This window comes from Ricinus communis, chromosome 2, assembly GCF_019578655.1.
Source record: "Ricinus communis isolate WT05 ecotype wild-type chromosome 2, ASM1957865v1, whole genome shotgun sequence".
NCBI lineage: Eukaryota > Viridiplantae > Streptophyta > Magnoliopsida > Malpighiales > Euphorbiaceae > Ricinus > Ricinus communis.
Window position 1 is genome coordinate 5,782,365 of NC_063257.1, and position 109,924 is coordinate 5,892,288.

The 109,924-nt window shown below is 32.8% G+C and overlaps 15 protein-coding genes and 2 non-coding genes across 30 annotated transcripts; 8 read left to right on the plus strand and 9 right to left on the minus strand.

Annotated features, from left to right (window-relative positions):
• Positions 1-4,774: 4,774 nt before the first annotated feature.
• On the minus strand, positions 4,775-4,859 carry TRNAM-CAU. Its single transcript is given in 2 exon segments — positions 4,775-4,810; positions 4,822-4,859. It is a non-coding gene; the product is annotated as a tRNA-Met (tRNA).
• Positions 4,860-13,846: 8,987 nt separating this feature from the next.
• Positions 13,847-19,718, plus strand: LOC8268445 (probable pectin methyltransferase QUA2). Of its 4 annotated transcripts, XM_048370940.1 has the most exons (10): positions 13,848-14,181; positions 14,828-14,981; positions 15,069-15,533; positions 15,626-15,755; positions 16,113-16,353; positions 16,536-16,749; positions 17,120-17,298; positions 17,414-17,717; positions 18,007-18,145; positions 19,108-19,718. In XM_048370940.1, the coding sequence occupies exons 2-10, from the start codon at positions 14,836-14,838 to the stop codon at positions 19,264-19,266; spliced, it is 1,977 nt and encodes a 658-aa protein (XP_048226897.1). In that variant the 5' UTR covers positions 13,848-14,181; positions 14,828-14,835; the 3' UTR covers positions 19,267-19,718. The 4 variants fall into 4 exon arrangements, with proteins under 4 accessions (XP_048226895.1, XP_048226897.1, XP_048226894.1 ...); XM_048370938.1 differs by having other exon boundaries at positions 13,847-14,188; positions 14,828-15,533; XM_048370937.1 differs by having other exon boundaries at positions 14,828-15,533.
• A 2,952-nt stretch (positions 19,719-22,670) lies between these two features.
• On the minus strand, positions 22,671-23,700 carry LOC107260855. The gene is made up of 3 exons (XM_015715944.2): positions 23,164-23,700; positions 22,903-23,094; positions 22,671-22,817 (listed from the first exon to the last, which is right to left on the minus strand). Exons 1-3 carry the CDS (start codon positions 23,698-23,700, stop codon positions 22,671-22,673), a joined length of 876 nt encoding a protein of 291 aa, XP_015571430.2.
• A 1,758-nt stretch (positions 23,701-25,458) lies between these two features.
• Positions 25,459-25,552, plus strand: TRNAY-GUA. The gene is made up of 2 exons: positions 25,459-25,495; positions 25,517-25,552. It is a non-coding gene; the product is annotated as a tRNA-Tyr (tRNA).
• Positions 25,553-25,568: 16 nt separating this feature from the next.
• LOC8281658 (protein WHAT'S THIS FACTOR 1 homolog, chloroplastic) lies at positions 25,569-28,032 on the plus strand. Of its 2 annotated transcripts, none has more exons than XM_048371047.1 (2): positions 25,569-27,034; positions 27,657-28,032. In XM_048371047.1, exon 1 carries the CDS (start codon positions 25,668-25,670, stop codon positions 26,865-26,867), a length of 1,200 nt encoding a protein of 399 aa, XP_048227004.1. In that variant the 5' UTR covers positions 25,569-25,667; the 3' UTR covers positions 26,868-27,034; positions 27,657-28,032. The 2 variants fall into 2 exon arrangements, with proteins under 2 accessions (XP_048227004.1, XP_048227005.1); XM_048371048.1 differs by having other exon boundaries at positions 25,569-27,013.
• Positions 28,033-30,961: 2,929 nt separating this feature from the next.
• LOC8281657 lies at positions 30,962-34,810 on the minus strand. The gene is made up of 5 exons (XM_002513886.4): positions 34,424-34,810; positions 33,616-34,076; positions 32,058-33,393; positions 31,823-31,969; positions 30,962-31,696 (listed from the first exon to the last, which is right to left on the minus strand). Exons 2-5 carry the CDS (start codon positions 33,667-33,669, stop codon positions 31,173-31,175), a joined length of 2,061 nt encoding a protein of 686 aa, XP_002513932.1. The 5' UTR covers positions 33,670-34,076; positions 34,424-34,810; the 3' UTR covers positions 30,962-31,172.
• A 6,663-nt stretch (positions 34,811-41,473) lies between these two features.
• On the plus strand, positions 41,474-48,373 carry LOC8281656. 3 transcript variants are annotated; one of them, XR_007214845.1, is made up of 5 exons: positions 41,474-42,694; positions 43,264-43,402; positions 43,473-45,890; positions 46,639-47,081; positions 47,794-48,373. XR_007214845.1 is itself a non-coding variant. In XM_025156407.2 (4 exons), the coding sequence occupies exons 1-4, from the start codon at positions 41,592-41,594 to the stop codon at positions 46,993-46,995; spliced, it is 4,017 nt and encodes a 1,338-aa protein (XP_025012175.2). In that variant the 5' UTR covers positions 41,474-41,591; the 3' UTR covers positions 46,996-47,664. The 3 variants fall into 3 exon arrangements, 1 of the variants encoding a protein (XP_025012175.2); XR_007214844.1 differs by lacking the exon at positions 47,794-48,373 and adding an exon at positions 47,277-47,664; XM_025156407.2 differs by lacking the exon at positions 47,794-48,373 and having other exon boundaries at positions 46,639-47,664.
• Positions 48,374-48,834: 461 nt separating this feature from the next.
• LOC8281655 (5'-adenylylsulfate reductase-like 4) lies at positions 48,835-51,509 on the plus strand. The gene is made up of 4 exons (XM_002513884.4): positions 48,835-49,498; positions 49,904-50,091; positions 50,191-50,315; positions 50,710-51,509. The coding sequence occupies exons 1-4, from the start codon at positions 49,286-49,288 to the stop codon at positions 51,162-51,164; spliced, it is 981 nt and encodes a 326-aa protein (XP_002513930.1). The 5' UTR covers positions 48,835-49,285; the 3' UTR covers positions 51,165-51,509.
• A 234-nt stretch (positions 51,510-51,743) lies between these two features.
• LOC8281654 (melanoma-associated antigen 1) lies at positions 51,744-54,394 on the minus strand. Its single transcript, XM_002513883.4, has 5 exons — positions 53,887-54,394; positions 52,951-53,103; positions 52,711-52,816; positions 52,492-52,606; positions 51,744-52,214 (listed from the first exon to the last, which is right to left on the minus strand). The coding sequence occupies exons 1-5, from the start codon at positions 54,164-54,166 to the stop codon at positions 52,176-52,178; spliced, it is 693 nt and encodes a 230-aa protein (XP_002513929.1). The 5' UTR covers positions 54,167-54,394; the 3' UTR covers positions 51,744-52,175.
• Positions 54,395-55,640: 1,246 nt separating this feature from the next.
• LOC8281653 (14-3-3 protein 7) lies at positions 55,641-58,872 on the plus strand. The gene is made up of 7 exons (XM_002513882.4): positions 55,641-55,950; positions 56,329-56,635; positions 57,105-57,192; positions 57,319-57,428; positions 57,583-57,731; positions 58,335-58,369; positions 58,578-58,872. Exons 1-7 carry the CDS (start codon positions 55,884-55,886, stop codon positions 58,581-58,583), a joined length of 762 nt encoding a protein of 253 aa, XP_002513928.1. The 5' UTR covers positions 55,641-55,883; the 3' UTR covers positions 58,584-58,872.
• Positions 58,873-59,202: 330 nt separating this feature from the next.
• LOC8281652 (uncharacterized hydrolase YugF) lies at positions 59,203-61,978 on the minus strand. The gene is made up of 4 exons (XM_002513881.4): positions 60,978-61,978; positions 60,787-60,879; positions 60,637-60,704; positions 59,203-59,700 (listed from the first exon to the last, which is right to left on the minus strand). The coding sequence occupies exons 1-4, from the start codon at positions 61,605-61,607 to the stop codon at positions 59,523-59,525; spliced, it is 969 nt and encodes a 322-aa protein (XP_002513927.1). The 5' UTR covers positions 61,608-61,978; the 3' UTR covers positions 59,203-59,522.
• A 5,887-nt stretch (positions 61,979-67,865) lies between these two features.
• LOC8281651 (probable protein phosphatase 2C 9) lies at positions 67,866-71,906 on the minus strand. Of its 3 annotated transcripts, none has more exons than XM_048371380.1 (6): positions 71,596-71,906; positions 71,328-71,388; positions 70,432-70,671; positions 70,035-70,311; positions 68,493-68,647; positions 67,866-68,321 (listed from the first exon to the last, which is right to left on the minus strand). In XM_048371380.1, exons 2-6 carry the CDS (start codon positions 71,355-71,357, stop codon positions 68,181-68,183), a joined length of 843 nt encoding a protein of 280 aa, XP_048227337.1. In that variant the 5' UTR covers positions 71,358-71,388; positions 71,596-71,906; the 3' UTR covers positions 67,866-68,180. The 3 variants fall into 3 exon arrangements, with proteins under 3 accessions (XP_048227337.1, XP_002513926.1, XP_015571622.1); XM_002513880.4 differs by having other exon boundaries at positions 71,328-71,428; positions 71,596-71,905; XM_015716136.3 differs by lacking the exon at positions 71,596-71,906 and having other exon boundaries at positions 67,866-68,306.
• A 1,072-nt stretch (positions 71,907-72,978) lies between these two features.
• On the plus strand, positions 72,979-77,273 carry LOC8281650. 2 transcript variants are annotated; one of them, XM_015715995.3, is made up of 4 exons: positions 72,979-75,201; positions 75,284-76,278; positions 76,351-76,422; positions 76,713-77,273. In XM_015715995.3, exons 2-4 carry the CDS (start codon positions 75,889-75,891, stop codon positions 77,055-77,057), a joined length of 807 nt encoding a protein of 268 aa, XP_015571481.1. In that variant the 5' UTR covers positions 72,979-75,201; positions 75,284-75,888; the 3' UTR covers positions 77,058-77,273. The 2 variants fall into 2 exon arrangements, with proteins under 2 accessions (XP_015571481.1, XP_048226893.1); XM_048370936.1 differs by having other exon boundaries at positions 75,297-76,278.
• A 1,311-nt stretch (positions 77,274-78,584) lies between these two features.
• On the minus strand, positions 78,585-82,585 carry LOC8281649 (probable protein phosphatase 2C 10). 2 transcript variants are annotated; one of them, XM_002513878.4, is made up of 6 exons: positions 82,253-82,585; positions 81,922-82,014; positions 81,026-81,265; positions 80,657-80,933; positions 79,160-79,314; positions 78,585-79,050 (listed from the first exon to the last, which is right to left on the minus strand). In XM_002513878.4, the coding sequence occupies exons 2-6, from the start codon at positions 81,958-81,960 to the stop codon at positions 78,910-78,912; spliced, it is 852 nt and encodes a 283-aa protein (XP_002513924.1). In that variant the 5' UTR covers positions 81,961-82,014; positions 82,253-82,585; the 3' UTR covers positions 78,585-78,909. The 2 variants fall into 2 exon arrangements, with proteins under 2 accessions (XP_002513924.1, XP_015571479.1); XM_015715993.3 differs by having other exon boundaries at positions 81,922-82,042; positions 82,253-82,583.
• Positions 82,586-86,872: 4,287 nt separating this feature from the next.
• LOC8281648 (nodulin-26) lies at positions 86,873-88,494 on the plus strand. The gene is made up of 5 exons (XM_025156429.2): positions 86,873-87,044; positions 87,149-87,367; positions 87,480-87,686; positions 87,839-87,900; positions 87,994-88,494. Exons 1-5 carry the CDS (start codon positions 86,901-86,903, stop codon positions 88,208-88,210), a joined length of 849 nt encoding a protein of 282 aa, XP_025012197.1. The 5' UTR covers positions 86,873-86,900; the 3' UTR covers positions 88,211-88,494.
• Positions 88,495-88,816: 322 nt separating this feature from the next.
• Positions 88,817-93,600, minus strand: LOC8281647 (cryptochrome-1). Of its 4 annotated transcripts, none has more exons than XR_007214778.1 (5): positions 92,879-93,600; positions 92,122-92,340; positions 91,061-91,767; positions 89,352-90,279; positions 88,817-89,184 (listed from the first exon to the last, which is right to left on the minus strand). XR_007214778.1 is itself a non-coding variant. In XM_048370955.1 (5 exons), exons 1-4 carry the CDS (start codon positions 93,189-93,191, stop codon positions 89,485-89,487), a joined length of 2,034 nt encoding a protein of 677 aa, XP_048226912.1. In that variant the 5' UTR covers positions 93,192-93,600; the 3' UTR covers positions 88,817-89,184; positions 89,482-89,484. The 4 variants fall into 4 exon arrangements, 3 of the variants coding, with proteins under 3 accessions (XP_048226912.1, XP_048226910.1, XP_048226909.1); XM_048370955.1 differs by having other exon boundaries at positions 89,482-90,279; XM_048370953.1 differs by having other exon boundaries at positions 89,489-90,279; positions 92,879-93,598.
• An 8,125-nt stretch (positions 93,601-101,725) lies between these two features.
• On the minus strand, positions 101,726-103,163 carry LOC8281646 (transcription factor MYB93). Its single transcript, XM_015715979.3, has 3 exons — positions 102,974-103,163; positions 102,747-102,876; positions 101,726-102,644 (listed from the first exon to the last, which is right to left on the minus strand). Exons 1-3 carry the CDS (start codon positions 103,104-103,106, stop codon positions 101,891-101,893), a joined length of 1,017 nt encoding a protein of 338 aa, XP_015571465.2. The 5' UTR covers positions 103,107-103,163; the 3' UTR covers positions 101,726-101,890.
• Between the last annotated feature and the right edge of the window lie 6,761 nt (positions 103,164-109,924).

A 109,924-nucleotide genomic window follows, 5' to 3' on the forward strand; every position in this document is an offset into this window, starting at 1 on the left:
AAGGAATCAACATCCATTTTAAACACATTCCAGAACTACTGGGGTAGTATTCTTCACAATACCATTGAACTTTTAATAAATAAATAAATAATCAGCAAAAGAAAATTAAAATACAGTTGTAAAAATTGAAAGGCGCATATGATACGCATATAGAACAAATGATGCTAGGGCCGGCAGCTACGTATATAGCTAGAAGAACAAAGAGAATAAATAACTGTAAGATGAAATTCAGGTTGAAAAGTCAATCACTAAGATATATAAATTAAGTTGAAGATCAAGGAAAGATATAAAGTGATTATTAATTAGAGTTAATGGTAGAGCATTAACAAAAAGTTGTGTGTAACCCCACAAAAGAAGGTGATGAAAGAAAGGTGTTTGTAAGGTGAGATGGGGTATATGACTTTGTAGTTATGATGATGAGTTTGAAGGATTCTCCGAAGCACATTCTCAATACATGTTTGTCATCTTCATGTCGTAAATTTTAATTATTAAGGGAAAGATGATCGAGGACGATGATGATGGAAACTGTAGCAGTAGTTGATTTCCATGAAAATTGAAAAGAGATTATGAAGTTTGCTTGTTGGCAGCGTTAGGGACGAGGAGAGACAGCTATAAGGATGTCTAGTTTTTATTATCTTTATAAACTGTACAAGCCCGTGAACTGGCAACTTCAGTTCAGGTCCTCTCCACGTGGGGTCCAACTAAGTCCTTCTTGGACAACAAATGAGCTGTATTTCCATTTCTTTCTTTCTTTTACAACTCTAATCCCCAACCCTTTCTTTCCATTATAAGCACGCTTGGATTAACATTAAACATAGTAGTTAGCATGTTAGATTATACTAGAAAAAGGAATTTTTAATGGAGGTTTGAAGTTTGGACCTGTCATCTTACATATGACTCGAACAACCCTGACTAAAGAGCCGCATTCGAGTTGACTCAGATATATACTTGACTCACATTCCACCTTCATAAATCTGAACGCCACCTAGCCACTAAAACAATTATGGTCCGTAACATTTGATGCTGGTGCTAATGCACTCTCTCTTTTCAGTCCTTTCTTTCTTAATTTGTTGAACACATATTGTTTCTTTTGAGCAAACGCATATATGTAATGTATTTATTAAAGGTCTCCTGCTTATGCCACTCACGTCCCAATTCCTCCAACTCAGAAAAGTTCCATCCTTTTATTTCTTTTGGACAGAACATTAAGGCAGATTATAGTCTATTTATTACATGATTCATAAGGGTCTCATCTTCTTTAAATTACTCCTTCATTCTTGCTTTTCTTTTCTCATGATTCACTGTCATGGACAATATAATTCAAATGCATCGTCGTACATATAATATTAACAGTTGCACTCTGTATACTTTTTCAAAAGTTATAGGTTCTCCTAATAAATATACCTTAGCTCCAGTTGTATCATGTATCAAAAGTCCCATGTACAAAACCCCAATTCATTACTTCAGCTATAATAATTAAAAGCTTTGGTTTAAGATGAATTGACGTTATAAAAAGCGAAAGAAATATTGCGGGAAATGCTGGACTGGACCCTCATTGCTCCAAGAATGAGGCTACAAAATTAATCTACACGTTATTTGATAACTACCCAACTCCCATTCATATCATTGCTTATGGATGAAAATTCCATGTCTGCCTAAGGCATTGTCCATGATGGTAATGTTGGATGTTCATCGGATTGGCAACGGAATCATTTAATTTCGTGGTTCGGTGTCTCGGCTGCATAGAAGGTTTATGGCACGTGGAATTATGAGAACACCAATAGTACAGGCAATAAGAGCCCACAACTTCAGACTTAGATCCTTCCATCCTCCAACTTAGGCCTGTAGGATTTTCATAACACTCAAGAGCTCATGCAATCTTTCTTGCGTTTACAACAGGGTTCAAGCAATCGAGTTTTATTTTGGCTGTGCTAATGTCGTTTCTAAGATTGTATGAAGCATCAATTAATGCATACTCCAGTCACAACCTAACTTTTTATCTAGATAGAAAAATAGATAAGAGGGTTCTTTATGTATTTGAATTAAATCATCCAATGCTTTCTTACCAGTTCTTCTATTAAATACTGCGATTTTTATTTTATTTTCTTAAAAATTTAAAGAGAAAAGACATCAAAAATGGATATTTTAGCTAAAACAATATCTAAATAGCACTAAACATTACACATTTCATTTAAATTATTTTATTGAAATGAAAGTTAAATATAATAAAATAATCAAATATATATATATGTTCGAGTAACCAATTGCCAATAAAGATGGCACTAAGAGAAAAAGAATCATTTAATCTATAGTTGGGTAATCTATCAGCATCATAAACAAGCAAATGATAGCAAAATTGAGGAGAAAACATGCCACCAAGATGGGTCATTTAATTGAGTTACTGTGGAAGAAAAAGCGTCAACAACGATATTTCCTTTGCGAAATATATGAGAAACATTAATAAAAAGTTCTATATTGCCTAAGAAGAGATAAACATGCACCCCATCTTCATGAAATCGCACTAAGTAGATTAACTACGTAGCTTGAATCATTTTCCCACCAAAGCTTTGTTCATCTACATTTCCAAGCCTATTTTGCAACAATAATCACAGCTGCTAACTCGGCTTCATAGGCAAAACCCATTCTTAAAGGAACTGAAAGTCCCAACTACAAAAAGCCCCTATAGTTTTGAAAGACACCAGACAATTAATCTTGGAGAACCTGAAAACAGAGCCATAAATGTTTCCTTCCCAACCAATCTCTTGGGAATGACACCAAATTAATATTGATTTTCATTAGTCTATATGATCCAAAACGTTATGAACTAGAGCTAATAAATGTGTAATAGTAGAGAAAAGATAATAGGATTCTGTCCAACATCTTATCATACTAAAATTATTTGATAAAAGAACATCTACGCATAATATATTGATGTCAAAATCCCCATTAAGGCACAAACAAGATTTCAATGAATTAAAGAAACAAGATTACTTCATTCAACGATCTTTAGTCTCTCGTTTTCTCTAACTATACTAACTTTCAGTATACGAATAAGCTAAGCTCATGTCGTACTTTGTTCTTTTTAGGCATATATATAGCTTTACTATTATGGTCTTTTTTATTTCAGTACTAGTGTGGGTTTAACTGTGTCAGAAATTGGGTCTTTTGCCCTTTACTCTTGATTTTGATTAGGGCTGCCAATTAGGGGTTTAGCCATATCAATAACAGTAGTTTCTTTTATTGAGAGAAAAAACAATCCAACTTTCGGTCTATGTCCGCATAAGAACGCAATCTTGAAGCATCGTCCCTATCCCAATCTTAAATTTTAGGTCCTTATTTGGATCAAGTATAAAGTGGAGAAATTATTTGGTTTGCTAGGTAAACTGTCTGGTGTGAGCTACCAATTTACCATGTTAGAAGGTTGGTTAAGAATTAAATAGTCCTAACAGCTGTCCAACTATCTGGGTTACTGCTCTTGATTGCTGTAAATAGTTCAAACATGTAGGAGTAACTACGTATACACTTGCCTCATTAAATCGTTTCCCATAATTTAGACACATCAAAGCTCTAAACTCTCTACTTATATTATTTTCCGCACTACCCATATTCTTTAACCTTATTTATTTTTTTAGTTATAAAAGGATTAAATGCTTTTAGCAGTTGATATGAACCGCACTGCACCAGTTGAACTCCCAGGAGCCTATTATGGTTCACTTGTTCTCAGAAGCTATTACCCTATTAGGGGTTCACATTCACATGGCCCAACTATCAAATAAAATTTAAAGAAAACTGCTTTTGGGTTTTAAGTTTTAACCCATACTAACGTAGCCCATAAAACCTATTGATTTTGTTGGCAAAAACCATGGCCCTCATGTGTTCAAAACAGGTTTCATAACTGAGCCTCGCCATTGTGTTCTTATCTTTTCTTATATAACCCAAATAATTCGTTAACAAGAAGGTAGATATGTTAAATCCATATTACAAGATCGAGTTTCTATAAAATAAATCAATATTAACAAATTAGCTTCTACATTAGAACTCTGAAATGCAATATTAGTTTCCAATTAGATTGATCTTTTAAAGTTATATGTAAAATTGAGTAATATTAATTAAAGCTAATCTTCTTTTCCTACAAGATAACAAGGTATAAGCTTTGCCTAACAAAGATTACATTTAGGAAAGGGAACATTTCACTACTGGCCCATGAAAGAATAGCTGTCCTCTTAAGAAGGCTTCATGGAGAGATCAAATTTAGTTTGGCTCGAATGGTATTTCTAGCTGGCCTCTAATGAATGTAGTTTGAAGAGTAATTTTGTAGCACAAGTTTGGAGAACCGACAAGAAAAGGACGTGCCCTTAAATGCCATGAAATGATAGCAATGGATACCGAATTTCTCTATTAATTGCTTAAAATAAGATCCAAATCACATCAAACTCTAACACTAATGATTTGCGGGTAAACTAAAGTGAATGAAGTGGAATTCCATATTGTTTGACTATTAAATTTGTTTAAGAAGATAAGAGAATAAAAATTGTAACTAACATTTCTTAATTTTTTATGTGATTCTTTAAAATGCAGTCATGAAAAAAAGAAAATTTATATAACGAGTATGAACAAATGTCAAGAATGAGCCAGAAAAGTGAAAAAGTAATTGACATAATATAAATATATTTAAATAAAATTATGGTTTCAGATTTTGACTACGTGGAGATATACTGACTGACAGTAAAACAAGAAGTAGCTGCCTTCATTTCAGAAGGTAAAAAGAACACTCTGGGGTGAGAGAGGCTCGAACTCTCGACCTCAGGATAACTCAGAAGCTATGAGACCTACGCGCTAGCCAACTGCGCCACCACCCCACTACGAAAGTTACCCCAATTTTTATCTGATCTAAATACTTAATGTTTAACATGTCCATTGTTTTTACCCTTGTTTTTATAACACACATTCCACTAACATAAAACCCCCACTTCCTGGCTTGTGACAATTTGATTTTGGCATCAAGTATGAACCAGAGCTCACATCCAAATCTCATAACGAGAAAAGTGATAGGAATAATAATATGGAGCTATGGATCCCAGTGTTGACCTACAGACCTTATCCCTTCATTGTCAAGCTACACTTAACAGTGATCTTACTGCTTTACTCATACTGTTTAGTGCTTAACCTTTTCTTTCCATCAATTTTTGGGTCCATTTTGGGCACCATATCGTGAAGTGGTTACTGCATTAGATGCCTTCCCGGTGTCATTTGTTCTCCATTCCAATCTGCAAAAATTTCAGTTCATCATAACAATCTTTTAAATTAATTTTGAGCAATATCTTAACAAATTAGTATAATTTCATGCTACCGTAAATTTTCTTAAAGCATGAAAGTATTAAATTTATGTTCACGCTGTTGATGTAACATCAAATCTCCGGTAAAAATACCATTCGAGTCATATATAAGAATCTTTTGTTAGTTAAATTAAAGTATAAGGATTTTTTATTATATAAATTAATATCTAAGGACTCAATGAGTAATATGCCTAAAGTTAGGGATTGTGGATGAAATTCACCCTAGATCATGTTCTTCATTGATAATTTATGGCGATGCGCTGAATTGAATTCCAATAAATAAAATACAAATAATGATAATAGTAAAAGTAATTCTGTATCTCCATAACTGCGTCTTTCATTTGTCTTTATTATGTTTCCATAATATTGAGGGAACTCAGCTTGCAGCTTCAGTTACTGAATTTAGGATTTGAAATTGAGAGACCCACCAATTTACCCTGAAAGATGTATACGCATTTATTCACTGAAAAATAGTTCACAGAGCTACTATATATTCCCCATTCAATTTGTCCAACAGATAACCTTACAGAGCGCAGAGCAGAGTAACAATTTATACATTTTTTGAATTCCAGCAGTAATTAATAATTATTTACTGGCATTATTTCTCGGAACCAAATTGGAATTTATTGAGGTTATATAGAAACATCAACTATATATAAAAAGGATGTCAAATTGGAAGTTAATAATTTACCAAAAGCATGATGCGGGTTGGTTGAGTGGAATTATCAATCATTATCAAAATTGGACCTTTTTAATTTCTTTTTACGTAAAAATGTGGTATATAAACTAATTCGTATTCTTTGTTATTAAACTAATTGTTTTGGGGGGACCTATTTGATACACTGTCATTATATCAACATCGCAAAAATCTGAAATTTTAACCACTGGATCATTACTGAAATGGGTAGCCATGCAGAGGTGATTTTATAGATGTGGTGCTTTCAATAATTCCCATATGCTTCCGTTCATGGAATGGGCATGGGACGCCTCCTCTACTTAAGGATTTCTGCAGTCACCATCCTTATCATGTATATTATAAATCATCTTTCTGCACATTGAACTTGGCTGGTTTAGACGTTCGAGACTTAGAGATAGCGGGACCAGTAGAGCTGTAAGTTTATGGATTCTGCTCTTACTCATACATTGAACCCGACGACGAGAAGAAGAGGAAGAAAAAGAACACGAGTTTTTTCTTTTACAAGTGTCGAATGAGTTATATATTTATAAGATTCGAAGGGTTAATCATCGATTTACTTGACAAATATGTATATTATATTTAACGTGGTACGTACAATATGATAACAGGAGGTTTAATCATTGGGCTACACATTCAGATGTCGATTTTGGCAGCATATGGAATTGAGCATTCATTTCAAAGGACTATAACGAAACCAAATGATGTGGAGAGGCCACATGCAAAATCCATGTTGATGAAAACTAATTGAGAATGGATGGAAGATGGGGACTGTACCTTCTTCTCTGCTAATAAATCACCATTGGGAGGATGAAGGTTGGACAAGTATCAAAATTTAAGCACCCCCACATGGAATGGGGCCTGCATGCTACTGTCTTAAATCCTTTTATGGATGATAGGAATGGGGCCTTAACTGACCTGGTGTGCCTAATGGTTTCAAAAGAAATCAGCCACATTCTTCTTATGTGGCAATTATAGGAACTAGGCACATTAGCATTTTGCACTGTTGATTTCCCTTTTAGAACATGCATCCAGTTATATCCTTCATTTGATGGCCAAAACCATCATTTTCTTAGTCATCAACTACAATAATTAAAGGCTAAATTCTCCACCTACCTTTTTTTTTTTATAATGGGAATGCATTATTCCTTTACCATCTTATCATGGGAAGCAGACATTTGATTTTTCTTTTTTCCCTTCTTTTGCCCCTTTGAGCTGGAAGCAGGCAGTTGATGGTTCTCATGAACACTGCTGGTACATATGATAAATAGTTCTCATGTAAAGATGGTAATGTTGAGAGTTTATTTTACCATTTTATTGGATGTTGGCAGTAATGTAATTAATTTCAACCTTAAATTTCAATCGCTAATGTAATTAATTATGATGTTTTCCATTGTTTCAATCCTTAAAATAGAAATAAAAATGATGCTGTATCTACGATGTAATGCAAAGGGGTTTAGTGCAAATGCGAAAATGAAAACAGACATCACATGGTTCTTGCTATGGAAGTTGTGGCATTGAGCTAACCCGGCGGGCTTATTATGTTTCTTTACAGGGATCCCTGGACCACACTCATCTTCCTTTGTCCCTCTTTATCTTTTTAATTCGTTAGTTATCTATTAGTTAAGCCTTTTTCCTTCTGGCAATGGATGGGTTCTTCGTACTAGTTGTTGTAAAGTTGCACATAGCATGAAAGATTTATCTTTAGAAATATAACTCAGTTTTTAAAGTAAGATTTATTGTGTTTATTTCCCAACTTTTACTGATTACGGTTTCAATTTCTTTTCTTTTTTTGCTTATTTCTCTACTTTTTCTGATGAATATTTTATCTTTCATTGTAGAAAAATGCATAAGAAAACTTATATGTAATATCACATTGCTGCATATATCAAAGGGGGACCCAAACAAGACATGCTTAATTAGTGGATTAGTGGAGGACCCTAATTTATAATAATAATAATCAAGAAATAATAATTACTAAAAATAAATATGATACGATATGTCACCAAAATGGGTTAAAGTGATTTCGATGATTCTCATGTTGTCATGACTCTCATCATGGCCTCTACACGAAACACCCATTAGCCTTTGCCTAAAGCAAATGAAACGTTATGTTTTGATAGTAAACTCTTCTTGAAAACATTTTTAGGATATATATATATATATATAAATCTTTGAAAAAACAACTTATGTAACTATGGGCTTCTCTTTCTTTGAGAATGTATTTGCTTTTGCTAATCAATTCTTAAAAGTATTTAGAAAAATAATGTTAAAATTTGAAGTTATGGTTAATCTCAAGTAAACAGTTAATTACCGGATTAATTTAATGAAAGATGTGTATAATTTCTTTTTTTTCTTGAGAGTGTATAACTTTTGTATAAAATCAACACTAATTTTGTGGCCTTCCCTTTTTTCAAAAGAATATAAATGTTTATACATGATATATTTTAGGAAATAGATTAGTGTTGTATTTTTATTAATTTTAAATAATTGAATATTATATTTTACTATTTAATATTAAAATATATATTTATTTATTACAGTATTTATATTTATATTTAATATTAAGGAAAAGAAGAGGAAAATCAACTATATGCATGGCAACAATGTAATGTAAAAACAACTGTGGTCTTAGCTCTAGCCAATTCAGTCACCGACAAAGATGGTTGCTGCTTTTAGACGATAATCATGGAAATTATGCGAGTAGTTAAATAGAATATTGTATCCCTTTTTTTGGGTCACGTTCATTTCCCATTTTCAATGCATATCAATTTAAGTTTTCTTTACATCTTATATATATATATTATTTAAAATCTAAGTACCGAAAGATATGAAAGTTTTGAGTTCAAGCTACCGTCTCTATACTAAATAAAATTTTATTTTTATAATGTGGATAAAAAAAAACTACTGTTATTATATAGTCTGCTCTCCACTAGATTTTCTATAAAATTATATATGCATACAATATAATACTAATATTTGTGCAAGCATATGTGAAAAAATAGTCGGTCCATTCCGAAATTTTAGGTGGATACGCACCGACCTCACATGAAAGTGCTGTGTTTTTTGACTAGACCTTAAGTAGAAAAAAGATTTGAACAATGCTCTCCGATTCGTTTTCAACTCAATTTGTATTTTATCTATTATTATTTTAAATGTTGGCATTGATTGTATAACATGAAGTCAAACCAAAGAATCTAAGATCTAAATGGTTTTTTTTTTTTTTTTGTCCTTGGAGTGTGAACTCGATTTCCATGTGGACTTATGTAAATATGTGTGCATTTGTTTTTAGATAATCATTATTGTATAATAGCCTTTATTAATGTTTTTTATATGTTTTTAGATAATATACACAGTGACTGAGGTTGGCACCAAATGGGTGATAATGGTCCCCTACATTTTCTAAATTATAGGTCTTGTTCGGTAATATGGGGTGAATGCATTCTAAAAGTAAACTTCGCAAAAGCAAAGAATAGGGGATTTTAATATTAAACTAAAATTTAAAGACTCTAATGAGAAACCACTTATAATCAGAGACTTGTAAAGAAACTTACCCTATTATGTTGGATGCCTAGATTAGTTTGTGAATGGGCCTAGAAGGCTTTTATTTTCACAGGGAAAACAGTTATAAAGCAAGCAAATAATAGGGCAACATGCCTTAGGTAGGAAAGTGAGGGAAAAGTAAGTTATCCAATAAAGGAAGGGGAAGCAGAAATATAAACGGCAATTATTATAGGAGCAAAACAACCCCACCAATGGCAGCTTTTACTAGTTAACCAGAATACACAAAAAACTGCCTATCCATGCAAAATGGATTTCAATTCTTAATATGCAGTGGTGGTAGAAATTTCTTAGTACGGAGGTAAAACCATACTTATAAGAAATATATATATGTTCTGCTATGTGGGTCCATTAATTGTGACATAATGGTCATAGAATTATGTCAGAAAAACGTAGCTACGTGGACTGACGTAATATGAACGGTAGTGTTTAGAGTCTTCAAAAATAATAAAAAGAAATCAATGGAAATTATTAGAGCAGATTAGTGTGTGTGACTTAATTAAGAACCCTGTTCTACATGGATATTTTTCTTTTTTCTTTGTACTTGGAAGCTTGTTATGATGCGACCCTTTCTTGCATTGCAGACAAAAACCATTGACAAGAACATGTTACGAATAGTTGCAATCATCCCCAACAAGTTCCAAGATGAAGCTTGTAGCTGTGGGCTAATGGCTGGTGTGTTTTGGTGGTGGGTTCCCTAATACTGTTCTTACTAAATCGACCCCAAACACGTAGCTAAAAATAGACAAGTGATTTATTAATGGAGATTGGAGAAACATCAATTTCATTTTCCATATAAGCTTAAAATTTCACCTCTATATATACGTCATTTCATCTCCCATAACAGAACTAAAGGAATTGTTTTCATTGTTTCAATTGTAGGGACATGACATGAGATAATTAAGAAGGCACATCATTTCACTAGAAAGAATCTAAAGATAGAATAAAAATAAACATAATTATTTAATTGGCAATTTAGATAGTAAGAAATTAGAATTTTCATTTTCATTTTTTTAACTTTTATTATTGATTAGACAGTTTTTTTCCTTAAATAAGTCCTCCATTACAAGTTCATTTCTGATTTAATTTTAAACGAATCAGCTTAATACCTGGGCTCATAAATAAATCCACTGTATTACAAATTAACATATTGAGTTTTGAAAAATATTTTAAAATCTATAATTTTTATTATGTGAATTAAAAATTTTATTTTTCTAACTTTTTTTTAATTTACCAGTTGTTTTTAGTTGTTTTATCAAAAGAAAAATTAAAAATACAATTTTAAAAAGTTAAAAAATCATATTTTTTATTTACTACAATAAAAATAAAAAATACTGTAAAATTAATAAAAATAAAAAATATAGATATATATATTTTTTTTCTATTTCTGCACATACTATCTTTGCAATATAAAACTAAATATCCAACATTCTATACAATTTAACAGAATTATTGTGATTTAGATAAGAAGTAAATTATCAAAATTTAAGAAAAAAAGTAATATTTATAGATATTTAAGACTATTTTTATAGTAATACTTTTTAACTTAAACATTTTAATTAAATAATTTATTTAATATGCTAGTAAACCTTTTTATATATTTTTATAAACTTTTCATAGTAAAGTTAATATGAACTATGCAATATATAACATAGACGGTCATTTATTTAGTCCGGCTATAAAAGTGAAAATCTATATAGTGAATGTGAAAAAATTTAAATTTATAATATTTTACTCTAATAATACATATTTTTACTGTTTGAATTAGGTGTAAAATGTAAATTAGTATATATTAATTTTTGATTATTCTATATTATAAATTAATATTTAAAATAAAATTAATATATATTTAATTAAACTGTCATGTAATAATTTTAGAATAAATAATTTATTCTGCAGGGAATTAAAAGTTGAAACTTGAATCAACAAATAAAATAAAATCCAACTACTACTACTGTGTACGAGTGCGAGCAGCGAGCGTGACGAATATGAATATGTCCCCAGTTGCATGCTTACTCGCCGTGCCACGTACGCCGAACGCACCAGAAGAAGATAAAATTATTAAATTTAAAGGAAAGAATGGGATTTGACAAGCCCGTACAAGAACTGAAAGGAATTCTCGTGACCAAAATCGTGTCCAGCTCAGCGTCCAATTAACCTAACCTGAGAATGAAAAATGGGACTGGGGAATTGGAATTGGGATTCTATGTCGAATGTTATATATGTATCTCATCCCGTGAATATACAATTGCAATTTGTTTTCCAATCCCGTGTTTACACCACCAGCAGCGAAAAGACGACAGAGTCGTCATATCTTTCGCGACATCGCGTAGCCAAAACCGGGCCGTTCTATTTACAGCATGCACCACGTCATGAAGTTGGTCCACCGACAGGGAAAACGCGGCAGCAGTGGGACCCAACTAAAACGGAAAAGAATAAAATAAAATAAAATAAATTATACAAACTGGTTTTTTTTTTTTTTTTACTCTGTGCGCGAAAATTGACTCTCGTTTGCATGTGAGCTTTTATCTCTCTCTCTCTCTCTGTATTAACAAAAAGAAAAGGATTAAATGTGACACTAAATGAAACCTTTTTTTAATTGCATCATTCTGTTACTAAATTCCTTAATGATGTTGTTTGTCTCTTTTCGTTTCCCTTCATGACACAGTAATTAGTTAAGTCATCTTTGGTTAATTTACCATTTTCTTTGTTACTTTATAAAATGGCAATCCACCCTGTATATGGAAGGCTGAGTTGGTTTGGTACAAGCTTTTTTCTTTTCTTATATATTTGCATTTGCTATTAAATGAATTTTTCAAGAGACAAGTGAATTTAAGATGTATAAATCTATGTTTATGAATGACAAATTATGAGGATTCTTTATAAAAAAACAGCGGCGAATCCAAAGAATAAAATTCTGAAGTTGGGAAATTCATTTGTGAATATTTGTTTTAAAAGTAGAGGTAAAAAAGGCTGGTGTAAAAATAAGAATTTCCCTTAATGGCTCATTCATAAAGGTTACTTGGGTATGATCGCAAAGAGCAGACAGATTTCTCCATTTGGCACAATATTCCCTATCCTTTCTGCAAAATGCCAAAATACCTAAAGAGAAAAGAAAAGAAAAAAATCGAAAACTATTAAACTCCCCTTCTTTTTTTTTTTCATTTTATTCCCTCTATTCTGGTATAAATTTCGGCTATTGTGAAATGAACAACTTCAAGCATACTGTACAAATTATAGTTTAATTTTTCAGGTTTATTAGTTAATATAGCAAAGCATAATATATGTGACAATTTTCAGTTTCAACAGAATATCTATTTCCATCGATTAGAACTCAGGACAGTTTCAAAGTGACATGTAGGCAGAAATTTAAAAAGAGTAAGCAGCGTCTTGTTGCAGATTGGAGGTTTGTGGCAAATTGACTCAGAATCTGGAATGATTTAGCAGCAGTGGTTACGGTTTGAAAATCTGTCTTACATACACCGTGTGTGACCTTTAGGGAATAGAAAAGCCACATCATCATCGTCTCCCTCGACGCAATACCATCATTACCCAAAAGAAATAGAAAAGGATTTATAATGTAATTCCATTTTAGCTATCCGAATTCATTTTTTCAGCTAAAACAATTCTTCCCGATGTTTTTAATTTTAATTTTTTTTTTGTTTTAAAGTAGTATAAGCAAGTGCTTAAAGAGTTTTTGGAGTAAACAGCATAAAGTAAAACTGTGTGTGGGAGTAGATAGAGGTCAGTGTCCGGCAATTACGGCGCAGGTCAAATGTAATCGCGCAGCGCAACCAAACATTATTTTTATAATTATAGATATCCCTCCTCTCTCTCTCTCTCTCTCTCTCTCAGATCGACAGATTCCCGTAGTAAGTTCCATTTGTTTCCTATGCATAGAGAATTTTTTACTGTTAGTAATTTATGAAATTCATTAATTTTTTATGACAATAATATAAATATTTGATCGAATATAATATGTAACTGAGTTTTTTGATGGATAAATACTTGCAAATTGTGCTATTGTCAATAAATGGAAAGAGAATTAGAGTTAAAAATAAATAAGAAAAAAAGAAAAGAATGGGAGCTGTGGATGGTGGTGGGGAACTGGTGAGCGACATTAAAGCGCGTTGGCTACTGCATTACAGTACGCATCGACATATTTATTTATTTATTTATTTATATATTTTTGTTTTTACAGATTTGACATTAATATAAGGTACTAAATTACCAACCTCATATTGGTAACAAAGTAGTACTATATAAAAGGGGTTAGTTTATTTCTTTTTGAGTTTTCACGAGAGCTATGTCCTGATTGGATCCATACAAAATCTCTCTCTCTGGTTCTCTATCTATCTCTACATCCATTCCCAAGTCGGTATATTTCAGAGAAGTGAGAGTAAAAAGTGGAATTGATACAGAGATTATCTTGTGATTTTTGAAGTATAAAGAGGAAGAACGAGAGCAAGAAACGAAGCTGCTGTTGCTGTTGCTTTGTTGGGTTTAAGCAGCAATCATTAATGAAATCACGCTGATTTTGTGGGATTCTTGTTTTTGCTCTTTCTTTCATCACTCCCTCTAGCATTTCAGGTAGTGTGTAAGTGTGCCTTTGTTTTAATATATCTTTTATCTTGCGAATGGTTTTGTCTCTGTTGGATACTACTCGATTTGATCTATTTGGGCTTTTATCTTTTTCTTTTAGGTTTTCTTTTTTCTTGTTCTGTTTTGAGGTACTGAAGTGAAGTTGATTTAATTGGCCCCTTGTGATTCTAATGTTCTTTTTTGCTCTTTTGTAGTTACTTTGAATCTTAATGTTTTATTTCTAATGTTTTCTTTTCTGGCTTTTGTTTTAGAATTAACAAAAAAATTCTTTCTTTTAAATTTAGCTTGTAATTTTGTGCTTTTTAAATGATGTTTTTACTGGTTAATGGATCTAGCATTATTAGCTGGGAGTTTATACCATTTCCCTTCTTTCTTTTGTTCCAGCTCCTGTTAAAGTATAACTGCTAATAATCTTGGCTCAATCAAATGTTTTAGAGCGTTGCCTGTTATTTCTTATTTGATTAATTTGAGTAAAATACACTTTTTGTGTCTTCCTTTTCTCCCTTGGTTCTTTCAGCTTGTTTGAGGAAATTTTGTCTGGGTTCCTGTTTTTCTGTTATTTGTTGCTTCACTATAGAGCTTACTGGGTTTTTTATCTTATATTAATTTGCTATCTTTATGTTGGGGTTTCCAGGTTAGAAAATGTCTAGGCCTCTGCATAGAGGCATATCCGGGATGCGGATCTCTGGGAACAGCAACGATTTATGGGACTCTCAAATGAAGGATAAACCAGAAAAGGAAGAATTGGAGAAGAACCGTTCTTCAGATCAAAGTTATTTAGCTCTGAGGTTTCCTTTTCGGGTACTTTTCCCTGATAATGTTTCTCCTTCTAAGTACGGTAGTACTGAAAATGGCATTGCTTCTGATCCATTCAGCATCGGGACTCCAAGAAGCAGGCACAAATTCACATTGCTACTTCTGAAGTTGAGCTTAGTTGTCATTTTAGTTCTTGCTCTTACCGGATCTTTTTGGTGGACTATCTCGATAACAACTTCATCAAGAGGTCAAATATTCCACAATTACAGGCGGCTTCAGGAGCAACTTGTCTCAGACCTATGGGACATTGGCGAATTGTCTCTTGGTTCCTCCAGGTTGAAGGAAGTGGAATTCTGTCCGCAGCAGTATGAAAATTATGTTCCTTGCTATAATGTTTCAGAAAATATTGATGGTAACGAGAATGACCGTTATTGTGGACTAGGGTCAAGGCAAAGTTGTTTAGCACTTCCACCAACCAATTATAAGATTCCTCTTCGGTGGCCTACTGGAAGGGATGTCATCTGGGTTGCAAATGTCAAAATTACTGCACAGGAGGTACTTTCCTCTGGTAGTTTGACCAAGAGGTGAGTGGCAATTGTTCCACTAAAACACTCTATTGCACTTAGCACTTATCGCCAGTGTGATCATTGAATTTCTGTTTTGATTTGGTTTCCAGGATGATGATGTTGGATCAAGAGCAGATTTCCTTTCGTTCAGCCTCTATGTTTGATAGTGTTGAAGATTACTCGCATCAAATTGCTGAAATGATTGGACTAAGAAACGAATCTAACTTCATAAAAGCTGGGGTAAGTGGCTTTGAGTAAAAAATTCAGCACTTTAGTGGGGTAAGCAGATGTAATACAATTTAATTTGACTTGTCCTGTCTCACGTTCTTTCATACTTTAGTAACAAGATAGCATTGCTATTATCTGGCCACAGACACAGTGGTTCCATCAGAAAACAAGGAAAAACCATACAATAATTGAAGCATGTGATGAGATTCATTCATAAAGTTCTAATTCTAACAACGATGGAGGTTCTAGTACAAATGCAAAAATAATATGGATAACATGCTTGTTGCTTTAAGATGGCATGAACATCAGAGCCATGCTCGACCTGAAGTAGGTTTAATGATAACTTTAATCTATGTCTTAATTTTGTAGGTAAGAACCATTTTGGACATAGGATGTGGTTATGGGAGCTTTGGAGCACATCTCTTCCAAAGACAGCTTCTAACTATGTGCATTGCAAACTATGAAGCTTCAGGCAGTCAAGTGCAACTTACCCTTGAACGCGGTCTTCCAGCGATGATTGGTTCTTTTACTTCAAAACAGTTGCCATTTCCTTCCCTTTCCTTTGATATGCTGCATTGTGCACGGTGCGGGATTGATTGGGACCAAAAAGGTATTAGTTCTAATTTACAGTTGAAGGAGCTATCAATGTGATACATACAAGCAAAAAAAGTGATACATCTATGAATTTTTTTCTTCTCAAAATTGGATAATATTTAAGCACCTTCTAGCATGCCGAAGTCTTTCTACAAATATTTGCATGAAGACTGATTGGATGGACATTATGTTGTGCAGATGGTATTTTCTTGGTTGAAGTTGATAGAGTTTTAAAGCCTGGTGGATACCTTGTCTGGACCTCACCTCTCACAAATGCCCGTAACAAAGAGAATTTGAAAAGGTGGGACTTTGTCCGAGGTTTTGCAGAAAATATGTGTTGGGAGATGTTGTCTCAACAAGATGAAACTGTTGTATGGAAAAAGACTGCTAAAAAAAGTTGTTATTCTTCCAGGTAAGGCAACTCGCATGTTTATTTTATCTGATATTGATATCATTACTGTTGCTTGGGTGTGGGAACGGTTGTCAAAAGCATAAAGTTCAAAATGGATATTATTTTCTAATATGATTTGCTTGTATTAAAAGGATAGTTCCTTTGTCTCTAATGGAAAAGGATATATAGAGTGAAGAGGCACCATAAGAATTATGTTACATTTGGCATTCCATGTGCATATTCATGCATATGCAAATAGTCTTCTGTATGTGGGAACTGTATAGATTCTTAATATACCACATGAAATTTATTATTATCATTATTATTTATTTATTTATTTATTCTCTTTTTTTCTTTTTGTGTGTGTGTGTGTGTGTGTGTGTGTTTCTAGGAAACCTGGTTCAGGCCCTTCAATCTGCAGTAGAGGCCATGATGTTGAATCTCCTTACTATCGACCGCTCCAAGCATGCATAGCAGGAACACAAAGTCGCCGATGGATTCCTATAGAAGAGAGGACAATCTGGCCTTCTAGGTCTCACTTAAGCAAGAACGAGCTTGCAATTTATGGTAGTTGTTATTTTCTCCTACATAGTTCTATCCCGATATATGGAGACTAAGGATGAAATTTACCCTTTTTATCAATATGTTTAGCTTGTACGATATTAATTTTGCCATACTTTAACAGGTCTGCATCCAGAAGAATTTACAGAGGACAGTGAGAGCTGGAGAACTTCAATAAGCAATTATTGGTCGCTTCTGTCACCATTAATATTCTCAGATCATCCAAAGAGACCTGGGGATGAGGATCCTTCTCCACCATATAACATGCTCCGAAATGTGTTGGACATGAATGCTCATTTTGGTGGCTTTAACTCTGCGCTGTTGGAAGCTGGGAAGTCTGTGTGGGTTATGAATGTTGTGCCAACAAGTGGACCTAACTACCTACCCATGATTCTTGACAGGGGTTTTGTCGGTGTACTGCATGACTGGTAATTCTATCATCTACCTAACTACCTACACAATTTTTCAGAAGCAATGTTATCTCAAGGGCATGGTTATCACTTGGGTTTTTCAAATATTCTGTTGGTCATTTCGGAGTCTTGGTAACTTAATTTTACAAAAAAGGCAATGGAATTATTTATCATTTCATCTCTTGATGAGGATGTTAAGGTTGAACCTTCAGTTAGAATCAGTAGATCAGAACTCTTCAAATAGGTTTACAAATATGCTTGTTATGTCTTATACTCTTACCGATTAGATGAAACTTTTTCATGCCAGGTGTGAAGCATTCCCTACATATCCCAGAACTTATGATTTAGTGCACGCAGCAGGGCTATTATCCCTTGAAACTGGTCAGCAGCATAGATGCACCATGCTGGACATATTCACTGAGGTTGATCGATTACTTCGCCCTGAGGTACCCATTTTTCTGAATTTTGATTATCTTAATGGTTATTATTGTGGCTAAGGTGGGGTAAACTTTATCAACCCAATAGAAGCAAATATCAGCATACACCATGAATTTTCAGACAACTAAATGTATATGTGCATTTAGGAGTTGTATCATTTACTTAAACTTCTAACCTTTTTGTGTGGATAGATCTATGTACTCCAATGTGAGTATAGATGCTTAATTATTACTATTTACCCCTATAACTGCATCTGCTGTTTTAGAAATGACAGAAAAGATTTAGTGCTTGAGAACTTTCACTAGGAATCTAGGACTATGCATGTTGGTAATTGAAATCTTGCTTTTGTGCAAATAGGGCTATTAAGTGTTGCTTCTATATAGAGGAAGTTTTGCAACTTTCACTTGGCCTGGTTGTGACAAATTAAAAAGACCTCCTTGATCAATGTCTGTTAGTTTAATTCACCTTCTAAATTTCATATTTGGAAGAGAATCCTCTGTTGTTCTCATGTGCTTATGCATGGATTCTCTTTAAGCATTCCATTTGCATAGTCGCTAACCTGTTAATACCCTCTCCATTGAGGCACTTTGTATCACATAAACCACTAACCATGTCTTATTACGTCATATATTTATTTCTGTTATATGGTTGAGCTTCAAAAGCTTGAGCATCCGTTGTCTAGAGTTTGAAGTTAGAATGTTGCAAGTCATTGTGCAAGACACTAGTGTTGTTTTTTACATTCCATAGATGATAATAATGCATCAGTATTAAACCACATATATCGCAGGCATAAAGAAGAGTTTGCTTGCTGCTTATAACAAAAAATAACAGAAATAATTATCTTGCTGTTGATTCAGATGGATTTCTTGTTTATTTTTCACATGCGGAAATCTACAATATAAGATTCCTGCGGAATTGATCATATTGATTTTTTAAAGATGGTTGGAACTAATATTTATGATTGATGCAGGGGTGGATGATAATACATGACACAGCTCCGCTCATTGAATCAGCAAGAGCTCTAACTGCACGGCTGAAGTGGGATGCACGAGTTATAGAAATCGAAAGTAACAGTGACGAGAGGCTCCTTATCTGCCAGAAACCTTTCTTTAAGAAACAAGCAAGCTGATTATGAATTTCTCAGAAGAATCCTGAGAAGTTAGATCAAACTATTCATATCCATTTTGCAATGTTTATTAATGATCATAATACTCCGTCATAGAACGGAGGAATCAAAAAATTTTGAACAGAAAGAAGAAGCCAGAAAACAGCGGGGAGGAAGCAAACAAACTTTGGTGGATACAACCACAAATCCTGTGAAGCCGTAAGGCTTTCATAGGGCCATGTAATTACTAAGATGAGGTGCCGAGCAAAGGACAACTATAGAATCAGATCTATTTATCCATTTTCCATGCAATGTCACATTACAACCATACAACCACATGATTAAGATTGTGAAGAAAGATGATTACAAAATAAGCTAGTCTTCTTTGATGTAGCAGTAGTATATAAAAAGAATTCCTGGAAGTTCATTTTTATTTTAAGGAATACTTATATATATAAATATATTTGTTCAGTTGATATCCTCCTTTGTTTTCTTCCCAGATAATCTCAGTGGAGGATAGATACTCTCTTGTTATTATAGAGATGCATTTCTCCTTCCAACATTCAATGGGAACTACAGTTCCAGCTGTTTTTCTGATTTTCTTGAATCCAAAAGATTTGCAGAGATGTGTTTGGTTGTATTGTTCATGGGATTGAAGGTTACACGTTTCACATGGATGGCCTACAATCTGATGCTGCAGTGAAATCAGTTGTGAATTTGCAGAAATTAAATCCACGGAAAAGTACTTAAAAAGAACCAGCTGGGTTCCACTGATGGTACTTCGTGTTGTTAGAATGAATCTTGGATATGGTGAAACATTTTGAAAGCATGAAATAACTTTTTCACTCTGATTTGTACCAGCTGCTGACGAATCAATTAACTCCTTTTCGGTGGTACTCCACCTGCCGACAAAAGCTGATAAATAATAAAACAAAATTTTGCATTTACAGCAGCAAGTTAGACAAAGCTGCCATTTCTTTTGTAGCATTCCCTCTTTCGGGTTAATTGCATCGCCGGTATCAAATTTTTACATTTTTCTTTTAAATGATACCAAATTTTTAATTTTTTTTTTTGTACCACTCCTATTATTTCTGTATCTTTCGCCAGTACCAAAGAGGAATTCGGCACTTATTTGCTGATGTGGCTGCCGGATTTTGAATTGATAGCACACCACTTGCCACATCTATTGCTGACTCAACAAATAGTTATCCAACTCAGCAATTAAAAACATCTAGTTTTTATTCCCAATTTATAACCCTAAACCCCAAATAAAAAACCCTAAATTAGAAAAATTCTCAAATTATGAAACCTAGTTTTTATTATATCGATCAATTTACTTTCTGTAATAATCGATTATGTAGCTTCCTTGTTCTTTATCATGTCGTATTGGATTACAGTGTGTTTAGTGTTGGATCTATATGTGCATGGTGACTTCGTCTGTCGAACTGAAAGTGAAGCTTTGCGAAAAACAACTGAAAGTGAAGTTTCGTCTCTCGAACAGAAAGGAAATTCGGGCGCAAGTTTGGTTATGCTCTGTTATAGTAAGTTTTGGGGATGCTGTCTTAGCTTACATTGATATGTTTTGAGTTGTAATGAAGAACCTTCTTCTTGTACATATTCTTCATTTGTCATTTTATTAACTTAAAAATAGACAGTGGTAAATCTGACCTTACAACTGAGCTGCTGAATGAGTACAAGAATGGATTAATTTGCTAAATTCAAAGCTGCAGAAAATGAAAGAAGAAAGAAAGAGCATGAAGTGCAGAATGAACCTGTCTAAGCTTGGCTGTTATGGTGTGGCTAGGATTGTTATTTTTAAGATATAGCTTTACTTAAAGATGTAGTTTGGATATAGTAGTATTTACAACTATTGTTAGTTATGTAATTTACTGATGAATGAATGAAATGATAAATGAGTATTTGGTTTTTACAGTAGTTGATTAATATTGCTTCATTTGAATGTTACTGTTATGATAAATATGCACATACATGTCCTATATAGAGCAATCCTCGCAACAGACAAATTGAGTGAAAATAATTGCACTCTGTTGATTACTTTAAATAATGAAATGTTTAAACAAAAAGTGAATGGATGTGAAAATTCTATCCACATGAACCCTACACCTAAGGCTGTCAAAAGCCATTACAAAAATCGAAATTCTGTCAAAGGATCACATGTTAGGTCCACACATATATTAATATATTAACAACACAACAACCAAAATAAACATTATTTTTTAGGGTTTCCAATTGTAATTCCTTTGTTCTTTGCATTTCCTGGAGGCACCCAAGCTCTCTTCGTTGTTGAAACACTTCCATCAATCTTTTGTTTTCCTTTGTCTTGTTTTGTTCTTGTGGTAACTCCTTCAGCCCCAAGATCTTTGCTCAACAACCCTAAGGGTTTGAAAGTCTTTTTTCTCTTAGTTTCAGTTCCTCCTTTCTGTGTTTCTGAAAGTCTTCCAATGGCCAGATCCGATGGCAGCTCATTCAATAAATCATTAATGCTTTTACTCTTCTTGCTGGTAGGTTTTGAAGGTGATGTAGTAGAGTGAACTGAAGGTTTTTCTGATTCTTTTGCTGATGATGTTACATTGAATAACTGTATAATAAAGTCTCAAGTTAGCAAACAGTTGACATTATTGAATAAATATTATAAGTGACATATTACTTACCTGTGACAATGGTATTAGCGGTGACAAATTATCAAATGTTGAAGCTGTCCCTAAAGAAGCTGTGTCTGTAGGAGCTACATTATCAGGTTGGTCATCTACATTTTGTGCAACAGTAGTTGCAGCATTTGATTCATTTTCCTTTTGCTATTTTTTTTTGTCTTCCTCTTCACCTACAATAAGAAAGAAAGAAATTGAAGGGGTATTATATACCAATTAGATATAAGTAACCAATGTTTGGTATCAATTTGATATAAGTTACCAATGTTTGGTACTAATTGGATATACCAAATTGCACATACAGCATGACAACAAGGTATTCCAGTTAGATCCCACCTCCTACATGTGCATGTCATTTCTTGTTTGTTAACTACAAACTGTCCCCCTGGGCCAACCACTTGAAATCTCTCACCTCTAGACCACTCTGTTGTAAACATCCAGCAAAATTCTTTGCTTTTTTCTAATTTTTTCAATATCTTAGGGCAGTAAGCAGATGCCACTCTTTTCATAGCATCCCTGTTCTTATGTATCCTCTTTATTAATTTTTGTTCTTATAACCTCATTCATAACTATCACACCCTTGCTTCTAGCATCTAAGATAAAACTGTTAAAATATTCACATAAGTTGTTTAACAACATGTCACACTTAGCATCAGTCCTAAAATCAGATCTAGACCAGTGATGAGGAGGGATGCTATTCATGTAGTTATATCCATGATGTGATGCTGCTGCAAACTTCTCCATTATCCTTTGAAAAATCTAGACATAACTTGCCTTAGCAGCACCCCACACAAGTTCTTTTAACCCCAGACTATTAAATTTCTTCCTAAAATTATTATGCACATATCTAACACAAAATCTATGTTCAGAATTAGGGAATAGTTCTTCAATGGCAGGAATAAGGCCCTATTCCAAAATAACAACACACAATTAATACCATTATGCCAAAATATATGAAGGAATAGAAAAGCAAATTGTGAAGAGTATTTACCTTCTGCCTGTCAGTCATAAACACCCATTGATAACTGTTTGTTATCCCTACATCTTGAGCCGGTAGCTCCAAAAACCATTTCCAGTTCTCCTTGTTTTCTTTTTGCACAACACACCATGCAATTGGGTAGATGCAGTCATTTGCATCTAAACCAATAGCTGTGAGAAGCTGTCCTCCAAATACTCCTTTTAGCTAACAACCATCCAAAGATATGAAAGGCCTACAAAACTTAAATCATTCCCTCAATGCAGCAAAGCACACATACATGCTGTTAAAAACACCTTCATTCAAACCAAAAACTATTGTGCTTCCTAGATTACTTCTCAAGAGTTCTTGCTTGTAATCATGAAGGCTAGAAAGTTGTTCTGTCTCATCACCATTGATAAATGTCAAAGTAGCATTTTTTGCTCTCCATGCTTTCAATCTGGACACTTCAACACCAGAATCTTCTTTTACAGCTTGTATGATCCCTTGAATTGCCCAACTGAGATCAGCTCTGAACCTTTCAACATATTGTTCAACTATCCAATTGGCATTAACATGCCTATTGTATGCCTCTCTTGAATAGTTGTGGATGAAATTGGCTAACTTTATCTGCACTGTTTGTTTGTTTGAGTTCAGCAGGTAGGCCCAAATGAAAAACTGGCATCCTTTCTTACATTTTGCCTTGCATTTCTGCCTTGTATTTGGCCCAAATATAACCTGATTTCTGCTTTTGATTGATGAGCTCTTCACAACATCCTTAAATTGTTTGAAGGAACTGAAGAGCATTCCAATCTTGAACCAGGGATTTGCCATGTCAATCTCCTCATTAAACACAGGCCATCTCTACTTCCTTGATTTTGCATCGCTGTGTTCAGATGAGGAGCATGACACCAGCTCATCTGATGAACCATAAATTGTTGCATCTGTTTTTTCAGACAACTCCTCAGCAGGTTGCCTAGCACTTCTAGAACCAGAAGGTCTGTCCCTCTCAAGCTCCTTATCAACAAACTCATCAAACATGGCATCATCATCAGTATCTTCATCCCTCAGGTCATAATCAGAGTCCACAAACTCACTGTCCTCTGAATCTGCATCACTATCCTTACAGCTGCCATCATCCTTATTTTTCACAGCCTCCTCCCAGCTTCTGCCCTGGCTTCTTCCCCAGCTTTTTCTTTTGTTTCCCACTTATCTCTACTAAATATATGCATTAATTTAGAACCCTCCACAGCCATTGCCATTTCTAAAGCATCCTTATCAGTTTCAAGGCTTCTCAACCCATCACTTATACTCTTTGTAGGATCCTTCCACATAATCAGCTTTGTTTCAGGATTCAGTCCTAGCTCTCTAGCCATTGAATCAATTTTTATCCTAGATATCTTATCTAAACTACAAAAATCCACAGCTCCTATATCACATAGCTTAGGTTCACCTCTAACATCAACTCCATAATCATGCCAATACACAGTGAAGTATTCGGAATTAGGCACTGCAAAATAAATTAATTAAACAAATGTGAAACAACCACACACAAGCAGTGTTTATAAACAAACATCATTAACATTCTTTGCATTTTTAAAAAGGAATTAGGGAAAACCCTAGCCCCTGCATTGTTAACTTTCAAATAAATGCAACATGCATTACTCAATGAAAGATGCAAAATAGCTTCCAATAACTACAGAATAACTATTGGTCTGCTTGTACTTACAGTATAGTGGTGGATCTTCAGCTTTCTCCCTTACTCGCCAGTCGAGTGTCATTGTTCTACAATATCGCAATGTCCATGTACGAAGAAGAAGGTCAGAGACGAGAAACGAGAGATTCAGAGATTCTTGACAATGGAGGTGGAAGTCGAGCGGTTTGTGTTGATTTTGGAAGTTTGGTACCAACAGTTACTTTTGTGTTAGCTTAGAAGAAGAAATCAATTTCATTACAATTTCTCTCAATTTTTTAGCTCAAATTTAAGTAATTAGTTAATTGCTGACTAGAAATTAAGTTGTTGAGTCAGCAACAGATGTGGCAAGTGGTGTATTATCAATTCAAAATTCGGCAGCCACATCAGCAAATAAGTGTCAGATTCTTCTTTGGTACTGGCGGAAGATACAGAAATAATAGGAGTGGTACCAAAAAGAAACAAATTGAAGGTTTGGTACCATTTGAAAAAAAGTGCAAAGATTTGGTACCAACGGTGCAATTAACCCTCCTTCTTTCATTAATACTAATAATCGTTTACGGGTGGTTCTCAATCATCATAATTGGGATGCGTGGCAGGTGAGAAGCTAGAAACAGGATGCCAAAAATTGTTGATTCATAGTTTTCTATTGAAAAGAACATGGGATATTTACTTTTATGGCAACTCCATCCCCTTATTCTAGATGTATGATTATGATTGAAGATCTCGCAGTAATATATATTGGGTATTAAGTTTGAATTCCATTTTTCTCATTTCTAATGTATCAATATCAAAAAACAAAATAAAATGTGCCTATATTTAATTGATTTTTCATTAATTTCAGAACAGTAGAACTCCAAAAAGTTTGAGTGCAATCACAATGATCAAAGAATCATCAACCGACCTTAGCTCAGTTGGTAGAGCGGAGGACTGTAGTGGGCTAATTACCTGTAAGCCATCCTTAGGTCGCTGGTTCGAATCCGGCAGGTCGGACTCTTTTTAACAATTTTGTTACTTTTTCCATTTTTATTTAGCCCGAGAGCGAATAATGCCGCTATGCCTCCCGCCACTATAAACAAAAACCCAAACACACTTCTCTCTTGCAAACATGTCTTGGCGCCTCCTCTTCTCCAAAATCACCGGCGCCAAAACCCTAACTCTCTTTCAAAACCGTTACCCTAATTTACCCTTTATTTCTCCGTTCTCCACCTCCTTCCTTGTCACCAAAACCCCTAAAAAACACAAAAAGAAACGGAAAAAGCTCGATTCCCCACGAATCCAACCCGTTCAGCACCCATCAACCCGAAACCCACATTTCGAAACCTTAGTCGAGCGTGATTCCTACTTTAGATTCCTTACTAAATCCAAACAATTCCTCTCCCAACAACACGAGCATGTTCTCCGCCTCGACGATGCCGGCAAGCTTTATCGTGAACTTGGATTCTCTCGAGGCCGTAAAGTCACGCGCTTTATCGAGCGCCACCCTCTCTTTTTTCAAATTTACCGGCACACCGATAATAAAATGTGGTTAGGATTTACAGATTTCATGGAGGAATTGCTTGAAGAAGAGAAATTGATTTTTGATTCAATGGAGAAGGATAGGGTTAACAAGGTACTTAAATTGTTAATGATGTCCAAAAACAAGAAAATTCCTTTAAGTAAGATTCATCATTGTAGGTTATTATTTGGGATTCCTGATGATTTTAGAGATAGGGTTGTTAAATATCCTGATTGGATTAGAACTGTTGTCGAGGATGATGGGAAAAGAGTGTTGGAATTAGTGAACTGGGATTCGAATTTGGCGATTAGTGAATTGGAGAGAGAGTTCATGGTTAACGAGGATAAGGTTAAAAGGGCGTTTAAGTTTCCGGTGAAGCATTCCAAGGATTTGGATTTGGATGAGGAGGATGTAAGGAAGTTGAATTTATTGAATTCGTTACCATTGGTTTCGCCTTATAGTGATGGTGAAACACTGAATCTTTGGAGTTTGGAGGCTGAGAAATATAGGGTAGGGATTATACACGAGTTTTTAAGCTTGACTTTGGAGAAAAGAGCATCTATACATCATATTGTGGAGTTTAAGGAGGAGTTTTCATTGACTAGGCATACGTATGATATGCTAAAGAAGCAGCCTCGCACATTTTATCTTGCTGGGACAGAGATGAATTGGGTTGTGTTTTTGAAAGATGCGTATGATGAGAGTGGGAATTTGATTAATAAAGATCCACAGGTGGTTTTCAATGAGAAGTTGTATAAATATGCTCAAATGAAAGAAGGGGAATTAGATTCTATTTCAGGAGGGAAATGATGTAGAGATTGAGTTTTCTTTGGTGGCTATTGATGTTGTACATGTAAGATGTGACAGTTCCTTGAGATGGGAAGAGAGTTTTCTTTGGTGTAGTATTTTTTTGAGATTTGGCGAAGTCCTGAAGTAGATGGAGATCGTAATCCGTGGTGGGCATTGAACACCATAGGGTACCTTGGATTAAAAAAATTGACATTCTGTGTTCTATTGACATTCTGTGTTCTATTTCTGTAAAGATCGCTAAGAACAATTTTTTTCTTTGATATCCATTGCAGATGTTGTATGTTGCCTTCATTTTCTTTAGTCTAATAGTGTCTCAAAATAGAGTTGTTGTGTCTTATCATAAGAAGGTAGGCTAAGATTACTTGCAATGACTTGGGAAAGCTAGGTGTCTGTTTTCATTTCGAGCTTACTTTCACTTAGATGTCCCAGCTTTTTCTTTCTGATTAACTTTTTATTTCTCTTGTTGAGAAGTATGGAGGAAGGGGTTGTTTTGTTCTTTGAGGTTATCAGGGGGGGAAAAGTTATGGTTGGATTAAGTAATCTCTTCCTGGTATTTGGAGGCAACCTGGCAAGGGGAAAGAATTGTCTTATTTTCTTCAGTGTCTGTACAGAACAACACATTAGTGAGAGCATTACCTAACATAATATGCAATGTGTTGCAAACTCAGATTTGCGTCAGTTGCATAGACTTCGATTTTGGTTTTGTTATATGTCTGTAATTATGCAATTCTAATTGTGATTTGGAATTCTTATTTTTCTATTTCATTCTTTTTTTTTTCTGGACAATAGAAAGAGGAGAGGCAGCGACCGGTGCTAGCAACTCCGTTGAACGTGGCTATACGGCTCTCTTTTGTTACGGAATATTCGTAGAGCAACAGCTAATTGGAGACGAGATCTAAATCCATCACCACAGCACCAATTTTGGAACCAAGTGTATGTGTTGCCGAAGGTTCTGATGTGTTTTAACCATATAAAAGATTAAACGTTCTGTTTCCTATGGATTGAATGTATTCTCAAAATTGATCGTCTTTTCCATACTTTAAAACTAGTCCATATAGCTTCGGGGGTATGCTGTTATCAGTCAATTCTTGTATTTCAGTAACAAGTGAAGATCTTGCAGACTTGCATAAATATTTTATTAATGATCTTTCTTTTCCCTGAACAACATCGTTGATTCATACAAGTGTCTCTTCTATTTTTTCCCTTTGATATGGTTGTTGACTGATTTACGAAAGACATATTATTCAGTTCTTTATTGTCATCAGACATCTTTAGATAAATAAAGAATCGGTATGTATTTATTATTACAAGAGGAATATCACCACAAGAGAAGAGCAGCAGATCTTGCAATGTCTGCTCAGTCGCTCAGGAGATGTAGATTTCTTACTCTACTGCTAGTTCAAAAATAAATGGAGATTTACATTGTTTCTAAAACAAAAACATACAATTGATCTTTAGAATTAAATTATCTTGTTACTCAGCAATTTCCAACTCTTTTGTTGCTGAAGAATCAGTGTACTACAACTGTCAAATATGGTTTCCAAGGAAATGGCGTAGCTCTTTCACATCTCATGTTTGTAATAAATTGAGCCAGACAACTGGCAAGTCCCTTATATCTACATCAGGTTCTCCAAAACATACATTTGCAAAACATACATTTGCTATAGCTGATTAGTACACTCTACAGCTCGAGGTGGAAACTGGCTGAGCAGAACTGAGCTTTTCAATAATGTTACTGTTCACAAAAATTTAACTGATTTCGAGCTTGATAATTTTGTATGTTTTAGAGTTTGAGCTCAGCTTATTGTAATTTTGATATGTTCGAGTTCGGCTCATAATTAGTTCGATATTTATATAAACGAGCTAAGCTCAGACTCGATTCAATTTCAAATTCAGTAAACAAGCTCAAGCTCAGCTCAAGTTCATGCTAAAAAAAAAAAAAAAGAAAGAGTTCAACAAGCACTATTCTATCGTAAACTCGTTCCAAATCCATTTATAATTCAGTCAGGACTAAAAATGGAAACAAGTCAAACTTAGCTTCACAGGCTTTGTATTAAGAATATTGTAAAAATATTTACTCAGTTTAATTTATAATAATTTTTACTCTAGTACTTTTTTCTTTATTAACTAGATTTTTTATGTTAATTTATAATAGTTCTTACTCTACCTACAAGCTTTGCATTAAGTATATTGTAAAAATATTTATTCATACTTTATTAATTTATAAATGTATAGACTATAATTTTCAAATATTTTTAAACATTTCTATAAAATATACTTGTTTATTCAATACTAAAACTATATAATTTTATAGTAAATCAACAAATATTTTTAAATATTTGTTCTACTTTTGAAAGACCCTTCGTTATATCACTAGATCTCGACTTTTCATATATAAATGTAACTAATTGTATCTCATTCGTAAAGGATTTCTCCATAATGGCCATGAACGGTTGCTCCTGGAGTAGCCAAATAAGGCTTAGCGGATCTTATTACTATAGTGCCATTGTGAATAATTATAACTTGATCCGATTTTAGATGTGGTCCGTGTTTTGCCATACATACATTTTCATAAATAAACTGTCTCAGGCTCATTATTGTGAAGCTTTTTATTTACATAATATATACTTGTGTATTCAACACTAATACTACATAGTTTATAGTAAAGCAATAAAGTTTATATAGCTTTAAGTTAATTATGTCTTACACAAAACTATATTATTTTTATACACAATTTTTATTTTATTATTCTACTTAAATTAATTTATGACAAAAGTAATACATAAAATATTAATAACAATTAAATGTACATAATCAAATATCAACTTAATTAACAATATTATCAAACTAGCACTTACTCAAGTAATATTAAAATTATTTAATTAGAGAATTTATAATTAAAACCTAATTTATTAGTATATATTGTTATTTTAATATAATAAAATTGAGTTTTTATCATTTTTTTCAATTTAAAATATAATACTTTTTTAACTATTTATTTATTTATTGAATTAATCCATAAACTCCTTAAGAAACAAGCTTTCAAGCTCTTTAAATGAGCCAGCTCACGAGCTTAAACGAGCCAAACCTTACTAAGCTTGAGCTTGGCTTGTTTAATAAACGAGCTTGAAAATGAAATTTTAGTTTGACTTGTTTAATAAACGAATTTAAAAATAAAACTCATTCATCTTGATAAACGTATATAAATGAGATTTTATCGAGTCGACCTTCGAACAAGTGGGACGGCTCATTTGCAGCACTAGCCACAATCAAGGATCATCCAATCTAATGTAGTTTTCAGCTCCAAATTTTGCAAGTGCAGTGACATTGTAGTGAAAAGCAATTAAATTTGTATCCAGCTATTCAAATCTAGATTAACCCAATACAGCTGCTGACGTGATATTAATTTGACATGTAAAATTAAACATATAATGGGTACAATTAGACACCATCCTTCAACTCGAGCTTAATAGATCCTGAAATATCAAAATTATAGGAAAATAAAAGAATACTAATACATTATAAATTCTTCTTTTGCTCCAACACTACCTTTTCATTTGAAAACAATATAAACGCTAAAAGACAATTGACACCGAAATGCAAAGGGAGGGAATGTGGTTACTTAATCTGCATTTTTTTTGTTCTTGTTAGTTTGTCTTTTGTTCGAATGTATTATAGTAAAGTTCCTTAAGCAATTTCTATTCGCCACTTGAAGACTTGAAGTAACACATCGTCTCGAGAAAATTCAGAGAAACTTCCTAGATTATGTTGTGAGGACTACATAATGATTTGTTGAGAAGAGGCAAATAGATCTCTTAAGGGGTGACTAATTATCTTCAGCTTCAGTAGGGACGATGGCTCCCTGATGCATCAAACGGTTTTTGGCTCCTGGTTAACTTGGCCTGTCTTCAGATTTTCCCTTTGTTTATTCTTTAGGTTGGTGGATAAGGGAGCGACAAGAAAACCCTGTAACTGAACACTAACCACTTATCAAGTCAAACTAGAATATAAATGATGTGCAATGATCCATGCCCAAGATGGAACCTTTCCACGTGCTTATCACAATGTTTAATTTAGCTCTCCTGAAACCAAACTACAGAAGTTTCTTTAGCATTCCATCACACAATTAAGGACCACAAAAAACTTAATTACCAAAGACCGCAGGTCCACATACAGAAAAAGAGGCAAAAAACAAGAGCACTCTTGACGAATCCAGAAAGTAAAAGAAAAAACAATGTCCAGCTTGGACGCAGATTTCGGATGATAATTAAAATACACTTCGAGTTATCACGGAAGGTAAAAAATTTAACGAGAGGAAGAAGCACGCGCTGATGAGGCCGAGGCTGTCTTTAGGTGATGGATGCGGCTCTTTGACCTGCTCTTGCCTTTCTGTTTAGCACCAACACTGCCCCTGTGCAAGCTCGAGGAGGTTGAACCACCAGGGGTTACTCTCTTTGCTGCTCTTCTGCGAGAGCTCCAACCGCTGCTGGTCCCGAGAGCTGCTTTGGCAACACTATCTGTAAGAACCTCTCTTGCTCTCTGTGGTTTGACAGGCTGCTTGTTGAGGTACACAAGCTTTGTAAGAAGACTACAAAGTGCTTTGCGAAGCTGGTCCTCGCTGACATTGCTCTGAATTGGATTTCCCAGCAGATTCAAAGCTTGCAATGAGTTGTAATTAGCAACAAGCTGCCCCAGAGCTTTTGTTGTTGTTATCTTATTAAAGCTCAAATCTATGACTGTAAGCTTCAGGAGCCTGTGCAATCCCTCCACATCACTAATTTTGTTCCCAGCAAGATACAGTTCTTTGATCATTGTACAGTTTGACAGCCCTGATAATCAAAATTTCCAAGTGCACGTTCAGAACTACATTACTTATTGAATCTACACATCATTTCTTAGTGAAATATTGCACAATCTCGTTAACTTATAGAATTAATTTCATAAAAATTAATCACCTTGTCCAATTCGAGAAATGCGATTGTAACTAAGATTAAGTACTCGCAATCGGGTTAATTCTCTGAGTCCTTCAATAGAACTGATTTTGTTTCTTGACAAATTGAGCGTGTGAAGGCCCTTAGGCAATGATCCTGGGCTAATAGAGACTGCAAATAGAAGAAGAAGAAGAACCGTGTTAGTATGAATCAAGTATCTTTAACCAGTAGGCACTTGGTGCTTCAGGTAACAGCATACCTATGAAATTATTTGACAAGTTAACAGATCGAAGGCTGGTGAAGCACGATATGGTAGGAATGGCTTTTAAGCCAATACCCGAGATGTGAGCCACAGTTGAGGAAGCATCCAGCGACTGGATCACAGCATTGGCATGTAAAATCTCCTCTGAGAGATTTATGTCAGGACGTCGAGTCAAGTTGCTAGTGCCTCTTGCTGGTGATCTGCCAGCCTCAGGAGAAGGTGGGAAGACAATGCCCTCACCACTGGTACCGGCACCATTACCATCACTATTAGGTGGTGCTTGGGTGTCAAGATCTTTTACCCACTCATCCACTCTTGCGAAGGGGGATGTTTCCATTGAGAATGCAACCCATTGTTTTTGGGGCCAAATACCAGAAACCTCACCATGAAAACCATCCCAGCTCTGATTGTCATCTTCATTGTTGTTCTTACAACCTTTGCTCAAAGATTCTCCAGTAAATGACCTAGGTGATTGCGTGTTGCTCATCGCCAGAGCCCTACTTGGCTCAACTGTATCTGAGGTGTATCCACATTGCTGGTTCAATACAGTAACAACTTGTGGCTTTGGTTGTTCTGGTCTATGCATATTTCTGTGGCTCCACAGAAACAATTTCCACCATAGCTTTCTACTCCTTGATGGTAGAATTTGACTCGAAGAATGCTTCTTTAACATCACTCTGTCAGCAGTTTGATGACTAGTTACAGATGAAGGGCTGCCAGGATTCCTCAATTTCACATCTAATTCGAGTGACTCCCCAGAAAACTGGAATTTTGAAGGAGTTGATTGATAGGCTTTTTCACTAAGCACTTTGCTAGTTTCCAGATTAGAGCAGGATCGCTTAAGCTTAGGTGAGCCCCAGAACTTCGCCTTTCCAATCCCAGGATCACTAACATGTCCAGTTTGTATCTCATCAGTATCCTTTTCATTATCTTTCTCAGCTTTGTCTCCAAGTGGATCATTATCCTTGATATCTAATAAATCAGAATAACTGGAATTTATACTTCCTGGAATAAATTGTTCACTTGAATTAGGTGTATGGGCTTGAAGATCAAAATCAGACAATTCCCTCTTCATCGAGGCATTCTCTTCTTGCTCATCTTCCCCTTCATATGCAATTTCTGATGCTTCATTCCCTACAAGACTCTCATGGCTCATCACCTTGACACTCGAAGAATCCTTCGGAGTACCCGAAGGTACAGAGTCTACTGACACACTAAAAGATGTGGTATTTAACTCATCACCCTCAAAAGGTTTTACTGGATGTTCAAGCCTAATTTTCAAGGTTTTGCGCCCCTTGTTGAACTCAACAGCTCCTGCTGATTCCTTAACAACCTAAAATTTTAAATAAAGAAGAACCTTTCAGCAAAATACAAGTCATGATAATACACTGAACTGCAATCACAGACCCCTATTGATTCTTCTCCTATAGTTCCTAGTCTCTTCAGTTGAGCATAAATCTCCCAAAATTTAAGCAAGCAAATGGCAAGATAACAAATATATCAAACAGAAAAAAGAAAAAAGATCTGAACGAATCAGAATCCAATCAATTCTCACCTTCTTTGCCTTCTTCTCCCCAGACAGCTTAAAGCAGCGGATGAACCTCGCCATTTTGAAGAACTGGCTAAATGAGATTCCTCCGAAGAAAGTCTCAACAGGCACTCTTGTTTTTATCTTTCTACTTTTCTTTTTCTCTTTTGGCTCTTCTTCTATTCTCGAAGAGTTATATTTATACTACTAACGCTCACATCTCTAACAGATGCTAATCAAGGTGGAAAAAGTATGATTACACACAATATGGTTCAATCAAAATTTTAGCCATAATCAATTGGAAGGTGCCAAAGCAATGATCGGATGGTAAAGGATGGTGTAAATGGTGATGATAAAGATTGAAAACCAGAAAACAGAGAACCACTTTCTGCTCTGGTTCGAGCAAATATCACAACAGTGTCGGCCAGAGTTGCATAAACAGCAGCTTCTCTCCAGAAGCTCCACAAAATCTTTCTCCAAACCGTTCCCTGTTATTAACAACAACAACAACAAAAACCCATATAAGAAAGTCCCAAACTTTCATTAAAGACAAACATGGGTTCTTTCCTATTAAACAACATAAGCAAACCCGATTCCGATATTACAATTAACAAAGGGGAATTCAAGAAATCCACATTAATCAATTAATAAATGCAAAAAGAATCGTTTGCTTGAGAATTAGCAAGCAAGCATTTGGATACAAAGATTTAATTGAATCCAAAGGTTTTGGCACATGCTTGTGCTCCATTGTATTGATAACAATAGAGTTTGTCACAGTCACAATACAAGAAGAGCAGCAACATGTCAAAACAAAGGTGGTACAAGAAAGACATACCTATTTATGCTTTGAAAGCTGTTACACGTACAGTTGAGGTGAATTTTCAGAACCCCGGTTTTAGACTATAGAAAGAGAGCTAAACAGAACCACGAGTTTTGATATAGAAAGAGAAAGAAGAGGAGATTTTTAAGGTTTGAGCTGAAATTGGCTGGAAGGGACTAGAAATAGCCGAATCAAAAAAGAAAAACAAAAGGCAAACTGACCCACAAGAAGAGAAATAGCATTTGCTGCTGGTGAAGTAGGCATGAGATTAGCCTATACGCGCATGTAACACGGTTTTCATTTTTTTATGCATTTCCTTTTTTTACCTGCTACTGTATTTATTTTGTATTATCTTAGAAGATGAAATTCGTGGTGCTATAGAATTCCATAGCATAACTCCTTTTTTCTTTATTATCATGTCACCTCCTATTTCATGATTTCATATTTAAATTTAAAAGGGCAAAAGAATGATTACATTCTGTGTGATCTTAGAAAGTGTGAGAAAACTTACTCTGTTAAGGCTGCATTTGTAACCGACTGACTGCCATCAATTATATGCCAACAAATAGACAATCGTATTTGTCACTTACCTATTCAGGAGACAAGAAAAGGCCGCACACTCTTTCCATGGGGTATCACCAATCACCATTGAGATGCTCTGCTCTGTACGTTGGCCCCACCTTCTCCTTCTGCGTTGAGTACTGACCGTTGGATTTTGTTCTGACTTTTGGGTCTGCATCAAGAGGAAATGGTATGGACGTAGTAGGATGCCATTTGAGTTTAATTGAGTCAAGTTTTGAAGAAGTTGAGTTTGAAATTCATTGTAAACTGAATAAAAAAATAATAATTAATTTAGAAACTGAATAATAGCATTTACAAAATTTACATTAAAATGCAAAAGTTTATTGTATAGTATATTATTATAATAAAATTAATATATGTATTATGTTAAATATATTAAATAAAGTAACTGAAAAAATTTTATTAAATTATTTTATGGTTTAATATATCTTTTCATTAGAGTCTCTTTTTTGTATTATATCTTTTTATTATTTTATAACTATGACTATTAGCAAATAACATCAAATTATATAATACTGTTAAAAGATTACGACGTGCCCGTAATAGTCATTTTTATTTTAAGTGTCATATTAATACTTGCTAATAATATTTTACAATTTGATTGTTATTTACCATTGGTTATATTCACAATATACGAAAATGATAAATAATAAATTATAGATCCTAAAGTTTTATTAAACCACATAAAAGTTTATTAAAATTTATACTATTAATGCTATATTTTAGTTGAAATTTATAAGAAAAATTATTTTTTTTGAGAAAAAATATATGAAAAATAAAATAAAATAGAAATAGAAATAATAAAATCAAAATATATATTTTTTGGTAATATTATTATGAATATATTAACTTACTAATATGGAATTCATTTAAAAAATTTATCTATTTCAACTAGAATTTAGTTTAGCTATAATTAATTCTCTATAAATTTCATAATGTAAAATTTTAAATTAATTTTTGTTTCATTTAAAGAATATAAAATCTAAATTTGTAAGTAAATTTTATAAATTTCAACTAAATACAATAGAGAATAAATCTAACCTCATCCAACTCAATCGGCTTGAATTGAGTTGAACTCAATTAATATTGAGCCAATCTCAAATATTAAGTTTAACTAAAATCCACCCTTTGTTATATAAATAGGTGGTAGTTGGCTTTTTTTATATTTCAAGAGAAAGCTGGTAGGAATTAGGAGTTTGTACGGTTCCCTTTAGTTAGGTGCAATTTCAATTTGATTTAATTTTTATTTATTATTATTTTTTTTGGGATGCCTTTCTTCTATCCATTTTTATCTTTTAACATTAACCAAATAAGAAGAAAAATCAAGAGTAAAAAATTGAAAAAGGAACGTGTACATTTTTATTTTATTCATTACATGTAAAAACTTATTCACTGTCCAAATAAATTTTGAAATAGACATTAGATTCAGATCTCATTTCATCTCTTCTTCTTTTTTCTTTCCTTTCATTTAATCTCCTTTTTTTCTTTTTCTTTCTCAAATTGCATAACATGGAAACTTTTATTCCCACTTTTTCATATTTTTAAAATAATACCATTTTAAATTACGGTTAATATTCAATGTTCATTTAATTTAATGTTTTGTTCAACAGTATTAATTAATATTTATTATCTAGTATTGCAGTATTTATTGTCGGTATATATATATAATATTTATCAATATTCTCAAATAAAAATATTAACTATTTATAAAAAAATTATTATTTTTGTGATGCATATTGAAAATATTTTATAATTGATATAAACATTCATTATTTATAGACATAATATTTATTAGTTTGTTAATAGATATTTATCAAAATAAAATTATATTATAAATATTTATACCGTAGTATATATATTTTTAATAAAATTAAATTAACAAATATTTATTATAAAATTAATAAATATAATAATTATTTATTTAAAGATTACGTCAGCGCCTGACGTGTGCGTCAGTGTCTATTGCACGTGTCAAACACTTATATAAATTTTTTATAAATAAAGCGGTGCCGAATAAATTCTTTTAAGTCTATACAATTATATTTATCAGAATCCATTTTATAATTTGTGTCGGATAATTGGTAATTGCATTTTATGGAACATAGCTACAAAGCCCATGTGAGGATCCATAACAGACAAAGGCAGATTTTCAAGTACTATTTAGACAGGTAAGTTTTTCTTTTCTTTTTCTTTTCCAAAGTTAGAAAGGTACCTTGCTTGCCATTGATAAATCTGACATGCCAAGAAAATGATGTCCACAAGGACATCACATGCATGTGTCTATGCACCTCCATCCATATAATTTTATTTCTCTATATATTATTATTAGCTAAAAATCCCAGACACCACATCAACAATTATGAACAAACATTGTTTATTTACACAATTTTTTAATATTCAACTTGAATTTTTTTAAAATATATATTTCTAATTTCTCAAAATAATGCTTGCGATCACTAAAATGCAGTCTAAATTATTATTTAAGTTAGATTTATTAACAGACAAATAAAAATAGTTAATATTTTTAAAATATATTTTAAATAGTAAGAACGTTCACTCCTGATATTAAGCGGTCTCGAGTTTATTATTTCATCAGCATTAAATGAGTTTTTATTTTTATGATAAATACAAAGAAATAACTTTCTATATTATATAGTCCATGACTTTTTAACCTTCTAATGAATAAATAATAGTGATAATAATAATAATAATAATAATAAGTTTTTTTTAACATAATAAATATGTACGTGAGAAAGAATAATTAGAAAAGTAGATTATTAATATATAATAAATCTATATTAAATAAATTTTAAACAAAATATTTTTGAAGAATTATTTTATTGATAATATAAATTTTAGATAAAATTCTAAAAATGTGAATAAATGTATAACTCATTAAGTCTCATATTATCTATAGAAGAAAGTCTTATAATTATAAATTCATATAAGACACAGAAAAATATGTTATTTAGAAAAAAAAATGGTTAGCCAAGAGATGTTAGAAGGTATTTTGGCTTAAACTGAGATATTTAATTAGTTTGAATAATGTTTGTACATAATTAATGTGTTCTCTCTTGAAGTCAGCCCTGACGTGTCTTATTTATTATGTTATCCCCACATAATTCAGATCTTCAGATACAATGATTAAAAGTTGAATAAAAAAATCAATGATCAAGCCATTTTACTTTATTAATTCAAAAGAAAATCGAGTGGCTTAGAATTCTAGCTTCTTGTTATCTTATTTGGTCCTCCACCCTCGGACTAACCCATCACCCACTATCTCTTGATTTGTCATTCAATTATCTAGGGTATTAAACTAATTACCACCAGCAATCACAAGCTTGATTTAATAGTAAATATATATTTAATTTGGATATTTTTGTAGTCACTGATTAATTATTTTATTTATATTTATTCAATGTGATATATATAGTATTTTTAATTAATATTTTAAAGTTAAAAAAATAATTTTATGAGGATATTCTACGTCATACTAACAAGAATTAAAACAAAAATAAGTAAGTTGTATAGAATTATTTAATAAATTATTAGTATAATATTTGGATTGGCTTCATGAGTTAGCATTTTAGAAGAGCTAATATTCTGACATTCTAGTTAAGAGTTCGTATAATTTGGTGCAAAGAAATCCTTAAAACACTTGCCCAGTACGACACTGCCAAAAAGCTGCAAATGTTTTCAAGCTTGAAATGATATAGCCTCTTGACAATTTATATATATATATATATATATATATATATATTAATTTTTAATATATATTATTTTTATTTTGATATATATACTGATTTTTATATATAAAATTTAAATTTATATATAAATTTATATTTTTTTATTAATTTATTGATTAATAAATTATATTTTTAATTAAATACTCATTCTAATTTTAAAAAATAAAATATTACTAATAAATTAATAATTAAATAATAATTATTATAAAAATAGTAAATTAATTATATTTTAATATTATTTTAACTAACAAACTAATTATATAATAATTTTAATAATATTTTAAACTAATTTATTGATGATATTAATTTAAAGATAATATTAATAAGTAAATATTTATTAGTGTAATAATACAATAAAATTTAAAAAAATTAAAATATTTAAAAATAATTAATTTATTATTATAAATTAAATATTATATATTAAATTTTAATTAAATTATATATATAAATTTAATTATATAATCAAAATAATAATAATATATTAGTAATATATATATTGGAATTCCATTGCTTGCGGACTTCATGCTATTCGCATCTATCTATCGATTTTTTTGCAACACAAACAGTTTCTTCCATTTTTGTTATTTTCTCGTACACTTTATTGATTGAAGTTCCAGTAATTGTGGCAACAGTAATTACAGGACGCATTTGTTGTGTGTTCCTCCGCTGATTAAGCTTTTGTCTGAGTTGGGTTTCCTTTTATTCGACAAAAGGTACAAAAATGTTGTTGAATTTATTAAAAAAGTCGAATTATTTTTTTAAATAATTTATTAATTTTTATAAAATATCCAATTAAGTTCTTATTCTATTTTTTTGATTTAATTAAATCTATTAACTTTTATAAAAGATCCAATTAATCCATGATGCTAATGCTATTTAAAATACCGTTAAGTGTATGGATTTCATTATTTTAAAAATACAAATAATAACCACTTGAGTATTTTAAAGTTGCAACTATATCACGTGAGGAAGAAAAAATTACTTTTTTATTTTTACACAGTTAGTATCTATAAATCATAATTTATAAAGAAAAGTAGTAATTTTTTTTCTCATCTGAAATGGTAGCAACATTTTCATATTATTCACCACGCTCATTTGTAAGTAGAGGGTGAGTACAAATTATTGAATTAAATTACATTCCAACACTTCTAGTATATTTTTGCAATAAAACCATAAAAATATACATTTCATAGAGAGATATCAATATTGGAAAGAGGTTCTACGACTGTATGAGTTGTAATATAATTTAAAAAAAAAATAATTTTTTTTCTGTCTCAAATGATATAGGCGTGATTTTAAAATAATCAGAGCGATTATTATTTGTGTTCTCAAAATAATAAAATTTTTATACTTAATGACATTTCTTTACCGCTGTTAGCATTAGAGATTAATTAAACTTTTTATAAAAGTTAATGGATTTAATTGATAAAAAAATATACAAACTTAATTAAATTTTATAAAAATTAATGAATTTAATTAAAAAAAAAAAACTTAATTCAAATTTTTAGATAATTTTTTAGACAATTTTGTACCTCTGCCTTTTTCTTCTTGCATCAAATTGCTTTCACCTTAAAAGGATGATAACAGAAGTATAAGAAACAACAATAACACCTCAGGCTTATCAGTCTGCACTGCAGCCATCGTACGAATTAACAATATGGAATGTTTAATTTAAAATTTTAATAACTTTTCTAACCACTCCAGTACAATTGCACAAATTTTTTGAAATACGCAGTATTAAAGATCTGTATTATTAAATAATAGAAAATTGTAAATAACTTATAAAGCAACAATCTAAATAATTAATTTTAGTCATTATGATATTGGAGTCCAATTCTAATATATACAAATTTTATTAGACTTATAATAATACATTATTTAAATATTTCTTCAATTCAGACTGTACGAATATTAGAGCAGTTATTGGGGCGGATGACTTAAAACCAAATGGATGTTTTAGCATATATATTTTATGTATATAATAGTTGCATAATATTTATATTTTTCGTATATCTCCTAAATTGTTTGAATCAATAAAGAATAAACTGAATATATATATTATAAACACACATAAAACTAAACTAGTTATTCAAATTCAAGAATAACAATCTAAGATTCCAGAACAGAAAAATAAAAAATAATTATTCATTATTATTTAATGAGGATGAATTGAGAGGCTGATGATGGTAAAAAAGAATTAAATTAATGAATTAGATTAATTAAATCGATGAATTGAATAAGTGCAAGAAGAAATGTTGGCAGCGTGAAGAAGAAATAAAAAAATAAATTATATAAATAAAATAGTACTGCTATATATTTTTTAAAATATTTATTACTGTATAAAATATATTTTAATTAAAATAAATGTAAATTGTATAATTTTTTTAATTTTTTTTAAATAATTAAAAATTCTTATCTAGGGTTTGTATATACACTGTAATTTATAAGAAAATGATACATATGTATAAATATTTTACATTTTGATGTTAGATAATTGATATATAATTTATCATTTGTATTGATCGTCTATCAATTTAGTACATAAATAAAAATATTAACCGATTTTGGACATGAATTTTTCTTAAATAATATGGGGCTGAACCCTTACAATACAAGTAGAAAAGAAAAAGGAAATACCAAAGCCCAACCCAATTATCGAAATTAAGGCCTAGTCCGAATCTTAGAAAGCAGCGATGCATCACGGTTTAACCGAACAATTAATAGAAAAAGGTCAGTTTCGAACTAGATAACGAAATGAAAAGTCGAAAAGAAAAATTACAAGTTGTGAAAATCACTGCCACTCTCTTTCTACGGTTACGCCCTCTCCTTCTCCTTTTCTCTTCCTCTTCCATGTCATGGCTACCGCCAACGTCGACTCCTCCGCCTTCGCCTTCAACTGTCTCCCCGACAAAGACGTCAGCCAACTGCAGATGGAATCCCTTCCTCTAATAGACCTCCGGCTTCTGTCTCAGTCCGAACTCCTCTCCCTGTCTCTCTGCTCCTTCTCCTTCTTAAACAACCCCCTTCAAAACGAAGCTGACGTCGCAACTCTCAAAATAGATCGCTCTGTTTTTAATGAATCTGCCGGAAGTCGTAAACAGACTTTCTCTCGGCTTCGTTTAGCCCGTCGTAACAACAATAATTCACACTTCTCTACTCCTTCAATTCGAAATCAAATTCCTCACCAAACTGTTGAAATTTCACAAGATGAAGAAAATTCTCAGATTATTTACCTTATTAAGTCTCTTTTTGGCTCTAATTTTGAGAATGAGAAGGAGAATAACGAAGTTGATAATGTTAACCTATTTTCTGATGATAACCTAATTTCTGTTCCGATTACTTACAATGAGTCTTTCCAAGCATTACAAGATTTAGCTGTGGCTGATTATAGCGATGAAACAAAGCAAGCAATTGCTACGGCTATTACTCATTCTGAGTCTACTGCAGAAAAGAGGAAGCGAGGTAGACCACGAAAAAATTTGAGTGATTTTGTCGGTAACAATAATGTCGATGGAAATGATAATGGGAATGAAAAGGAGGAGAAGGAGGAGACTGCCATTACAGATTCTAAGAGGAAGCGAGGCAGACCGCAAAAAGATGCAAGCACTTTAGGTTGTCACAACAATAATAATGTGAATGCGAACGAGGAGAAGCGTGCTGTCTGTGAAAACCCGAGGACGCAGGAGGAGGAGAAGCGTGGAATGAAGGTGGAGTTGGGTAGTAGTGAGGAGGATCCATATGCGGAGGAGTTGAGGAGAAGAACTATGGGAATGCAGACAGAGTCGGAGTTGTTAGGGTTTCTGGAGGGTTTGCAAGGAGAATGGATGAGTAAGAGGAAAAAGAGGAAAATTGTGGATGCTAGTGTGCTTGGGGATGTGTTGCCTAGAAACTGGAAGCTTATTCTTTGCAATAAGAGGAGAGCTGGGTTTTTTTGGTTGGACTGTACTGGATATATAAGGTTTTTTTTTTGCTATCCTTGGTTTTAGATTTTATGTTCTATTCAAGGTTTTTTATAGGTATTCACTATTTAAGAGTCATACTTATCTCTCTGTATAAAATAATAGATTGTCCGAGTCTTGAAATATTAATAGATATAAGCAGTATGTTTTGCTTTTAGTTCCATGCAAAAGTGAATGCGTTTTGCATTGTCCAGTGTACTTAATTTAAATCTTAGTGCATAGTAAGGCTGTATATGTCAAATATTCAGATGCTATAGATTTATTATTTAGGTTAGTATTTGGGAGTTTATAGAATTCTGCTATATTTTGCATGGGAATATCTACCTTTTTGTTATTCAGTTGCTGCTGTTTTTTATTATGTTCTGTTAAGTTGTGGTATTCTTTATTATGATGAGTCTTGTTGGAGCTCCTTATCCGTATCTGCTGCAAATATTTTTCCTAATATAGTAAATTCTTTAGGACATAGACCTTTCCTGTGATTCCCATTCTATCTTTAAATTTTGCAATGTTTTAGCTTTTACTTTCTTGGTTGTATAATTCTTCCCCATCCTAATTCGATACTGTCCAGCCCTAATGGGCAGCAGTTTATGTCCTGCAAGGAAGTTTCATCGAATTTGCTTTCCAAAGAACTTCAAGGTGTGAGCCAATCAAGTTTTGGTCATGATGATAGCAACATTCAGTTGACAGGCACAGTATCATATGGAAATGTAAGTCTTTTAGTCTTTTGTTTTGTATTTTGATTTCCCTTGAAAGTTGTATTGACAAAGGATGCTACAGGCTGCTGATCTCACCCTTAAAAATAACAAGAATGGGGGTGGTTTTATATCCTCTCCAGCATTGCCTGTTACAAAATCGGTTGAACATGAGAAGCAAGCTACCACATTGGCGGCAGTGGTTCCTCCCCATGTGCAAACTGTGGAGAAATATAACTGCCATAAATGCACCATGGCTTTTCAAGAGCCGGATGACTTGCTGCAGCACTTACTGTCATCACATCAGAGGGCTCCAAAGAGGCTTAGACAAGGAACATCCACGAATGAGGAGCTGATAATTAAAAATGGAAAGTATGAGTGCCAATTTTGTCCAAAAATGTTTGAAGAGAGGCATCGTTTTAATGGTCACCTTGGGAACCACATCAAAGACTACTTTAAGAGGATTGAAGCTTCAGGTGGTGTCATGAAAATTCAAAGGAGCACTGTACCTCCATCAGTAGCGATTCATTCTGATGTTCTGGAGATGCAAGGATCAAATAGACTTGATTTTGGTTCTGTTGCTATGCATTCTGTTATTAAAACTAATGATGAAATAAGTACTTCCATTCCAGGTTGTGAAATAAAAGAAAATTCTATTGTAGATTCTTATTGTGGTAAGCAGGATATAGTTGATAGCATGACCAATGAGAAAGAGAAGAAGACGAACGAAGCTACCAACACTGTTACTGTTGAAAATAATATTTTCTCAGGTGATGAGTCACTCTTGTCAAATACTCTTTGTAAATCTCCCAACGAAACAACTTTCCTCCAATGCATCGCCAACAGAATTGATAATATCCACAGCCAGGAAGAAGGTTCTCAGAACAGTTCACTTGCCGCTTTCAGAAGGGACCAAATTTGTGCAGCTGACATCAATAAGGATCAGGTAATCATGAGTTCAATTGATGAGCATAATCAAGAGAGAGATCTGGATGGTGGTCTACTTGCCCTGAATTCTGAAGGGAGAGCATTTGGTGGTGAAAATATCAAGGATAGACCACTATTTAGTACAATAACTGGCATGAAACTTGATGAAACGGATTTCGCTGGGAAGGATAAGCTGAGCACTGACTTTGGCGAATATTGCCCATCACAAGGGGATCCTGCAGCCAACATCAAGGAGCAAAGAAGTTCTGAAGGCTATTCATTTGTTCTATGTGGTAATGGGCAAAGATATTGTTCTGTAAATAATCTGGATGAGCTTTCAACTTCCAATACGGCGGAGCTGACACATGCAAGAGGTTCTAAAGGGCCTTCACCATCATCCTTAGATGCGAAAACATGTCCTTGGAACAATAAGGTGAACCAAGTTTCTACTAGCACAGTGACCAGGTCCAGATGTGGTGAACTGGGCAAGTCTAGGACTAATGTACAAACAGTAAATTTTGGCAATAACAAGACTCTAACTATTGGGGGTACAGTGACTAGCTGTGAACCAGAGAGTAGTTTGGGAAGGTGCTCAGTCATTCCATCATGGAATGAACAGACTTGTTTTGCTGAAAATGATAAAAATGCCACTCGCAGATGCACGAGAAAGAAAAACTGGCAAGAGAAGGGATCTGAAGGTAGCCAGCTCACTTTATTTAGTGGCGAACAATCTCTTGGTTTTGAAAATAATATAATGAAGGTTTTCAATTACACATCGGGGTTGACCAATCATGAAGAAGTCCAAGACTCTAAGAACAGTGACTGTAGCAAAGATGCTGATCTAGTTGTGGGACATGTAACTAATATTGAACTGGAAAGAAGTGCTAACAGTTTTTTACTTGATCCATCTGGTAATCATCTAATGTTTGCAGCAAAAGATGAGTTCTTGAATGGATCATCAAAGAACCTTGCACAGGGTAGAATTTCTGAAAGCAGCTCTCATAGACAATCTTGTGATGAGCAAAAGGGAAATAATGAGAATAATATGATCTCATTTATCACAATGGATCAGCATAAAAATAAGGAAGTTAAAAGTCGTGAGGGTGAGCCACATCTTGTTTTTCACCATAGGCACGTGGAACATGATGCGGATATTGTGAAAAACACAATGGAAAAGGATTCGTTCCTATCAATTTCTGGGAATAAGCAAAAATTTGCTGCTGAAGATAACAGATCTGGTATTTACCGCAGTACTCAAGATGAGCAGAGAAGGGCTTCTATAGAGAGCTTATTTTGTCTCTCTAGTAGTGAGCAAGTCTTGGGAGTTGAGAATAATTCGGACATGGTTTTGACAGGCAAAGTACAACAGAAGCCCAGGTTAGAGGAGTTGTATCCTAGGAAGAATGAATCAGCGATTGGTTTTAGCACCGACTCCCAAGCTAGTGAAAATGCTGCATCTGAGTTTATGTGGAGAACTGATGAAGAAAATGACTTGCTTAGTAGTTTTGCTGATACTTCATCACAGCTTGTGCAGTCATCAGGCTGTTTTCCCACATATGGTGCAATGTCAGAAAAGGTACGAGGCATGATCATTTTTGTGGTTAATTTTAAACCATCAAATGAAACTGCAATGTTTCCAAGGGTGGCTATTCCAGTTGCCAACTATGTTATGTTGACTATCTTATCAATTTCATTTTTCTCTCTAAATAAATTCAAATTTGCCTCAGAATGACTAAATTATTTTATATTTATAACAGGTCATTTCGCGTTTTTTTTTTCCCATATTAAATGGGTATGAGTAGAGTCTAACTGAAATCTTTCCTAGTAATTTCATGTCTTGCTTATGTTGTATATTCATATTGTATTTCAAATTGCCTTGCATACTTGGTGAATAATGTTCTATTGGTACCTCATTATTTTTTGTAATGTGCTTCATGTATTGCTGTTACATTTGTGTTTATCTTCTTTCTTTGTTTATACCCTTTTCATTTTTCGTCGTTTTCTTTTACCTTTTTTCTAATCAGCATCTGAACAAAATAAAGTTCATTTACATAATTTAAAATTAAAATTTATTGTCAGGGGTTGTATGTGTTTAATTTGCATGTTTCCAAGGCTACATGAGTTTAGATGTTCAGTAATAGGAGTAACAGTGTTCTCTGGATATGGATGTATGAATATTTGTTTAACCAGTTTTGTCTTCTCCAGAGATGGAAATGAATATTGGCGAGCTTGTAATTAGCTTTAAAGCTTATGTTTAACCAGTTTTGTCTCGGTGTATATGGTTGATGAACTCATGATGTATAATGTCTTTCTTTGATGGATAGGGTGAAAGTGAGCTCTTTGGCCACAAGTTTAGTGGCATATCCGGTTTTGAAGGGCTAAAGTCAGGCAACATGGAGAATATGGAATATAATTTTATGACTTCTCATTCAGATGAGTCGAAGATTTTTCCATATGGTGTAGATATAGCTCAAGGGCTTGAGCCGTCTGTTTGGCTCGAGAAAGAAGCTATGCCTTTGTTACCAAAGATGACAAGCAAGCGCCATATTCGTACTTTTTGTGTCTGGTGCAGAAATGAGTTTCAGTACGAGGCTCTTGAATCTGAAGCACAAATAGGGTCATTGGGTCTTACATGTGCAGCCTGCAAGGCCAAGTTCTCTGGTCAATTTAATTTATTGTAGAATGGGCCATTAGTGCAGTCTGAGCTCAATGAGGACATTCTTCTCCTATGCCTAAATTTGGATTGAGGACAAGAGTTTAATATGAGGTAATTTCTAAATCTAAACAAAATTATGCTTGGGTAATATTGATCATCCACGTTGCCCCGTGTAGAAATTCTTATACTTGAGCTTGGCGGGACTGGTGACATTCATTTGACAGGGTTAAATTCAATTATTGTCTTCATGACTCCTGAACCCCTGTAAAAAAGAACAATGACGAATACTCTTTCTATGCTTTTCAGACAATGTACTCGGTGCATGGTAATTAGCCTAGCAATGCTATATATTGTGCAAGAGGCTTATCATGGAGGCCTGGTACGGCTGTTTGTATTTGGATAGAGGTTACTGTAATTTCTCAGTCTAGGGCAACTAATTTTTTTTAACCCCTTCATCTTGTGGAGGTTCTTTTTTACCACCACAAGAAAGGAATAGGTAGGGGTATTGGGTGGCTCATTAATTTAGAGGCTGATTTGGGCATAGAGTGCATGTCAGGACCCTTGTAGGCTTTTTCAGCTAACTTTTGAATGTCAATTTTTTCCTTTTCCTGCTAATACTGCTGCTTTGCTTTATTGTATGTTGCCTAAAGATTTTTCACTTGGAAGTTAAATCTACTCATCATTATTGTTTTGCCGTCGTGAAACCTCTATAATTGTCGTCATCAGCATCATCATCATCTTCTTCTTGACAGGCTTAAAAGGTTCTAAATTTTCTAGCCATGTTGCTGATGAGAAAAACTTTTTCCTTTTTCTTCTTTATCAGCTGCGTATGGGAAGCGGGTGTTACTTTTTTCTACTGAGAAATGGAAAGTGATTTTTTTTTTTTTGTTCAAGACTTCTCCATTCATTTTACAGTGCTTCATAAGTTCTTTATATTTTCTGGTTTTGGTTAGTATACGAGGTCTAGAATTATGTGTAGATCTTAAGAGTTTTGTAAACCTCTTTGCCTAAGATAGTGATAATATCTTGAACGGTATCCTGAAACTTAATGATGGCATAGATGAGGTAAAACCCTTTTCGGCTTTTCTTTCTTTTTCCCTCTCTCCAATAGCCTACACAATTTGGCCCGTCTTGGCTGTTAGCGCGAGCAGTTTGCTTGAGGTGTAAATAATCTTGGGAGTTTGTGATTTTGCCGAGTCCGACCTGTATTATAACGAGTGGTTCTTTCAATTAGCTGGTTTATTACTTTGTTCCCATTTGCAACACCCTTCAGTAGCAGATGACTACGGCTTGTACCTGAATATATTTACTAGTCCCTTGCATAAAAAATGAAGACGAGAATAGGATATGTTGCAAATGGGGACTTTTGGCCTAAATATCACCAGTAGCTCCATAGTGGACTGTTATACCATTTGGTCCAAGTGGATGGAATTTTTATTCTTTACATTTGGATTTTCTTTATAATAATTATACCATTAAAATAAATAAATGAATAAAAAAGAAATTGATTCAAAGAGAGAAGAACATATAGTAAATAGTCCTATTTTTAACCATTTTAATTACGTAGTGCAAATTAAAACTGTATATATTACCACATTCGAAATGTCTTGTAACATAACGTCATACTTGGTGAATTTGTGCCATTATAATATAATTTTATGTTCATTTATCAAATAAATTGATTTGAGAATGAATTATTATTTATCCTACAGAATTCATTTTAAATTTAATTATGACTGCGTGCAACACATTGGGCATAATGCAAGTAGTAAAATAGACTACAGTCCTGACACGAGTCACAATTGAATAGGTTGGTTTGCTGACCAGCGAGCATTCTTATTGTTTCTGCCAAAGCGCTGCCGTTTCGGCTATTTATCTTTATCTTCAAGTTCAACTCACCTTCCTCCTCTGCCTCTGCCTCTGCCTCTGCCTCTCCTCCTCCTATCAAAATCGCACTCCTGAGTCCTTATATATTCATATATCAAATTTTAGCATCTTTATTAAATTAAAACTCACAGGCTCAATTTCCCTCTCTCTCACTCACACATAGAAACACGCTTATAGGAATCCTTTGTATAAGAATAAATTTAGAAAGCTTGGATTTAGGTTTCCAAAAATATGATATTTTGGTTTTAAACGCTAAAATGCGCCTGCTTCGCTTATCTACCTCTTTTTTTCTTCTTCTTCTTCTATTCTTTTCTCGACTTTCCTGATTTTTAGTTTTTAGGTTCTCAGTTTTTTTTTTTTCCCTTTCCTTCTTTATTGTTATTATTATTATTATTATTTTGTGTTTTTTCTATATTAAATTTTCGAACATGGGAGCTAGGGTTTGGCAAAGGCGGATCGCTATGTTCTTCGTGCTTATTATAATTTTAGGGAGTTCAATTTCTGCGTCCGCCGCCGTCAACCCTAGCTGGGATTTGATGTGTCCAAGAGAGTCTGTTTTAGATTCGATCTTTGGATTTCTAGATCGAAGCTGCGTCGTTTTGCCAACTCCTAATTCTCCAGGTTTCTTTGGTGTTACCGAGGTATTATTTTCTTGGTTTCATATATTTGCTTGCTTCTTGGTTTTGTTGTAATAGTAATTAGTTATTAATTTGAGCATTGTTGGAACTCGAAATTGTAACGGAGATGCGTATCTTATATAGAGGAATGAAATCTTTTTGATTATTTGTGGTTAGCTCTCCATTTTTTTCTGTTGCCTGTGATTTAGGGTTTTGTTTGTGTACACTTACTATGCCAAAGCTCGTAACTTGTAAACCTTACTTTGCATAGTTCAGTTTCTTGCTGAATGTTTGACCTGGTTACCTATTACATAATACATTTTAACTTTTAACCAAAAAGAGTAATATTCTTTTACAATATTATATTGGTAAGCCATATGGTTATGCAAGGTTGCTATTTTAAGTAAATTTATGTTTCTTTCTGTGAAGGGTGATGAGGTTTCATTACAAAAGGCACTGAACTTGGTTCACAAAAACAGCCAGAAACATGCAGCTGTTCTCTTCTATGCATCTTGGTGCCCTTTCTCTAGGAGTTTTAGACCCAGCTTTTCCCTCCTTTCTTCTTTGTATCCCTCAATTGCTCATTTTGCAATTGAAGAGTCATCCGTCAGGCCAAGGTTTTTTAATGAAAGATCGTTTTTTGTACATATTTTTCTCTCTCTGGTTATGAATACATCTTCTTGACTGTTGAGTTTATATTCGACTGATTTCTGCAGCATACTCTCAAAGTATGGGGTTCATGGATTTCCAACTCTTTTCCTTTTGAATTCTACCATGCGAGAGCGTTATCAAGGTTCCCGGACTCTGGGTTCTCTTGTTGCTTTTTATACTGATGTTACAGGTAATGCTTTACTCATTGGCTTCTGTTTTGAGTTTTAGTATCTCAGTGTAATCTTTTTAAATTTGTCATTTGAGTAAGGACAGTTCCAAGACTATGACTTCTTCCTGGTAGTTAATTAGTGTCTCATGATGATATTTTAGATGGCTCTTTATCAGTGAACACTTGGCGATAATATCTATATCTATATTTCATATTTTTCTTATTTATATTATTTAGCAAAGGGTAACTGCTGTGGTTCTTTGATTTTTATTATTATTCTACACGTGCTTACTGTAATGCATCACAAAATAAATCCTCTGCCTTGCAAATTTCCATACTTTCTATCTGTGGGTTCATTGGAATATATATATCCATTGGAATCTAATGAGCATAGCGCTTGGCTGCTTGGATCTAGGCATCAAGACTGTATCATTGAATAAAGAATCCCTTGACAAAATTGTACGTCCATCACATCATGAGAAGCATGAGAACAATGAGCAGGAAAACTGCCCATTCTCATGGGCAAGATCTCCAGAGAACTTGTTTAGACAGGAAACATATTTGGCTCTGGCGACAGCATTTGTGCTTGTGAGATTGGTTTATTTGTTTTTCCCTACACTGCTTCTATTTGCTCAATTTGCTTGGAGAAGGCACATACAGAACTTGAGATTGGGGAGCTTGTTGGAGCATCCTCGGGCATACCTGAATGGAGTAATGCAGGTTTTTAACTCTCTTAAGGAGCCCTGCAGGAAACGTAATTTACAAGAAGGAGCAATGAATGCCAGGGCATGGGCTTCAAAGTCCCTTGCTACAGTGTCAATAGGGGATGCAAGCACTAGTAGGGGTGCACCAATTAGTGAATATCGCTGAACTTTTCTCTAACATGGGAATAGACACGTTTACAGGGGGTCTGGCTGTAAAGTCTATTGCGCAAGAGGTTCAATATTCAGAATCATCTGGACGTCCCTGATTACAGTTTAATGTGAGGCCTAATGTTTTGTGACAATGTGAAATATGTTGACATTGTAGGTTGGTTCCATTTCTCATGTGTTCATACGTTTTAGCTTACAATTTATTCTTCCGTTTACGAAAGCAATAATTGAGATCCAATTTGTGTATATATCATAACTGAGACTTGATGCGCCCAGGCTCATCCATTATGCTTTAATTCTTGGTGATTGGATGCTTCTTAATCTACTGTTTAGTGGATGTTTATTTTGGAGTCTGATTGAAATCCTGTGATAAATTGGCAACTGAAACAGATTTCTACTTTTCATAATTCTTCCTCCACTCCTCCCTCCTTAACCCCCCACTCCCCATTCTTTGAGGGTAGTTTCAGTTCATAGTACACTTTCAATTCAAACAATTTTTAAACATCATAGTATTTTATTCGCACAATCTTTTTTAACTCAAATTGTAGCCATCAATGCTTGAATTCATACCGATCAGGGATAAACTGAACCAGCTACACAGTTCAGATTTCTGAATTATGTAGTGTTTGATGTCCTGAATGCTAAACAATTTATGCATAATTCTTGTAGAAACTAGCTAGTACAGGGCTCAGACTCATCGTGTACATTGGAATAAACTGCAGCTCATACTGCAAGAGGCATGTTGCTACCTCCAAAACAGGCAAGATGACAAATCAAACGCCCAAGACAGAATATGCGATGTAAACTCCAGTCTCCTTTGCATGTTAATCAGCTAAATCACCTTGTTTATATTTCTTGGCTTCCTGATTGCTTATTGAGAAGTAAACTTAAGATCCTTCAGTGCAGAAGGCACAATCAGCTGATATGCAAGTGTTTGTCTGTCAAAGTAGTTGGAACTCATGGTTTCTGACCTCCATTAGTCACCCACGGGAGAGTTAGTTTTAGGACATTAGTCAATATCCACAGTTGCGAAGTCCTTTTTGACAATCTGCCAAAAAAAATTCATTTTCTAAATATCAAGGCATAACAAAATTTATAAAGAGCCTTCTCAATACCATAAATTAAGAATAGTTATAGTGCTGTTGAATGGTTGTTTATTTTTAAGAAATACTAAAATTTTCTGGAGTCAAGTCTGTCTTACTGCACACAATATGTGGACATCCCTTAGTAGAACTATGTAGATATAGAAAAAAAAATATAATATTGGCACCATGAACTACGACAAAAGCAATGTTTGAGCTGTCAGGTTCATGCTCAACTAATACCTGTGATATGTATTCTTTAATTCTCTCATTAACTGGGCCATCTAAAGCTCTCTCAGCAAGCTCATAAACCGTAGTACTACCATCAGGACCATTAACTTTGTCTTTCTGCAAATATCTGCATAAACATGCACGAACATTGACATAAAGCAAGTGCATAGAGCAAGTATTGTGGCAACAAAATTGCCCTATACAGGAAACCATCCATCTTATAGATCTAACCTTTGCTGGACGAGCATTTCCAATGCCTGCTTGATGTTTCCAAGGACAGGATGGCTTTCATCAGTTTCATGTAACCCCATGCGCCTCAAGTGATGCCAAAGATTTTCTGCACAGTAGGAGTGGATCAAATAATATTAGATTAGCATATTATGACAAAAGAAAGAAATTTTTGATCCTGCTCTACCGCTGTTTAGAGTACACCAAGTTGTATATCATATGACAGTCAATTTAAAAACATACCCTCTGGGACTTTGCCTCCAGCAAGGTGCACAATACTGATTACGACAAATGTAAAACCAGTCAGATGTGCTGTATTTACATCCTCAACATATTTCCTGTACACATCAGCAGGTAGTTGACTGATGAGAACATAGGATTTAGCATCATTAGTACCTGCAAGTGATGCATCATATTAGAGCCAAAACTTAACCAACAAAAGAAGAAGAGCAAAACATTATCTGGCACCAGGCACCAACTATTACACATTGGAAGAGAACTTACATGTCCATGCACTACTAGATCCAATCTACTTTCTCTTAACAATATATGAGCTCGACTCGATGAATCTAAGTAACTTATCCTGACGTCTAATGGTCCAATAAATTAGACTCAGAAACTATATTTTGCAAGTTACTAGTGACAAATATTAAGCTTGGTGCATGGATTGAGAGTTAATCTCAGTGGAATTGCAGTTGAAGAAGCCCGTTAATCATAAGGGACTTGAGCAAATAATAGCAAAAGTAACAAAAATAAAAAAAGATGACCAAGTCATGATCCTGTTGTCAATTTGATCCAATTCTACATGCTTCCATCATTAGTTTACTTACAATAGCGGCATATTTCACGCTAAGAAATTCAATCCAAAATCAGTCTCCGGACAATTCCTTTGCTACATTAATCAGTGCAAAAATTCTTATCCTGCAAAGAATGTGACCCTTTCAAACTAAAGATAGGAAGTGATTAATTTGCACGCTCTGTAGTCAATAGGAGAATATCCCACTTCGTAGATATTTCAGATCATACACACTATAATAAACTTCAAATTCACAAGCAATCCCTTAGAGAGAACCCAAATCCCCAAAAACACGTGATCTTTTTTTTCTACAAAAGAAAATTACTAAAAGAGCAGTTGGGTGATCATGAAATTAAAAGAAAGAGGACAAAAAAGTGATGTACTTTGGTGATTAGTGGAGGAAGGACGAGATCTTTGAAGCTCCCTCAGTTCGAAGCCAAAAATGGTAGAGAGCTTAGCTATGGCCTCATTAATAACAAAAGCAGGAAGCAACCGCTGACGATAGTTTTTAGTAACGATTTGAGTAAGCTCGTCTCTTTTGATCGGGCAACCGGAATTTTGGTGCGTTTTAAAAAGCACGTATCGTATCACTTCCGCTACAAGCTTGTCTTTTTCCTCTCCCGAAATGTTCAATTGAGAGAAATCTTGACTTGAACTTGCCATCCCTGCATTCAAAACACATTCACAGGGACATTTTGAAAATTTCAGAACTGGGAATCTGAAACCCTAATTAGCGTTTGGTTAAGTGAGTGAAAGGAAATTGAGGTTGGGAAACTGGGAGCGGGAGAGAGAGAGAGTGGCGGGAAGGAAGGGGTTTTCGATGGGGTCCACTAGTACCGGGTGAAATGTGTTTGGTGAAAGAAATTAAATTGAGAGTAAAAGTTGAAGATTTTGATTGAGATAAAATTTGATTGCATTAATGACAATATGACCATCGTTGAAAATTGAAATAACAATTTGAAATTGAAAAACTTGAACCGAAACAAGCTTGTATTTGAAAAGTACAAAAATTAAAATAAATATAGTTTGAGTAATTAAAAAAATTAAATGATTGAAAAACTTGCTATAGAATTTGTTTGTTGTTGTTGTAGAATTTTATTGTTCATTACTTTTTCTTATATTTATAGAGTGCTTCAAATTAAATGTATTTTGAAGAAATCGATATTATAGTTGTGCTTCTTGTTTTTGGATAGTTGGAGCCCATTATCTCAGTTACTTGGAAGTTATTTTCTAAATAGTGTAAAGTAACTTTTATATTGGTGCTAACTGTCGGTTTATATGCTTCTTTTGCAAACTTATTTTGTAAACCGTAGACCTACTATAACACTTAATTAATTAATTCAATTCAAAATTATACTTCCAATAATTTGTACTTAAAAAATAAATATAGTGCTAATATTATTTTAATTATATAATTTAAAATTAGTAATTTATTATATTTATAATAAAAAAACTAGTTACACAAAAACTAGATTAAAAAAAAACTTACTCGTAGCATATTTTATTATATAGTTAAATATCTTTTTATCAGATATTTTATTTATTTTTATAAGATAAAATATAAATATATTAATTATTTTTTTAAAGTAAGGTTATTAATTAAAATTCAAAAATTATTTTCAAAATAAAGAGTAATCATTTAAAATTATTTTAATTATAATATAATTTTATATAAATATTTATATACAACAATCTCTACTGGTCAATAAGAAAAAATTCATAACTATTTTGATTTTTATTTATTAATTAATTTATTAATTATTAATTATATAATATTAAATATTAGCCGATTCATATTTTGATTTTAAAAAATAAGTTTAAACAATAAAATATGCACTAAAAAATTAAAATATATATATATATATATATATATATATATATATATATATCCATCAAAGAAATAGCAATAATATATAAAATGTCCGATATAAAATTATATTTTTTCAAACGATATATTTTCTTCTTTTTGTTTATGGAAAAAAAAAAATTTAAGGCGAAAAAAGAAAAGCAGTGACAGCAAAAAGATGGAGCCTACAGCATGAGTACGAGTACTCATCGTCTCCATGGAGCCCACAACCCATCCATCAGACAAACATACACGGTGCAGACACTGGTCTGAGTCTCCCTTACAGTCAACACCATATCCAACGCTCAGCGTTCTCCCAAACCCTAACATCAGCGGCTCACATTCCCCCATAAAATCCCAAAAATTCCATCACTCGTATCTGGATCGTCCATTCTTCACCTCAACCGAAATCCAACGCTCCATCTCTCGAAAAGCACGCATATTTCACACGATACCAGTAGCCACCTAAACAAAAACCGCTCTACCAAAATATCTCTCTCTCACACACACACACACAGAAGATAGACACTAAAAATGGAGAAGGAGAGAGAGCAGCAAGTTTACACAGCAAGACTCGCTGAGCAAGCCGAGCGTTACGATGGTATTTGCTTCATTTCTATTCTCTTTCGATCTCCTGCTGTCTTATTTTTATTTTATTCTAAAAAACTTTATTGTTAACTGATTTGTGATTATAATGCCAAATAAAGCTATTTTGTCAATGGAAATTAGGTTTTTTTTTTTATGCTCTTTATATGGACTGTAATTGATTTCTACTGTTGTTTTAGACATTATTTACTCCTTCATTTATTATGTGAAGACCTAATTTGGGAATTTAAGCATTATATAACTTAAATTTGCTGTCATTTTATATAGGTGCTTATTCAATGTAATTATTTATTTGCAGTGAGGAGAATATTAAATTTTGTTTATAGGCATTGATATTGATGCTGTTTTAATTTTTGGTATCTATTTATTGTAGAGATGGTTGAAGCGATGAAGAAAGTTGCTAAACTGGATGTGGAATTGACAGTGGAGGAGAGGAATTTGGTGTCTGTTGGATACAAAAACGTGATTGGGGCAAGAAGGGCATCATGGCGTATATTGTCTTCTATTGAACAAAAAGAGGAGGCAAAGGGTAATGAACAAAATGTTAAGAGGATTAAGGAGTATCGTCAGAGAGTAGAAGATGAGCTTGCTAAGATTTGCAATGATATATTATCAGTAATTGATGAGCATCTTCTTCCCTCCTCGATGACAGGGGAATCCACTGTTTTTTACTATAAGATGTGAGTTTTTGTTTCCTCTTGGTTTGATGTTTGAGTTATTCTGAAATGATTTGCATTCAATGTTGTGATGGGAAAGAAACTACTTCTTGGTATTAGAAACTTTACAAGGGTAGAGTACAGACAATCAGACACTGTAGCTTTAGCTTAAAAAGCTTGGTGTTTGATGGACACCAAAGTCATTCATGTAGAATATGCTAGGAAAGCAATGGGAGTTTTGTGACATTGATGTTCATTTGGATGTACAAGGAGATATTCTCGGAAAACTGTATCTGGGTGTTTAATTTTTGTGTTATTTTTCTATAAAAATTCTATGACATTGTTGCTATGATAGTTGGCATGGAATGCATTCATCCTTGTAAACGTGTTTATTTGGATAGGATGTGCACATGCATTTATTATTATTATAGTTCTCAATCTTCCACTATAGTTTTTGATGCATGTGTCATTGTTTTAATTCTCTTTGGGGCAGGAAAGGAGACTATTATCGCTATTTAGCTGAGTTCAAGACCACTGATGATCGGAAAGAAGCTGCAGATCAGTCCCTTAAGGCTTATGAGGTGTTATGTTTTTCCTCCTTCAGTTGGAATTTCATTTCCTCGATACCGTTCTGTTTTCTTTGACCTTTAAGTATGAAGGTAGTTTATTATGTAATAAGATTATTGCTCCTTTTTGTCATGTTGCAGGCTGCCACCTCTACTGCAGCCACAGACCTACCCCCTACTCATCCAATCAGACTTGGCCTGGCTCTGAACTTTTCTGTTTTCTACTATGAGATTTTGAACTCCCCTGAAAGGTTATTATGCATCTCTCTTTCTGTCCTGCCTATGTGCAAAGTTTGTTTTTCTGTACATGCACTGGTACACTGGCACATGGAACTCCTCGAATTGTTTTCTTATAGCAGCTGTGAATTCTGTTCCTTGTTGTGAAATACCATTTGGGTTGTGCAGGGCCTGCCACCTGGCGAAACAAGCATTTGATGAAGCAATAGCAGAACTTGATAGCCTCAATGAAGAATCGTACAAGGACAGCACCCTTATAATGCAGCTTCTGAGGGATAATCTCACTTTATGGACATCAGATTTGCCTGAGGAGGGAGGTAAACACAGTCTCTATCTCTTCGGAAACAATTAGCCTTATGTTGAAATAAGGATGCGTTTAGGCTTACTCATACTTGAAGTTTGCTATGCATAGTTTGCAGCCTTCTTTAAAAGAATTAATACTAGTGTGTCGTAGAGAGCGAAGAGATGGCCAAAATTTGCAAACCTTATTTTGTTCCATTTTTATAAGAGGTTCATGTTTGAAGTTTAATACGTACCTTTTTAAGTTAGCCCATTTGAGCTTATGGCTTGATGCCTCTTAGAGCAGCATGTGGTCTTTCCTTCTTTCCATTTACAAGCCAAATTTATGAGGCATCCACAATTATTCAAAGATGGCTTGAGCGTGCAAAAATGGCTCTAGTGCTTGTGGTTTGAAGTTGTAGCTTTCATGCTGCCTTTATTTCTTGTGTATCTTTCTTTTTACCTGCATGCAAAAACTTATCTGTCTTTTTAGTGTGTGTGCTTGTGTGTGTGGGGATTTCTTCTTTTACATATTTATCACTTGATAATGGAAATAAAAATAGTTTCACAATGTCCAGCATCTTGATCTTTACCATGGCACTGATGTTTTCTTTTCAACAAATTGTTACTTGATTTTGCAGGTGAGCAATCCAAAGGTGATGAACCTCAAGCAGAGGTAAGCTAATGCTGTCCTTTAGAAATTTTGGACAAGTACATGCTATATGTGTATCATGTGAAGTACTTATAATTGGGAGACAATGTTGGGTGAGAGTTGAGATTGTGTTTAAATCTGCAAGTGTCTTATAGTTCACTGGGTGTCATTGCTCTTCATTTCCTTTCTTATTTTCTCCTCTACTTACCATGAACGAGAATTGATCTTGCAGAATTAGTTGGGATAGAGAAGAGATATTCTTTCAGGCTGGTTTCATTGGAGAGGAAGGATGAGCTAGCATGACCATTTATTAGCAGTAGTAGTAGTGGTACAGGATATGGTGGACCATTGGCTTGTATTTTATTTGGTTGAACAAATGTTTCGAGACAATTGTGATGTCTTCTTTGCTTTTAGAACGTATTGAACTGGCTAAATGCATGTTTGTGCTATGCTTTCCAAATTCATAGCTTTAGCTGCTTGTCAAGTTGGTGTTTAAATTTTACATATACTGCCTCTCGCATTTCTTATCTGGTTGTATGTACCTCCCATGCGGTGCTGTTATAGCAGTTGTTTTCCTCTTCTAACCTTTCGTCTTTTTCCTTACCTCTGCTAGACAGAAAAGGTCTTGTCGTTTTAGGGAGTTGATTATCTCCTCCATCTAATGGTTTGCTAACCAGTTTGGCTAATATTTTCTTGAACACCTAGAATTAATGCGGCAAACATGATCCTCATCACAGTCTCGAACTTCTTGATAAAACTCAGTTTCAGGTTGTCCTAACTTGTGATGGGTTTTTGATCGATAAATAGAGGGCGTCATGCTTTTTGCTGAGGACAAGTCATCCGATTGACACGATATCTGATAGTGCAATATTATGTTCTAATACATTATTAAACGGCCAATTTATTTCCGAAATATAAATACATCGAAAATCTACTTGTGGAAAGTGTCAGTATCTTATGATTAGGCCACGGAAATGCCCAACCAAAACCTGTAGCTGATGATCTAATCACTGGAACATATGCCTCTGAATGTGATGAGAGTTAGTCTTGATCGCCAAAAAGTGCCGTGTTGTGTTTCTTGTTATGGATCTGTCTTCTGTAACAGAAGTATGAAAATTATCGCCTTAAACCATCTATCACCTGTTAAATCATTCAGGAGCCTGTCACTTTAGCATTATTATCTTGCAGTTAAATCATCCGTTGTCCTGTAAATCTTAAGATGGGTTGTCTCCGCAGGAAGTTGCAAATCAACCAGAAATGACTTCAGGAGCTTGATATACTCCTTTTTATTCTCCATATTGATGGCATGCCCTGCATTATTGATGACTGCCAGATGGGCATTATCCCCCAAATGCCTGATGACACAAGTTAATACTTAATACTGAAAAATTCATTATTTCGATTATTTAACTAACGTAACAGATATAATTTAATAAAATTTTAATATTTAATATTAGTTATAATATTTTAATTTTTGAATGTTCTTTTAGTTTTTTTAAAATTTTAAATTTTTATTAATTCAATAATATAAAAATTATTATAAAAATATTTATTAATTAATTTTAGTATTATATAAATTAATACCATTAATATGATTGATATTACTATTTTTTAGAATTAAATTTATTATAATTAAAAAATTAATTTATTAGTGAATATAATATTAAAAATATAATTTAAAATGTTATTGTTTAGAATTAAAATTATTATCTAATTAAAAATTAATTTATTAATTAATATAATATTCAAATATAATTAATATATTATTTTTTATGATAGAATTAATATCGTTATTTGATTAGAAAATTATTTATTAGTTAATATAATATTAAAATATAGTTGATATGCTAAATTTTAGTTTAAAGTCAGTTTTAATTAGAAACGTCATTTATTAATCAATAAATTAATAAATAAATAATAGAATTACACATAATCTTAAATCACATGTGTCAAAAATAAGTATACATATTAAAATAAAAATTCTACGATGTTAAAAAAAAATAAATATCAGAAATTAATATATATATAGATTACAAGTTTATATAGTATTTATTTATTAAATATAATATTTATATTAGTTAATTTTTAATCACGGGTGATTAATGATAATAAATAGTTCTTTTTATTATTCAATATATAATTAATTTATCTAAGAGGATAACATAGTAAATTAAATCTTTCTTTTGTTCACAAAAAAACAAAATCTTTCTAAGAATTTCTCATAAATACCGCTTATTTCAGAAAAGTAAACAATCACAAATGGCCATCTCTTAGGAGACTACTGTACTGACCTTTTTAATCTGTAACCTAGTTCCACTGGGAAAATTCGATCATGCTCTCCCCAGATTATCAATGTTGGCTGCAGGATAATTGATAATTCAACTAATTTAATTATAACTTCAAGGGCCAAATATATTGAACTGAAGAAAAAAGGGGTGAACCTGGGTAATCTTGGGAACATTAGAAAGCTTTCTGTCTTTAGGAATAGCTCTAATCAACTCTTTCTTCTGTGTTACATAGTCTCTACACATTGCCTGCCATTGCAAGTTTTCATATTTCAATTCTAAGCATATAAATATTGAGCAGAAGAACCTCAAATATCACTAAAACAAATTGTCATTAGGTCACTTACATCTATGAAATCAATTAGGAAGCAATCAGGGATCAAACCAAGAGGAGGAGGCTTGTAGAAAGTAAAACCAACCAATTGCCTTAACTTGTCTGGTTTAAGGGGCACCAAAATACTAGCAGCTTCTTCCAAATCCGACACCGTAAAAACCCCTTCTCTCAAATCCTTCTCTTCCATACAAATACCTGAACAACAAATCACCACTCTTTCAACAACTTCCTTATACTCCGCAGCTATACTGTACCCAACAAACCCACCATAACTAAGCCCAACCAAACTCAGCTTCCCAACCAAGTTAGCCTCCATCACTCGCATCACACACTCAGCTTGAAACGACTCGGTTCGATCCAGCCGAGTCGTGTATGAGTCGCCAAAAAAAACCAAATCAGGTATATAGACATTGAAGTAAGGAGTGAAGCGGCGGATGACATCATTCCACTGCCACATTGCGTTGGCTCCTAAGCCGTGGATTAAGAGAAGATTGGGTTTTGATTGAGTCGGTGATTTGGGTACCCAACAGTGAATTACGGTGCCGTCTTTGAGATCTGTTGTGGTGGATTGAAGTCCTACTTTAGTGAATGTTGATATGTAGCACCTATTTTTAGCTTCTGTGAAGCTAAAACACCTCGACATTCTTTCTTTTTTAGAATCAGTTAAACCAATCCTGCAACATCTTTCTAAAGGAAAGTGGTGCAATAAAAATGGAAAAAAGATTGAAACTTGGTGATTTCCGTGATTTTTTCTTTACTTGAAAAAATAGGTGGAGATTTGTTAAGTAGTTTAGAGAGGTGGATGGAGAATAGAAGATAATTGTTTTAACTGTTAGTATTGGAGGAGAGACAGGAGTTAGGAGCAGAATAGAATGCAAGAGGCCAAGTGCAAAGAAGCATGGGTAAGGTCGGTCTCTAGCTCTTGAGAGGTCCCACTCTTAACATGGCATGGAAACAGGTAACATTGTTAATGAATTTTATGAGCCTGAATTAGCAGTTCATATATTTTAAGCGGATAAATAAACATATGGAAACTAAAAAGGATATATATTTACTAGTTTTCTTCTTCTTTCTTTCTGTAACCAATAATTTTTTTTAAGAAAAAACTAATATTGATTGGGTGTAATGTAGTATATGAAAATTTGCAGCCTTTCATTTGATATATTATCTGCTCCTTTAAAATCAGCATAAGAAATTTTCATGTTATCATGATATATCCACCTAATGGTCAGCATGTAATCCAAAATATTGTGTATGCTCTTCTAGAAAAGTGGGGAAGGTAGATAAATGAAGATATCAGAATAAGAACAAAATGGAATCATCATCTGCTTAAAACTCAAAAAGTTTGGAAGTGTCGAGTGTGTGTGGACCAGAAAAGAGGTTTGAAATTAATGACTTTGATTGGGGAGACTGGTAGAAGCTTGCAAGCAATGGAATATTCAGCACACACCAAGTTGGCTTTACAAAGGACAACAAGGAAGCAAACTAATAATGACCCTCAAGAATTCTCATGAATCATGATCAAGCAGTAGAAAAGGAAAAATAGCACAATCCGCTTCCACTTATCTGTGCACAATCTATATAATTCAGAACCAAATTTCATATGCAACTTTTAAAGCAAAGAATTTATTAAACAAAATAGATTTATTATAATTAACATAATTCAAGAAACAAGAAAGTGAGGACTTTATGAAACGAAAAGCAAAGCCAACACCTTCAAAACATTGTAAAGAACTGAAAATTACAGTCCTAAAGTTTGCTCTCCATATATATTCCTAACAAGTGAATGTTAGTTCTATTTCTGAAGATAATAAACTAAAACCTTGTCATCGCCATTTTCACCATCATAAAAAACTTTCTTATAGCTTTCATCATCAGGGTTCCCATCGATCTTAAGCGGCCTTCGCTGTTGCATCTCTGACAAGTTCTTGAACAATCTTTGTATTTAGCTCGACGCAAAGACTTCATTTTGCATAACTTGCATGCCTTTGTTAAGTTACAGAAGGAGAAGCATAAGCTATAGTTGTAGGTATCATCTAGCAGCAAACTAGAGGGGTTGGTTTTTGAATTTTCTCTCTCCCACCATTCAAGATCAATATTGCACTCATTATAATCAGCACCAGCCGTTGCTAGAGCTTCTAAAGAGACTGACATTTTTTCTTTTCTTCCACCAGAAATGGAAGAGAAGTAACAAGTTAGCTATGAATCTCGAAAAAAAAAAGAGAAAGTTAAGAGAAGTTTGAACTCTTCATTTTAAAATCAAATTTGAAAATCCTTTATTATCTTAAACATGATCCTTTCTTTATCAGGTATGATATCTGTAATCTTTCCATAAAAAAAAAACTATGTTATTTAATGTGATCTTATATTCCAAATCCTTTTAAGCTTGTAACAAGATAGATTTTTGGCAGTTGAAATTTTGAATTTATATTTATATTTTATCTATTTTTATTTTCAGCCACCATTTTTATATTATGGATGGGTAGAGGAGAGGGGTAATAAATTTCATATCTATTTGGTAGTACAGTAATTAATGAGAAAAATACTTGTAAAGACTAAGAAAGTAACTTTGCTTTTCGAATTTCGAATTTTATCGATCTTCATCGCGACAGAATTTATTATCTATGCCCATATGATGAAAGAAAGAATTAAATACTAATAACATTAATCATATTAAGAATGTAATGTTTAAGCTTAATGATTATAATAAATTGAATGTTTGCTGGAAATGCACTGAGAAATTAGATCAAAACAAAGTAAAAAGTAAATTTTGCCTCCAAGTTTCAAATAGGGGCAATAACAGATTGCGTATGCCGTTGTTGAAAACAAACATCATGTAATATATAATCTTCAGTTAGTTAACAATTTCTTATTTTGGATATAATTAGTTTTAATTGACCAAAACTTATATTTTTATATTATACAAAATATGCTTCGAATTTCTGCTTTCTCTTATTTTATGGAATCGTACAAACTAGATTGTTTTGAGAAATCTAAAAGATTTCAGATTCCAATGATCTTTATATAGAGATTTATAAATTTCTGTTTTTGGTCTTAGTGATTTTCAATCTCTAAATTTCTTGAACCCTACTCATCTCTACAATCTATCAGGGTCAACATTCTTAATAAATCAATGCCAAAGCAAAATGGGTTCATCAATACATATTTTTAATTTATTATAATTTCAAAGAATTATAGACTATACAACAATAAACATACCTTTTTCAGAAAAAACAAAGATTTACTATTTACTCACCATAATGTGAAAAATTGAATCAGCACAGTTGCTGGATTATACGAGTGAATGCTTAAAACGTGTCAATAAACTGAAAAAACAAATATAATAATAGGAAAGAAAAAGATCTCCAATCAATAGAAGAATACGAGGAAATTCCGTGTGTCTTTAACTTGTAATTTTCATATTATGATTTCCAAAACTTAGTTTTATATTCTTATAAATTACTAAGTCGTAATGGAACTGGATTAAAAAACCCTACTCCTTGCGGACTCGGGCCTGTTTATTTAATAGCATCGTGTTATCTGCGCGGCGTTAATATAATAGTTTGTGTTGCATATTCTCCAATAAACTAATAATTTCATTGCACAAGTTTGTTTTATTTTATTTTAAAAAGAATTCTACTCGGACATTGTCCCTTCCCTTGCAAGAATTCTGATTTGAGATTTGGTATTTAAACCTGCAAAATCTATGCATACAGTAATTTAGCCAAGAAGGCGACCTGTTCGATCGGCAGGACTGAACCTGGTCCTGTTCGACGGCAGGAACAGGGCGAATTGTGCTTCTGCGCTGCCAGCTTCTCATTCAAAAAATTTTCTTTTGACAAAATCAAAGAAGATGTCGGCTGAAGCACTTGCTATGGCAGGAGCAGATTGGACGAAATGCCAAATTATGTTGAAAAGCTACAAGAAAGTTCCTTCCTACTTACTAGATAATGGAAGAACTGAAGAAGAGCAATATCGCAACTTCTGTAAAGAGCTTGACATTGCATTGAGAAGAATGAATAAAGACAGTTATAATAGCAAAAAAGTAGGATTGATTGACATGATCAAATCATGTTTTGAATTTTTGACTTGTGATTATTTCTTTTGACAAGTTTGATGTATATATATATATATATATATATATATATATATATATATATATATATATATTACCCTCTTCTTTTCTTTCTCAAAAAAATCTTTTAGTTAGCAAATGATTTTTTTTACAGGAGTTTCATTTTCGATTTAAAGAGATATACTAAGAGGTTAACTGAAAATTCTAAAATAATTTATTCGAGTTTAATGTTAATGTATTATATTTGGCCGAAATAAATCAATACTATTTTCACTTATATATTATGCCTACTTTTTACATTATTTTCATATCTTCTGGTTCGACCCCTGACAAAAATAATGAAGTTTTACCCAGCCATGAAAGGCAGTAAAATAAGTAATAACGATTCGCAAAAACAACTGAAGAGAAGAGTAGAAAATCATAAATCCAGATTAAAATGATGTTCCAAAGGGAAGGGGGAACCAGAAAAGGGAAAGGGAAATAATTCTGGAAAAGTAGCCCCAACACAATGGAGATGATTTATTATATGCCTCCAGAACAAAGCCATCAAGAAATCGATCCAAAGATCTCAAACCCTTGCAGCTGAAAGAAGAGGCACTTCTGATTTTCATAACTCAAACGTAATACTCTTTTGCCAAAACATAAAAAGAAAATATTAAAAAAAACAACATAACAAATTACGGTAGCAGATGATAGAGAAGAGCAGTGGCTCTTTTCATGGCGGTGATGATTATATATATAGACGGGAATCATATAGCTAGGGTTTCACTATTAACTCCCAATCGCCCAACCCTAAAACCACACTCCTGGTTGGGCCTGGGCCTGAGCTTGGGCCTGGGCTTGGGCTTTCTTGCTTTATTTCACTATTAGTTTCTTTCTCTGTAAAATGTAAAATCTAAATCATACATTTGTTTTCTCTTTCAAAACAAGAAACAGAGAAATTTTCTGATAGTAAGTTTGTTTTAAAGTAAAATTCTTCATATTATCTTTATTAGCAGCTCCTCTTAGGATCTTTTAACTAATGAGTGATATTAAATTTAGACATCTGATAAAATTATCCTCTTTGTTAATTTTTAAAATTATTCTATTTAAACTTTATATTCTCTATTTACAATATGCAATTTTTATTTTTACTCATGACAGATTGATAATTTTATATACATTTCTCTTATATGCATTTATATGCCTACCTTGACTACTTGCCAATTTAAATACTTTATTTAGATCAATTTATATATATACACAAATAAGAAAAAATCATTACTAAATACACATACAAAAGGACATATTTTGATGGTAATATATTCTATTCGTAATATTACTAGGAGTGATATAGTTGGATAAAATTAAAAAATTTAAAAATCTTCATAACCGTATCAAATGTCTGAAAATTTTAAAATTAAATCTCCAGAACCATACGTAGTATAAGAATTTTTATTTCAAGCATACCAATTTTTCAAGACAGTTCGGTATGGAGATTCAAATTTAATAGGATGGTTCGGTATAGTATGGGACAATGTAGATTTATAAATTTTATATTTTTAAATAATTAAAAAAATAGCTTAAATCAATTGAACTAAGTTAATTTAAAGTTATACAAATCACTATAATTTTATTATACTTACATTCAATAATTACATATTAGAGAAGTTTATTTTCAATCCACCAAGCTAATAAATCCATTTTATCTAATTCTTCTGATACAATATAGTATTGTTTTATTAAAAGACATATTATTAGTAAGAATTATTTTATAAACATGATTAATATCATATTAGCGTGACATATTCATAAGTTAATAAATTAATTTATTTGGTATCAAAATGATTTTTCATTATTAAGATTTAAAAAAATCTCATAATTTTATTTAAATAAATGATAACAATATGGAATTGTAATTTTGCTAAAAAAAATAGAGATCAATTTAATGAGTAATTAATATTATAATAAAATATAAAACTTAGTGCTTCCATTTTATATTCAGGTCAAAAAGTTTAAATTTTATTAGAATAAAAATGTTAGATTTGTATTTGGTAAGATCTTTTTATACCTGATTTTAAGTTTGAGCTTAAGAGCTGAACTTATCTATTATAAAAATAATCATATATATAAATAAATAAAATTTAAACTGGTTCCAGTTTAGATTCTTCAATTCGAAACATTACGGAATCGTTCGATACGGTTCAGAGAAAGTCAAATAGTCAATAGATATTTTTGGTTCGGAATAATTTCAGTTCGATTTTTTTTACGGTTTGAGATCTCCAAATCCTGTATTCAACCCTAATTATTACATATAAATATTTATTTTCTTATAATATTTTTTCTTTATATATTATAACTTAAATTCAAGTTATATTTATATAGGTCAACTATATACTGACAATAATAATAAAAATATTTACCAAACACTACTAGCTATCGGCTGAATTAAACATGTATAAACTCTATTTTAACTTGTCTTGAAATGCATATTTTTCACAATACTTTCTATTTTATTTTTAATTATGTTTCATTAAAAAAAACTAGTAAGAAAAGAGAATATCTCTTTAAGGAAAAAAAACCAGAAGCCTTAAAAGTCATTTTCACTTCCTACTCATTAGTCATATTTTTCGTTTTTAGTCAATTTCTTTTTTACTTTATTAATAAAAAATTAAATAACAAATATTATTAAAATATAAAAACATTTCAAGATAAATTATAATAAAGAATTAATTATTTATAATTTAACAATGAAGCATATAAAATACTTTAATTTTTACAAATACTTTCTATAATAGAAAATGAATATAATTTAAGAGCTTTTTGGATTAGGAAAAAACCATAATCTTCACCGAAACAAGAAAACATATCTTCTATCTGGATTAGAAGACGATGTAAAATATATAACAATGAACATAATTTCACAAAGAAATCAAACAATATCAAACAGCAGAACCTAACCGAAAAAATAGATTTAAAGAATGATGAGGAACCCTTCTGTCCTTTTCTTTATAGGCCCTTAGCATTAACCCCGAACCAAGTATATGTCTGTTGTTTATCTAATTCACAAACTGGCAACCTGTAAAGGAACTCTCATAATATATATATATATATATATATATATATACCTGGCGCCTGGAGAACAAGAGTGTTCAAAAGGCTTTATCCCCTAAATCTAACAACAACACAAGATATGTCATCTTTACTGTCTCTATTCAATGCCTCAGCTGTTAACTGCTTAGCTGCTTTCATTGGGTCTTTAATCCTTCTTGCAATATCAACAGCCTCCTGATTTGACACCACCTGAATTATTTAAATACCATATAAAAAGAGAAAGACAGGGAAGATTATATATATATATATATATATTTATATATGTTTCTCTAATGCAAGAACCACCTACAAAATTCTCCAAAGTACAGAGTGGTTAATAGAAACTCGACCAAGATAAGAAAATCATCTGTAATTATTCACCTTCCACAGGCCGTCGCTTGCAAGGATTAAGACTTCTGTATTGTAATCTATGCTACAGTTCTGTATGTCAGGATCGGATCGCAGATGTGATTTAAGGCTCTTGTCTCCGAAAGCACGAGAAACTGCCAGCTGCCCATTAACTCTAGGAACATCTCCTGAAAATAAGTTGCAGAAGAAAGTCTAATTATGTTAACCAAACTGCTAATCATATTTGATTAAAGCAACTGAAAAGTAAATAAAAAGAAACTCATCTTATGAGCTTCTAAGAGGTGATTTCATGTTGCAATCATGATATACAAACTAGAGAAGCAAGATGCATATTTTAACTTAGGATCAGAATTTCATATACTGAAAATTGATAACATAGGTTCAAAAAAGCAGATGTCTCAAAGTTTTTGAAGGAAGGAATACAAGGAGATGGAAACAAGCCGTAAATCATTCAACAGTCTTTTATGAAACAAAAAGATAATGATACCAGTGACACTGCAAGAATTAGCTCAGGCTTCATATGATAAATAGGAATGACCAACTTCATTAAAATATTCCAATTGTTTATGGGAAACATGGCTCAATAGCCTCAATTTATAGAGCATCTTAAAGGAAATGTTACGCAATCTTATTATAGACCACATGTTTGGCTGTATAATATTTCCCTATATATGAGTCCATGAGAACTAATTGCTAGTTATTGACGATCCTCTTTCAACTGGCCTGAAATTCAAGAGAGCAAGGTCATTACTGAATTTGGAAAAGAAACAATCTCCAAGAAAGGGCAAACAGGAATGAAATGAAGGATCAGCTTACCAGATGAAGAGTTCCCTCAGAAATCTTTCACAACTATAAAGTTAATTGTGAGAAGTTAAGTTAGAATACCAGATAGAGCTAACATTTAAGGTAAATGGTTAAAGTAAGAGTAGCGGTTCTCAAGGAATTTGCTATCAAGGGATGTAGCACTCACATTATCAGCTATTCTTAGTCATGGAGATGAAATCCTTATTCAGTGCCCTTAACATCAGTGACATTAAATTCCATCAAAGATTTCAGAACTCAGATCCAAACCGGGGAAAAGAGAAAAAGAACTCCAATAAAGGAAGAGCTATGTTTGCTCTTAATGCTCTTATTCAATACCCTTCACATGAGTCATTAAGGAGAAACTAGCACCGTAAGAACAATAAAGTAAAACGGAGCTGACAGCTACAACAAAAATCTTGGACGATATGCATCAAAGCTTCTAATAATGGCTCCCTTATGGATAAGGGCAAGGGAGTTCATCTTTTGCCCTTTAGTTTACCTATTTATTAGTATCTGATCTTTGGGACTGAAGCTTAGTTGAATTGACTTATCTATTTATTTAATTTTAAGATGACTCTGATGCAGATCAAACTAAACTAGAAGCCACATGCTACAAACTGTACCACACAGATCATTCATTCTTCTAATATCTTAAGTACCTTTTGTCTAAACTTCGGATTAGTATATATTCAAATAACTCTTACTGAAAATGGCTAATGTGAAGAAAGAAAGGAAATGAGAAAAAAGAACCTGGCATGTTCGAGACGAAGCCACCTTTGTCCTCTATGCTGCCTCGTTCTGTGTTAGGTTCATGGTCTGTAGACATTTGAATTGCCTGCCCTCCTCTTGAAAGTACTGCTCTCGAATCACCAACATTAGCTACCCATAATCTTTGACCATCTATCAGAATTGCAGTCACAGCTGTGGACCCACCTCGCCCCAAATCAGGACTATGAGAGAGAATTGCTTGGTCTGTCCTCTCATACGCTTTTGAGATAGCTCTAGAGGGGTCAACCCAGAACCCTTCCTGGAATGACAAAACAATAAAGCGTCACAATACATCACTCATCCTCTCCGAACAACTTATGTAACCAACTTAGACAAAACTGTTTGGCTCGCATTCAAAAGTTTGAGAATGATGCCATACCTCCTTTAGGATATTGGGAAACAAATTCTTCTGTAGATATGAAGGGACACTATCTCCCAAATGGCCATCATAAATAGCGAAAAGCCCCAATTCATGTCTTTGAATCTGCACAAACCTGGCGACATGATAATCCTCCATGGGATGATTGGCTTTCCCTTTTATTAGGCTAAAACCATATTTGATTAGACCTTCATGGTTTTTCCCTTTCCCAGAGCTTGATGACGAGCGTCCTCCCACAAGCTATATAAGAGATAGGTCAATTTAAATCTAAAATGACTCACTCAGATGTAGATATAAAAGTGACAACAAGCAAGTTCCATATTCCATAAAATCAAGAGATAAGGCAACAACAATGACATTATAAAGAGAAAAAATTGCAGAATACAGCTAAAATTGCAAAGAAAAGCATAGAGATTACTTGATTAATAATGAAAATAGAGAAATTAATAGCTATACTCTCCTTTTGGATTTTTCAGAAGGGGATTGCATAGAACAATTTATAATGTAACCTCTAAATAAAAATCTTAGCAAGTTACAACAAGAGTAAACTGGAGACCTTTAATGTCCCAAACAAAATAACTAAACAAGAAGGTAAAGTACTGAAGCACGCCAAAAGAATCCCAAGTGCGAAGGTCACCGGAGCATTAATCCATCCCTTTACACCCAACATTCCACATGAATGATCACCTCAGTCCCGAAGTAGGTAATCCTCTAACCTATGTCCATTAGAACTCTGCTAACTAAACCCAAACGAGACATAATTTAACAGCATGATAGCAGTGTAGGGAGAACCAACACAAGGACAATATACCAGCACAGCTTAATTTAACAGAATTTGGAAACATAAGCACATAGGCCCAAATATCAGTAATAAATTTAACAGCATAATACCATACCTGAGAACCAAAGCAGCATAACTTATCCATATGAGCAAAAACTATGTACAAAGCCTCCAACCTGTTCAATTAAATTCAAACCATCCCCTCCAAATCAAAATCTGCAGTCAGCAACATCAAAATCCAAATTTGATCAAAGAAAGAAAACATACATGTGTACACAAAAACAAAAACCTATAAAAAAGAAAAGAAATAAAGCCCAAGAAAATAAAAAAGAACCAACAAAAAGCAAAGTTAGAAACAAGAATTGGGTACTAGAGAATTTTACCTGTTAGAGATCCAATTAAGAGCTAAAAATCGGTTAACTTTGTTTGTAGTTGTTGTTTGGTGGAAGTTTCTGTTCGCGTTATTTCGTATTAGTTTGCAAAAAAGAAAACAAAAGAGAAAATTTAAAAAAATAAAGAAAGGGAAGAACAAAGAATCCAACAATGGTTATATGATCGAGTCTTTGGGGTGGGAAAAAAGAGAGGAAAACAAATGAATTTAGTAATAATTAATAAAGAAAAAGGGTGCCACTAAAGCAGACTTGTATGCTGTTGACTTTGCTGTTTCTTTCCACTGTTAACTCTATTTCTTCTCTGTTGTTCTGTTTTGCCTTTTACTTTGCGAGTACTTTAGTACTTTTCTTCCACGTACTACCAAAAACTTAATTTTTGATTTCCATTTTTTATTAAAATTCTCGAAATCGAATCCTCCAATTAAAAGCACATCCACAATTTAGTATCAAGAAATTGTTGATGGATTCTTAAAAGTCTAACTATAAATTAAATTCTCAATTTTATACTTTTTAATAATTTTATTTAATTATTTAAAAATAAATATATATTTCTATTTAAATTTTAAAATAATATAAAAAATTGATTATATTTATTAAAAAATAATAATTATGAATCAGAAAAATAATTTATCATAGACCTAATAATATGACTATTAAAATTTTTATATACGTGTATTTTTTATATATTTTATATTTAAATGTAATAAATATTCTTATTATCTTACTAATTTTTATATTAATAAATGTGAATTAACTTGTCATGTCATTTTTTTATTATAATATTTCAAAAAATATTATCAAAAGATATTTTTAAAAATAAATTAAAAATATAAATATTTATTTTTAAATTTAAAATAATTAAATAAAACTATAAAAAAAATAAAATTTAATATTTAAATAGTAATTAAACATTTTTAAGTGTCAGCATCCGACATACATTCATTCCAATAAACCATACTTATTTTTTTAAAATATTATTTATTAATAAATAAAAGAACTTCTAGTACAGTTAAATTAAACATTTTTTTACCTTAAGACAGAACCGAATTAACTTTTAAATTTTGACAATAAACTGATTTTATAAAAACAGAGATAATACGAAACTAAATTTTCGGTTAGGTTTGGTTTTCCCCATTTTTTACTAAAAAAGAAAAAAGGCAAAAGGCATAGATATACCCCTCAACTTTCGCCTAAATCTCAATTACACCCCTAAACTTAATAGTAGCTTACTTCGATCCCTAAACTAATTAATTTGGAACTTTAAGCCCTTGCCAGCTAACACTGTTTCCTTGACGTTAAATGGATTGGGACCTACTTTATACAATGGCGTTAAAAAAACTGTCAACTAACTTTTGAAGTCACATGTTTAGCATGTGAGTACTGTTACCTCTGTTTTGATGCAGGTAAAACTCTAAAATAATATTTGCCATAGTTGGAGAACGATTCTTTACAAAAGCATTGTCCTTTTCTATTGAAAACGAGTGTTGTGGGGCATGCGATGCTGATAAAGAATTGCTGATAAAGAATTGATACAAAAAGGCTTGTTAAAATTGATAGATGAGTACTAAACCGTAAGATTACATGCATTTATGGGTTTGTGTTGTTTTGTAAATTAGGGTTTTTGAGATTTACATTAATATCGATACTTTCCTGTAAAATGGATTAAAAAATTAGGGTTTTATATTTGGGTATTTGGAAAAACGAATAAATAAAGCATATATAATGTACTGTTTAGGGTCTAAAATTGGAATTTTTAGAAGTAGTCAGAAAATTAGGATACAACCAATGAGTTTTGATAATTTCAGTTTTAAAAAGCATGTAAATTTATTGGGTTGTGATTACTTTGTCTTATTGATATGTGATATTAACTGTAGAATGGATAATGTCGTTGATTTGCACTTTCATTATGCTGGCACTTGGGTTAATTATGGAGGATTGCATTATGTGAATGGTGGGGTTGATATTGTAGAAAAGTTTGATCCAAATTTTCTATCTATTTAAGACATTAAAAGTAGGTACAGAATTGAACTAGGGTTTCCAAATGTTAGTAGGGTGTTTATATGTGACCTTGGAAAAAGTTTAGATAATGGACTGTTTCTAGCTGAAAGTGACGATGACAGTCATAGAATTTTAAGGAAACTAGAATACAGTAATGATATTTATGTTGATCATGATATTGATGTACCACTTGAAGAAGTTGTTGTTCCATTGTTGGATTGGAATGAAATAGAAGTTAATGCAGATAGGAAATGACATAAGAGGGTTGATGGGGAAGGTAATTTAGGAAGACAAGCTAGCTGTATAGTTAATGAGGATATTAATGACATGGTTGGTGAAGCATGTATTGTTGAATTAGGTGAGGGGTTGAATGAAATAAGTAATGAAAACAACAGTTTTTATGATGAAGGGATAACTGAGAATGATGGGAATGGAGAAGATTATCATGATACTGCTTTAGAAGGTGAAAAAGAGGTGAATGGGCAAAATTTGAAAGAAGAAAAAAGAAAGGGGAAGGAAGTAGTCAATCATGAGCTGGAAGAGTTTAGATTGGAAAGGGCTAGAGAGATCAGGTGCAAGAAAAGCAAGCAGGCAGAAGTACAACATGATGAAAATCTTGATTATCCCGAAATACAAGTGCAGAATGAAGAAAGTGATACAAGCATTGACTCAGAGAAAAATGGGAATAAGAGTGAATATTTTACAAGTGATGATCCTGGTTCATATGAAGAAGGAAATGAAAGTGAGTCAGAAAAGTAGGAGGACAAGGTATGATCCCAATGCTCCACGTCCTTTTTTATCTATTGGGATGTCTTTCTCAAATGCAATTTAAGTCAGACATGCAATTTTGAAGTACTCAGTAGCTCCAGGATTTGGATTAAAGTACATAAAAAATGAGCCAAGTAGAATAAGGGTTAAATGTGAAGCAGGTTGTCCATTCTTGTTACTTGTCAGTAGATCAAACCCAAATGATAGTCTACTGGTTAAGACTTACTGCCCTCAACACAGATGTAATAGGGTTTATAATAATGCAAGAGCAAGTGCTCAGTTTTTGGCAGACTATTCCAACAAGAGGTTGAAACAAAAACCGGATACAAAGGTCAAAGACTTGAAGAAATAGGTAAAAGAATTACGGAGGGTGAATGTTTCAATGGCTAAGTGCAAGAGAGCTAAGAAAATGGTGATGACAAAGTTGGCAGGTAACAACAACACTGAATATGAGAGGTTAGAGGCCTATGCAGCTGAAATTAAAAGATCGAATCCAGGTTCTTATTGTGAGATTCAATTGGATCCAGAAGGTGTTAGGCAGGGGAACATAATTTTTTAGAGAATATTTGTTTGTTTTAGATCTTGTAGACATGGGTTTTTATATGGTTGCAGACCAATTATAAGAATGGACGACTGCTTTTTGGAAGGGATTTGTAAAGGCCAGCTTCTCTGTGCAGTGGGAAAAGATGGAAATAATCACATGTTTTCTATTGCTTGGGCAATAGTTGATATTGAGAACAAGGTGAATTAGGGATGGTTCCTAGATTGGTTATTCAAGTTTTGGGATTAAGTTTAGGAGAGAAGATAACACTAGTCTTAGACATGCAGAAGGTAAAGAATATCTGAATTATGTGTTTTTTTATTAGATTCAATTAATTATGTATTCTGTTTATAAATTATAATCATTTTTTAGGGTTTGCTGCCAGCTGTGAAGAAGGTACTTCCACAGGCTGAGCATAGATGGTGTGCAAGACACATCTATGCTAATGAGAGCCAGAAATGGAGAGGAGGTGAATTGAAAAGGAAATTTTAGAATTGTGCTTGTTCAACTTATAAGGAGGAGTTCAAACTAAATTTGAATGAGTTGGAAAAGCATGAGAAGAAATATGTTGATGATTTGCTGCACTGTAACCCACAGTTTTGGTGTAGAGCATATTGTAGCAGCAAGTGTCAAAGTGAAATGATCGACAATAATGTGTCTGAGACATTCAACTCTTGGATTAATGAAGCTAGGGACAGACCAATCATTACTTTATTAGATGAAATACGGAAAAAAGTAATGACATTAATTGCAGAGTACAGAGACTTTACAAAGAATTGGGTTCAATAATACTCACCTGATTGCATGAAAAAATTTGAGAGTAATTTTATGGAAAGCACTGACTGTGACATGTTCTTTAATGGAGATGATGGCTATGAAGTTAAACATGGAGAGGATTAACAGACTGTCGTACTTGAATTTAGGGCATGCACATGTAGAGCGTGGGACATCATTGCCATTCCTTGCCCCCATGCTATATGTGCAATGTGTTATGCCAAAAAGATCCTTTGGACGTTATTGCCAAGTGGTATGATAAGATTACATTCATGAAGGCTTATGAGATGGCAATGGAGCCAATGAGAAGGTACAAGTTTTGGAGGTGTGACCAAAATGCTCCAATACAGCAACCTAATGTAAAGAGAAAACTAGGAAGGCTCAAAAAAACTCGTTCAAAATCACAATTTAAGACAAAGAAGCTGCCAAAGGCAGGAAAATTATTAAAGAAAGGTGCATCTATGACTTGTAGTAAGTGCAAAGAAATTGGTCATAATAAAAGGTCATACAAGAACCAGGGTGAAGCTTCTCATGCACTTGAGCCCGAGGGAACACTAGCCTCATTAGCATGTCAATCTCAATCCGTTCATCAGGTATAAACATATGGTTACTGCTATGCTATTTTGTGATATAAAATCTCTTGTTTACTATCACAATAATGGCAGGTTCCAATTGCTGAAGCACAATGTGAAAGTGGTAATGATAATGGAAACAAAAGGAAAAATCCAAGTCATAAGGTAAATAGCAGGAATATTTTCCATGCCTTAGCAGGAAATTTTTTTGCTTGAATTAAGACTAAATATGCTTTATAATATTTTTCTAGTTTAATTTGGTGAAAAACAAACCTCCTAGATATGGGAAGTATGGAAGGAAAAAACGAGATGGAATTTCTGGATTGGGTGTATGCATTGATGAGAATACATGGAGAACAATATTCCATATGAGTGTTTTTATTTTGAATTAATGTTTTAATGTAATATTTATACCTATAATTTATGCATTTAGATGTCTTTGATTATGTGAATAGGGGTCAATCAATTCTGAGGTCATAATTGACCATGGCAGTGGTAACACAGAGCATCATGGAGATGGTTGGTCATTCAGATATGCATTGACAGAAAGGAGGAAACTTCAAACGAGAAAAGCAGCTACTTCAACTGATTCTGCTGATCTCAGAAAGATCAAATTTGCACAAGAAGGTGCAGGTCCAAGAAACTTGGGTTACACAGTTCAATCAGATTTGCAGTGGAATGAGAATCTTGCAATTACTACAAGGCAATTGGATGAGACTAGGCAACAAATGATAGGAACCCTTAGCAAGAAGGCCATTAATTCTGGAGCATGTAGCAGTTCTAAATTTGCTAGAGCTTGAAAAGGCTGTATTTTTTATTTAATCGTGTCTAGCCTTTTTTTATGAGTAGTAGTAGGCTTTCTGTTAGCAATTTTAACTTGAACTGAATATGTTGTCAAGTTGTTCAGACACTTTATTTGCTCATTTTGTGGCCAAGAATATTTTGTTGGTCAATTTGCTGTATTTTGTAACAAACATGTTGCATATTTGAATGAATAGTTAGAATTTCTTTTGCAATATGTCTGTTTCATTTTCAGGTATGCACTAACGGATCAAACAATTACAGCTGAAATGCAATAGAATAAACAAATTTCCCCTAAACATTAGAATCCAACGAAATTGTATAAACATGTCAATTAACTGCCATTACTAATTAACCATCACTGCATTACAACTTAATGAACACAAATACTAATCCAAACATTATCCAGCTCATACGAAACTCAAATCGATACAACTTCTTTTTCTTCAAAATAATTGTGTTCTCTTCTTCAAGTTGTTTCTTCTCTAAATCAATTTTCTCCACCACTTCCTTCAATTCCTCAAATTCACAACAAATTTCTAGATCTATATCAAACTTCACCAGTCGGTTGTTTTCCCTCCATAGTTCCTTTTTTTTTTTTTCCTTGATTCAATTGATTAATGACAACCTTTGCTCTATCACACATAGGAGGATCCATCCAACAAAAAAAATCACATCCTCCGCTTTACATATTTTCACCCAAAAATAATCAGATCTTAAAATTAAAAAGAATAAAAAATAATTTAACCTACCTCATATTTCCTATCGTATTTCTTACACCCAAAAAACCTACGACCTGAATTTGTGACCTTCCATGCAGTCCATATATTACAAATTTCATAGCAAAAACATTGTGTAGCTCTTGAGAGATATTCATCATTTGAGACACGAGTCTTCCTCTGGTAGTACTAGAGCTTGAGGAAGACGATGCTCTTGCCATTATATAGATGGGAGAAGTATTGCAATAAGAAGCTTTTGTAAGTATTAAGAAGCTTTTGTAACTTTCAATTATGGGTATAACAAAATTAGGGTTCAAAACATAATGAAGTTATTAATTTGCTCAACTATGATATTGGATAAGGGACCCACATTTTACCTTGTCAGCAGTATATAACGTCTTAAAATTGTCAAGTGATCGGTGTTAGCTAGCAAGGGCTTAAACGTTCCAAATTAATTAGTTTAGGGATTTAAGTGAGCTACTATTAAGTTTAAGGGTGTAATTGAGATTCAGGCAAAAATCGAGAGGTGCATCTGTACCTTTTGCCAAGAAAAAAATTACTCATTATTAACCCCGGCGAGAGATTCCCTGGAATCAGTGATTGTGAATAGCTCAAGCATTTCAAGTGTTCAGCCATTGAAGTACGTAAATCACACAAAAGAGAAGATTTAGATTTGAATCAAACAGGCATTTTTATAACAGAATTTTAAACAAGGCAACTGAACAGCTAGCAAAAGGCAGATAGAAGGATGCCGTCCACCGTGCCTTAACAACTTAGCCAGAAAACATCCAATCGCAAAAAAAAAAATAAAAAAAAAATATACCACATCCTTCGTCAGAACAAAGAAACTAGAAGTTGATATACATCAGATTTTTAATTCAATTTCATAAAGAAATGAAACAACATCAAACACCATAAACTAATCAATATAACAAATTTACAAAGGATGGGGAACCCCCTTGCTCTTCTCTCCCTCCGGCGACTTCCAAACTACCGCAGACCCTTAATGTTTACCCCGACCAAGTATGTATTATGTTGTTTGTCGAATCCACAAATCGGCAACCTAGTGTAAATAAACTCTCATAATAGGTATATATGTGACACCTGGAGAATTATAGTGTTAAAAAACACTTTACCATCTAAATCTAACAACAACACAAGATATGTCATCTTTACTGTCTCTTTTCAATGCCTCAGCTGTTAACTGCTTAGCTGCTTTCATTGGGTCTTTAATCCCTCTTCCAATGTCAACAGCCTCCTGATTTGAGACCACCTATGTCATTCACAACCCAAAAAAGAAAATTGTGAAGACATTACAGTAATAGAGTGGCTAGTACTAACTCAACCAACCAACAGAAGAGAATTAATCTGAAATGATTCACCTTCCAAAGGCCATCACTTGCGAGTATTAAGATATCTGTATTATTATCTATGTTGTCGTCTCGTACATCAGGATCTGATCGCAGATGTGACTTGAGGCTCTTGTCTCCAAATGCACGAGAAACTGCAAGCTGCCCATTGACTCTAGGGACATCTCCTGAAAATATGATGAAAAGAAAATATAATGAATGCTCAAGCACTTTTAAATTGTGGGATAATTACATCTTTGGACTTTCTTTAATGAATGTCTCAACTTTTCCATTTTTCACCCTTAAAATATAATGAATGTCTCAACTTTTCCATTTTTGGACTTTCTTTTTCTTTTCTTTTCTCCAAATCGAGTTTTTGAATAGAGATTATTTATGTTTAATCAAGTGAATATATGGACAAAATGGGTAGAAGTTCACAGGAAAAAATAAATTAAATGTGAAGGGCATGTGACATGTAAGCAGTAAATGACCAAAACATTCAAAAGATGAAAACTATACATATATAATTAAACATTTTCTTCCTAAGAGAAAATCTAGCTACCCAAATATTTTCTAACAGACCTCAGATATAACTATGCAACATTATCCCTGCATATGTGGCTATAAGAAGCTACTAGTAACATATAAATGCAAACTGGTCTAAACTTCTAGAAAACAAATTCAGAAGTAATAAAATTTCACCAAAAATGAAGTGGAAGAGTTGAAAGGTTAATACCATATAAGTTAAAAATACCATGAATTTCTTCAATTTTCAGAGATGAAGGATCAGCGTATCAGATGAAAAATCACTCAGAAACGCTTCACAATAATAAACTCCAGTAAAGATAGAATATGAGAGAAAGCAAACGTTGAATGCTTAAAATCAGTGAATTAGTTCTCATGCAATTTGCAAATCCTTATTATGTTAATGAATTGTTCATCCAGTATTTGTAACATCAGTGACATGAGAATGCTTTCAATGATTTCAGACAGGCCCAAAGTGAAAAATGTACAACATGATTCCTTTAAAATTGCCTCATCCAGTGCCCCTTAACACAAGTGATAAAGGAAAACCTATACATGTCATAATGCTCAAGGTGAAAGAGAGCTGACACTCCAAAATAAAAATCTTGGACAATAAAAGACTTTTGGAGTGACTTTGATTTTATTTTATTTTATTTTCTTTCTCAGATTACTGTGGTGCACCAAAGTTAACTAGCCAACGACATGTACAACAATCTAAAAGGTGCAGATAATTCGTTCTTCTAGTACCTTATCTAGTGCTAAAGAATATTAACAATTCAATTGCTTGAAAATATGCAAATGGGCATATCTGCAGCTAGAACGGGCATAAACCACAAATCCATTCAAGAACTGTAGCCTTCCCAAAGGAAAAAAGTGCTTAACAGATACTGACACATTAATGTTTCCAAGAAATATAATTCATGTGAAGTTCAGGCTGGCAGATAACCAAACAAACTTGTCCTTGATAGCCCTTAATGATGGGATAAAATAATGAGTAAAAAATACCTGGCATGTTCGAGACAAAACCGCCCCTGTGCTCTATGCTGCCTCGTTCGGTGTTAGGTTCATGGTCTGTAGTCATTTGAATTGCCTGACCCCCTCTGGAAAGTACTGCTCTTGAATCCCCAACATTAGCTACCCATAATCTCTGACCATTTATCAGAATAGCAGTCACAGCAGTGGACCCACCTCGCCCCAAGTCAGGACTATGAGAGAGAATTGCCTGGTCTGTCCTCTCATATGCTTTTGAGATAGATCTATTGGGGTCAACCCAGAACTCTTCCTATAATGATGAAATAATAAAGTGTTAGAATGCACCTAACCTCGACCAAAATGTTGGGCTGGCAATTAGAAGTTTTGAGACCAATGCTGCACCTCCTTTAGGATATTAGAGAAAAGATGCTTCTGTAGATATGAAGGTACAGCATCTCCCAAATGGCCATCGTAAATAGCAAAAAGCCCTAATTCATGTTCTTGAATCTGCACAAACTTTGCAACATGATAATCCTCCATCGGATGATTAGCTCTCCCTTTTATTAGACTGAAACCGTACTTGATTAAACCATTGTGGTTTTTTCCCCTACCAGAACTTGATGATGATCGTCCTCCTACAAGCTATACAGAAAACGAGCAACGAGTTCAATATTCCATAAGGCACTCAACTGAGGCAGCATAATGGCACCATAAAGAGAAATAGTTGCACAACATAGTCACAATTTCTAAGACAATAAAGCATAGAAGTTATTTATGAAGAAAATAAGAAAAACTAGCAACTATATTTTTTTTCATCAGTTTATAGGAAATAGATTGCATAGAACAAATTTAATAACGTAAACCTCAGTATAAATCTAACTTGCAGAAGCAGATTAAACAATGACAAATATGAAATTACATATGCGTTGCAAATTCTAGCAAGGAGCAACAAAAGTTAGTTCCAGGGCTTTTCAAACAGCCAAAGCTGAATACACCCAGAAAAGCCCAATTTTAAGTTTCATAAAACCACCAAAATATTGCTCATCTCTTCACAACAAACCTCAACGTGAAGGATCACCTCAATGTCCAATACTCAATATGACAGATCACCTCGACAATCAAGATGATAAACTTAACATCTATGCACTTGAATCTTCATAATTAAACCAAAAAGAAACATAACTCTGCAGAATTCTCCAAGCAAGTGAAATATAAAAACAACACCTCATATGATGACAATAACATCTTTAACAGCATAATTCCATACATGACACGTGAGAGGAAATTAAAATCTATACCTGGGAGTAGGAAGCACCAAAACAGCACAACCTATCCATTATAGCGAATTGTTCAATCAAATCCCCACCATCTACCTCCAACCAAATTCCACACTGAAACCAATTTTCCTAAATTTACAATCTGCATCAAGAAATATATATATATATATATATTATATTATATATTAAAACTTGATCAAGAAAACATATGCATAGAAAAATCTTATAAAGAACAAGAAACAAAACAAAACCAAACCAAACCCTAAAACCCCAGATAGTAATAAAGAACAAAAATATTTATTTTGTGTTTAAAAAAAATTATGAAAACAAGAATTGGCTGTTAAAGGAGTACCTGTTAAAAGATCCAATTGAGACCTTAAAAGGATTTAGCTTCAGTTGTAGTTGCGATTTGGTGAGAGGTATTTCTGCAGTGTTCTTGCTCCTTATTAGTTACAAGCAACTGAATAAAAGATCCTTATATATTCAAGAAAAGAAAGATGAGAACCAATTTTTTTATATATGTAACAGAGAAATAATTTTGGTGACAGAAAAAGCGGGGAAAAAAGGGAATCGAACAATCCTTTTTTTATGTAACCGTTTTTGCTGGCGAGAGTCTTCGCAGTCGGAGAAACAAGAAATAGATTAGGCTCTGTTTGTTAATATGAAAATCACTTGTCCAGAAAAGAATAATAATTCAATTAAAAGGATTAACTAAAATATTTAAATTTGCAAGAATGTCTTTCTATTATGGTAAATTATAGATAAATGACGCAAAAGGTAATGTTTAGCATTGTGATCATGTACATAAATCATGGTTCTGTAAATAGGCAAAAATGAAAATTCAATTTTACTCTTACTTTTATTAATAAAAAAATGTTTTGCAGGGAAATATTATGGGGCCAAACGAACGGAGCCTTTAGTAATAAAGAAAAGTCTGCCCCAAAAGCAGACTTCTTTCTTTTCTGTTGACTTTGCCGCTTCTATTGTTTAGTGATTAGTCTTCTTCTTCTTTCCTTCTCTCTTTTGTACGACACACATAACTTGCACATGCCACCAAATAAATACTCATTTTTCCTTTTCAATATTCTCAATTTTTAACTTATAAATACAGTCAAATTTATTATTTTATATTCAATGAATTAGTAATATTTTTTATATTTATTTTCTAATGTATAAAAGTATTAACAAAATCAGTACTCTAAATTCGTACTAAGTTTAATGGATTTACAAAAATAAAAAAAAAAATAGTGGGAATGATGATGAGAATAGATCAATTATTAAAAATATATTTTATGGCCGTAATTAGCTAGTAATTTAATATTAAATAATTAATTAATTTTGAAGCTTTTATAATAAAAAGAATAGTGACAAATCTACTGTGTTTTGTTCTTTGTTGACCACGACCAGGCAAAACTATCATTGACCGAGTGTCAGCTTTAAATAGGGCAAGAGGCTCAAAAACAAACTTGTCAATATTTTTCTATAAAATGCCTCATGGAATTCCCTATTCTACCCAATTCTATTGCAGTTTCCCTCAAATAATAACTGATAATAATAATAATAATAATAATAATAATAATGAGAGACGATAATTAGTAGCATCAATATTATATATATATATATATATATATATATATGGCAATGTCCAAATGGTGCTGCCCCATTGAATTGACAAAAGAAATTTCGTAGCAGCCAAGTATGGATTGCTTCTAACGACCACATATGAAATTAGTTCCATTGTGGAGAAAACAAAACATTCAAAACTGACTGTACACTCTTTGAATTATTATTATTGACAGTAATCATAAGCACAATGACCATCGGAATTTCGGACACTGAAATCAAATGTTTGACATGGAAATTGAAATGGTGGTTTATTTGATGATCATGACAGAAGAGAAAAAAAAAAAAAAGGCATGTTGAGTTTGAATTTCACATAAGTTATATTACAGTATCTATGTTCCACCGAATTATCAGGTTTATAATAATAATAATAATAATAATAATAATAATTCTTTTTAATACGAAATTAATAAACTATAAAGCAGTTCTTAATTTATTTATAGACTTACAAATTATCTATATGTACTAAAAGGTTTAGCTAAAGGCATAAGAGGCATTTTAAAACTAGCATGGAAATCATTCAAATATATGCTAAGAAAAAGGAACATATAAAAATAAGAATATATTTTTCACATACATATATAAAAAATAACGGAAATGCAAATAATGCCACCCTTCACGGGACTTCATTCTTTTTCATGCAATTATTATCGAAAATTAATAATAATTAGAGAGTCCAAGGGTGCGTCGCATATATAATTAACCCATTCCAATCCTAAGGCATTTTCGTGGTGTATCATCAAATCATTGGCTGGGCGTTCTCTTTTATTAAGCGTATAAAAAAGGGTGTTGACTTACAAATTTAGTGGTCCGGATTGCGAATTAGAATCCTATGCTTTTGCCCCTTTCTTTTTTTCTATATTTCTGAGAGTATGATTGAGGCCTCCTTAATTATACAAATAAAGCGAAAGCACTCATAATTTCACTAAAAGCTGAGGAAGCCATATATAGACTTTTTTACTTGGCTTAAGCTATAGATCCTTATTCTACCCTGCCTAGTTTTCCAACCCTATCTCATCTTGCTTCTTAGTATGACACCAAAACCAAACATTAATAAATTAATTATTTGTTTACTTAGATAAAATTATATCAAATTTTTTTAAAAAAATTTAAATAAAAATAAAAAACAGTTATTTATATTTTCAAAATTTTAACTAAATTTTATAAAAAATTTAAAAATAAATTTAATATGTTTTCTATATTTTTATATGAAAAGTCATTTATTTTTTAAATAATTTTTTTTATTATCACTTTATTTATTCCAAGTCTACGATTTATACTTAAAATATTACCTAAATAGAAAATAAAAAACTTTCTATAAAATAAATATATTTTATAAATTTTATATGACAATAAAAAATCTTTATTTTTTAAAAAAAATTAGAAAATAAAAATTAAAAAATATTCTCTCCAAGTAAATATTCTTCGTGACAGGCGTGTGGTAAATTTTGTACTCCGACTGGGGGTGGATTCGAGCCCATCTTTCATTGGTGGTGGATTCATAAAAAGATTTAAAAATATTAATAGTTAATTCTAGAAAATAATCTAAAAATCTTAATAGCACATTCAAATACATCAATGTTTGTTTTGAGGAGAATTCTTTCTTTTATTTTAAAATTTAGGAATTTTATCAAATTTTATTATTTAATTGTAAGAATTAAAGAAAAAAAAATATAACAATGTATGTTTCTATAAAAAAGTTTTATCTTCATAAACGAGGGATTATTCCAAATTCTTTTTAAATTTCAAACGTACATTTACAAATTTATTGGTTTGACTTGAATATTAAATAAGAGATTATAAATAAATTTTTGTAAATTAAAGGGTTATATGGATCCATATCTCTTACAAATTATTAATTTTCATGATTTTTTAAAATCTTATTCCAAATGAGACCTTATAACACGACACCATTCAATTAAAAATCAACCACTAAAAGTAAAGTAGTGTCCCATTCCCACTAAGGAGCAAGGACTGAAAATGGATGATGAAAAGGAAATTGGAAGAAGAAAGTTTTAGAGTAGATATAGTGAGATTTATTAATAATACCCTATCAAACGCCTGCCTTGCCTGTAAGGTTCAGATCATTATTGCCCCCTTTTCTTTTCTAGTGAGTGGTTGATTTGTTCTTCGCTTTCATAATTGGAAGAATCTGGCATTTGGCAATGCAACAACATCTTCTATCCCAATAATCTTTCGCGTGGAGGGTGACAAGAATTTCAAAGTGGATGTGGATCCATTAATGAATTCTAGGCTCTAACCTACACTGATAACAATAATTTTATTAATATTTCTATTTTTATTTATGAAGTTTAATTATTTATAAATTCCCAAGTTTATAAATATAATGAATCACATTCTGTATAATTGAAAAGAGACTATGGAAAGAAAAATAAGAAACTTAATAATTAATTTTATCTTATTAGCTGAGCAGTAGAGTACTTGATTAAAGCCACATTCTTTTGATTGGTCTTTCGTGATTGTTCTTTTCTAATTGGACGGCCAAAGAGTCCACCATCCACCAGCTTATTGGGGTTTTCTCTTATATTTGACAACAATCACAATGGGATGATCTCCAATCAAGCTCAAGATTCCATCAGAAGTTGTAGTTGATCCGTTTCAACTGTATGTTTTCTTTAGAATTATTATAATATAAAGTTTTTTAGTTTAGTGCTGGTGAGAACTCTAAAAACTTGCTCTGTCAGTGTTGATAGGGAATTATTATGTATTCTTTTTTTAACTGAAACAAGTTCTTGCTAATGGTAAAAACAAAAAAACAAAAAGGACTTTAAAATGTTTGAATTAGAAAGTCTAAAAATCTAAGAATAGTATCGAATGGTCTACTGTTAATTATCGTGTTTGGAAAGCTCTCAGTTGTTAATTTTTCTGATAGGTGAAAGGATTTCCTACATGTAAAGATAGTATCTGACAGTTTGTTTTAGTTCTTAACTCCGACGATGCAGACTAAGAATGTAAGGTGGATTCCAAATTAAACAATTCCATCTGTTGTCTCTAATACTGACATTTCCTAAGCAATAAATCAAATTCCCACGTTAAATCCTAGTCTTCAACTCCTTGGGTATCTTAAGATTATTCCCTTGTATATACATTTCTTGATCATGACATCCTGATTTCTTTGTATGACTATGGAATTAGTCCGGCATCCACTACATTACATTTCACTAAATTGCTTCGATTATAGTTAAATACATACATCCGTAACAAGCAAGTAAAAAAACAAATATATCCTGGAGCATTTTCCGTTTCACTGTTCTTTCACAGTCCAGCAATTTAGTATAAGAACAGCTTTAGTGAGTTGCCAACTTGCTATTGTATTTCGCAAGTTTAGTCTACTGCTCTAGTTCCCGAGTGCGGCAATGGCTAGCCCGAATTCAATCACTAGTGAGGTCTCTTCTAAAATTCAACTGCCTATTAAACATTCAATTCCTACTGAGGCTAAGGCAAGTCGATCCCGCGAATGGTTTGTGACTGATGATGCTTCCCCATCTGTTTTTCAGAAGGTGATCTTATTGCATAACTGATAATTTGATCTTTCGCGACGAAAATACATTGATATCGCGTTAACGAAGACGTTTGGCGTTTGCTTCGTTGTTTCTTTAAGCAGATTGTTGCAGAATTAGTGGGCACATATATTCTTATATTTGTGGGCTGTGGAGTTGCTCTTACCGACGAAGTTCAAAGGCTAACAATGGTTGGCATAGCAATTGCATGGGGTGTAGTTCTGATGGCATTAATATACGCAGTTGGGCACGTCTCTGGGGCACATTTTAATCCTGCAGTTAGCATTGCCTTCGCTGCTGGACGCAAATTTCCCTGGAAACATGTTAGACATCATTATTAACTAGCACTATACTCATAACATATTTAAATTGTGTAAAATGTAACAGAGAAATAAAACAGATATTAATCTGATTCAGTGAAATTGTTTGGTGCAGGTGCCTATGTATATCTTGGCTCAGGTACTCGGGTCAACACTTGCTAGTCTCACTCTTAGAGTGCTGTTTAATGACCTAGATGATATTGAAGTAACAGTTACTCAGTACAAGGATTCTACCTCTGATCTTGAAGCTATCATTTGGGAATTTATAATCACATTTATCTTGATGTTTAATATTTTAGCTGTTGCCACAGATTACAGAGCGGTAAAATGTCATCTTCTTAAGTTGATTATTGTTGCTTTTAGGGTCGCTTGCTTTGTGCCTCTATGAGCACACAACTCATTTTATCAGAATTCATGCCTATATTTACACTAAGGAACTGATTGGTTCTCTTTGTCACTGATCAAATAAACCAGAGCAAAGACCTTTCTGGAGTAGCAATTGGTGGTACACTGCTGTTCAATGCCTTGCTTGCAGGGTAGTTAAACTCTTTTTAAGCAGTTAACAACTGTAGCTTAGATTCTTTATTTCCTGAACTGATCTCATTCAATCTGTTAAACAAATTCGGCAGGCCAATCACTGGAGCTTCAATGAACCCTGCAAGAAGCTTAGGCCCTGCAATTGTCTCAGGTGTTTACAAGAATCTTTGGGTTTTTATTGTGTCTCCTATCTTTGGAGCACTGGCTGCAACTTATGTTTACAATATGCTTCGAGTACCTGAGCCTGAAAAATCAGAGGAGAAGACAAAAAACATATTCAATCATCTTTATACGGCCACTGATCCGTAGACAGATATGCTTCTACAGGTGGTGATGAGTCCATCAGGACTACGGAGATCACCTTGCCTATGCCTGAAAGCACATAAACTGTTTCCAATTGCAACAAGTTGGGAAATGAGTTCAGGGCATCATTTAGTTTACACCTAGGAATGATAATTTTAGAAGACATGCACAGAGAGACAGTATTCTGCAAGCATACATAAGAGGAAAGATGAGAAATAGAAGTAAAGAAAACACGTTTTAACAGTTACATCTATGTACGATAGGTAGATCTGTAATAAATATTAAAAAAAAACTTGTAGAATCAGACATCAAGTATCTTTCCTCTCATTTTGTTCTTCCTCTTCTTTGCAATATAAGAGTATAAAAGAATCTGAGTGGAAAATATATTATTTCCCTTCTTCACGTTCACTTTTCCATTTTATCAAACAACGTATAGTTAATTTTCATCCTCCAGTTTTCTGCGAGTCCATACAAGCACAATTAACTGAATTCAGTAATCTGAGCCATTAGCATCCCTTTTCACTCAATATTTTTCAAGCTGTATTTTGAAATTCAGAAAGACGGCAACAATTCCAATTTAAGGCGTTAAGCTAGTAAAAAAAAAAAAAGAAGAAAAGAAATGCCAATGGCCAGGAATCAGATAACGAGCACAAAATAACAGTAAATTATCTGCCTAACCGATTAAAGGGAAAGCACAAACCTTGGTTTATTTGAGAACTAAAATCCCTATAATCACTCTCATCCCTCATAAATACTATACAGAAGAACTATGTATTATGGTACAGCAGTTGGACTGCCTGATCTTTCTGGACTGTCATACACATTGAAAGTCAAACCGCTAATCTGTTTAGAATAGTGAGAAGAGCATAGTTTGGTCATAGCATCCGTTGATCTTTGTTTTATCAACCCACTGACTTGCATGAATAAGCATCAATTCATCTCCTTCTAGCATCCGGTCTCGCCATGATTACATGTTTTACCTGTAGACATGAGAAAGAATAGTCATACCTGGAAATTATCATAACACCCTCTCTATTCACTTATTAATCAATGTATCTAGTGATTTACAAAATTTCAGCAAGTTCTATTAGAGAGTGGCTGTAATATTTAATACTGTATGAGCCATCTAATTTGTCAGTCGATTGACCTTCAGTCATCAGGAAAATGGAACTTGCTGGCTAATGTAACACTGACTGCAGGACAAACTATGAACTGCAATCAAATATAAGAGGGTGGATGATATTTTCTTAGTCTTGCCAATCCTTCAGGGTTCTTACTTCTTACCCAGTCTGAGACAGCCGCCTCCAATTAATTATCTGGTGAGATTGCGGATGCCTTTGCAAGTAAGAAGAACTGGTTCCAATACCGTTTTCATCACCAGCAAACTGCTCTGAGTAACTAGTGCTTGGAGGAGACCACACTGGAACTATACCTCCATCCCTCTCTCTCCTAGTACTACTCGAAGATTCTGCTGTTGAATCCTCAGTATTTGGCAGACCTCTGAGAATATTAACATTTGGTAAGTTGTTACTACGAAAAGCTTGTGCAACCCCAAGGTTTCTTCTTTGTTCTTGATTGACATTTACATCTCTTGGCACCTCAGCTCTGCTATCTTCTGCAGCATTTCGAAGATCTGACGAAGTTTCTTCTTCTTCAACTCTTAGCAAAGAAGAAGTCATGCTTGGAACCATCTGATCCTCATAACGGCGAATTGGAATAGGAGGATTGTTTCTTATAGGTTCAAGGTTTTCTTCCATTTGTATATCTTGAGGGAAGGCAATTGGAGCTGATTCAGAAGAGTCTCCTAGACCTTCTTCAGTCCCATTCTCAATAGCAGCTCTGGAAGCGGCTTCGTGCTGCCACATTTCTGAAAGTGCTTCTTGCAACCTGACTTTAGCTGCATCTATCCCTACAATGGGGAGAGGGTAATTTGATCCTAGCTCAATTCCAGCAGCTTGGAGTACAGATTCAGGTGCATTCCATGGATGATGTATCCATTCAGTTGGCAGCCTGGCAAGTTCAGGAAGCCACCGTCGTACATATTCTCCATGGGGATCAAATTTGTATCCCTCAAACTGTAGAAGAATAATAACTAAATGAGAAATATTATCATCCAAGAAAGGTTCGATAGGGCAACATTGCGTAAAGGTAGAATACCAAGATTACATTCTTAAACTTGTGAAGCTATTTCTTAGGTTTTGGACCTATACAGATGTCAATAGAAGGAAGGAGTGCCACTAAATGAACATAAAATAAAAAACCTTAGATCTGGAAATGATCTCCAAATTGTCCCATGCCCAAGAATAAAAACAAGCTTTGGACACTGGCAAGTTGAAAGTGAAGCACTAAGAAAAGTGAAAAGCCAGAGTGAATCAGAACCCTTGATGTGGAATTAATTCATGCTGGATAGCTAGGCTAAATTCCAATTACAAAGATACCACTCAAAGAGTTTGCATCTTGGCCTCCACCAATAATTGTGATAAACATGGCCTAAAATATGTGGGAAATAACTATTAATCATTGGTGACTAGTGTAGCCTTCTATCCACTTTTACTTGCCATTGTTTGATTGCCAATACTCTCAAAATATTCCAATGAATTCTATCGGCACAGGTAAAAAGGGGAGTGCCTAATCATGCAAAAGTGCTGATCTATTTCAGAGTATACTTCTAAGGTGAGATACACAAGTCTCTACTAGCACATTGAAAAAATCAGTGCCAGGAAAAGGAATGCAGTTGTATCATAAACATTGGCATCGTCATGAATGTCAAGTATCTGTGTGTGCCAGGGTGTACAATGGAAAGAGCCAACTAACAAACCAAAACCACAATAAATAACCAAAATGTGTTTTTTGCACCTGTGGGTTGTCTATACGATCAAACTCTCGGCCATCAGGAAGAGTACCAGATATGTACTGCCAACCAAGAGCATCACTCTCTAAATCTGCATCCAAGAGGGTATCCCAGAAATACTTCATTCCCCATCTCCATGGAAGCTGTAGAACCTTTACAAAGAAACTAGAAACAACTACTCGTATTCGATCATGCAGCCAACCAGTGGCCCACAACTCTCTCATTCCTGCATCAACCAATGGATAACCAGTTCTACCTTGTCTCCAAGCCTTAAAATAGCCTTCATTCACAATCCAAGGAAAAAACTTAAGATGCCCAAGAAGAGGGCGTTCATGACTATAAGGATGGTTAAAACTCAGGTATCTTGAATATTCCCTAAGACCAATTGATTTAAGAAACAAGTTCACACTTTCTTCACCAGCCTTGTTCCCTTCATTTGCCCACAGAACTTGCTTAATGCGAACAAGATGTAAGACCTTTCTCACACTAACCTCACCAAAATGCAAATGAGGAGAAAGAAAGGAGGTTGTAGCACTATCAGCCTTTCTACGATTCTTTGAGTACTCAATAAGTGGCCCATTGATGAATGTAGTTAGCGCTTTATTAGCATTGCTCCACCCAGGTGACCATGCTCGAGCAAGCAGTGCATTGCTTCCCTTTTCTGATTCATCTTCAAATATCAGTGTGTCTGAAGGGCATCTAGATATATCACCTGGAAAGTACAAGCAATGGTTGAAGCACATTGGAGATCAAAACAGTAGTAAAAAATATCAAAAATAAAGCATGGAAACTCTCTCTTCCTTTCTTCTGTTGGGAATAAAATGATTTCAGATTCAGACCCTACTTTGAACATGACACCAAAAACTTAAATCATGAACGAAGGTGAAATTTTCCCCTCACGATCTCCTTGTTCTGATGATTTGACGTTCTTATAAGGTATTCTCTTGATTTACACACCCACACACACAGAAAATAAATAAATAAATAAATAAAACAATTAAAACTAAATCTTGAAAAGAAAAAAAAAAAAAGAAAACTTAAAAGCAGAGTTGAAATAAAAACAAACCTGAAATAATTCTCTTAGGTGGGAGAAGTGGAGCCTCTGGATCATAAGGCATGCTAAGGCATCTTTCCCAAAAAGCAGCAAAGGTAGAGAAGGGGCGTCCTTGGACATCATTAACTTCCCAGGGTTCATATAGCAAATCCGCGTTAAAAGATCTTACAGCTATGCCTTGTGCAGTCAAAACCTCCTTTGCCCGATGATCCCTAACCAGTGAAATTGGATCTGAAAAGACACAAATTTGCCAATAAGTGTTAAAATTGAAAATTTTCATCAATTCAGGGAAGAAAACACTTCATATCATCAATTTACACTGCAGTATATTACGAAAATATAGCAGTAGATAACCAATTTAAGTAGCCATAAGATTGAGAAAACAGAATAGTGGGACAATGAATTTCTCTGAGACCAATTCTTTGACAATTTATTTCATATTACCAATCAACCAATAAGCAACAATAGAAAGTCAAATTGTATCCAATCCATCAAAATAAATTAGTCCATTGCATGCAAGTTAAATTAGCAACAATCATGCAATTATGCAAGTATTACAGAGAACCTCAATATAATTGGGAAACTCCAAAAGAATCAAAAAGGAAAAGATCACTGAAAGCAAATATTATATTATGAAGGAAATCCACATGATCCACAAATCCCATGCAAAAAAATTAATAATTATATAGAATCTAATACTGACATGCATGAAGTATAAATAACAGACGAAAACACCAAAAACCAAAAAGAAGAAGATGAATAAACTAACCATACAAGTGGTTGAAGAAGAGTTGAGTAGCACCAGTAGATTTAACAACTTCAAGAAGGGAAGAAACACTATCAGTTGATCTTTTAGTAACAAGAACAGTGCCAAGACTTCTCAAAGAAGAATCCAAATGAGCCAAACTTTGCTTAAGCCACCACCTAGATACTCTACCAGGGTAATAATGACCTTCTTCCTCAGGAGCCCATACAAAGACGGCAACAACAGCCCCAGCTCTAACACCAGCTGCAAGTGCTGGATTATCTTCTACTCTTAGATCTCTCCTGAACCAAACTATGCTACAACCACCACCTGACATCTCTCCTACAAACACAAATATACACCAACCAAACTACTATATCAACTATATAATATATCACATGTTTTTCTTTCTTTTCTTTCTTTAAAGGTCACCAAGGAATTCTAATTAATGTAAAAATATTATCTTTGCTACTCTTGCTAAGCAAAGAAAATAAAAAAAAATAAAAAATATATGTGATTAATGGAAGGTGGGTGATGAATTATGCAATTATCTTGAACTTTGGTTACTGTTATTATTGTATTTGCTGCTGCTACAGTGATAATTATATTTGTTTTTCAATAAAATGAATTTTAGGTTATTAGTGTTTTTGGTTATTTTGCATCAAAAGGCCTTGCCTTTTGGCTGTGAAGAGAGAGAGAGAGATGGGTTATGCTTCGGAGAGGAGAGTGAGTGAATGGGATTGGTTAATGGAAGTGGGACACAAGAAAAAATTGATAGGCAATTTGCAGCCACAACTTTTATTTTCTTTGATTATTCATTTATTATTAATTTTCATTTTTCTATTATCCTATGCCAGAAGACGCATCTCACCCACCTTCTCTAGTTCCTTCTCTAATCCTCTCTCTTTGACAGGGTGGAAATGTGTTCCCTGAATGATAAAAATTATTGGGTCTGCCTTTGTTTTTGGTGGATTATGTTTAAGCTTCAAAGTCTCATTTAGAGGCCTATAATTGTAAGAAGACATGTAAAATCAATGTCAACCTACGTTCTTGTTTTATATAGAAGGGACATGTTTGGGATTTAATATACTTGTAATCTTGATGGAATCTGATTCTATTAATGGTTATTTTTAAAAGAATTTATTTGATTTACCATTTGAGGATTAGTTCTTGAAGAAATTAGTATCTGAACTTGAGAAATTTATTGGAGCTAAGATATTGGAAGGGGACAGCCAGCATGGGCAGAGATAGGCATTGCTGACTAGTTGAAATTGGCCTTTTCTATTGAGGTGGGCCTTTTGCCTTTTCCTCCTTTTGGGGCTCTCCATAATGCTTAGATTCCATTTATGTGTCACTGTTAAAAGTGATTTATAATGTGGCCCCGGCCCCCCCCCCCTGCCTTTTCTCTCTCTTTGTGCTGTTTATTTATTTTGCTTAGACTGTTCTAAGCATGTTTAGATCATTGTATGTTAATATAAATGCAAGAAAAATGTTCTCTTTTCATTCAATTATTCATGTGCTGAAGATTTATCCTAAAAACCAAGCTCTTCTTTTTTCTATATAATTCTAAATTTGAAGCTCTTACATGATTATAACATTTGTGCTTTGATTAGGGAAGTTTATCTTATTGTTATGTTAATATCCCCAATTGCAGGTTTTTGGAGATTCAAACATGATCATATGACTCTTCTGCATTTTAGAACTATAAACAAAAATAGATTTTTTTATCAAGAAAAGCTTACATTTAATTTATGAAGTAATTCCATATAGCACTTATAAGAATATGTTATCCGAGTTGCATAGTTATTAAAATAGACATATTGACTTACACAATGGGGCTAAATATTTTAATACAAGAAAAAAGAAATTTCAATTATGCTCAGTTTAATAGCATAATTTCTTCGTTATCCCAATGATGTTCACTAAGGGACTTATCATAGAACCTTATTGGCATATTATGATATCCAAATCGAATCCTACAATTTTTATTCTCCTAACTGCCTACTCTCTCCTGCATGGTCCTGAAAGTTAAGGAGAAACCCTAATACAGCTTTAATATTTATGATTTCCATTTATCACCAAAAGAAAAGTAACAGTACTTGAGAAAAGTGAGGTGTATGCAAACAAATTCAAACCCTAGAAGCCATCTCAACTTATTTTTGGTTTTCTTCCAGAGTAACTTTTTGCATGAGATTATCTCTAATCTGGAAATTTGTTATGCAGTGTTCCCTATGTTTGTATGCTACAGACAACCATTACAAACTGGTTAATTTCATAAGATTGCTCAACGTACGTAGATAAAAATGAAGAAGAAAATAAACAAAAGATGCCCATACAACAAACTTAACAGCTAAAAAAGACAAAAGTTCTTGATTGCAAAATACATTAAAAAATTACCATGGAGACATCATGTTCTTATGTTATTTTACAGACAGAATTTTTGCTGCTCATTTTTATAATTGTAATATAAATGTTAGGCCATACTATATGTAACCTTTGCCTCAGACATTCCTCATTTCATTCTAGTGTCAATACTTTTATCATCTTCAGAAAAAACTACACCAAGGTATTTATAATATTATCTTCAGGTGGCTACGCATATTTCTTCTTATTTCAGAATCAAATACGAACGCATGAGCTTGGGATGTATCAGATAAAGCTTATTATATGCTTTAGTACTGTACAGTAAAAATATAAATGACGAAGCAGACTAAAACAGCAACTAATAAATCTCTTAAATATGATGATCCGCCCCTTCTATATTGAGGGTTCGGTTAAATATATGCTTTTTTGAACAATTTTGCATGAGAATCGAATGTGCTGTCTATGATTAATTTAGAATAATAAGATTCGTTCCCATTTTCTAATAGCACATGAACCTCATGGGATGTGTTAGAATTGGAAGGAAATTCAACATATTCTACAGTATTCTCAATATATTCAACTTTACAGAGACACAATCATGCATGAAATCCTGAAAGATAAGAAAATAAGGCCCCATCAATAGGATAGTATCCGTAGTTGTGCACCATATAACCCACAAAATATTGGTTTTCTGATCTTCGATTGCGATGGGAAAAAATCTATTGCTGGTGCTTGAACTGAACAGCTCAGTTCAACACGGAATGCAGAGAGAAACAGGCTAGAAAATTTGAATAAAATCACTTGCCCATACCCAATGGTCCAGGAACCAGGACTGCAGTTCTTTTCTCTTAAAAAAAAAAAAGAAAACCTGAACAGTACTACAGTTCTTCTCTCTTAAATAAAAAACCTGAACGGCACTACACCACACAGAATATGAAAAAAAAAAAAAAAAATTAAGTTTCAAAAGAAGGACGTGATAAATTCTGGTCTGATAATTACGGGCCAAGGCCAATGTCATATTCTTACAATATTGTTCTTTCTTTTTTCTTTGAAAATGAGAAAATCATTGATAAGCCAGAGCCTTTAGCTAGTTTTTTCGTGTAATTACATAACAATTATATAAATATTTTTATAACTTCTGATACATGAAAACTTTAACATATGGAATAAATTTTAACACACAAAATAAATTTTTTTTGGTATCTTTATTTATTTAATATTATATTCATGTATAATTTTGATAGTTTTTAAATTAATAATTTGTATTTGAATTATTATATAAAAAAGTAGCATCTAATAAATTAATTTCTTATTGAATAATAATTTTAATTTTTAATATTTAATCATATTTTTATTTTAATTTATATAAACATAAATAACATAGTAATTAAAAATTTATAAAATTTTAAATTTCAAGACATATTATTAATCATATGGCGTTATTATATGTATTTAATTTACATTAATTAAATTATATATATTTATTTAAAATAAAAATTTAATTTAATAATTCAAATAATAGTGATATTCGCACAGCATTATTAACTTAAATATCAAATCGGAGAAGGCAACTTTAGTTGTTGCTCTATATATATATGACCCAGAAAAATTGAACAAGCTACTTAATCATTAGTGTTATTTTCTTGCTTTAACAAAATATATTTATTTATTGGAATTATCAAATATTGTGTACATAAAGATGTAGTTTATTTTGGTCGTATTGGTTGAGTGGTCAGATTTTGTTGCAAATGATTGTACTTAATAAATGGTCCCTTCACTTCATTATCCACAAGTCCACAGTTTACACAAAATTCTTGCAGTATCCCAATGAATCTTTTGGCTCAGGGAACCTTCGCAGAGACCACTATTGCACATCAACGACATATTAGCAAACCATTCTTTTTTTTCTTTTTCAAATTTTTTTCCCTTCCAAAAAAGATAATTAAATTTCTCATATATTCTTAGACTAGTTGGATAATTATGACTACTTTGTTGTTGCTTGTTCGAATTCTTTTGGCTTTTCTTACATATAGAAAAGTAAATTATATAGTTCGTAAATTACTGAAAATATATAACTTCTTTTCTTTTAGATTGTTAAGATTTTAATTCCACCGCTAGGCTAAAATTATAATTAGCTTAATTGTCTTTGACATTTTTTTTTGTTAATGATTAATATGAATCGATTATTTTATTCGTTGTATTACATAGTTCTCTGATTTAGTTAAATATAAATTTTCCGAAGAAAAAAAATTAGACAATTTATTAATTTATATGCTCGAATCAATGAATTAAGAATACAAATTAATTTGATTGTTAATTAATTGCACTAACCTTTGAAGTGTGTCAGCAAAATATTTTGGGACTCGTTGATTTTTCTTTTTTAATGACTCTAGAAGTTAATTTTGATGTATGCAATTGATAAGATAGAATACAAACTTCTATTTGCATATGTTGTTGCTAATTTCAATGATGATTGAACACAAAAATATCAAATATCTACATTATTCGATAACTTAAATAAACCAAACATCATTTTCGAGTTCCACAAATGATTTCAATTTACTTAAAAGTTTTAGAGAAATTAGTGGTATTTTTCTTTGAGACAAAGTTTACTATCTTGAACACATGCATGCAAAATATATAATGTAAAAGTAGCGCTGATTGTAGTCTAATAGTGGGCAGAGGCGAAGAGGAATGTAAGTTGAAATTGTCAGCTCCCTCATTTGAACTGTGGTGATAAAAATGTGAAAAGGTGCAGACAAAACGAGGCCTGGCATTGATGCGAAGGGGCCAATACGTAAGAGGGTATTGTGAGGATGGGCTACAAGTAGCAAATATGAATGATATGGTATACATGTCATGTGGGTGTGTGGTCCTTCTCATTTGTTTGCAGGTTAGCTGCTACTGCCTATTGTCATTATGGTTTGTAATCAGTAAGGGTCCCTCCCCTCCTCTCCTTACCTTCTACTACTTAACTATGTACATATCTCATATTCTTACATATCAACTTCCATATCATGCAACCAATTTGCCATAATACACTCTGGTATTTCACATTCTCCTGCCCCACCCACTCATACATCTGCATGTACAATACCTTGCATTCATGTAAACTTGCAAATTGTTTTCAGTCTTACGGAGTTGAACTATAAATGCAGGCTTTAATTCATAGGGGAACCTTTTTTGTTTTGTGTGTGTGTGTGTGTTTAAATCAAAACGTTTTGACACATTAACTTGAGTGAACTTAAATGTAGCTTAATTCCCGAATGGTTCCATGACTTTGCTTATATCTAAATCATATTATTGAATTTCTTGCACTCAATCAGTGCACTAGATTCTAAAGGAAAAATGACTTTCCTCTTGAGGAAGAAAACAAGTAACTGGGTGTTAACCTATCTCTGTTAAAAGCTATAGGATAAAACAAGGTGACATGACTATGTTGTATATCTGAAAGACAAGAACAGCAAATGTGGGCATATTTTGTTGGCTGGGCTTCTCATTTTGTTAAATAAAATCTATGGCATTAATAGTAAATTTTTACTGAATTATTCAAGAAGTTTTCTTAAGGAAAAAAGAAAGAAAATGAAAAACAAAAGAGAATAAAGTATCTTTAATTCTATCGTTCACTTCTCCCCACATAAGAGTAGGAATGCTCATTAAAAATAAGATTTATTTAGTTTTAATATATGCACCACAATAAATAGAAGATTGATTATATATGAATATTTTATATTTTGATATTTAATAATTAATATATTATTTTATTATTTAAAATTAATAAATATATATCAATTATTTATTATATTAAATTCTTAGGAGAAATTTTAATATAAAAAAAAAAAAACAAGAGAATAGGATTGTGATTTAGATAGTAACCTTAGACTCTGAGCCTAAAGTTAGGGGAACTTTGATATTATTGATCTGTTTGGGCCTTTCCTTTTACACTTGCTAAGGTCCAATAAGTACAACTTCAACAGAATTAAAGAAGCAGTGCTTCAAGCTCCACTCATTCAATAAAAAAGAAAAACCAATCTTAATTTCCTCAAAGAGAAAAAAAAAAAAAAAAAAAAAAAAAAAAAAAAGGTAATCTTAATGATAGTTATTATTGGTGATTACTAAAGTTGAAAGGTAGAGTTGATTGGAAATGGTCCAAGATAGTGTTGCTTATAAAAGAAAAGAAAAATTGCATTGTTGGGCAAACACATAAAATATCCAACTCAACTTGGAAATCAACTTGATTACAAATATCCAACTCAATTTCGAAATCTTTTTTCTTTAAAGCACTGATATAATTTTTAGAATAATAATAATTATTAATATTATTATTATGATATTAAAATTTATTTGGATAACATTAAATTACATGAAAAAATAAATTCATAATATATCATATGTTATTATATTTAATTACATGTTTCTCTTAAGAAGAATAAAGTTTATTATATTTACCAATTAAATAAATAATGCACATTCCCCTCTATTTTATTGCGTATAAATTTGCAAGATTGATTAAGCATATGAACATGGAAGAAATTAAAAAATATACATATACAGGTTCATGAAATCTTTGCACAAAACAAAAACATCCTTTTCTTCTTGATGTTGCCACTGAAAGCTATCATTTCCATGTAGTTGCTACCAACTATATATTCTATCATTATACTGTTATCTTTGAAGTTTGATAGGTTCCAGATTTATATATATATATTTCGCCCATCACAACATTGTCTATAACATGTGACATAATTTAATTTTATGTAAAGATTAAAAAAAAAAAAACTTATTTTATAACATGATTGCCATGACATAAGAAACTTTATGTGGTACCCAAACAATTAAATGGGGTAAGGATTAGGTGATGAAAGTTTTGCAAATCTTTTTCACAAATAACATACGACGTAGAGACTGAAGAAGAAACCTAAAACCCTTTTCTTTTTTTCTCTGTCTCTCTCTCTCTCTTTTTGTGTTTTTCTATGTTCTTTTGACAATCATCCATCAACTTCATTTTTATCGAACGTTCATACATATAATAACAACCATGAACTTGCTCAAAAAGAAATAAGTAATCAAGTCCATTGGGTCATTGACATTTGTTGGAGATTTGCTTTCACTAAAAAGAGAATATTATTTTATTTTTTTTATGGTTCAATCTCTTGAAGTTATGGCAGTCAATCTCTCGAAGGAAAAGGGACCGAGTTTTAACTACTCGCCAAGGACCTAAATTTGGACCTTTTTGCAATTTCCCTTTTAACTTTATCCTGGACTTGGGTTATCCAGATCTACCTCACCTATATATTTCTTAGTACTAAGATTATTGTTATTTAATTGTATTTGTTAATTATGTTAGTCCTAGGGCTATTTCTTTACTCTTTATTTTGTGTCTTTTTTTAATTGTGAAAGAAATTGTTTTTCTTTTTTTTTACCAACTAAGGGGGCAGCTTCCTTGTAGCAGCGTTTCCAGCTAGTAAATTTCTCAGTTGCTACGAGTTCTTTTTTATATACTTTTATAATCTAGTTGTTGGATTTAGGGCAAGAACCTATCGATCTTTTAGATAGATGGGTTGTTTGGATTAAGGAATTTTGAGGGATTCTATTAAATTCATAGATTTAGCTTAAATTAGTTGTTTGGCGAGTAAACAATCGGTTTAATCCATAGGTTTTGAGAAATCCTCATCCTCCAAAATTCTTCATTTTTTTTCAATTTCCTACCTAGAAAGTGGAAAAGTCTAAAATTCACCATTTAAAAAAATAATATATATTGTCATAATACTTTTTATATTCCGATATTGTCCTTAATAAATTTATCTTATTTTAAAATTATCATTGATTTTAAACAAAAATTTATGAATTTTATATTTAATCCGAACCATAAAATTTTAAAAATTTATGAATTTCAAAATACTTAAGCCAAATAATACCGTAAAATTTTACTAAGTGATCGAGCATTTAGTAGCTATTCACTATTAGTTATCAATTATCAATTGTTTGTTCAAACAATTGAATCAAATAGGGTCATAATAAATATTAATAAAATTCAATTTACTGATGTGGATATTATAATTTTTGAGTCATCTCCTCTTCAATATGTATATTTTCGCTTTTATGGCGAGTGTAAGGAGATGACTACTATTTATTGTGTAGCTCATCGCTCGTTGGTCCTCTCATGAATAAAAAAAATTTATCTAGACTTGGTATATATACACCACAACAAATAAGAGAGTGAATTGTTTTACATTTTGGCTTTAAATGATTGACATATATTCTATTATTTAAGACTATGTCAAACTAAATAAAAATTTTCCATATCATAATTATTAAAAACAAGCTTGAATTCAGGAAGTGCTTGAAATTATGAATACTAAAAATTGAGGCAGAAAGAGATGAGAAGACTTGCCTGCTACAACCCAATTCCATTTCTAAATTCTGGAAATACAACACTCCTGGTACCGAATAGAACAAAAATTGAACGTCGTTCCTTGACGATTATGTACATGAGATACGAATATGTATATATGTAGAGTGCACAAGCATAAATGTGCACACATGAATAATGCAAGTGTTATGTCTGTGCTTAATTATATTTGTAAATATCCATGTATTATAGAAACTATACCAGCTCATTCATGGAGATGGAACTCCAATTACCTTTAGTATAGGTATCAAAATAACTAGCTAGGATACTTCATGCAGGACATAATCTTCAAAAAAGAACTCAGGCCAATATGAAGAAGTCCCTCCACCATAGCTAGAAGTGGTGCTGCTAGCATCACCTGGATTACCTTTGGAAGTCTCTGTTACTGTTGAAGGAACAGAAGGAGTAGGAGATGGAAGAACCCATGGAGAATCAAATGGGTTATTACCTCCTTGACTGACCATTGTAGTTAAATTTGCAGCTTGTTCCATCTCCCTGTTCAAAGATGGTTGATAACTGAAAGGGACTTGTGGGTCAGGCAATTGAGGTAATACATCTGAATAGTGGAGTGGTTGAGATGAAGCAAGTCCAAAAGGATATGAGACAGGATTCTCTAGCTGTGATGAATTTATAACTGGGGTTTCTTTAATAGTAGGAGCTGAATTCAATAAATTGAAAATCTCCATGTCTGTAATGCCATTTTGACCATAAGAGTTCGAGGTGATTGAAGTTGCTGATTGGAGAAGAAACTGTACATATTGAAGCTTGGCTAACTGCATAGCTTCTGCTTGTAATCTCATGGCCTGTTCATCTAATGGAGGATGATTATCCATTAGGTCTTTCAGGTTCAAGAGAGCCACGAGATGAGGCAAGGTGGCAAATAAGTCAGTTCTTGGTTGGTGCGTCATTGGATCAAAACCCATCTGAATCAGCTTCTTCTTCAAATGAGTGTTCCAAAAATTCTTGATCTCATTGTCTGTGCGGCCTGGTAGGTGACTGGCAATAGCTGACCATCTGCAAGCACGAAACCAAAACACATTCGTAATAATACTGTCATTTGGAAAGAGAAAAAAAAAAGTTGAGATAGATGCAAAAAAAGCAAAATAGTGGAATTACTTGTTTCCAAGAATAGAATGCAGATTTAGAATTGTTTGCTCTTCGTCTTGAGAAAACTTCCCTCTCTTGATATCAGGCCTTAAATAATTTGTCCACCTTAACCTACAGCTCTTGCCACATCTGTTGAGACCTGCAAAGTGAGCAAGAAAATGGGTTCTAATTAGGATTCAAACTCGTAAGAATGAACTGGTTTACAATAACTCTAGTATGTGGGCGTGCATGAGAACCTGCAAGCTTCGGAAGAGCTCGCCAACTTCCATGGCCATGTTTTTGGATGTAGTCAACAAGTTTTTGATCTTCTTCAGGAGTCCAAGGTCCTTTCTTCAGTCCATTCTCATCACAGCATGGAGACCTTGCCATCTTTCTATATTCTCTGATTTATTTTGCTTCTCCTCTCCCTCCAAAACGCTTGCTTCCTATTTATAGACAGTCTCCTATGTCCTTGATCGTTCAATTCAAAAAATATTCTATTATGTTTTAATTTTTGTTTTAATTTTTTTGGTTGACAAGGAATATATGTGGTGTGGCCTAATTGGGTGAGATCATATGTATCTCCAAAATCTATTGTCCTAAAGTCTCAGCTAGTGGTAATTTTAGTATCACAATAATTTTGATATTATGTACATATGTTTAGTCCAGTCATTTCTCTATTGAATAATTGCCTCGATTTCTAAGTGCTTCATATATAAATAAAAACCTCCAACAACTCCTTATCTCCGGCATTAATCAAAAAATTGAAGTACCTAATTGAGTACAAAAAAATAATGAATCCTATGCTGCTCTGTGTTTCTATTATATTCATATGAAATCTAGACAGGAATTTTATAACTGCATTCTAATTGAAGACATTAAAAAAAAAAAAACTTGGATATTATGCACAAATAACTTATCAAAATTATTCTTCAAAGAACTTTCAAATTTTATAAGTTTACGTACAGTTTCTACTAATATTCTTCATAAATGGGTCAGTCTTATTAATTTTTTTCTGTTATCTTTCTAATAAAATAATTTTCTTAAAAGTAATTTTAATTAGAATAGAAGAAAATGAAACGTTAGAAGAAGCCTCAAAATATTAAATTAATAAAAAAATTATTTATGTTAAATAATTAAATATATATTAATTATCCAATACTAAAATATATAAATGTAACACAAATTTTAAAATTGTAATTCCAAATCTGAAGTAGTTAAAAATTGGCAATGAGAATATGCAGAACGTGGAAGGTCACAGTTGTTAGAAGGAATGCATTCCATGCACGCAAAATAGGGTCTTTCGTCATTGTTTGCATGGCTCCATGACTTACGTCTCAAGTATTTTGGATTTAAGAAAGAAAGAAAAGGAATCTATACAAGTTATAGATTTTAGAATTCCAGAATATTTTAGTCTAACCTTATGCATTCAAATGATAATGAAGTAATTACATATGTATACGACAATACCCCGTGACATGAATAAAAATTTAATGTCTTAGCTGCCTACATAGTATCTTGTATAGAGAATTGTCTATAAATAACCATAAACGGTACCCTAGTGGGTATTTGCGCACTTGGTATTTTATGGACATAAATCGATCAACATTCGGCTAGACCAAGATCGCCAATAAACATTAGTATTGCTAACTTAATTATATTAATCTATTTAGTGATAGAACCACATATTTATAATTAAACTAAATCTTCTCGGGAAATGGAAAAAACCAAGAATTATAGAAGTCTTACTATTCACATGCTGATATAAAAAAAAGAAAGCAAAATAATGAATAATTTTTATCCATATGTTGGGTGTATATATCATAATAAATAAAAGACTATGATTGTTTTATATATTGACATTGGATGATCAACATCTACTGAATTATTTAAAATTAATAAATATATATCAATCATCTATTCATTTAGTGTATATTACATGTAAATTAGGCAAAATATAAATGGATCCTTTTTACGCACATCAGGTTGAAGTGAGGACAATTGATTGCTAATATATCTTACTTGGATGCTCACTGCCGCATTAGATCAAAGCAAGTAAGCTTATAAATATATATCTGGTGCTGTTAATTCAAATGTAAACCAAAACATTTAAAAAATAAATAAACAAATGGAAGATAAATGAATATAAAGTATAGGAGATGCACTAATTTGTTTGAAAGAGACCGTAGAAGATGTGACCCATTTTGACCTAGAAGGTAGTGTGCAGTTAGAGAGGAAGTTGGTGCAGCAAACGCCCCCCAAATCTACACCAATTTCTTTTTTCCTTTTTGTAACCTACGAGACATTCTACTCATGCTTTGGGAATGCTTCAATGGCGTTTGTTGATTGCTTTGTCCTCATTCTACTTGTTTTACTTGGGATTTTCTTTGCATGGAATCTTCTAATTTTCTGTACTGAACTAAAAGCAAGTGGTTGCCTAGTATCACAAGCCACTATATATTCAAATCTCAATATCTTAGCCATCTCTATGAAAAATCAACAGGTCTTCTTTTTAAACTCTTAATGAGTATGACTTTAAGATTTTAAAAGCATGTATTTTAAGTTCAATAGATAGCCATTATTATCATAACAAAAATCTCATGTCTGCAAACACTAGCCAAAGACCGTCCAATAATTGGGTTTTATTTTAGCTTTGATATATGTAGAAGCTTCATGAGTCTGAAAAATACTGGTCACACTCACACAATGAATAACCATATAAATAGCTTTAGAACCTATCTCACACAAAATCAATTATATTATTACTAAATTCCAACTATATGGGATTCTATTCTCCAGCACTAGTTATTCAAATGAAATAGATAACACATAATTTTCACTTTGTTATCACGATCATATGATGGAATTACATTTATCATCTATTGGTAGGTTTAAACGACATAAAGTTTAGTAAAAAGGAAAAAAAAGTTGTGTTCGAATTTCCCAACAACTTATACTATTAGGCGCCTTCTTTAATATTCAAGTGACAAATGCACCAGGTAGAAAACCACACTCCATTTTTGAGCTTCAATTTACCATAAATAAGCCAAATATGTTGGGCGGCCATCTGACGTTGGGGTACTTCTGCGACTGGCTTAAACTACCTAAGAAATAAGAATTATGCTTCTCCAGTAAGCTAGCTAGTTCTTCAAACCTAAAACTCCTATTTAATTTGTCAACTTAATTCAGTGTCGATATCGATTCCCACCAGCCATTTATAGTGACGAAGACCATTTTTCTAGTAAACAAATCTTTTGCCCTTGTTCACTGAGAAGCTGTAAAATAATGATCCAATTTTTCCCACCTGACACACTAGCTAGAGTTTTGATCTTTTAACCAAAGGTTCCTGTCGGGTGGACCATGTATAATTTGAACAGAAGGGAGGGTGTGATGTCAGATAATCGATCTTTTAGTTTTTAAATTCAAGAGTCAGCTAAACAACTGATTTTGCTTGCTTAAATGGGTTTCTAACCAATCTTCTAAAAAGCCAGACTCCTCATGCCATCTATTTATTGGCCACAGTTGCCACGTATGTGTCTCTCTGTCTCCATGCACATATCTTACAGAAAAGATCTCATGCCTGGACAGAGGCACGAATTTCTCACAGTAGTTTGTACGTTTTACCTGTTTCGTTCCTATACACTTATAACTTAATGGTAGCACAAAACAGTAATGAGTCTACGTCTAGGACTAAGGAAGGTGGCAAGTAGCCTGCAGGTAAGGCTTCTCTCGCACACTCTGATCACTCGTAAAGAAAATAAAAGCGGGACTGTTGATTTCTCTTCCAAGAGTAACTTGTGTAAAACAATTCTCGTGGATCACCTAATCAGGACTATAAGAGGTTAAAGCAGTTGCAAGAAACTTGGGTTGACATAGGTTGCAAATTGAGTTTAACAGTTTGACTGACTGATATGTTATAGGAGAAAAGAAAAGCTGTACAAGCACTGTATTCATAAAGATCCATTGCACTCCAACCGTGTTTAATAGTTTTAAAACTCTAACATCCCTAAATGTAAATATCCAAGGGATTTGAAGCATGGACAAACGTAAAATCCAGCTAACAAATTATAAGTTTCAGGTAAGACAGATGTAAACAAATCCGATTAGGTGATTGGATCATATATATATATATATATCAAAGGCAACTTAACAAATAAGTGTATTATATTTTAAAGACGTGAATCATTTGTGATGGTTATAATCAGACAGAGAAATGCAATATCCTCATATTGGATCAAATCAAAAGCAAGTGTTAGCAGCTGCAGCAGCAGAGATTATACTTTATACCCGTTCAAGATAGAATAGCAGCCTGCTCAAACAATGCTTGTTCCTGCAGCTTGAGGCCACAATATCACTACCCTTAGACCTTAATTAATAATGAATCCCTGAAATACAATTCAGGATTAAATATCATTAACTACTATATTTATGTCAAGATTCTAGTTTACTTCTTAAGCAATATTATATATATATATATATAAATAAAATAAAAAAACCTCCAGTCCACAATTTCGTTTTCGTCAAAGTCATCATTTTCCTGAAAGCAATTAAGAACAAAACGCAAGATTTGTTGAGCAAATTTGTTAGATTTTCAATACGAAATGTAGATAATAAGAGCAGTAGAATTGTCTCTACCTTTAATTAATAATGTCCTTGATGTCGGCTTGGCCCAAAGGGTATATTCAACCACCCTGTTTAAACTTTAAATAGTTTAAACTATTTTTATTTATAGGACAAACACACATCCTAAAATGGTTATGTAATAACCATGGTTGTCAAACCGGCCAGTTGAACCAGGAACTCGCACTATGTCCGGTCCGGGCAATTCTTAAAATCCTTTTTCGGATAAACTCGCCAAAACATTGATTCGGTCGCAAGTCACAAGGGTTTGACGGATCTAAATTTTTTTAAAAAAAATAATTATTTAATGTATTTTTATTAATAAAATAGTTTCATTTTAATAAGACATATAAACACTAGAAAAAAAAAAAACTTAAATATATTTTGTATTAGGTTTTTTCTTTCAAAACAAATATATCATCTTTTCTTTGATCAATTAATGTATTGAAAAATATTGGTCAAACTTTTAAGTGGAAAGATTAAATTTAAAGATTTAGTTCAAGCTAGAAATATTGATATACAAATTAATGCAAAGATTAAAATTATAAGTAAAAGAATTTTATAATAATTTATTTGAGTATTTTTGAATAACTAAGTTTGTGATTGAAAATTTGTTACGGGAGAAGGATATTAATATTTATTGAATATTATTGGATTTAGTTATTAGGTAATGTTAAAAATTATATTGTATAAAGTGTATTTAAACTATAAAAGTATATGTAGTATTATATAGATATATTTATTCTCAGTTATCGGTTCAATTCTAATTGAACCTCTGACCTTTAAACCATTTATATTTTACAGGTCAATAGTCGGACCGAATCTAAAAATTATTGTAATAATTAATTAAATATATAATTTTCTAAAAAGCCATCAGGCTGCTCACTTTTTTATCATATACTTAATTAGTTATTACAGTTATATATAAATTATTGCACCAATTATTATTTTTTTCAAAATTTTATAATTCATTTGGGTCTTTTAGGTCACCTCAACTTGTTAGCCATGATATCACAGGAGCAACTAACAAGAGAGAGTCAATTATAAAAATGATAAAACAAATAGATATAATTCAACTTATGCACATTATTGAGCAAAAGCATGCATTATATTATTTATATATATGGTCAGATTCGAGGTTAATTTACCTCTACCGAAAAAGAAATTGCGATTAATATCACCAAATGTCACTGACATGATCGCAATGAGTGGCATGTCATGGGGGAAAAGCACTTCTTATTAGGTAATTGGTCAAAAGATCATAACCCAACATCAGTTAAGTAATTAAATAAAACATCATATAAGTAAAATAAATTCCTGTTATCCGAATATATAATTTAAGAATTCAGGAATGATGAAACTAGGGCCGGATATATATAGATAATTGGATAATTCTTGAACAATATTCAGACACGAAACTTTCCCCTTACAATTGGTCTTTTGAAAAATAAAATCATCATCCAGAAGTTCGTATTAATATATATATACCTCCGTTATAAAAGAACAGTGATTTATTTGATCATAAATTTTATATATTCTTAAAGAACCAGCAATTTGCTTCCGACCTTTAAACAATAACAATGACACCCACTTGCTCGAATGAAGTAAAAATAATTGGTCCACGGTTACCACACAACTACCCATTATTTTTTAGGAATCCGTAATGGAAATCAACCAGTAATAATGGGATCAACGACCATATTTTAAAAAGTCCACACAAAATTAAAAATGATAAGCATTCATTTATATGAAACAGAAAAGTTGACTATCAACTGAGAGGTGGATATATTGATAAAATATAAGAAAATATTAAACATTCTATCTAATTTTTATCGAAACTTTTGCCCATGCTAATATACTAAAATATATATTATAATTAAGACTATTTGACACATTTTTCATGATTTATCCCATGGTACGATTGTATAGGAATAGCAAAATCCATTATTAAATTTTTGTTTTATTTTATCGATTTCTTTTTGAACTTTTACTTTATTTTCATGAGTTCTTAAAATTTTATTATTTATTAGATGATAGTTTTTTTCACATACTCTAAAATTATTGAATCCTTAATTACAATAAATATTTAATAAATTAAATAAAAAAAATAAAGCTATAGTAATGCATTTTGTCTATAGACTAGTTACCGTTTATCTATAGTCCAATAATTTAAATAAACTGTAACTTCTATATTTCACTCCAGTAAAGATATCGATAAAATTTTCAAATTTTAAAAAATAAAATAGAAACCACAAACAATTCTAAACTCATGCAAATATAATTTAATTGTTGCGGGACATAAAAATAAATAATCTCTTTTTTCCCCGAATTGCGAACATAATTGAGTCGAGCAACATGATGACCTTTTCAATTCTGCCCCAAAAGCCTATCAAATTCTAAATGCAACAGCATTGGATATTTGGGCCTTTGTTTGAGTTCATAACAAGAATCAGGATTTAGGCCAGGCTCTGATGGTGGACTTGGGCTTACAAAAGGTAATAACTAATGAAGTCCAAGAATTTTGAAAATGGAAAAAGTATGTAACGAGTGTAAGAGAAATTTTTAGATAAATTCGGTTTACTATATTA

Excerpts from the sequence above, each read along its gene's own strand:
- LOC8281649 (XM_002513878.4), bottom strand. The coding sequence starts at position 81,960 with ATGGATAGGTTGTGCTGTTTTGGTGCTTCCTACTCCCAG. Across the intron at positions 81,266-81,921 it reads TTGGTGCTTCCTACTCCCAG|CTTGTAGGAGGACGATCATC; the intron begins GTATAGATTTTA and ends TTTTCTGTATAG. Across the intron at positions 79,315-80,656 it reads TTTTGTCTCGAACATGCCAG|GAGATGTCCCTAGAGTCAAT; the intron begins GTATTTTTTACT and ends TCATATTTTCAG.
- LOC8281651 (XM_048371380.1), bottom strand. The coding sequence starts at position 71,357 with ATGGATAAGTTATGCTGCTTTGGTTCTCAG. Across the intron at positions 70,672-71,327 it reads TATGCTGCTTTGGTTCTCAG|CTTGTGGGAGGACGCTCGTC; the intron begins GTATGGTATTAT and ends TCTCTTATATAG. Across the intron at positions 68,648-70,034 it reads CTTCGTCTCGAACATGCCAG|GAGATGTTCCTAGAGTTAAT; the intron begins GTTCTTTTTTCT and ends ACTTATTTTCAG.
- LOC8281654 (XM_002513883.4), bottom strand. The coding sequence starts at position 54,166 with ATGGCAAGTTCAAGTCAAGATTTCTCTCAATTGAACATTTCGGGAGAG. Across the intron at positions 53,104-53,886 it reads TTCCTCCACTAATCACCAAA|GTACTAATGATGCTAAATCC; the intron begins GTACATCACTTT and ends CATCACTTGCAG. Across the intron at positions 52,215-52,491 it reads TTAAAGAATACATATCACAG|ATTGTCAAAAAGGACTTCGC; the intron begins GTATTAGTTGAG and ends TTTTTTTGGCAG.
- LOC8281648 (XM_025156429.2), top strand. The coding sequence starts at position 86,901 with ATGGCTAGCCCGAATTCAATCACTAGTGAGGTCTCTTCTAAAATTCAA. Across the intron at positions 87,687-87,838 it reads TTGCCACAGATTACAGAGCG|AGCAAAGACCTTTCTGGAGT; the intron begins GTAAAATGTCAT and ends CAAATAAACCAG. Across the intron at positions 87,901-87,993 it reads TTCAATGCCTTGCTTGCAGG|GCCAATCACTGGAGCTTCAA; the intron begins GTAGTTAAACTC and ends CAAATTCGGCAG.
- LOC8281646 (XM_015715979.3), bottom strand. The coding sequence starts at position 103,106 with ATGGCAAGGTCTCCATGCTGTGATGAGAATGGACTGAAGAAAGGACCT. Across the intron at positions 102,877-102,973 it reads AGCTCTTCCGAAGCTTGCAG|GTCTCAACAGATGTGGCAAG; the intron begins GTTCTCATGCAC and ends CTCACTTTGCAG. Across the intron at positions 102,645-102,746 it reads CATTCTATTCTTGGAAACAA|ATGGTCAGCTATTGCCAGTC; the intron begins GTAATTCCACTA and ends TCGTGCTTGCAG.
- LOC8281658 (XM_048371047.1), top strand. The coding sequence starts at position 25,668 with ATGTCTTGGCGCCTCCTCTTCTCCAAAATCACCGGCGCCAAAACCCTA.
- LOC8281650 (XM_015715995.3), top strand. The coding sequence starts at position 75,889 with ATGTGCAATGTGTTATGCCAAAAAGATCCTTTGGACGTTATTGCCAAG. Across the intron at positions 76,279-76,350 it reads AATCTCAATCCGTTCATCAG|GTTCCAATTGCTGAAGCACA; the intron begins GTATAAACATAT and ends CAATAATGGCAG. Across the intron at positions 76,423-76,712 it reads GGAAAAATCCAAGTCATAAG|GGGTCAATCAATTCTGAGGT; the intron begins GTAAATAGCAGG and ends TTATGTGAATAG.
- LOC8281655 (XM_002513884.4), top strand. The coding sequence starts at position 49,286 with ATGGGAGCTAGGGTTTGGCAAAGGCGGATCGCTATGTTCTTCGTGCTT. Across the intron at positions 49,499-49,903 it reads GTTTCTTTGGTGTTACCGAG|GGTGATGAGGTTTCATTACA; the intron begins GTATTATTTTCT and ends CTTTCTGTGAAG. Across the intron at positions 50,092-50,190 it reads GAGTCATCCGTCAGGCCAAG|CATACTCTCAAAGTATGGGG; the intron begins GTTTTTTAATGA and ends TGATTTCTGCAG.
- LOC8281656 (XM_025156407.2), top strand. The coding sequence starts at position 41,592 with ATGGCTACCGCCAACGTCGACTCCTCCGCCTTCGCCTTCAACTGTCTC. Across the intron at positions 42,695-43,263 it reads GACTGTACTGGATATATAAG|CCCTAATGGGCAGCAGTTTA; the intron begins GTTTTTTTTTTG and ends GATACTGTCCAG. Across the intron at positions 43,403-43,472 it reads GCACAGTATCATATGGAAAT|GCTGCTGATCTCACCCTTAA; the intron begins GTAAGTCTTTTA and ends AGGATGCTACAG.
- LOC8281653 (XM_002513882.4), top strand. The coding sequence starts at position 55,884 with ATGGAGAAGGAGAGAGAGCAGCAAGTTTACACAGCAAGACTCGCTGAG. Across the intron at positions 57,429-57,582 it reads ATTTTGAACTCCCCTGAAAG|GGCCTGCCACCTGGCGAAAC; the intron begins GTTATTATGCAT and ends TGGGTTGTGCAG. Across the intron at positions 57,732-58,334 it reads AGATTTGCCTGAGGAGGGAG|GTGAGCAATCCAAAGGTGAT; the intron begins GTAAACACAGTC and ends TTGATTTTGCAG.
- LOC8268445 (XM_048370938.1), top strand. The coding sequence starts at position 14,836 with ATGTCTAGGCCTCTGCATAGAGGCATATCCGGGATGCGGATCTCTGGG. Across the intron at positions 15,756-16,112 it reads CTAACTTCATAAAAGCTGGG|GTAAGAACCATTTTGGACAT; the intron begins GTAAGTGGCTTT and ends TTAATTTTGTAG. Across the intron at positions 18,146-19,107 it reads ATCGATTACTTCGCCCTGAG|GGGTGGATGATAATACATGA; the intron begins GTACCCATTTTT and ends TGATTGATGCAG.
- LOC107260855 (XM_015715944.2), bottom strand. The coding sequence starts at position 23,700 with ATGGCAAATCCCTGGTTCAAGATTGGAATGCTCTTCAGTTCCTTCAAA. Across the intron at positions 23,095-23,163 it reads GTGTTTTTAACAGCATGTAT|CTAAAAGGAGTATTTGGAGG; the intron begins GTGTGCTTTGCT and ends GATGGTTGTTAG. Across the intron at positions 22,818-22,902 it reads TTATGACTGACAGGCAGAAG|GGCCTTATTCCTGCCATTGA; the intron begins GTAAATACTCTT and ends ATTTTGGAATAG.
- LOC8281657 (XM_002513886.4), bottom strand. The coding sequence starts at position 33,669 with ATGGCGAGGTTCATCCGCTGCTTTAAGCTGTCTGGGGAGAAGAAGGCA. Across the intron at positions 31,970-32,057 it reads CTTGTCAAATAATTTCATAG|TCTCTATTAGCCCAGGATCA; the intron begins GTATGCTGTTAC and ends TTCTATTTGCAG. Across the intron at positions 31,697-31,822 it reads CATTTCTCGAATTGGACAAG|GGCTGTCAAACTGTACAATG; the intron begins GTGATTAATTTT and ends TTTGATTATCAG.
- LOC8281647 (XM_048370955.1), bottom strand. The coding sequence starts at position 93,191 with ATGTCAGGTGGTGGTTGTAGCATAGTTTGGTTCAGGAGAGATCTAAGA. Across the intron at positions 91,768-92,121 it reads ACCTAAGAGAATTATTTCAG|GTGATATATCTAGATGCCCT; the intron begins GTTTGTTTTTAT and ends TGTACTTTCCAG. Across the intron at positions 90,280-91,060 it reads ATCGTATAGACAACCCACAG|TTTGAGGGATACAAATTTGA; the intron begins GTGCAAAAAACA and ends ATTCTTCTACAG.
- LOC8281652 (XM_002513881.4), bottom strand. The coding sequence starts at position 61,607 with ATGTCGAGGTGTTTTAGCTTCACAGAAGCTAAAAATAGGTGCTACATA. Across the intron at positions 60,880-60,977 it reads TCCTAATTGATTTCATAGAT|GCAATGTGTAGAGACTATGT; the intron begins GTAAGTGACCTA and ends TTGCAATGGCAG. Across the intron at positions 59,701-60,636 it reads CTAGGTTACAGATTAAAAAG|GCATTTGGGGGATAATGCCC; the intron begins GTCAGTACAGTA and ends TTGTGTCATCAG.